The 144,179-nt window shown below is 38.7% G+C and overlaps 2 protein-coding genes across 2 annotated transcripts; both read left to right on the top strand.

Annotated features, from left to right (window-relative positions):
- The first annotated feature begins 3,463 nt into the window (after positions 1–3,463).
- On the top strand, positions 3,464–29,028 carry LOC121328145 (ubiquitin carboxyl-terminal hydrolase isozyme L3-like). Its single transcript, XM_041272660.1, has 9 exons — positions 3,464–3,617; positions 3,735–3,746; positions 4,594–4,722; positions 7,115–7,271; positions 8,077–8,162; positions 16,477–16,524; positions 26,264–26,339; positions 27,763–27,821; positions 28,393–29,028. Exons 1-9 carry the CDS (start codon positions 3,576–3,578, stop codon positions 28,474–28,476), a joined length of 693 nt encoding a protein of 230 aa, XP_041128594.1. The 5' UTR covers positions 3,464–3,575; the 3' UTR covers positions 28,477–29,028.
- A 7,496-nt stretch (positions 29,029–36,524) lies between these two features.
- LOC121327941 (LIM domain only protein 7-like) lies at positions 36,525–114,094 on the top strand. The gene is made up of 23 exons (XM_041272305.1): positions 36,525–36,593; positions 50,043–50,113; positions 59,609–59,678; positions 81,110–81,216; positions 92,778–92,805; positions 93,403–93,516; positions 93,882–94,077; positions 95,286–95,538; positions 101,202–101,316; positions 102,388–102,518; positions 104,006–104,507; positions 105,301–105,618; positions 106,131–106,245; positions 107,585–107,743; positions 108,699–108,796; positions 109,101–109,164; positions 109,583–109,639; positions 111,102–111,127; positions 111,446–111,553; positions 111,948–112,040; positions 112,774–113,231; positions 113,621–113,686; positions 113,885–114,094. Exons 1-23 carry the CDS (start codon positions 36,525–36,527, stop codon positions 113,985–113,987), a joined length of 3,321 nt encoding a protein of 1,106 aa, XP_041128239.1. The 3' UTR covers positions 113,988–114,094.
- Positions 114,095–144,179: the final 30,085 nt, after the last annotated feature.

The following is a 144,179-nucleotide window of genomic DNA, read 5'->3' as shown; positions in this document are numbered from 1 at the left end:
TCTAAAATAAATGCCTCGAATTGATTTATTTAAAAAAAAAAAAAAAAAAAAAAAATCAAGTTGCTGTAATCTGGAAGGCAACCTCTGCAGCAAATCAGGTACTTTTCTTTCATGTCAATAACCTCAGAGATGGTAGCTGGGACAGCTTCTTGTTGCTGGCTGAGATGAATTTGAGGTTGTGTGACACTTGGAGACTGCAAGTGGTCTTCATTGTCAGTAGCTACATCAAGCTGTGCAAGAGCAATGCCATAGTGTGCAAGCAAAGTTTCTAAATTTGCATCCCTGTACAGATCTTCTCCAAATACATTATTAATAGCAGTGGTGTCTATCTCAATTTTGCTGATCATCCCTTCCGTCCAGATCTGTTGAGGTGTTCTGTTCTGACTTTATGGTTGTTCCACCCGTGTCAGAAGAGTTCTAGTCTTTTCCCAATTTCTGGCAAAAAAAACATGTGCAAAGAAAACAAGTGAACGTCTTCTGCTGCATCGAGAATTTAAATTAAAATTTAATTAAACCCCAAAGTGTTCTCTTATCGTACCAATAAGTTTTTTTTTTTTTTTGGTAGTGAATACAAGATCACTGAAAATATATAAAACTATCATCTGCATTGAAATGAAAAAGTACATTACCTAATAAGACGCATGTGACCATCAATGTGCCACAAACTAATTGGAAATGAAACATGGTAAGTTCATCTTGAGATGGTATTACTCCATCTTAGGGCTGCACCTGCTGGGTCATTCCTGGTCAGAAAGTCACGTACTCTAGATCTTGGAATATGAATATGTTCAGCAAGTAAAAAAGACCTGATCTGCAAAAAACAAAAATACAGGTAAAAAGAAAATAGTGAGTATTGAAATTCATACTTTTCTACTATGGTGCATGGACAGTACATGAATGTCCATAAATCACATGTGAGAATCATGATTAACCTAAGAAATGTTACAGTAAAGACATACATACATGCACACATGTGTAGTCACAGACTTAAGTACTGGCACAAAACATTTGAAACAATGTTATTTAAGGATTAAATTAGTTTAGTGCATATTGTTTATTACACTATACATATTTAGCAATGTCTTTCTTGAACACTGATTCCACCTAAAGTGAATTGGTAAAGACTACAGTTAACTGAACGAAGACGGTGGGTACCAATACATAGGTCTGCCACTCCATAGGCATCTATAACATTGCAGACAGAAGTATTTGCACCCCCTGGCTGAACTCAAATCATTTACCTACAATTGTTACTCGCAAGGATGAATAAATTGCAAAAACATAGAATTGCTAAGTAAGTGTAGTTTAATAACATTTTAACATTATTTCAGATAAAGGGTAGCAATTACCGTAGCATTACGGGATACATAATGTAGAAAGCAATTTTTCAAACAAAACTTTGTATCATACAGACATGATTATAACACAGATCAAATACATAAGAAATGTAAAGGGTAACACAGTATTTTTGTGTGTGTTACATGTTCCCATATGTTGCTACAAATGTTTAAGTCAGGCATGTGTATTGTGTTTACTATTTTATTTATTTTACATCTTGACAACTTTTTTTCACTTTTAAATGGCATTGTTTCCAAGATGGCTTTGCATGGGATTGAATGTACCTGCGCAAACTGATGGGAAATGTTTGCCTGAGAAATATATGAAAATACATCTTTGAGCTAGCATGGAAACAGACAGAGAATAGTGCAATCTAAAAATGAAAAAAAAAGTGGTTAATATGTAAAAGAAAAACCACACACACCTTACAGTTGTAGCAACTCATGGGAACATGCAACACACAAAATACCTTTTGTTCTTTAATTACCTCACTACCAGCTCTTGGGTATAAAACATTAAGTCGTCTTATGTGACCATAAAGGTCTTCATCTATGATGGAAGTAAACCTTTTCGTAGAGATGCCATAAGCTTTTAATTTTTTATACAGGAATGACGCTGAACATTCAAGCATATTTGCCATCTTTTTGGCGGTATACCCCTCACTCAACAGTAGTTGCACCTGCTCTCTTGAAATCTGTATTTCAGGCCTTCCCCGAGTCCCTAAAAACAAAATCAATCATTATTCAGAATCATATTAACGGTGTGCATACCTCTTCTTTATTTAAAATAATAGTTTTTAATAGTTTTACAGTTACAGTTTTACTGTTAAGTAATGCTCGGGCACATTAGAATTAGTACAACGAAAACAAAGTAGGCTACCATAATGAAAGCAAGCATGGTTTAAGCTAAGTACGGTACTTACAAAAACAAAACAAACAAACAGCAACAACAAAAAAAACAGTTAATTGTAATGTTTTATAAGTTTCCGTATATACGTTTAGGGAACTATCTTTCCATGAGACGTTAAACCAAGGTCCAGTGGTCATTAAGATCCCATGCATGGCACATTTAGAAATGAGTCGGAGTGCCAACCCTGGTGTCCTGGCTAAATTTTAATTCACCAATGCTTCTCCACATTCTTCCACTCCTCTTCGAATTATACCACTTCCCTAATTATTGTGAAGCGCGTTCGAAATAATTATAATTTAAATAATATAGAAAAAGATGCATCCCTGATTGAACATTGGGGCTTGGAAAGAAGCCGACGTAGTTACGGTTGATGCTGCCTGTTGTAGATTTGTATTAATTAAAACTCGAATATCACGGAGGCTCTCTTGTAGATCGTCATTTAAATCACTGCCGAGAAAGCCTTCAATTCTTGTTAAATTTAAAATAGCTGAATCAACTTGCTGCAGATCCCGTTGCCATGCACATTGAATGTATAATAACGTTCGATAGAACTACATTTTCTGTAGATTACTCGCAAAACATCGTAAACCTCACTTGAATTTTCAGACATTTTCCGCTTAAACCTGAAGCAGTACATTCAGACTGGATGTTCATTAGTATACATTTTTGATATCAAGAATTCAAACCGGATGCTGGATTGTTGATATCAAGAATTTAATTGTTGATATCAGCAATTAAAGAATAAATGTAAAACGGTTTGCATGAATTGTTGACATCAAGAATTGAATTGCTGATATTAGCAATTGAGGATTAAAACGACTTGCCATAGTCTTGCTCAAAAAATGTAACATTACATATGTGTAAACCACTAAAATCCTGATTTATGTAAACAGATTAAGTCAGAAACGACTTGGTCACTTTTGTACAACTACGCCCCCCTGGTGGCAACGTGATCAATTCGCTGATTCACTCTCTTCAGAGTACCCTCACCCTTACCCTCTGACATCATGGGGCCTTCCACTTTCTTTAGGGGGTGGAATATTTCTATTCCCAAACAAACTTCAGTTAGATATATAGAAAACTGTAGCACATGATTGATTCCTTATTCTGATAAACGTTTGAACACAAACACACCTGGTTGTTTAGAAATTCATGTTTTAAAATGTTCCAATAATTATTGCAATGGTATATTACCCACCCCGCAGTATCAAATTCAAGTTCAATATAACAGAGCGGAAGCGTGGTTCCACTGTCATACGAAGCTGCCGAAGAGGCTGGAAGTTTACATATATTTAAAATAAAACAAGTCCAACTGAGCAATTTCAGGAATGGAAAGTCAACGCTGGTTGCCTCTGGAAGCAAACCCCGATGTATGTATTTGTTTTTGTATATAAAGCATTCCATTCATTTTGAATTGATGCCGCAGTTTCATTTGCTCTTTTTGAACAATGACCACATCGATGCTTTCTTTCTGTTCTGTTTTGCAGGTTATGAATCAAGTGAGTGTCTAACTTGGAAATACAAATGCAGACAGTAGGGGCATGCGTTTCATTATCAATGTAACGGCAATATGTGAAGGCTTTTGTTTATTTAAAAATACTACAATTTAAATGCACTCTTTGGACTGCGCAGTTTTTCAGTGTCGTCAACTTTTTTGGTGACTGCTTAGGGTTGTGATTTTTAAGGGTGTGATATAGTAACTAACCTTCTTTTGCTGTATTGATATCCTCTCTGTTTAGTACACTGTACTAAAATACATCATAAAAAGAAAGAATCATTTTCGTAGAGTAAATGTTTTGTTAATGTATCGTGCTTCTAGTTCATGTCAAACAGGTTTTTATTATTATTATCAATAATAATAATAATAACAATAATAATAACAATGATACCACCAAAGGCTGGTGATTGTGTCTGTCCACAAATTATTCATTTGTTTAAAATATTAAATTACACATTAAATCAGCTTTATGACTGTTTTGTGTAACTCAAATGATATTATTATAGTAATTGAGTAAGGTAACTAAATGTTATGTATTTAATATGTTTAACCTCAGAAAAACCCACTGGAATTGCAAATCTCATTTTAAAATGTGATCTTACCCAGAGACCTCCCTTCTTTTGAATAAAACAAAAAACTAATTCCAGAAGCCCTTTGGAAAAATAATATTTTTTTATAATAATGTTGTTAATCATTAATAATAGTACAAAGTTAATAAAAGAGCCAAACAACTAGCATAGTGTTTCAATGGCAATTCATTGTTTGAAAGACGGGTAATTGGTAGGAGAAGTAACTTTGCAATGATCATTGTTTTTTCCACAACATCATGTTCTGATTTTCTCTTTCAGTTTCTCAAACAGTTAGGCTTGCTTCCCACTTGGCAGTTTGGTGATGTATATGGATTGGATCCTGATCTTCTTAGTATGGTCCCAAGACCTGTCTGTTCAGTGCTTCTCCTCTTCCCAGTAACAGAAAAGGTAAAGACAGGAACAAGAACAATCCTCTTATAACAAATCGCATTGGTATTAGAAGCAGAAACAGAGGAGCGTGTGGTTTGATTTAGAGGAGGCCTATATACACTACAGTACACTTTGTAGTCATGACATTCGGAAATGCAAACCGATTGAAAGCAAAAGCTGGATTAGTAGCTATCCAAGTATTGCAAAAATCATTTTCCAATGTTTATTTACTGGTCACAGTATATATAATTCTACCATACTAGTTCTAAGTTGCTGTTTATTCAATGTGATTGTCTGTTTTTTAAATGACCTATTCGTTCACATTGTAAAAATGTATAATTTGGTCATTGGCTATTACTAGAAAGGTTGCTCATATGCAAACAAGCAGTTACTTTTTCTGCCTGCCTGGTATTGTGTTGCACTTTTCTTGGTGCAGTTTGAGTCGGACATAATAAAAAAGCTGCAGAAAATCCAGAATACTGTATTCTGACTTGCAAACTAAACCTAGAACAAGTGGTCTTTCAATGAATACATAAAAACAATACTTCCATTGGCAGTGAACAGTACATCTCTCTGTGCAATGTGATAACAGGAAAACAAGAAAAAATCACTCTGACTCCGATGGACAAATAGTCACTGAATTGTAGACACATCCATTAGTCATATCCAGAAATGAGTCCAAAATATAATAACAATAATCATAATAATACAATGTTTTGCCAGATTTGGTTACTAACAGAAGTTTACTAAGGCAAGTAATACATAGCTGTTTGCAGTGATCATGCAGAGTAAAGTACAATTGACACTCCTAGACATCCAAATTTTGCCTATCTTGTGAAGTACAAATGAATAAAATAAGTCTGTGTCACACGATAGCTGAAACAACGGTTCATAAAATACTAAGTGTATAGACAGGGGAAACACATTCTGGGTTATTGCAGTGTTTCACTTGTCGTGAAAAGCGCTACGCTCATGGGCGGATCCAAATGGGGGTTCAGGGAGTCCACCCCCCCACCCCCCCTTCGTTAAAAATTTGGAAATATTGTTTACTTTAACGGTATGTTTCTTATCAGGTATCCCCCCTTCATAAATCAATCAATCAATCTTTATTTTATATAGCGCCTTTCATAGTGGACCACCATGACAAAGTGCTTTGCAAGATGCAGTAACAACAAGAAAATCCATAAAACTTTAAATACAAAGAAATGCATAATACAAGATGTACAGTTTTAAAAAAAAAAAAAGCATAATACATTAAATACAGAGGAAAGTACGTAATACATGATAGTAGCATAATACATTAAATAGTACATTTAACACAGTGGAACGTGCATAATGCATGATAGTAACATAATCTGTGAAATAGCAGCAACACAGCAGCCAATAGCAGATAACAGGCTTAAAGAGCATGGAAAGCAAGAGAGAACAGGTGGGTCTTGAGTTGATTTAAAACGAGCGACGGTGGGAGCATCACGCACCAAAGCTGGGAGAGAGTTCTGCAGAGTCGGAGCCATGAAGCTAAACGAGCGTTCTCCAAGTGTGGTGCACTTTTGCTTGGGATAACAAGCAGGCCAGAGTCGGAGGACCTCCGCTTGCGGGCAGGGACATAGCGGGTCAGCAAGTTCAGGAGGTACTCGGGACCTGTGATAAAGGGCATTGTAGGTGAACAGGACAGCCTTGAACCCCCGTGAAATCTATTAAAATCTGGATCTGCCCCAGTAAGGTCCTAGATTACTGAAAATGCCAAATAAACTAACCATTCAAAGAAAGGGAAAGAAAATATTCTGACTGATTTAATTGTGAGGTTTAAACCTTCAATAAACTAGTTTGAGGAGTAAGAAATTACATACTGTGTGTCGTCAGTAATATACTTCCCATCTACATATTTAGTTCTCTTGCTGCCTCCAGCAGTCAAGAGTTTAGTAGTTTAATGAAAACACTAGACATTACAGGTTGAATAAACAGTTGTTCTGTAGAAACCAGTTCACACATTCCCATGGCACTTCCTACAGACTACCTACAGTAGTTCACAACTTTGTTAAATTTCTAAATTGAAAGTCTACCTTCTCAGGTTAAAAAAAACAAATCCATCCTTTATTTGAACCAGGTTTCTGTACCATTTAGTTTTTTGCCTACTCCCAATTGACAGTTTTCTCACCTGAAGTAACTGAGTGACAGTGTGCTGTACATTTTATATTTTAAAATTTTCTTTAAGGGTTAATACTTCAGCGTTGAGATTGAAAGCATTAAGAAAACAGTATTGCTTGATGTTTGACATTTATTTCCTTACCGCCTTCATACAAATCTTTCTTCCAGCTTTGGGTGGCACAGCGGTTTAAAAAATGCCATGCTGTAACACTCTTGATTAAAAAGCTGCCGTTGTTTTCTTTTTTTCTCTCTTTCTCCCTAGTATGAATCCTATAGACTAGAAGAGGAGGCGAAAATCAAATCACAGGGCCAAGAAGTCAGTTCAGAGGTTTATTTCATGAAACAAACAATAAGCAACGCGTGTGGAACAGTAGGTCTTATTCACGCTGTGGCAAACAACCAAGATAGACTGGAATTTGGTAAGCATTTATTTAAATGTCACTAAATATATCAGGGAGTGTTTCTGTAAGTGTCCAGTAGATGTCGCTTTTGTCATGTTTTCTCAATGAGAATGGCTGGAATATCTGATATCTGTTGTACAGTATTTAAAATGTCGGTTTTCAGTGCTCTGCACTTTTGGGCTGTGTTCCAAAAGGATTTTTAGCTGCACCCCAGGCACTGCTCTCAGAAGGTAACTGCGAAAAACACAAAAAGGTTTATTTTGTTTTTTTTAACATAAGAACACCACTGCTTGTCACATACAATAAGTAACAAGCAGACTATTTATTTATTTATTTATTTATTTATTTATTTACATGTGAAGCACAGAGTACAAGCACACTCTTTATCATAGTGCAGGAAATTCAATTCACATTCTTCTGGTAAGCAGGTTAAATCAGCTGGGTATTGTCTACTATTAGCCATCCTTTACATTACAATGGCTAGATCTTTGGATAAATATAGAGGACTTCAGAACAGCAATTAGCCCCCTTCCGTAACACCACATGGGGACACATGTTCATAAAATCTTTAAGTCCTGCTTAAAATTAAAGCCATTTTTTCTGACAAACTTTTTTTCTCTATGTTATAAATAGATGGAATTATGGTGAAGGAAATAACTTGCTGTTTAGGTTGACCATAATAGGGATCAGCTGAACCTGTGGTGTTTCTGTCATAAACAGCAGTGCCCTGTTATAGTTCTAGAAACCAACATTAGAAGTCTTGATGGGGTAAATGTTCTTTGTCATGCTTAAGGTTTCTGTACGCTCTCTATTCTCTTTCCAGGACCAGGTTCAGCACTGAAAAAGTTTCTGAGTGTGTCCAGTTCTTTGAGTCCTGAAGAAAAGGCCAAATTCCTGGAGGAAGATGAGGTTAGAGAAAAGGGTGCATATACATATAAATATTTAAATATAAATATATGTGAAATATTGTGTGCATCCACTGGACATTGATAAACAGTTTACATTTTCTTTTTGAATGCAGAATATTTAAGCTGCATGCTAGGGGAGGTTTACAGAATGACTTTGCAGTAAATGTTCTCTTTCTTCCATAGCACTAAATAGCCATGGTATTTGCATTTACCTTGCCTTTACACTGCTGTTTAAACACAGCCAGGAGTACATATAGTTCTATCCAAGGCATCTGCATAAAGAACAGGGTTAAGGATGAAAGTCTCATGGAGGTTAGTGTGTCTCATGGAGGCTCAGTGACCTCTGGTGGTGAGGTGTCTGTCCAGACAGAGACTTGCTAGGCTGTGCCGTGCCACCAGGGTTCTGTAGCTCGGTAACATTCATTGTTTAGATGGGTGAAAAGAGTTGACAGTCCCCAGGGAGTACGAACGTGCCAGTATGTTTTGCAAATTCTGATCTTTGAACTTGAACTTTGATCTTGAATAACTGAGTCTACAAAACTCCTGCAGTGATATTGTAACACTAGTAACACCTTATAGCAGTCTCTTGCGCCATCTGCCAGATATTTACGGAATTACATATAACAAAGTCACAAAACGCTAACAATGTCTGGAAAAAGGCAAAAAATGCTCTGTAGGAAAGAAGTACTAGAAATTATATTGAATTCCGATTGCGATTTAAATTCTTCTCATGAATCAGGCGTCGGTGAGTGTGTCAGTGAAGAATATTTATATTCAACATCAAGTTACAGGCGTCCAGCAAAAGACTTAGTTTTGTCGAATGTTAACCTATAGGTGGGGTTCAAGGGGCGGAGCTAGGCACCAACAACCTATCATCTCCTGTCATCAATAAAATCTACCTTATTTAAACATTAGTCACCTCTACCTAGCTGTCTTGTGTATTTTCGTTTGGCATAAACCTAAGCGATTTAAAGACCCATCAACTTTCGTATACCTCAATAATGGAATACTTACAGCAGTCGTCATCGGATTCAGAGGATTCCCAGGATTTTCTGTCATTACCAGATTATTTTCCTCCAGCTTCAATCCAGGGTCCATCCAGTCTCCGTTTTTTCTGCCCTTCTGTTATTTCAGTTACATCTGATCAGGCTCCCGATCAGGCTGTCGTCCAGGTTCCAGTTCAAATGTTGCCTACCGTTTCTGCCACTCAAACATCGAATCGGCGCCGATCCAAGCGACTTCGGCCTCAGGACGCCCCTCTGGATCGATTGTTTTGGAAGGACTGGCCCATGAATAAATTGATAAAAAAAACCCTCCTTAAAAAACGGTAATGCGATTCCAGCAGGGAGTGATAGAGAGTCTCTTTTTATTCTCTATTGCAATTAGGTCTCAGCAGAACCAGTCTTTCCTCCGAAAAAACATAATCATCCACACCCAGCCATTCAGCGTCCTAAAACAGACAGCAGGCAGTCTATTCCGGATCAAATCACCCCCACAACTAACACCACTAACCAGCAGCCAGCCATTGAAATCCAACATTCGCAAATATTTAACGAGATAAAATCATTTATGCAGCCTTTTGCCGATACTCTATCTTCGGTCAGTTCTGAACTGTTGGATCTAGATAAAAGGGTGTCTAATATGGAACAGGGAAAACAATCTACAGCGCTGTCATTAATTCCAGCATCAAATACTGCAGCGCCACCTACAGCTTCTTCCGGTCCAACCCTAATTTCAGCCAGCGAAGCAGATCCTCCAATCTACAACCTCGCTACTGCCTCTGCATATGGATCCTCCTCTCCAACTGCAGCTAGACGTCACACTATATCTCCACAAATCAGACGTAACATTCTCGAAGGTAAGGACATTAATCTTGTTTCACTGTTAATGACGACTTCGGAATTCTTGGACCATAGAGTAGTGGATTGCGGAGATTTGGTAGTAACTCTAAAATCCAGAGATCCCAGACTGCTTAAAAATCTTACATTAGGGGAATTTGTCCTTGCTTTCTCCATATTCAGAGATGTGTTATACTCGGTATATCCTAACCGCAGAGCTGAATTGGACTCATACGAATACTACATCGTGGAGCTGTCTGTCAGATACGGAGGGACTATGTTTTTTGAGTATCATAAAGCATTCTCTGCAAAAGCAGCAGCGATATTGGCAGCAGATAATCACATCATCAATTGGGCACAACTTGACCCAGATCTATTTAACAGAACTTTTGGTGGTCTAAGAGCTAACGCATGTGGGGTCTGCGCTTCAACAGTTCACTCAACATCCCTCTGCCCTAAAGCTGCAATTGCATCAACTTCTAAAGCACCCGGTTTCGCCGCTAATTCATACAGGTCTTCAGTACCTAATCCTATACATTCTTCAGCTCCCCTCGATCAGTCCACAAGGAAAGACAAATACGGGCGCAGTGTTAGATTTTCAGGAGGAAGACAAGTCTGCAACAATTTCAATACTGGCTTCTGTTCGAATAGGCAATGCAATCTTATCCACATGTGCAGCCATTGCGGAGACGCTCACGCTGATGCAATCTGCCCTTTAAAACGCAAGTGACTTTCCCCGATGCTCACATTCTTTACTCCTATAAACATCCGGCATTATCAAGTAAATTACAGAATCATCCCAACAGTAGTTCGACTGATTTAAAAAAAAAAAAAAAGTTTTTTCAACCGGTCTGACTCAAATTCCTTCTTCCTCGTTCAAAAGCAAAAATCTTTATTCAGCGACTCAAGAATCACAATTAGTGCAATCTCTCATCGAAAAGGAAATTATAAAAGGATTTATAGTCGGTCCATTTTATCCTCCTTTTCCAGTATATAGAATTAATCCTATCGGCATTGCCACAAGGAAAATGTCAGGGAAAAAAAAAAGCGTCTCATTATTGATTTATCAGCACCACGGCGGTCAAGCACATGCAGCATTAACTCATTAATTCCCCAAGATCAATTTTCCCTGCATTACATCAGTGTTGCAGACGCAATACATTCAATTAAATCAGCAGGTCATGGTTCCTGGTTAGCAAAAGCAGATATCAGACGCATTTAAAGTAATGCCAATCTATCCATCTCTCCGTCACCTGTTTGGTATATGCTGGGAAGGGAAGTTTTATTTTGCCACCCAATTGACTTTCGGTTGCTGCAGCAGCCCGAAGATATTTGATACCCTGTCAGAAGCATTATGGTGGATTCTTCTTAATGTCTATCATGTCCCATTCTTGCTCCACTTGCTGGACGATTTTTAGTAATTTCTCTTCCTTCAGATGCACCAGCAGAAGTGATTTCCAATCTTAAAAGCTTATTTTCTGAAGTTGGCGTTCTGCTTTCAGAAGAGAAATCAATCGGTCCCCTTCATTCTTTGGAATTCCTTGGAATCATTCTAGATACAGAAAAGTTTGCAGCCAGCCTGCCTGAGTCTAAACTTAACCATATTGGTTTGCTCATTGAGGATTTTCAGATCAGTAAAACAATTAGAAAACGGGCACTGCTTTCATTGCTGGGTACTTTAACTTTGCAATACGTATCATTCCACAGGGGAGGCCGTTTATAGTTCGACTGCTAGTGCTGGCATCAACAGCAAAAAAAAAACAAACACCTGGACTCTTATATAAATATCTCCTCAGAAGCTGGGAAAGACATTAAAATGTGGTCTGTGCTTATTCAGCACTGGAACGGTCTCTCTATGTTTTATGATGATTTCATTTCAGCTCCACACGATATGGCTTTATTTACTGATGCCTAATCTCTGGGATTCGGAGGTCTATTTAACAATCAATGGTTTTGCAGTACATGGCCTGAGGAAATCGAAAACATATCTCCTCATCTAAAATCCACAGCTCTGCTAGAGATATACCCAATAGTAGCAGCTACCCAGCTATGGGGTCATCTCTGGTCTAAGAAATCAATAATATTTTACTGTGATAATTCAACTACAGTGCATATTATAAATAAAGGATGTTCCTCTTCCCCTCTTATCGTGCAATTGCTGCGGCGGCTAATTTCCAAATTCCACAGTTTGCTGCCCACAGCTCTGCAATATCTAGCTCTGCAATACTAAATCCAACTATTAATAAACTTCTTAATTCAGCTCAAGATTACATGGCATCAGCACTTGCCCCATCTACCAGATCCTCATACTCTACAGGTTGGGCATGTTATGTAACTTTTTGTTTACAAAGCAGGATTAATCCTACTCCATTCAACCAGGACTGGATCATGGCGTTCATAGTGCATGCAAAGGGCTCTCTACATCTGGCACCAGCTACAATCAGACTATATTTGTCAGGAATTCAGCATCAATTTCGTTTGATGTCCATCAGTTCCCCAACTCTATTATCAATTCCAGCGGTTCGTCTCCTTTTACGAGGAATTTCTAAATGCTGTCCGGCTCCTTCTGCTCGCCTGCCTTGATTTCAATTCTGCGCCATGGCTGTTTTTCTCCATTTGATGATTTAACTATGGAAGTCATATGTCTGTCTGCATTTTTGGGGTTTTTGAGATGTTCTGAATATACAGTACCTTCTATTGCCAGCTTTCCTACCCTCGGTATCCGCTGCAGTGACCTCAAGCTCATCCCAGATTCTCATTTCATCTTATTTCTTCACATTTCAAAAACAGATCAAATGCGGCAAGGACAATGTATTCAGCTTTCTAAGATCAACTCTCCTCTGTGTCCCTTCACTTCCATGTTGAAGTACATTGCAGAACGTAAGGCCATTTCATCCTCCGACCCTTTGTTTATCAATTCAAGCTGGTCCATTGTATCAAGGAATTGGTTTTCAACACACCTTTCCACCGTGTTGTCCAGAGCAGGTCTTCCTTCGCAATTCTACACTCCTCATTAATTTAGAATAGGGGCAGCTACTTCAGCTGGAAAAGCCAACATTAGTAGTAACCAGCATTTAATTAAAAATATGAAACTTATTGAAACTTATATTCATTCTTCATCATCTGAAATATCCTCTGCACATCAGTCCATTGCTAGTATGTCCAGAGTGGGGACGACCTTTCTGCCTGAGCCACCAAAGATTTCCCCCTAAGAAATAAAATTAAAAGAAAGGGTTTTTTTTCTTTCCACTGTGCAGAGTGGTCTTCACATAGTCATTAGGGTACAGTATACTAACCCCTTTGTCACGTTAAGTGTTTGTTTTCTTTCGTCTAAATGTTTTCTCTTTTCTTCTTATGCATTGGCGGTTCTCTCTTTTTTCTTCTTCACGTTGCGTCAGCGGGGAGCCGGGGGTCCATCTTTTGGGGGGTTAGTGATTCCACTTTCTCTAACCCTTTGTTAAGCTCCGCTTCATTTATCTCATAGAAGAGGGTTCTCCATGAGTCAGAGGGGACCCCCGGCCAAACCCTTCCATCTGCATGTATGTTTCTTTTGGGATTCTTCTTTCAGGTCTGATGCCTCTATGTGAGGGTCCCCAAGCGGTGGCATCCCTCGTGTTTGTCGGATCTCCTCAAAGGCGGTGGCCCCTCTCCTGTTTGTCGGGTCTCCTCAGCGACGGAACCCCCCTTCTATTATGTTGGGCTTTGAAGAGGCGGAACACCACGCATTATATGTTTTAACAAATACTAACTTTGTTTTCTTTCCGGTTCGCGAGCCTCTTCGTATGTCGGGTAACCTCAGAGATGGTACCCCTCTTGGTGTGTCGGGTCACCTCAAAGACGGTGGGCCCCCCTCCTGTTTGTTGGGTCTCCTCAGCAACGGAACCCCCCTACTGTATATGTTGGGTCAGGAAGAGCCGGAACCTCTTTTGTGTTAACAACACCAATTCATGTTTTTCTTTCTGGTTCGCGAGCCTCTTTGTATGTTGGGTAACCTCAGAGACGGTGCCCCTCTCGTATGACGGTTCACCTCAAAGACGGTGGCCCCCCTCCTGTTTATCGTGTCTATCGATCAAGTAAATGTTGGGCCTTGAAGAGGCGGAACCCCTCTCTCCATGTGTATATGTTTACTAACTCTGTCAATAAACACTATCAGGGGCCATAGCTCCGCCCCGTGAATTGTACAACAAAGTCTCTCAAGTGGTACGAAGAGTTATTGCTCCACTTGCTTGACATGGCCATGTTGATCGCCTTCTACTTCTACATTAAACTACATCTAAAAAAACGATCCCTTTCAGAAAGATCATTCACTGCTTCGTCTCGCAGCTTCTAGAAAATATCACACAAGGCAGAAGTCATCCAGTCGAGGAGATGCCCAAGCTAAGGCTACGTGACAAGGATCACTGATTTACATTTTCTTCACTGCCTTTACCCTCACCACGTGTTTACCCGGATATGATGTATACTGCAGAGTATTCGATTTTACAGAGAAGTATGTTGTATATATACTCATTAATTTGGCATCAAACCTAACTTGGTTAGGGGGCTCGCTGCCTGGCCGACTGGACGAGGCAGAAACCCCCATTGACAAAACCTAGAAACTGTTTTTAACAAAGGTGGAGATGGGGAGGTGGTGGGTTACAATGAAATCGAAACGCAACTGAGAGGTAAGTGAAGAAGGTATTTATAGTGCTAACAATCTTAATTAGTTAACATGTAAATTGAATAATTCAGTTTGGTGACGCAAAGATTGGCGTCTGACCCTCCTCCTGAACTTTAGTTACAGTGCAGAGAAAAAGTTTGTGAACCCCTTAGGATTTTCACATATTTCAAACTTAAAATGTTATTAGATCTTAATCCTAATAATAGACAACGTTAACCTGATTAAACAAATGACACAAAAACATGATACTTTTTCAGCATTTATTTATCCACAAATGATTCGGCATTCAGTATCCATGTGTAAAAAAGTATGTGAACCTTAAGATTCAGTAACTGGTGGCACCCCCTTGAGCAGCAATGACTTCAACTAAGCTTTTCCTGTAACTGTTGGTCAGTCTCTCACATCGGTTTTGGGGAATTTTGGCCCATTCCTCCTGCTTCAACCTGGTGACATTTGAGGACTTCCTTGCATGGACAGCTCGCTTCAAGTCCTGCCACAATATTTGGATTGGGGTTTAGGTCCGGACTTTGACTAGGCCATTCTAAAACGTGGAATTTCTTCTTTTGCAGCCATTCTTTTGTAGATCTGTTTGTATGTTTAGGATCATTGTCTTGCTGCATGACCCACTTTCAGTTCAGCTTCAGCTCACGGACGGATGGCCTGACATTCTCCTCTAGAATCTTCTGATACAATGCAGAATTCATGGTTGTGTCAATGATGGCAAGCCGTCCAGGTCCTGAGGCAGCAAGCAGCCCCAAACCATCACACTCCCACCACCATGCTTGATGGTTGGGATGAGGTTCTCCTGTTCGAATGCAGCGTTTGGTTTTCGCCAAACATAATGTTTCTCATTGAGGCCAGAAAGTTCTACCTTTGACTAGTCCGTCCAGAGAACATTGTTCCAGAAATCTTCTGGATCATCTATGTGCTCTTTGGCGAACTACAGACTGGCAGCAATGTTGTTTTTAGAGAGCAGTGGTTTCCTCCTGGCTATCCTTCCATGAACACCATTCTTGTTCAGTCTTTTTCTGATAGTGGAGTCATGAATGCTCACATTAGCCAAGGCGAGAGTGGCCTGCAGATCTTTGGATGTTACTCTGGGGTTCTTTGTGACTTCCTTGATGGTTTTCCAGTTTGTTCTTGGAGAGATTTTGGTAGGACGACCGCTCTTGGGTACAGTGACTGTGGTCTTGAACTTTTTCCATTTGTAGACTATCTGTCTGGCAGTGGATTGGTGGAGCTCCAAATTCTTAGCATAGTTTTGTAACCCTTTCTAGACTGATGAGCATCAATAACTGTTTTTCTGAGGTCCTCAGATTTCTTTTGATCGTAGCATGATGTGTTTCCGCACACCTCTATGGTGAAGACCAAACTCACAAAGATTCTGGCCTTTGTATAGGGTGGGGTCTCCCAAACTCACCCCTGAAGATCTACCTAATTATCTAAACACCTGATTCTAATTATCCCCTTAATTGAGCTGATAAAACCAGGGGTTCACTTACTTTTTCACATACCCTGAATCTTGATTACTCATTGTTTGTCTAATTCATACATCATTTTGTTTCAAAAGACATGAAATTGGTTAATATAAACCCTATTGGATATTTAAGAAAAGACTGATTTTGATTCAAGGCTATCGTGGTAAAACTATGGAGTGTCCATCATTATCATTGGGGTTCACAAACTTTTTCTCGGCACTGTATGAACTTCATTAATCAAAGTAATAACACCAACCACTATGCACTTTTAAGTGTACTGTGCACATCATGCATGTTTTTATATAGATATGTATATATTTGTACTTTTTTCATTTGCAGAGCATTCGTGTTACTCATGAGTCCAGTGCACAGGAAGGACAGACTGAGGTGAGTTCCTGGTAAATGATTTGCTTCTGTAGTCGGATAGTTCCACACTGTGGGCGTTTAAGAAAGATAATTTTAGTAAAGCTGAGAAGACCGTAATCACAGTGAGGGAAAGATAACTCCCTCAACAGGACAAACTGGTAAACCTGCCTGGTGTGGCCATTGAGCACTTTTATGATGTTCTGATGTTCTCAGTTTAAGACAGTATAACGATTGAATTAGTTACTGCATGATTTGTGTTCTGTTCATTACTGTGATACTTTGTTGAAATCTTTGGCTCGATATTTATCTATGATTAGGCTATTGTAAGTGTATACTTATTTATTGACAAGTCTTACGGGGAGTGAACTCATAAACACCTTTAAAATTTAATTCCATTTCATGTTATGATGTAATCCTAAAGGTAATAAAACACAATCACTAGCATATCAGGTTGTCTTCAGCTTAGGGGTTAATTGAACAACATATCCCTACTATGATTTTATTTGAGCATTTTACAGCACTGGGGAATCGCCCCTGAAAAATAGGTTGATGAAATGCAGGGAAAATCTCCAGTCCTATTGTTTGTTTCTTCAAACTTTACCTTACTATAATCGCTCAGGGTGACCAGTGGAAGTGCACACTACAGATATTCTACTTGTCATATACAGTACCAATAGAAAGTCTCCACCCCCTTGAACTTTTTTCACATTTTGTTGTGTCAGTGCCTCAGAGTTTCATGCATTTAAGTGAGGATTTTTTTCCACGTATCTACACACCATACTCCACACTGTTAAGGGGAAAAAAAGTTTTTTATTAAAAAGACAAAACTGAAAGATCATAACTGGATAAGTCTCTACCTCCCTGAGTTAATACATGCTGCTGCCACCACTATGCTTCACAGTAGGGATGGTGTTCTTTGGGTGATGCGCTTTGTTGGGTTTGCGCCAAACATAACGCTTTGCATTTAGGCCAAAAAGTTCCATTTTAGTTTTGTCTGACCACAAAACTTTTTGCCACATGGCTATAGAATCTCCCGAGTGTTTTTTTGGATCCTTCAAATGGGATTCAAGGTGGGCTTTCTTGAGTAATGGCTTCCTTTTTGCCACTCTACCATACAGGCCAGATTTGTGGAGTGCTTGGGATACTGTTGTGACATGCACTGTTTGGCCAGTCTTGGCCGTAAAAGCCTGTAGCTCTTGCAAAGTTGCCATTGGCCTCTTGGTAGCGCCTCTGATCAGTCTCCTCCTTGCTCGGTCATCCAGTTTGGAGGGACGGTCTGATCTAGGCAGGGTCTTGGTGGTGCCATACACCTTCCGCTTCTTAATAATCATTTTGACCGTGCTCCAAGGGATATTCAAGGTCTTTGATATTTTTTTATACCATCACCAGATCTGTGCCTTCCAAAACTTTGTCCCGGTCCCCAGTTCTTTTGAAAGCGCCTTGGTGCTCATGGTTGAGTCTTTGCTTTGAAATGCACTACAGAGCACAGGGAACCTACAGGAACTGCTGAATTTATCCTGAAATCATTTGAATCACTACAATTTAACACCGGTGGAGGCCACTTAACTTGGTGTGTGATTTTGAAGGCGATTGGTTACATCTGAGCTAATTTAGGATTGCTATTACAAGGGAGGTAGACACTTATCTAACCAAGCTATTTCAGTTTTTATTTTTAATTAATCTTCTATACATTTCTAGAATGGTTTTTTTTCACTTGGAAATTGTGGGGTAGCATGTATAGACAAATTAAAAAAATAAATAAATACATTTATTGCATTATAATTCCAGGCTATAAGGCAACAAAAGGTGAACATTTTGAAAGGGGGTGTAGACTTTCTATAGGCACTATACACATTTATGTGTGCATTTGTTTCTATTTGCAGGTTTTTCGTGTCTGTTGATCGTATTTTATTTTTCAATTATTCTGCACCAAATGCAGTGTTTCCTTGTGTTTTCACGATTTGATATTAGAATGTGTTTAATTCATGCTTGGGCAGTATTGACAGTAAATTGTGCTACGCCACTGCCTTCACGTACTCAGTGTTTTCAGTATTTCGCATTTAGTTTTTGACTTGTAAGTCAGATAGCAGAGTATTGACAGGATACTGTACAGTAAATCCTGAATCAAGCAATCGCCAAAGGGACTGAGCATGTTTTACCGTGGGAATGAAGACAGTGAAGCAGGAGCAATGAATTGAGAAAGACTAAAACAACTGTTAGTAAGTTCCTGTAAACATTTTAAGATGACCTTTCAGGCTTTGCTTTTTGGAACAAAATGGAAGTTGTTAGTGTAATTTATATTTAATAGTAAATTTGGTGTTTTGAAAAAAAAAAAAAAAAAAAAAAAAAACCTCATTTAAAAGGTACCCTCTCTGTCTATTGACTTCATTACAAAAAGTGAATGTTTGTCAGTGGGCTCCAAAACAATAATTTCGAAGCAATTTTTAAGGATCCAAAAGAACCTTAATGCAAACTCAGCTGATGAGGGCTAAAGAATAAAGGTGTTTGATACCTTTTATATTAATGCCTGTCTTCTATTTGTATCTGCTTTGTATCAGAGCTTTAGCAAGCATGCTATTTTGAAATGTGACTCTATACAGGATCTTGTTGCCACTTATTTTAGAAATCATTTTATTGTTTTTAATAGTATTTTACTGTTTCTATATTATGATGTTTCATATGAGGTACACAGAAAATGAATTGCAAAGAATGGACAAAGTTTTAAACCTAGCCCTTGTACAGTTTGTTTGTATTCCTTTTCAAGCACTCTAGTTCTCCCTCTGCTAACCCCTGTTACATTGTCACGCAATGAACCCAGTCACTAACAGTCAGTATCTGTTTGGCCATTACCAAAGAAAGAGCTTTTTTCAGCTAAATACATCAACTATAACAAGCAAAAGTGCAAAATGCAAAAAGGCATTTGTCTGTGATGCAAAGCATAATTATATGGTATATGACCTAATCATATGAGCACCTGTATGAAGGAAATCTACTTTTACAGATTAAATCTTATTTCAAGGTAGAGTGACAGAAATGCAGGTACAGATCTTCATCATATTTTTTGCATATGTGTTCGGCACACTGGCATACTACTTTCATTTAAATAAAATGTAATGTATTGAATATACTGTATCAAATGTCCATTGTTAAAAACAGTTATATACCAGCAAGTGACCACTGGGAAGAATCTGTGTTTAGTGCTTTTTAGTTTCAGTACAATGAGCACATTTATGAAGGCACTTCCTTTTGAAGCAGCCAGTAGTCTGGTATGGTGTATGATATGGAAGTAATCTCATAAAAGCCTATTATTAGCTTTACTGCACCCTGTCATTGGATAATTACCATCAAAGCCCAATCAGTATTGATTTTATATTTAGAAATGTGCATTTAAAAAAAACAAAAAACCTCCAGGATACACTTTCAGTTTATGCTAATGATAGGAAGACTTAGTGGGCTATCATTTTGTTTGTCAGTAAAGTTAAAGCAATGCATTACAGTTGACATGGAAAATGAATGTATAAGCTGTCTGTATCTAAAAATGATTTGTGTCATACATTTTTTGCTTGACTGTTGGTTTCAGTGCATGTATGATTGAACAAGGATGTGAGTTTAGGATTTTTCTTTACGTCAACCCAAAACAGCACGGCAGGTGTGTAGCGCTCAGTCTTTTGGTGCGGTCCCTTTAAGAAGGGCGGGCGGCGTGTGTGTGTGTGTAGGTCAGCTATCTTAGCAGTGACCTGGCTATATTCCAGGTTTTTTTGTTTAAAAAGTAGAAATGGCGGCAGTGAAGCAAGGGCAGACTTACTGGCTATATATGTGTAAGGTTTTTTTTAAAAGCGCACGTTGTCAAAGTATGACAGCATGTTGTTGCTTTTAGCTATAATTTAATTTAACTAAGCAGACTCCTTAAAGTGACGACTACTGGCTTTTTAATAGTTAAAGCAAAATGTACACATATAGAACTGTTTATACCTGGCTGTTTGTTGAAACAGTAGAACCGGAGCTTCAGACTTGACTCATTGATTACCATATTCCTACTTATTATCATACCTAGGATTGAATGTCATGCTATGAAGTTGCAGTAAGCCCTTGTGTATTGTAATGGGTAACTATGAAAACTTTTGGTAATATTAATTTACCTGGCGTCCAAATATAATTTAGCATACTGTAAAGGTTGACCCAAATCATTACAGGTGTGTTCCAGCACTTATGTTGCATTTTTTTTTTTTTTCTCAGAGAGAATGTATTTGATAAGCTTCCAGATTTTAGTTTTAATTGAAAACCACATTGTTTTCTGTCTGTTGGATGTAATCTGGTAAAATGACTGTGCATACAGTTTACTATGAAACATAATACAAAGAAAACAAATTAGTTGTATGGGCGGCGCGTATAGAGGCTTGGAGAGGCTAAGCCTCCCTAAAATAAATTGCCCAAATCCTCACAAGAAATTGTGCTGACGAACACAAATATTTGTGAGAGAAGATCTTTTTTTTTCCCGCAAGCGCGCAAAGCAGTTCTAACAAACACTTTTCTCGTTTTTCTACTGCGCAACCGCCAGACCGCTAGGGCAGCTGGGATATCAAAATCAACAGTAGTCAGATACAGGATTTAGGTGCGTTTCAGTGTCACTGGAGGAGACAATGCTTGGCTGGTTTAATGTTGGTAACAGAGTGAGAAAAAAAAAAAAAACACATCTTATATATAATGTGAGTATTGTGCAAAAGTTTTAGGCAGGTGTGAAAGAATGCTTTCAAAAATAGACATGTTAATAGTTTATATTTATCAATTAACAAATGCAAAGTGAGTGAACAGAAGAAAAATCTAAATCAAATCCATATTTGGTGTGCCCACCCTTTGCCTTCAAAACAGCATCAATTCTTCTAGATACACTTGCACAAAGTCAGGGATTTTGTAGGCATATAGTCAGGTGTATGATTAAACAATTATACCAAACAGGTGCTAGTGATCATCAATTCAATATGTGAAACAGAAACAGCTGTGTAGGAGGAATAAAACTGGGTGAGGAACAGCCAAACTCAGCTGACAAGGTGAGGTTGCTGAAGACAGTTTACTGTCAAAAGTCATACACCATGGCAAGACTGAGCACAGCAACAAGACACAAGGTAGTTATACTGCATCAGCAAGGTCTCTCCCAGGCAGAAATTTCAAGGCAGACAGGGGTTTCCAGATGTGCTGTCCAAGCTCTTTTGAAGAAGCACAAAGAAACGGGCAACGTTGAGGACAGTAGACGCAGTGGTCGGCCAAGGAAACTTACTGCAGCAGATGAAAGACACATCATGCTTACTTCCCTTTGAAATCGGAAGATGTCCAGCAATGCCATCAGCTCAGAATTGGCAGAAAACAGTGGGACCCTGGTACACCCATCTACTGTCCGGAGAAGTCTGGTAAGAAGTGGCCTTCATGGAAGACTTGCGGCCAAAAAGCCATACTTCCGATGTGGAAACAAGACCAAGCGACTCAACTATGCACGAAAACACAGGAACTGGGATGCAGAAAAATGGCAGCAGGTGCTCTGGACTGATGAGTCAAAATTTGAAATATTTGGCTGTAGCAGAAGGCAGTTTGTTCGCCGAAGGGCTGGAGAGCGGTACACGAATGAGTGGCTGCAGGCAACAGTGAAGCATGGTGGAATTTCCTTGCAAGTTTGGGGCTGCATTTCTGCAAATGGAGTTGGGGATTTGGTCAGAATTAATGGTCTCCTCAATGCTGAGAATTACAGGCAGATACTTATCCATCATGCAATACCATCAGGAAGACATCTGATTGGCCCCAAACTTGTTCTGCAGCATGACAACGACCCCAAACATACAGCAAAAGTCATTAAGAACTATCTTCAGCGTAAAGAAGAACAAGGAGTCTCTGGAAGTGATGATATGGCCCCCACAGAGCCCTGATCTCAACATCATCAAGTCTCTCTGGGATTACATGGAGAGAGAAGCAACTGAGGCTGCCTAAATCCACAGAAGAACTGTGGTTAGTTCTCCATATATTTGGGCCAACCTGCCTGCTGAGTTCCTTCAAAAACTGTGTGCAAGTGTACCTAGAAGAATTGATGCTGTTTTGAAGGCAAAGGGTGGTCACACCAAATATTGATTTGATGTTCATTTTTCTTCTGTTCACTTACTTTGCATTTAAGAACATAAGAAAGCTTACAAACGAGAGGAGGCCATTCGGCCCATCTTGCTCGTTTTGGTTTATTAGTAGCTTATTAATCCCAGAATCTCATCAAGCAGCTTCTTGAAGGATGCCAGGCTGTCGGCTTCAACAGCATTACTGGGGAGTTGATTCCAGACCCTCACGATTCTCTGTGTAAAAAAGTGCCTCCTATTTTCTGTTCTGAATGCCCCTTTTTCTAAACTCCATTTGTGACCCCTGGTCCTTGTTTCTTTTTTCAGGTTGAAAAAGTCCCTTGGGTCGACATTGTCAATACCTTTTAGAATTTTGAATGCTTGAGTTAGGTTGCTGCGTAGTCTTCTTTGTTCAAGACTGAATAGATCCAATTCTTTTAGCCTGTCTGCATATGACATGCCTTTTACCCGGAATAATTCTGGTCACTCTTCTTTGCACTCTTTTTAGAGCAGCAATATCTTTTTTTATAGCGAGGTGACCAGAACTGAACACAATATTCAAGATGAGGTCTTACTAGTGCATTGTACAGTTTTAACATTACTTCCCTTGATTTAAATTCAACACTTTTCACAATGTATCAGAGCATCTTGTTAGCCTTTTTTATAGCTTCCCCACATTGTCTAGATGAAGACATTTCTGAGTCAACAAAAACTCCTAGGTCTTTTTCATAGATTCCTTCTCCAATTTCAGTATCTCCCATATGATATTTATAATGCACATTTTTATTTCCTGCGTGCAGTACCTTACACTTTTCTCTGTTAAATGTCATTTGCCATGTAGTTAATTGATAAATATAAACTATTAGCATGTCTATTTTTGAAAGCATTCTTACTTTACAACATTTTTTCACACCTGCCTAAAACTTTTGCACAGTACTATATATATATATATATATATATATATATATATATATATATATACACACACACACACTACCGGTCAGAAGTTTTAGAACACCTTAATTTTTCCAGTTTTTATTGAAATTTACTGGTTTAATGTCTCAGTGTACTCAAATTAAAACATAGAACAAGTAAACAATTGGAGGGAATCGTTTTGTTTAACAAAATTTAATCTAAATTTTTGACTCAAAGTAGCCACCTTTTGCAGATATAACAGCCAAACACACTCTTGGTATTCTTTCTACAATGGAAATCAAATATTGTTCAGAAAGTTCTTCCCAACACTGTTGCAGAAGTTCCCACAAATGTGTTGCACTTGTAGGTTGCTTTGCTTTCACCCTTCTGTCCAGTTCATCCCAAACCAGCTCGATGGGGTTTAAGTCTGGAGACTGTGCAGGCCATTCCATGATTTGAAGCCTACCGTCTTGTTCTTTTCTTCTAAGGTATTTCTGTCATAGCCTGGAGGTATGTTTTGGGTCATTATCTTGCTGTAGGATGCACCCCTGACCAACTAGGTGTATACCACAGGGTATTGCTTGGCGCTGCAAAATGCTGTGGTAGCCGTTTTGGTTCAGGTAGCCGACTCTGGATCCAGCAAAAGAGCCCCAGACCATCACGCTTCCTCCTCCATGTTTGACAGTTGGTGTCACGCACCGAGGAACCATCCTTTTGCCTACTCGACGGCGTACAAAAACCCTGCGTGATGAACCGAAGATTTCAAATATTGATTCAATGCTCCATAGGACCTTCTTCCAGTCTTCAGTAGTCCACTGGCGGTGCTTCATGGCCCAGGCAAGCCTCTTTTTCTTATTTTGCCATCTTAGCAATGGCTTTCTTACTGCCACCTGACCTGTCAAACCTGCAGCTCGAAGTCTTCTCTTCACAGTTGAAACCGAGACTTACTTACTTACTTCAACCAGTGTTAAACCTGTGATCCGCCTATAACGCAAGCTGTTGACTCTCAGAAACTTGTCTTCTGATTCTGTTGTGACTTTGGGTCTGCCAGTTTCCTCCAGTTTCCAAGTGCCTTTTGATGGTGTAGGAAACTGTACTCACTGATACCTTGGCTTTCTTTGCAATTTCTCTAAAGAACGTTTAAGGGTTATAATGGTCTGTCTGTCACCATTGTGATAGCAATATACTACTTCCTGCAGTACAATACTGTCCAAATAATGCTTAAGAGGGTGTAGTAACACAGTCTGTTCCAACACTGTTTTTATACAGACAGAGGGTTTGTAAGTAATCAGCAAAAGTTGGGACAGCTGTAGGAATTGTTAGCTTCAACTTTTAAGGCTTCATTTACTTCCATTGCTGCAGAACAGCTGTAAATTGTTAACCCATTACTTGTTCCCTGAAAAAGGCCTTTTTGTATAACTCTGAAATGCACATTTATTTTTCAGTTTTTGGTAACCTAAACTTTTTTTTTTTTTAACCTGTGGCAGTTTACCGCTTACCTTTGTACCATTTCAGGTTATTCACTGGACTTGAACTGCTTAAATTTCAATAAAAACTGGAAAAATGGGGGTGTTCTAAAACTTTTGACCGGTAGTGTGTGTGTGTGAGATATATATTATATACACACACATATATATATTTGTAGATATATTATATACACACACACATATGTATATGTGTGTGTGTGTGTATATATATATATGTGTGTGTGTGTATATATATATATATATATATATATATATATATATATATATATATATATATATATATATATATATATATGTGTGTGTGTATGTATATCTTACTGTACATCGTCAGGTTCAATAAATGCAGGGGGAAAAGTATGGAATACTAGCCTCCTCAAATGAAAGACTCACGCATCGCCTATGATTAGTTGCTTTTAATAATATTTAGTCATGTAATTGTAATTACATAGCTTTACACCAGACAAGTCAATCAATTGAAACCTGTAGGTTTCTGATGTATTTAAATACAGTATGTGTAGGGCCTTAGTTAGATTCAGAGCTCTGTAACATGCAGAACATTTCAAATGAGAACATTTGCAAACCAAGCAGTTTTATTATTTTGAATTTTGTAATTCAGGTGGTGTGAAAGATTAAGAGTCCCAGGCGTTAATTTAACAATAAGTTTGCAAAATAGTCATTTCTAACTTGGTAACCTAAGTGTAATATAAATATACCACAGGTGAAGAAGGACTGTCTGCCTGTCACTGTTTGGAAACTAGTTAAAGCTCAAGACAAACTGGCTTCACACTTGATGTACAGACCTGCATAAAGTAAGGGTGGATATGCCTAATTTTTGTGCAACATGTATCCCTAAGCTGTGGGAGAGAGGTGTTACAGAGAGTAAAATAGGGGAGAAGCTCTTAACCACTCAACGGGAAACTGTTGTGGGGAGATTAAGGTCGTAATATAACTGAAAGCAAAACATAAAGCTAAGGAGCCATGTCAAAATCAGAATAGCTTTTTGGAGTATGTGTACAGGCTTGGCTTGGTAGTTGTATTTTCATAACAACTTGTGGGAAAAGCTCTTGGCACAGGGTTAGTGTTAAGTTAAGTACCACTCTTTTCCATCAGTACGCAGGTATGGCTTGTGATGGATTCTCTGCTGGAATTTAAAATACAAGCTTGTTACAGCATTATTTTTTTTACAAGGATGGCAGTTTAGGTTTTATTTATGCATCTATTAATTTATGTATGTATTTATGTGTTTTTGTATGTTGTCTTTTATTGTAGGCACCAAGTATAGATGAAAAAGTAGACCTGCATTTTATTGCATTCGTCAATGTGGGTGGACAATTGTATGAATTAGGTGAGTTCCCTCTACTATATATATATATATTTGTATGTTCCTTTGTGTTGTTATGCTTCTTGCTGTGAAGCTTTTTCAATCTTTTACCTGTGTCTGTACCCCGATCAGGTGTCTGTGTTTGAATACCTGACATTCTGTCTAGCTAGTAAAACAGTCTCTTTATAAAAGGCTATATTTACATTTAATTGTATTAAAGCAAATGGTGCCTATTGAAGATTTTAAAAAATCCACTGCACTGTAGAAGCAGACTGGGGTGCTCAAGAACTGTGGCTTGACACCTATAACCGCCATGTGGGTCACTTTGACCCATACATTTTTAAACTGCTTTGTTATGAAAATGAAAGACATACTATGGGATCCAAATGAAAAGTTTTATTCATGAACATCATACACCATAGAAACACCGTATTTAAATGGAATATTAAACATAAAAGGCTTTATTTTTAAAATCAGCGCATATACAGCATGACTACAAACAGTGGAAAAATATAATAAAATACACATTTCAAAAGAAACGGGTATGTGCATATACCCATGTACAGGGGTAAAAGGGTATATGTACACACAAAACTATAAAACCAAAATCATTATTTCTAATACTACATAAAAAGAAAATATAACACTACTTCCAGTATGATGGCTGCATTGTACTCCTATGGAGGAGTGCACAAGTCTGCCAGCTGACTGTCCCTGCATCCAGGAGCTGTGTTGTAAACACAGACGCAGTTCCATGGAACACTATTGTGTAAACACATGTAAACTTGTACGTACAAACCTGTAAAACCGATTTTTTTTTTCTAAAAGTAATATTAAAATATATATATATTACGTTTCATATTACGCACATGAGTAGTTATTCTACTTGTCATTTCAGTTTGCTGTATGTATCTGAGTGCAGTGTGCCGTATTCCAGTCAAAATGACTACTTTCAAGATTAAATATTTCCTTCTGATATATTCCCAGTTGCAGTTGCGGTACAAAATGAAGAATTGTTGTCTCCCAGGTACATTAAAAAAATAAGCAACTAGGCTTTCACTGACTTTATCATTTAACTTTATCATTTTTGCAGTTCTGGCTATTAGACTCCATCAGGATATTTAAAAAATGGACATACACATACACATTTACAATGGAAGAGTAATTTAACATTTTAAATGTAAAATGGGTCAAACTTACACGCTTGGTGGTTCTAGTGTTATAGGAACTGTAGGACATGCATTAAAGACATTTTCAAAACTAAATGGCTTCCTGAAAGAACCTTATTTGCTCGAACATTCTATAAAATAAACAAATTGCTGGTACTTCTTTCTACATTAAATCTTTCAGCATACCGTAATTGTTGCTAAATATACTTTTTTATATACAGTATTGTGTAATTTGTATTTTTTATGGTTTATAAGTGGTTTTGTTTATGTATCAACAGATGGACGCAAACCTTTTCCAATAGTTCATGGAACCACGACAGAAGACATGTTTCTAGAGGTAAAGATAGACTGTATGACAATACTAAAAAAAATTAAAAAATAAGCATTTTTATATATTCTCAATATGGCTCATTTTTAACTTGAAATTATGTTACAAAATAACATATGGCACCTTTTTGATTTATCTTTTAAAAAAAAAAAAAAAAAAAAATGCGATACCCCTTGAAATTAGTAGCTAATTGCTTGGGTTCCTTAAGAACAACCGAGCTGGTGAAACCTGAAGAATTTGAACTTCCTGCTATTATTGTGTGTGTGTGTGTGTGTTGGGAGGGGCGGCGGCGGGGTTGACCTTTCCTGACCTACTCTAAAAACATAGCTTTGAAGTGGAAACTGTATATGATAGCCCATCAAGAGGTGTCATTAACTATTAAAATGTGCTGTAAATGGATCTAATGTCTTCCCTTGCATTCCCATTAAGCGTCCCAGATAATCTTTAGACGAGTTGTTTTTGTCTTTTCAATCCTTAAATCTCTCTGCGTTTTGCTTTGTAAAAGAAGAGAACTTCATACTAAATATTCTCATTGACTTGTAAATCTGATCTGAGATCTCTGCCTTTGCCTTTCTTCCAGAATGCTGCTGATGTTTGCAAGAAGTTTATGGCACGTGACCCAGATGAGTTGAGGTTCACTGTGGTGGCTCTTTCCAAGGTATAATATGCTGTTGCTGAGGCTTTTCATTAAACTTCCAAAGGTTTCTGTCACCCATTCATAAGTGCTGCAAGTTTGAAGATCTTCATGTGTTTAGAAACAACAAGATAACTTCAGTTCAATAAAAATTGTAACACACAAAACATATAATAAAGTTACAATGCTAAAACTCAATCTGCACAAAAATGTGCATTAAAAAATAGTCATCCTAATGGACTCCTGGAATTAATTAATTTTGTTTTACTGAATAAAAAGAGCCTTGCTAGAACTATACATGTAATGTAGAGCATGGTAACTAACATATCTGTAATTGTTTTATTTGGCTGATTGTTCCTAAGAGTATTAATAAATGTAAACCATAATTAAGCTGTGCTAGGCTGATCTTTACACCTGTATAAGTAATTCATGTGCTAAAGAGTTGCAGCACAAAATTCCTACATATAAAAGTTTGATGTTTTGAAAATAAAGAGGTGTTTCCATTCTCTTTGTTCTGTTGTGATTTAAATTGTATCATTCATTATGCCTGCCAATTTACCACAATAAAATCCCTTTGTTACACTCTTTCGTCTTCGAGATTGCTGTAACCACTGGTATGTTCGTGGACGGCCATCAGCAAGAACTTGAAGTTGGAGCGCCGTGGTGAGGATTTATACGTTGTGAAAATGACTTTGCTTAATTCTGTATTGTGATGAGGAGGTACAGGGACAGAGAATAGTCTGAATCCAACTGCCTTTTTCATTGACCTTAAATCTGAGTGGCTGTAGGTCCACTTGTAAAACCACCATCAAAACATGCAAATAGTCGCAGAAATAATAAAATACAGATATCTAATTGCTGCTACACTTTTACAAGAGTCGCCTTATTTTGCCCTTGGTCTGTATAATTGTCAAAGTTAACAACTTCAGTGGGTAATTATTGTTCATTAAACCTGACTTCTCCTTAAGTGCAAATCTATTAAATACTAAGTATATTTATGATAACCCACTTTCAACACTGATGGGTAGGTTTCATGATACAATCACATAATAGTTTGAACCTGCTTTGTAAAACAGAAGACTATGGATCCGATCTTCAATCTTTGCGCAATCCCCTTGCTAAATTTGTGCCTTGCAAAAAAATTGTGCTTTGGCAGTTTTTTGAGCAATTCACAAATCTGTTTGTGCCTTGCAAAACCATCTGCGCATTCACTACCAATATAACAACTGCACACAACAGCCAGGCGAGAATGCAGAATGATGGACAGTCACCATTAGTAATGGCATTACCCCGACAAGCTGCTGTCATTGGTGTTGCCACAGTATGTACTGATATGACAGCAGACGAGACCACACAATATATCGTGCACACATGCATATGGACCATTCAAATACACAATTGGCTCCATAGCTAGGCGCGGGGTTTTCAAATTAACGAACTGAGAACGCCACTGTTTTATTGAATGCGGACAGTATTGTATCAAGAGGAAATACTACATAGGTTTCTTTAAAGGCCAGCTGATCCGACATAGCTGTATGTTTTTGAAGTAAATAAAAAAAAGGGGCTTTGGATACTGTGTTTTTTTTTTCTAAATTATTATTTTTTTTAATATAAGTCGTGCCGTGACAAAGTCTACTGTGGTAGCGCACTCTGATTTGTAAATGTAACAAGTGCATTAACCTGCAAAGTAAACATCAATTAAGCATTTTTATATACACAATACATAGAAATGTGTTGTGTTATTTTGTAAGGTTTTGAGTGTCGCCGGAATGTTTTTTTTTCGTTCTGACACTTTTTTTTTTTTTTTTTTTTTTTTGTAAGAATAATATTTAATTCTAAATACACCCCTAAAATGTTAATTGTTGCCTACTGTGATTTCTCAATAAATGAACAGTCTCTGTACAATTAGCAACATCTACATTCAGCAGACTGGACAGCTCCATAAACGGCCAGAAATTACAGTTAACAGAACTGTTTTTCCTGCCTCAGCTAACTTACGAATGGACTGCTATAAACGTCACTATAATATGAACATGCTATATATGTTATAAAAACAAAAAAAAGACTAATTGACTATGGTGAGGCAGTATATAGGTTTGCATTACCATCAACTTTAGTAAACTGGACTCGCTATATCATGCAGCATTGAGGTACAATACAAATACAAGATTTAATACTCATCATTGTATATTATACGATTTGGTAGGGTGGACTTCTTTGGCTTTATGCAGGTTGAAGCACTGGTATATTCTGGTATATACAATGTAAATTATATGAATATACTTATTTAAATGAATACCTTATAGCTTCCAATAATATCCATAACCTCAGATCTAATTCTTTTTTGCATTTTAAAATCCCAAATGTGCGTAATGAGGCTGGTAAAGGATCCTTTGCTTATTATGCCCCATGGTCCTGGAATGAGTTCCAGTCCAAACTAAAGCTGCAGACCCAGATATCTTTATTGCAATGTAAGAGTAAACTGCATGATTTAGTGACTGAGAGTTGTAATTGTTTTAAATAGTTGACTACTTTTGTGTATTGATTATTGTTTTAAATGTGATTTGCCTGTGTCTTATTTGTGTTTTATTGTGTACTTGTTCTTGTTGTCCGATTGACTTACCGCTACCTGCTTGGCTAGGTCACACTCGTAAAAGAGGTTTTAATCTCAATGTGACTACAAGGATAATAAATAATTTTATATATATATATATATATATATATATATATATATATATATATATATATATATATATATATATATCCTGGTATTGACTGTTGATCTACTAAAAAAACTTTAAAAAAATAGGAAGATATTGCATAGTCGGCAACCAGTTTGGGGTCATACAGTTACTATTATATTTGTGCACAGTTTTTGCAAAGGCTTTGTTGGGCACACAAGCCATCATCTTATATATTATAGATTATAAAACGATGACTCGTGTCTAGAAAAAAAACTGGTTTTCTGAATAAGGTGTCTAGAAGGGCTAGTATTCCGATAGTATCCTAATACTAAGTAGGTATTCGGTATCGCGTTTTCGGAATACTGGTATCCAGAATACGGACGGATTCAATCGGAATACCCTGTTTACATGACATGAAATAGCTATTCAAATATTCCACTATTTCAAATACAACTGGAATCCTGATAGAACAGGACAACTAGAATAGGTACCCAGATAGCAATATGGGTGCATTCAATTGCACCCACCAAGCGCGGCAAGTGCATGACCTCATAAAAACCCTGCATTATCTCCTCACTGTTTGCTCTGGTCCTGGGGAATTTAATACGTTCCTCAGCACGTTGCACCAACACGGTTATGAACCGGTCAAAGTGGCGGACACTGCTGACTGGGTGATCCCCACTATATCACCTGCTACCTTCTGGAAGGTCCCGGTAGCCAGGATACACATACAGACAGACACTACCAATTGCTCAGACAAGGCATGACTGCGCAGGTTTGTTCTGGCCAGGTCATCATGCAGCATGTGGCATAGATGAGTCGAGACGATACCTGTACACGATTTGCTCATTGCTGAGCTCCTCATATGTGTGCTGTGGCCGGTGCACCCTTTCAGCATATCTTCGCCTATGTCAGGGTTGCTGTTGCTGGGTGTGCCTTGCATCATTCACATCCAAATGTCAACGGACACGCTGCATGCTAGCCATGTTTCCCATTGTTGCCTGTTTGTACTCAGTGCTGGAATGGTAGTGTGCGCGGAGATAACGCAGTCGTTTTACAATCCTTATTCTGCACGTCACAAACCTGGTTTTGTGCTTGGCGCATACCTTCAAATATATCAGGAACATGCATATTGTCGGCCACTCCCCCCAGTATTGCACGAAGCATACATTTTATTTCAGCACAGCGCAGAATGGATTGTGACGCACAAAGGGACGTTTCGAATATGGCAACTTGGCACAATTTCAGCACAACGGCCATTTGCGACGGGCATACCCCTCTGCGCGGTGCGCAAACCTTTCCAATATCGGGCCCTATGAGCCTGATTTACTAAACTTATGTTCAAATGTCTCTATGTTAAATCCAGCTTGCCAGTGCAAGAGGAGAGAGCTGTAGATAAGCATACAATGATTTTCACAGCATAGTTTTACAAATAATGTATACTTCAAGCCAGTTGTGGGTAAATAAAAAAGCCCAATGACTTCAGTGATTGCACTGGAGCAAAGATTTTATAAATGTATCCTCTATACCATGTTTTTTTTTTTTTTTTGTCATAAATTTGCTTTATTCCCTTTTAAAGTATCATGGGCTACTGGACCTCTCAAAATTGTCTTTCTAAAATCCTACTACATATACAGCTCTTAAGTTGATTAGTCTGTGGTCCATGATTTAAGGTAATTTGTGAAATGTTTTTCTTCCATTGATATAAATTACATAAAATCACTGAAGAGGAAATTTGTCCAAAAAGATTAAAAGGACCACAGCAAAAAAAATTATTTTTTATCCATTCTGAAGTACCACAAGATACTGCAATACACCAGGCTACCATAAATTTCAGATGGCTTAATTTGTACAAAACCAATGTATTCCACTCGATCACATTGTATTTATTCTAACCAAAAGTAAAGATGCTATAAATGAGAATTCAGTAGATGTGTTTCATAAATAATATCTATTTCACTTATCATTTATCTTAAGTTTTGTGTTGCAAACGGAATGGAAACACACGTGGGTTTAACAGTTAGCGTATCATTTTAACATCCAATAGGGATAGGAAAGAATTGGTGTCCCTTATAAAAATGCAATTAAAAGGCGAAAACCAGGCCTTGGGCATGGGAATAATACAGTCATCCAGTTACCAGGCCTTGGGCATTGGAATGATACAGTCATCCAGTTACCAGGCCTTGGGCATGGCAGTGATACAGTCATCCAGCTACCAGGCCTTGGGCATGGGAATGATACAGTCATCCAGTTACCAGGCCTTGGGCATGGGAGTGATGCAGTCATCCAGCTACCAGGCCTTGGGCATGGCAGTGATACAGTCATCCAGTTACCAGGCCTTGGGCATGGGAGTGATACAGTCATCCAGTTACCAGGCCTTGGGCATGGCAGTGATACAGTCATCCAGTTACCAGGCCTTGGGCATGGGAGTGATACAGTCATCCAGTTACCAGACCTTCAGGACCATGTTGGGACATACTAATTATACTGTAGTATAATTGCATCATCTTGTACTTGCACGGGACTACGCCATACTTTACTACTGCTCTTAATTATAACTATTTTCTGTGTCTTGTACTTGATTTTACTCTTAAAAGGTATCCATATTCACGTTTTTTGTAATTGCTCATATTTGAAATCGTTCTTATCCATTTATTGCACTTACTATGTGCTTTTAATGGAATTTACTCTTATATTATTTACTGAATTCTTTATTTTGCTCTTATTTGAATATGATCTTATTTTCTACTGATTTATACTTTATAACTGCTCTTACCTGTAATGTGATACATTGTACTGTGTCTCCCCTGACTAAGTGCGTCTGCCAGGAAATTAATAATAATAATAATAATAATAATAATAATAATAATAATAATAGAATAACTGGAGAGAGTAAACAATGTAGTGATGTTTGTTTCTTTCCTGCATTGAATAGCACAATATGTACAGTAGTTGCTTAAACAAGCAGTTGAGAAAACTGAAAAATCTGATCTTGAGCTACACAAAAGAAGAGGGAGGCCAGCCTCCAGAAGTGAGGTAAAAATCAGGTCTAGAAATTACTACTCCTGGCAATTATAGATGTATCCACTGTTCTTAAAGATGTAAACTACTGGCAAATGAATAAGCTGCATGCATGTAGCAGTGTTATTAAAACTACTCCATGCTTTCCCCAGGTGTCAGTTCAACTTCACCAAACTCCCATCCACAATGTAATATTTACCAAGTTACTATGCACATTTATGTTTTTTGTACACTGTATTTACCAATAAGAACTGATTAACATAGTTTGTAATCAGTATAAAGATCTACGGTATAAATCAGTCTCTAATTAATTTGACCCATGTTAACACTGATTGAGGAGATTTGACTGTTGGGGACAAGATTGCTTTCGTGTGTGTTCTAATCACGGAAAAAAAAGGTTTCGACGTTGTTCACTTCTTTATTTTGTTTCCGACGACGAAGACTTTTTCTTACTTTCTATAAAAACAATGTTTCAAAATTAAAACCTCCCAAACAAATAAGTCTACATAATGATACGTACAAAACTGAACAGAACCACAAGGTTCATACCAGTTAAGTCCGTTTATGGCAGACCGATTGATTTGTGAACCCTGTTAAGGTGAAGTGATTGCACAAATGCATTAAAACAGTAGTTAATAGGACATGTTTTTTTCAGATGGCTTTTAATTGAAAAATAAAACAACCAGGATATTCCCTTCATACTAAAGTTCAGTTTTCATGATGCCCTTGGGAACACAAGTAATAATTACTTACAAAGGATTACCTTATACAGCTTTTATAAAAGGTTATCCAAGCTCTGCCCATGTGTATAGTACACAGTATAACATGCTTCAATAAGGAAAAATTATGCAAAAAGGTGTAACATAGAAAAAAGCACAAGACCAAATTCAGCAAATCTATTCATAAACTTGAACCTAAAGAAATAAAAAAGAACAAGATAAAATTCAACAAACCCATTCATAAACTTGAACATAAAGAAATAAAAAAGAACAAGGCAAAATTCAGCAAACCCATTCATAAACTTGAACCTGAAGAAGTGTAAGTGTGCAAGTTGTAAATTCTAAGGAAAACTGAATTAAAACAATAATAATAAAAAAAAGCTTCTACAATGGCTAAACACTACATAAATAGTGCATTATGTAATTTAGTCTAACCTGTATGAATGTAACATCTAACACAACTTTTAATGTATATAGCCAGGTATTTCTTCACAATTATTATTATTATTATTATTATTATTATTATAATTACTATTATTATTATTATTGTTTACTCTGAAAAGAAAATCAAACAAAGAACTGTAATGGATAATAGAGCCAAGATTTCCCTTAACGTTTGTTCTTTAAATAACGACACAGTGTGATTTCTTTGCTGTTCACTTCTGTAACTACACATTTTACCTGATTCCCCATAAAGTTTGGTTCTTTAATTAGAACCAATATACCGTAAATTCGGTTTGCAGCAGTGAAATTCAAGCTCTGCAGACTCAACAGCAGTGGGTGGGAGTTATACACGGCCTTTTCAGATTAGTTTTGCTGTAGTTTCTGGTTTACTGGCATTTCATTCACACCAATTCCCCCGAGGTATCACGTTGTCACCGCTGGTCGTGGGGAAATTGATGAGAAACTCAGAGAAAAGGTAAAAACAACGAATAGCCTCTGGGTAGTGTTTTTGAATGACGGTGGAGGAGGGTAGGGCGTTTACTCACCTGCGTGCACAGACACAGGTGGCAGAGAACAAGAAAGATGCAGTCAGAAAAAAAGTTAAAAGTAATTAGAAATAACAGATATCAGCTGCATTAACGGAGCTTAAAAAGGTACAATAAAACAGTCTTTAGACAGTTTGTAAGCAGACATAAAAAGCACACTGAGGTCAAGTGAATGAGACTGAATAGTAGACTTTTAATATGACCTGTACAAACCAGAGTGCTGAATATTGTTTTTTGGTATATCATTTAAGTAGCGGAAGTTGCAGAAATGTTTAAACATTGTTTTCTCTGAGAACCACAGACGCTCCAGAGTACTTTCTTTCTTTCATTCTTTCTTTATTTATCGAGTTTTAAATAGCATGCATTGCAATCATCGGCATTTTATTTTCTTTTTATTCAGCGCCGGGAAGTAAGTAGTTTGAATTGTAAATGTTTATAAAAAGTAAGTTAGGACGCCATAAAGTTTTCCTAGTTTGTTTTGAAACGTCTTGTAGGTTTACAGCGGTCGGGTTATGAGATTAGGGCTACAGAACGTCTCTCTTTACATGGAATCGACTGAATGCAGATGTTGTGTTTGCAGTCTCCATAGTGTCTAATCTGTTTTGGTGTCAATTTCTTTTGGATTTTCAGGTAGAGAGAACGGAGAGCCACCGGATTACTACGCGATGGAGTGGAGAGAGAATTCTGATATCAACTGTGATTTGGCTTTCGCTGAAGCTCAGCGATGGGTGGAGGTAAGTTTGTTTGCGTTCACGATACACATTGGTCGCCATCCTGCGAGTGTAGGAATAGCGGTAGATGTAATGAGGAATACGCTGTGCAAAGTGGATACATAAACAAAAGAAAAGTTGTAGTTGTAACCAATACTGCAGAAACAGTCAGGTGCCTGTGATTGCTACAATGCCCTTAACTTTTTGAGACTTTCCCGAAATTAGCGTTCTCTCACCAAGACCGTCTTCTAATGCACTTTACAGTTTCATTTTACTCTTGGAAAAGTTTATGCATTTTCCTCATTTGTTGTTGTTTCAAAGGCTTACGTTGGCAACTTGTATTGCTGCACATTTTAACATTAAATTATGTTTTGTTTTAAACCTCACGATGAAGGAAGACAAATATATTATTTGTAATTAAAAGTAATCAAAATTAATTTGGTGAATCTTTTGTCGTCCCACAGAATTGCACAAGGTTTGTGTCAAGTGCATTCTTTGCTAATGTATGTTCCTAGACTTGAGTTCACTAAACAAAGTATCTCACATTGTCTGACTCCTTGATGAGCTTTTCCAAACAAGAAAACCGGTGACGATGCAACAATTTAGGCACGAAGTTGTATTAATAACAGTATTGGAGACTAGCAGTTTGTATTCCAATTGCAATTATGTTGCAGTACAAACGAGTGATAGAAAAAGCTAGACTACTCAAAACCAGAAGCAAGGCACATTCAATAGAAATGTAGCTTTGTGCACATTGATTAGAAGTTTGCCACTCTTCAAATACAATGGGTTGTGTTGTAAATTTACTTGTCCAGTGTAGTAGTTAGAAGTTGTCTTCAATGCGTTTTGGCTCTTTGACATAGAAATCATGCAGGTTTAGTTGTGGCTTGAAATAAAAGGCGATGTGGGCTACCAACTTTAGGACGTCAATTTCTGGGATAAATAGTTAAAAAACCTGGTTTATTATGTTTCTTGTGAAGGGTAACTTTGTTGTGGTAGTGGAGGAACCATTCAGATGTCATTATATCAGCTTTCATTATTAAAGTAAAATAGTATTTCTCCTTTGTAAACGATAGCAATACTGGGTTGGGCTCAGACAAGTCTTGCTGTAAATATATTCAGGATTATCTTCAGGGCATGATTAACATATTTCTAAATATGTATGAATTAAAATGCACATTTTACAGAAGTTGATCTCACTGGGTTAAAATCAGGCAACAATAGTCATAATTATTGGACTGCTTTGAAATAATAATAGTAATAATAATAATAATAATAAAGTACCTGTGGAATGTTTCTAACTGGAACTTCTTTGCAATGATGCCTGAACTGGCCCTCTGCTTAAGATGCCAGCTTGTTGAAAAGTACATGGCTGCTAATCCTACATTTGCATAGGTGTGGTGTTTGTCTGTTCAGCTTTGGGATGCTGTAGTACAGTTTTGTCGAGTGGAAAATTCTGCAAAGTTCCCTAACCAAGATCATGCAACAGTCTCTTGTCACAGGGGTTGTACCGACAGACTTGAAAATTGCAAATGTAATACTGATCCACAAAAAGGGAAACAAAACTGAACCAGGTAACTACAGACCAATAAGCCTGACTTCTATTATATGCAATGGAATGGAAACTTATGGAAACTAAAATAAGATCCAAAATGGAAAATTACCTATATGGTAACAGTATCCTGGGAGACAGTCAGCATGGTTTTAGGAAAAGGAGAACGTGTCTAACTAACCTAAATTTTTTTGAGGATGCAACATTGATAATGGGTAATTGCAAAGCATATAACATGGTTTATTTAGATTTCCAGAAAGCTTTTGACAAAATCCCACATAAAAGATTAATTTTCAAACTGAACGCAGTAGGGACTCAAGGAAACACATGTACATGGATTAAGGAGTGGTTAACATGTAGAAAACAGAAAGTACTGATTAGAGGAGAAACCTCAGAATGGAGCGAGGTAACCAGTGTAGTACCATGTGGATCAGTATTAAGTCCTCTGCTATTCCTAATCTACATTAATGATTTAGATTCTGGTATAGTAAGCAAACTTGTTAAATTTGCAGACGACACAAAAATAGGAGGAGTGGTAAACACTGTTGCAGCAGCAAAGGTCATTCAAAATGATCTAGACAAGATTCAGAACTGGGCAGACACATAGCAAATGACATTTAATACAGAAAAGTGTAAGATACTGCACGCAGGAAATAAAAATGTACATTATAAGTATCATATGGGCGATAATGAAATTGGAGGACTCTATGAAAAAGACCTAGGAGTTATTGTTGACTCAGAAATGTCTTCATCTAGACAATAGAGAAACTATAAAAAAAGGCTAACAAGATGCTTGGATATATTGTGAAAAATGTTGAATTTAAATCAAGGGAAGTAATGTTAAAACTGTACAATGCATTAGCAAGACCTCATCTTGAATATTGTGTTCAGTTCTGGTCACCTCGCTATAAAAAAAGATATTGCTGCTCTAGAAAGAGTGCAAAGAAGAGCAACCAGAATTATTCCGGGTAAAAGGCATGTCATATGCAGACAGGCTAAAAGAATTGAATCTATTCAGACTTGAACAAAGAAGACTACGTGGCGACCTAATTCAAGCATTCAAAATTCTAAAAGGTATTGACAATGTCGACGCAAGGGACTTTCTCGACCTGAAAAAAGAAACAAGGACCAGGGGTCACAAATGGAGATTAGACAAAGAGGCATTCAGAACAGAAAAGAGGAGGCACTTTTTTACACAGAGAATTGTGAGGGTCTGGAATCAACTCCCCAGTAATGTTGTTGAAGCTGACACCCTGGGATCCTTCAAGAAGCTGCTTAATGAGATTCTGGGATCAATAAGTCTCTAACAACCAAATGAGCAAAATAGGCCAAATGGCCTCCTCTCGTTTGTAAACGTTATGTTCTTATGACCTTAAATTAGGATGTCAAATGTGGTGCTGCACTTGTAAATAACTTGCTATCATGATGATAAATAAAAATGTTTGATTTAAGATTTCAAATAGAATAACACAAAATAAAAACAATGAAAATGTTAGAGCTTGGAAGTTTAAATTAATGTATTGTTTCTTTTCTTTTAGAAAGCACTGTACTGAAGCAAAAGCTAGTATATTGGGTCTGTAGTATTTGGATAATTGTAGGATAATTGTAAGGAAACAGTTATCCTAGAAGTAATACTGTATCTGACCTACATATAGATGGAACTTTAGTGGGAAATATCAGTTCAAGCTTATGTATTTGTACCCATTCCCAGACACCTGCTGTCTGGCATGTTGAACAGTAAAGCCAGGAAGAGAAAGGCATGCTGGAGATGCAGTGGCCACCTACACTCCTATGTACATCCACCTCCACTCCATCCGCACCCACCTCCACCCCAGTGTGCATCCGCACCCACCTCCACCCCCGTGTGCATCCAAACCCATATCTGCACCCACCTCCACCCCCCGTGTGCATCCGCACCCACCTCCACCCCCCGTGTGCATCCGCACCCACCTCCACCCCCCGTGTGCATCCGCACCCACCTCCACCCCCCGTGTGCATCCGCACCCACCTCCACCCCCGTGTGCATCCGCACCCACCTCCACCCCCGTGTGCATCCAAACCCACATCAGCACCCACCTCCACCCCCGTGTGCATCCGCACCCACCTCCACCCCCGTGTGCATCCAAACCCACATCAGCACCCACCTCCACCCCCGTGTGCATCCAAACCCACATCAGCACCCACCTCCACCCCCGTGTGCATCCAAACCCACATCAGCACCCACCTCCACCCCCGTGTGCATCCGCACCCACCTCCACCCCCGTGTGCATCCAAACCCACATCAGCACCCACCTCCACCCCCGTGTGCATCCAAACCCACATCAGCACCCACCTCCACCCCCGTGTGCATCCGCACCCACCTCCACCCCCGTGTGCATCCAAACCCATATCCGCACCCACCTCCACTCCGTGTACAAAAGTAACCTAATTAGGCCTAATTAGATATTAAGTAACCTGAAGGTGTTTCTTTAAGGAGGTTGTCATGTTGCCTTTCCTGCTAAAAAGCATTCTCTTTTTATAACTGAAGAGCTTGAAGATGCCATTCAAAGCTATAGTATGCTGGTGTATGGATAAATGTACTTAAAATCCAAACAAAACCCAGTGTTGTTGGTTGTTTAGTAGAATATAGTAAACCTTCCTTATGAAACACTATTCTTTATTTGTTGAGTTCAATTATATCTTAACTCCCCAGTCACCTGATAGTCTGTGTACGCACCACCAAGTTCAGTTTCTGATTGTATATTTTTTAATTTTCCACTTAAAAAAAAATGACTTAAACCGTTTAAGAAAATGATAGCAGTATCTACTTCAAAATGAAAACAAAATACATGCTTATTCCTAATTTTATATTGGTCTGGTTCTGAACATAACCCTGTACTTCCTACAGTAGAAGCCTTAATCCTAGAGTTCAAGATTGATTTATTAATTTGTTCCAAGGTAAGGTAGTGCTTTTTAACTTCTGCTTGTATTTTTACCACCAGACATCAAGGTTTTACCCTATTTTAATATTTTAGTGGAAAACTAACATTTTGGATTTCCTTCATATAAACTGCAGGATTTATTGGATTAAACTTGTTTTTTTTATATATTGCTGAGGTGCATCTCTGTTATTCATATCCCATAACACATGTTGTGAATTGCTTGGATAAGACACAATGGTTTGCATATAAATTGATAGATCCTGTGATATGAGATGCACACTGCATATTTTCAATGTCACTGACACTGTTTAGGCAAAATGTACCAGTGCCATTTACTTTGACAGTGACCTAATATGTATTGTGGCTTACAGGTTATCGAAGGCTTTGAGATATTGACTTTTCATTCAGCGCAAAACTATTTTATTTTCATGTAGGTCAAAACCTCTATATGGCTGCCATGTTGAAGTCATGTTTTTTTTTTTTTTTTTTTTCTTTTTGTATAGAGCCAGCACACGTTGTTATGTATTATTCTCACATTTGGTGCACTGCTGTATTCTCACAATAGTCTTGGTTCAGTAAAAATGAAATGTTTGTCAGGTATACCATTACCCTTATGCTGTACCCCTGGGAAACTTTGTTTTTGTTCACTCTTCCAGTTTTGATTTTACCTAGATGTGTACTGCCTAGATTTCTGCAAGACATTTGTTGTAGTGCTAAAAAACCAAGACCAAAGTATCTCTGTCAAACACAAACTTCTGTCTGTGTTTATTTGCAATCTTGATAAAATGACTGGAACTGGGGTCCATTTTCACTAACAACCCTGAACTCTAAATCATTGACAAAGCTTGTAAACATTGTCGACCTTAAAATAACAAAATAAACTAAAGTACTAGGGTATGCCACATCTGTAAATGAAAAGCGCATGCAAGTACTTTTAGAGCTAGTGGGCCATGAGAAATCGTGCCTCCCCCCCCCCCACCCCAACCGTGGAGACAGTGAGAATATTTGAACATGTTTCTGCTAAAACACCATGATGTTCCAGTAGCTTTTCTGGAAATACACCAGTTAGAAAGCATTTCACAATTAGTTGTCAATTATGCTGAATTTTAAACCTGCATCTAAATGTTTTTTTGTTTTTTTTTTCATTAGAGTAAAAGCCTGAGGAACCAGGGCCTAGACATGTATGGTATGCATTCTAAATATTTCACCTTCATCTGCCAACATTACATTGCAGGAAGCCACTGTTTGTGTGGTCGTTAGTGTGGCTTGTTTTTGCGAGCAATGCAATTTGTGCTGACCTCATACTGCATGAAGACCAATAGTCATGTTTTTAATCTGCAGGCAATAGGCTTAACAAGCTTAAATTTACTAGAAAGTATTTGCTGATTGTTTACATTATTGTGGTACTGGTCTTCCATAGTTATATAAAAGACGATAATTATGTGTTGGCAATATCTGTTTGCTTCTCTACGTCAAGCAAAGTGAAATCTGCCAGGAAACACTGATTTAATGGAGGCGTCTGGACTAAATCCAATGGCCATGTGATTTTGGTTCAAGATTGAAAGATTAATGCTTCAACTTACTGGTTTCATGCTGGGTACACAACTGTATCCTGTGATTCTCTTGGTCAGGTTTGGTGGGTATGGAACAGGGAAAAACAACCCCTTTTGTGTTGGTAATTTTACTAAGCTGCCCCCACCACAGTATCAAAGCCTCATGTCTCAGAATCCATTTGAGGTAGTGACTTGTATTTTAAAGGGTTAAATAAGCACATGCTAAATGTAATGGTAACAATAACTTCTGATCTAATATGGCTGCCATATTGAGTTCATATGACGTAAGTTAGACACTTATCAATGGTACAGACCACACACTTTGACATAGTGTCATACTGTTACAGATGGTGCAACGATTTTTTTGAAATTTGTCAATGAATTGTGTCCTTAATTAAATTTTTGCCTTTTACGTTTCAATGTGCAACATTGTTATATTGGAGATTTTGAAAATGTTAATTTTAACTTTGAGCGACTGTAGAACAATAGACACGTGACTTGATACAAGAAAAGGAATATTAGGAATTCATAACTCCCAATGTTTTACAGCTGCAAAGTTGTACACTTTCTGTGTAATGCATTCTGCTGTTCTGTACTTGTCGCCATTTCTCTTGCAGGGACACACTAACTGGTTCTTGTATTTGATTTGCTGCATTATGTTCTTCCTGGTTTCTGACTCAATAGGCAAACGGCCAACCAGAGAGTTTATGTATCTAACCGTGTGATGCAACTTTTCAACTAGCTTCATTTAGTTTGCCTGTGGTAGTAATGTTGTGCTATGGTAGCATTAGGTCCATACAAAATCTGAATAGGGTTTGTGTTCAAAATAATTAACAAGGCTGAATTTTTAAAAGTAAATCTGTTTTTATCCACTATAGCTGGCTTGGCTGAAAGGAGGTATATCAAAATATAATACAGTAATACCGGCATATGTAGTGAATGAATAACCTGTTTTCAAATACACCATAATGACTAATGGAGCATTTTAGTACTGGCCTGTTTTCTCAAACGACACTTTTCTGGAGCAAGCAAAACTCCAAGGCCAGTCAATCAATGCCAAACGAATGTGTTCGTGTGTACTTGGAGGGGCACAACATAAGCACTTTCTTTACCCCCTACCTACTTATGTCCTTTTTAAATAGTGGCAATAACTGAGCAAATATTGTTCTTGCTCCATGAGTAGTAAATGTAAATGCTTTCCCTGTGACATCAGCCCTCTTGCATGTGCACACTGGCATGTATGCATGCATGTGTTTCTGTGCTTGCTGTCATGGCCCTGTTCTGAGATGTTAATGGTTTCTCATGACCTATGGTTCAGTTTTTTAAAGGTTGGGAATTGCCCTGTTCTTGCTGCACACTACATTGCAAATCACCCTGGGAATGCAGATTCTACCAACTGTAAAGAAATCTGCAATCACTCAGGAGGAACATTTATTAGTTTTTCCTGCTGTTGGTTCTAATGACCTAGTATTATGAAACCATGCATTTCGGGAAATGTTTTATAATTTAAACAAATATGAGTTAAACTAAAGAAAATGTAGTTCTGACACTTGAAACTCTAACTATATGGTGATGCCTTGCAGTCCTTTGGTTCCCTGTGGACCGTAGACATAGCGCTTCTTGTCTGACAGCCTTTTCTGTTTTTCCAGTATAAACTGTATTTAAGTGTGTTTCATTCTTTATTATTTTTGCAGTTTTAGTAATCCTATTTGCTAAGCTTTGAATCATTATTTGCAAGATTAGCAAAGAATGTATTGCTGTTAATGCACCACACAGGTACACCCTTTCATATAAATATAGTGCCGGAGTGTTTATTTCTAAAGTCTGCTTTAGGGTCACATGGTTAAAGGAATGCAAACCAGTCCAGGTTTTAGGTTTAAAAAAGTGAATCCATTAATGTTTGTATTCAAAAGACACATACTGTACCTGTACCCTACTGCAGTGTGTGAATGTCCTTAAACTGGTTTTATTGGGTTAGAAATTAAATCCTTTTAGTTGACAATACTGCTCAGTAATTTAATTCAGGTGTCTCAACTGTAAGCACACTAAAACACCAGCAGGGGTCAGGCTTTCCTATTTGACCACACAAGAATAAAATATCACATTTTCTTCAAGGTGTCTGAGATTTGACAGCTGTTTGGTGGGACTTTAGAAGTAACCTTGTCTTTTGTTCCCTTGTCATTTTTCAAGTTGCCAATTATAAGCAGCACATTTTGACAACCTATGAAGCAACCTTTTACTGTAAATTTGTTTTCCAGTTTATTAATTTAAACAAAAGCTTACATTTTGTAAACTCCTATTTCATGTTTGTGTGAAAGTCAAGTACAGACCTAAAAAGAACAGCTGTTGCAGACTTTTTTATTCTAGAGATTTCAATGATCACATTTATTGTACATAAAGTACAAGTAACCACACAAGCCAGTGGAGTGGTCAACTTGAAGTGTAAACGAACATGCAGGGATTTATTGCAACATGTTCTGCAGTAGAAAATGACATTTCTGCGGAATCTTAAGGCAAACCCATTGTTTTGGAAACCTGCACAACTTTAGTATGCACTGAAATATTGTCATTGTTTTATATATTTTCACTTTCTTCTGCAAATGTGCATGGGGTAGATTAAACTTCATTCTTTCTTTTGAATAATGAGATTTACCCTGCACTTGGTTGACTTGCTCAAAGCATATAACTCATTCTGGTAAATCTTTTGCCCCCACACTGAGAGGCAATGCAGATTTTAGCAGTGTTGTTGTGTTTTTTTTTTTTTTTTTTTTTTTTTTTTAAATATAACTAGTTGTAGATAAAATTAACACTAGTGCATGACCTTTTTGAGAGACTGTACTTACTTTTGTGATACTATTCGTGGTTTGTACCATGACTGCACTTTCAAAATACAGGATCTTTATCTTATTAATATTAAACTAAAACGGGCAGTGTGATACCCTATTCAGAAACGAAGACCATTTAAAAAAAAGTAAGGCCAGAAATGTATCCCTAAATAAACAATACAATTGTATTTTTTTTTTTTTTTTGGGGGGGGGGGGGGGGTTTAACCTGTTCTTAATTATATATGTAACTTTTTACTAAAGTACATCATCATAAATTAATGTAATCTTTTTGAAAGTACAGAATAATATGATGAAGGATTTTAGCATTATGGAAACTTGTTAATTTAAGAAGAGTTGTGAGAATTTGGAATGGTTCATTAACTGAAATGTACTTCAGATGAATACTATTTCAGGGGAGAAAAGAAAAACAAAAGAAAAAAATACTTACCCCCCCCCCTTTTTTTTTTTTTTTTTTTAGGTTATTGGAAAAGTAAATGTGCTCAACATTTGTGGGACAACCTGTATGTTGTGTGTCTACTGATGTAACAGAGGTCTTATCGGTTTAAAAAATGTGTACCGTTCTCCCAAATCTTTATGGCTACTTATTATCATATTCTCAAATGATTGGTTACCCATGAACCAAGACAGGCCTGGCAATTCAGTTGTACTTTAGGCACGCCCAGCCCCTCAGGTAAAATGTACCTTTAAAATTAACTTTCAAAGGAATGTACCTCTCACCAAATATTTAATTATTTTTTGAGAATGTTAGTGAACACATTTCCTATATTTAAATACTACATGTATGACAGTGTGGTTCTAATCTTGAAGTTTAAACAAGTGTCTTAAGACATACTAGTTTGATTGAATGTGAATTAGTTTAGTTGTTGGTGAATATAATAGTAAACTTCTCCTATTCCAAGCTTAAAATGTTTTCAAATTTAGGAATTCACTAGAATATTGTTGATTTTAAGGCATTTTAAATATCTGCATTGCCAGCTCAATACAGTCGGCGCCGCTTTATCAGGGTGCCTCGGGAGAAGTAAAAATATCCTAAAATAAGGAGCTGTTACAATTAAATGAGAGGGAATTGAGACAACATTCGCCACACTTTTTTGTTTCTAAATGAAAAGAAAAACAATCAAATCGCATTGCATTATAATTTAAATGTTAAATACATAATTATAAATACGAGTCAATTGTTTTTTTTTTGTTTTTTTTTCATTCCTAAACAAAATTAATCGCTTTTTTATTTCTACATGAAATGAAAAAGAATAGCATCTCATCTTATCACAAGGCGAGAGGCACCTGCGATGTTGACAGGCTAACTTTCTTTGCAACAGCAGCCTGAGAAACCACAGGAGACTCCAGCTCCTTCAAGAGTTCAACGTGGTTTAAGCATTTTACGCAGGGTAAAATCACAGGATAATCACATACTCACTGCACTGTGCTATGCGAAACTGTCTTTCTTTGAAAAGTGATCTCTGTTCACCATTTGAAAATACTGTATCCCAATTAAACTAAGTGGTGTCCCAATTAAACAACATAAGTAGCATTGGGAAGAACTGTCTCCCAGGGTTAGTGCCTATAGAAAGTCTAAAACTTTTTTTCACATTTTGTTGTGCCATCAGAATTTCATGCATTTAAATGAGGATTTTCCCACTTATCTACACACTATACTCTACACTGTTAAGGGGGAAAACAGTTTTTATTAAGAAAACAATTGTATATTAAAAATACAAAACTGAAAGATCCTAATTGGATAAGTCTCCACCCCCCTGAGTTAATACTTGGTTGAAGCACCTTTGGCAGCAATTACAACTGTGAGTCTGTGGGGATAAGTCTCTACCAACTTTGCACACCTAGATTTGGCAATGTTTGACCATTCTTTACAAAACTGTTCAAGCTCTGTCAAGTTCCTTGGGGAGCACTGATGGACAGCAATCAAGTCACAAATTTTCAATTGGATTTAGGTTGGGGCTCTGACTGGGCCACCCAAGGACATTTGCCTTTTTGTTTCTTAGCCACTCCAGTGTAGCTTTGGCTGTGTGCTTTGGGTCGTTGTCATGCTGAAAGGTAAACTTCCATCCCAGTTTCAGCATCCTTGCAGAGGGCAGCAGGTTTTCCTCAAGGACTTCTCTGTACTTTGCTCCATTAATTTTCCCTTCTATCCTGACAAGTGCCCCAGTCCCTGACGATGAGAAACATCCCCATAACATGATGCTACCAACATGCTTCACAATAGGGATGGTGTTCATTGCGTGATGCACTGTGTTGGGTTTGCACCAAACATAACTCTTTGCATTTAGGCCAAAAAGTTCCATTTTAATTTCATCAGGCCACAAAACTTTTTGCCACATGGCTACAGTGTTTTTTTGCATACTTCAAATGGGATTCAAGGTGGGCTTTCTTGAGTAATGGCTTCCTTCTTGCCACCCTACCATACAGGCCAGATTTGTGAAGTGCTTGGGATATCGTTGTCACATGCACACTTTGACCAGTCTTGGCCATAAAAGCTTGTAGCTCTTGCAAAATTGCTGTTGGCCTCTTGGTAGCTTCTCTGATCAGTCTCCTACTTGCTCGGTCATCCAGTTTGGAGGGACGGCCTGATCTAGGGTCTTGGTGGGGTCTTGACCATGCTCCAAGGGATATTCGAGGCCTTTGATATTTTTTTATACCCATCACCAGATCTGTGCCTTTCAACAACTTTGTCCCGGAGTTCTTTTGAAAGTGCCTTGTTGCTGAGGTTGTCTTTGCTTTGAAAGGCACTACCCAGCAGAGGAAACTTACAGGAACTGCTGAATTTATCCTGAAATCATGTGAATCACTACAATTTAACACAGGTGGAGGCCGCTTAACTTGGTGTATGATTTTGAAGGCGGTTGGTTACACCTGAGCTAATTTAGGATAGCTATTTCAAGGGGGTGGACACTTATCCAACCAAGCTATTTCAGTTTTTATTTTTAATTAGTTTTCTACACATTTCTAGAATATTTTTTTCACTTGGAAGTTGTGGGGTAGGATGTGTAGTGTATGTGTAAGTGGAAAAAAAAAAAACTATTTTAATGCATTTTAATTCCAGGCTATAAGGCAACAAAAACAAAAGGCGATCATTTTGAAAGGGGGTGTAGAGGCACTGTGTATCCCATTTAAACAGACTTCCCGATTTATCAGTATCCCGATTAGGAGCCACTGACTAGCACGTTCCTTTGCAGTAGTAGTTCAACACAACTTCCATCTTTCACCAGATGGCTCTGGTACTTTATATCTGAAGTCTTTCTAATATTCTGTGTATTCCGTTGAAGTCACTTCTCTAATGTCTGGACAAATGAGAAGTTTAACTGTCACTATTTGAATATTGATGACCCGTTTAATTATTCTTAACCTCAGACTTATTATATTTAAACATGTTATATGTTTTTTTTTCCTTACTCGGTAAGTCCATCAAATTACTACTATTTTCCATTTAATTATGTTGCTTCTATTGTGGGAGAAATCAATTTATTTAACTGTGCCGTGTTTTGAGTAGACATGTTATGCTGCACTATAGGCCTAGTAGTATTTAAAAATAGGCCTAAATATGTAGTAGATGAAAACATGTTTCCAATTTTTGTTTTGTTTTTTAAATGGTTTTAGGTAGTGTTAACAAGTGTTAGAATTATAAATAACACCTATTCAAAACTTTAAGGTAAACATTACCATATAAACTGAATCTGAAACCACATTCCTGATACAATCAATGCATTATCTTTGATGTTCATGGACTGACAGAAACAGTATATAATAAAACAATAATAGTTTAAAAATTAAGCAGCGGGTGTATATTGCCGATAACATTATTTTCTTTATATTGTCATCTCAAAACATGTTAGATTAAAAAAAAAAAAAAAACAAAAAAAAAACATCAGCGATTTAGTATTACCATTAAAACATAATACACATAATCAGAATGATAAAACAAATAATCTATGAGTATTTTATTTTTTAGTGATGCTAACACAACCTAATAAATGAATGTGCCATTAACTTGGTCAGCACACTGGTGAAGTTTTGTGTCAAAAAAAAGATACAATCGCAAAACAGGGATAATTTAATAATTGTACTATTTTCGACCAGGATAAAAATGCAGTCTGTTTTTGCTCTGCTTGTTTCCTCCAAATATGAACTAAACTAAGTGTAAAATGTTTACTCCTGAGCGGTCTGGACTTGTATAGTTAGTTTCCTATGTCCAGCAGTTGTTCGCATTGAGGTTTAGCAAGCAAACCAGACGGTGCGTTTGCCAAACGCACAGTGTGAACACAGACCCAATGTGAACACAGCCTTAGAGGATTGCTACGTATTCTACAGCCCTCTATCTGTAGCTTTAGATCACTAGGCAGGAATCTGAAGATGGTAATTCACAATGTTGTGACAGTCCTGTAGCAGTCTTGTTAGATGGGGTTTTTGAGCAGCCTCAGTCCAGCAGTGTTTGCTAAAGAACTGAGAACAGACTGAGTCAAAGTAAAGATCCACAGGGGGGTGTGTTAGACGACTTCTGTTTTTGAGAATTGATCTTCCCAAATTACAGTTTTCTAATCCAACAAGGTTCTAATTTTAAACCTGAACGTTTTCTCTCATTTTCACAGGAGATCACAAGAAAACAGTTTGGAAGTAATGATTTTCGACCTGCGCTGGATAATGGAGTCTTGCTGTGCGAGTAAGTAACGTTTTTCAGTGAAATCTGACATTCTACCATGAAATCTAATTTTAGAAAAGCACGAAAAGGAAAATGCATTAAAAAATAAATAAATAAAAATCTCCTTCCTTTAAGACCACAAAAAATAAGTGACTATTGAATGAATGTTAACCATTGTTATTATAGCCCAACTGTGTTTGATAAAGCAGTATTGTAGGAGTTGCCAAGTTGGTTAAGTCAGGTAAAACATATTAGGTCTTTCCTGAATAACATTCTTGCATTGTTTAGTTAAAAAAAAAATAATAATAAAAAAAAAAATAAAGTGTTTAGCCTGGCGTTAGCAGTCTATACAACAGCATGACTTTTAATGCTTGGAGAATATTCAGTTTTTTGTTTGTAAAATTGGAGTAAAGTGAGGTGAGGCTTTAAAGTTGAAGGTAAATCCCAACCTGGTTATTGTAAGGCTATTGTCAACAAGGCTTCGTGTTTAAAGTATGTACCCACTTGAGTCTCACAATGCAGTGACTTACTGTGTCAATACCACACAAACATGCTGTGATAAGTGGTAACAGTGAGATGGGAGGAGTCCCTGCTTGCCCCAGTGAATTTTACATCCTCCTGTGAAGGCTGAACTCTTATGTAATCTACATGTATGATGTAGGTGGTAGACATTACTACTGAAATCTATAGCATTATGACCACCTACCGGCACCTCCTCAAGACAACTCTTCAGACAATACCTGTAAAACTCAACTCTTCCCTTTCGGTCTACATAGCGCTCTGCCTTTAAAACACTAACTTGCACTTATCTGCTCCCTATTTTACTGTATTTAATCCTGCACTTAAACCAATCTGTAGTATTTTGTATTACACTTGCACTTGTATCTAACCCTGATGTAACTATCAACACTGTTATCTGCTCTTGAACTGCCCCGATATCAAATCATACTGTGTTTTGTATTTGCTGTTATTAGGACAGAAGTCATTGTATTTTGTATCTTGCTCTTAACTGTACTGTTATTCTTTATGTATATTTGTATACAACTGTAAGTATGTTTTGCATGCAACAGTCCAAAGCTTTTCAGAACATTTATGCAAGACTTAAAGTAGTCACTTGTATTAATATCTATGACAAACTGAAGCTAGGAAATGTAATCCCAAAGCACCTTTTCTAAGAAACCAGACTAACACTATTGGGGAATTTATAGTAATTGTGTTAGTTACCAACTGCCCTTTGCATTGGTTACAGTAGTACATCGGGTCCACATTTAGGTGCTGTATCTGTGACTCTGTTGTAGAATTAATCTGTTCAAATGTTGTATCTGAGTGTTTTCCACTTTCGAAAATTTAGCCACTCATTCTCTCATGCTCATGTACCGACATTTAAACCTCCAGCCATATCGGTGATGAACAAACCATTTTTCACTGAGATGTATTTGTTTTGAAAACATTTCAGATGGCATTCCTCTTAAGTAATGCCCCAGGGGATATTTAACACAAACCAGTACCATGCGTGCATTACCAGGAATACAAGAATACATTCGTGTGTGTGTGTGTGTGTGTGTGTGTGTGTATATATATATATATATAGTATATATGTATATATGTGTGTGTAATATATATATATATATATATATATATATATATATATATATATATATATATATATATATATATATATATATATATATATATATATATAAAATAAAAAAAAAATACGCACACATGAGATGGTGCACTTCTGGGGATACAGGCATCCTCACTAGGTAGCCAATGGGTAATAGTTGATCTCTGAGAAGGGTCTTCACAATACCCATTCCCTTCTCTGGCTTGACCCTGTACACTGGCAGGTTAGGCAATTTCTCTGCTACTACATGTGGTAGTACATTCCATCACTCCTCCAATTAGTGCTTTCCTGGAATCCCCAGGTTGCATAGGAGTACACGATCACCTACTTCTAAGGTCTGGTTACACACAAGTGATTTTGTCATGCAGCCTTAGTGGTTAACTGATATGCTTCTTTCAACTCAGATTTCAGCTTGGACACATACTGGTGGTGGGTTTCTTCTGATCCACCGTCAGATAGCACACAAAAACAGAGGTCCACTGGAAGATGAGCCTCTCTTTCAAACATTTAGTATGGGGAGTACCCCGTAGTATCATTCTTGGTGGAGTTATAGGTGTGAGCCAACTGACTGACATGTTGACTCCATCTCTGCTTCTTGGATGGTTCAAGGGTTCCTAACATGATTAGCAGAGTTCAATTAAATCTCTCAGGCTGCGGGTCCGCTTGAGGGTGGTAAGGACTAGTTCTGGACCTCCGTATTTCCAGCATACTTAAGAGTTCCTTTATTAGCCAGCTCTCGAAATTACGACCCTGGTCTTGTAGGCAATCCATAATGGACAAAATATTTCTCCCACAGTACTTTAGCATCTGTGGTGTCCTTTTGATCAGCCTGTGCGTACCGGGTAAAGTGATCAATGATGACCACCCTTAGTCAGGTTCTAAGGACAAAAAGTCAATGCACACCAGGTCTAAAGGTCCTTCACTACTGATCTGGTTCAGGGGAGCTGCTTTGTGGGGGAATTTCTTGCGTCTGATACATTCCACAGTTCTCTATGTATTGGTCCACTTCTGATGCCATCTTCGGCCAGTAGAACCGATCTTTAAGGAGCTGAGTGGTTCTATCCACTCCCATGTGACCCAACTCATCGTGCATGGCTTTTAAAACCATCATCCGGTATCTGCTGGGCAGTACACGCTGATGGACTTCATTCCCATGAGTTCTCTTAATCACTCAGTACAACAGGCCCTCCTGCATCACAAGTTTCTCCAACTCGCGCATTAACAGGGTGATGTCGGGACATTTTTTCTTCACTGACTCTGGCCCTCGACCACTTTTAACAGCACGTATTATCTCATTAATCACTGGGTCCCACTTCTGCAAATCTTTCTTGCTTAGTTGTTCTAGTGAGCTCAGTTGCAGCTGGGCTGGAAATGCATAGCAGTCGGGTGCTGCCGTCGTGTGATGCTCCCAATTGATCCACCACACGTGTGTTAACTTCAGGAAACGCAATTACTTCCACCTGTTGGCATACTGCTTTTATACCTGAAGTTGGGATTTCTTTCCACTCACTTGGCAGGTTACTGGAATGCAATCTTTGGGACAGTAAGTCAGCATCAATGTTGTTTCGCCCAGGTGTGTACAAGATATTAAAATCATAAGTGGCAAGAGCTGCAAGCCGTCTATGAACTGTAGAATTCAGCTTTGCAGTCATGAGAAGGTTGTTATCAGTTCTCACTGTGAACTTGGCTCCATAAATATAACCGTGAAATGTATCCACGACAGCCCATTAATTGTCAAGAACTCCAGTTGGTGTACTGGGTATCGCTGTTCTGACACGGACAACTTCTGGCTAGCAAATGCTACTGGTCGCAGTCCTTCAGGGTATTCCTGATTTATTACAGCACCTAATCCATTCATGCTGGCGTCTACATGCAAGATGTAGGGCTTAGTACTGTCGGCAAAAGCCAATACTGATAAGGCAGTGAATGATTTTCTGAAAGGCTTTGGTGCACTGATCATTCAATGTGTTTGAGTGCTGCTCTGTTTTTACACTGGGCGGGTGGATAGCCTTTGGTAAGTTCTATCAATGGTCTAACAATGGAGTAGTTTGCTACGAATCTACGGTAATAGCCACAGAATCCCAGAATGGATCTTAATGACTTCAGGTCGGTAGGTTACTCCCAATTGGCCACTGCTTCTACCTTTGCAGGGTCAGTTGCTACACCATGTTCAGAAATGACGTGGCCAACATATTTGACCTGAGGCTGACAAAATTGACACTTGTCAATGGACACTTTTAAACCGCACTCTTCCAGCCGATCTAGAACTTTCAAAAGTTGCTTTTCATGTTCTTCCAGCGTCTTGCCAAATACGGTTATGTCATCAAGGTAGACGAGTACTTGGAGAAGGTTCATATCTGTCATGGCTTTCTCCATTAACCGCTGAAAAGTGGCTGGAGCACCTATGTTCAAATTGGTAGAAACCAAGAGAACAAATGAATACTGTCTTCTCCTGGGCTTCCTCTGACATAGGTGACGTGTGTGTCCCCAAAATGCTTCCAGGTAGTCAGTCAGGCTTGAATCAGGATTGGCAGCCCTGTAGGAATGCTCCCTGCTCCCAGTTTGTAACCGCCGATGCACATTATTCTCATTTGTGTGGTTTCACCGTTTTCTGTAAAACGCCTCCAACTGCACGAATTACACTATGTAACACAATTTTTGTTCCTGGGTAGTAAGTGTTATTTCCTAATTGCTTATGCCTCAAAAGTATAGAAAATGGCTATTATTCCTCACAAACTTTGCTTTTGTGACCAGGGCAGTGATATTTTGAAATTTACCTATTTCCAGTGAGAAAACGGGCGAATTTGTGTCTTTTCGTTCACATAGTCAGAAAAAAACAACATATGAATCCTAATTAACATGTATTTATACTAAAGTAATACACAAATGACTACAAAAGATTTAGAAGTGAGTAGTTTTTTGGGATTTACGATTATACTGTAAATCACTTTCACGAATCAGCCCCCAAATGTAGTCTCCCATCATGTTCTCGTTATACTGTTCTTGGTAGCGGCGTTCAAAGTCCAGTATATCCTGGTGGAAGCGCTCGCCTTGCTCCTCCGAGTATGCTCCCATGTTCTCCTTGAATTTATTTTGAAGCCCCGAACCACTGCGACAAAGCTGTTCCAAGCCGCTTTCTCCTTACTAGTGAGCTTCTTGGGGAATTCATTGAACTCCAGGATCTTCTTTATCTGTGGTCCGACGAAGACACCGGCTTTGACCTTTTTCTCAGACAGCTTAGGGAAGAAGTCTTGAAGGTACTTGAAGGCTGCCGACTCCTTATCTAGAGCTCTGACAAATTGTTTCATAAGGTCCAATTTGATGTGCAGTGGTGGCATCAGCACCTTCCGGGGGTCCACCAGTGGCTCCCAATTGACGTTGTTCCTCCCCACAGAGAACGCGGTCCGCTGTGGCCAGTCCTGCCTGTGGTAGTGCGCCTTGGTGTCCCTGCTGTCCCAAAGGCAAAGATAGCAGGGAAACTTGGTAAAACTGCCTTGGAGACCCATCAGGAATGCCACCATTTTGAAGTCTCCTATGACCTCCCGCCGTACTCATCATACTTCAAGGCGTCCAGCAAGGTCTTGATGCTGTTGTAATCCTCTTGAGGTGCACCGAGTGAGCCACGGGAAGAGACGGGTACTTGTTACCATTATGGAGCAGCACGGCTTTGAGGCTCCTGGATGAGCTGTCAATGAAGAGGCGCCACTCATTCTGGTTACAGGCGATTCCGATTGCCTCGAACAGACTGGTCACATTGTGGCAGAAGCAGAGCCCATTTTAACGGGTGAAGAAGCTGGAAAAAGGTTGATGACGCTTCCTGTTATCTCCGACTTGCACACTTTCATCCAACAAGTTCCACTGCTTGAGCCTAGACGTCAAAAGCTCGGCATTGGACTTGGTGAGACCAAGATCTCTAATCAAGTCGTTGCGGTCTTTTTGGTTGGGGTAGTATGGGTTTCTCTCCTCAGCTCCACCTCTGAAATTGTCATCTGGATCTTCAACGTCTTCCTCGCTCTCTGACTTGCTGTTCTCTTCTAAAGACAGCTGCTCTCTCTCCGGAGGAGTGGGTATGGGGAGCTCGTGGCAGTGTGGCACCGGGGCGATGGATGAAGGAAGGTCCGGATACGTGATGGCAGGTGCATTCTTGCCAGTCAGAGGTTTGGAAGGGTCCACCATGCAGAAGTAGCAGTTGCTTGAGTGGTCAGTGGGTTCCCGCCAAATTCTTGGGATATCGACCTTCATGGCTCTCGTTTCCCCTCTGTACCATCCTACATACATTTATTTCACCCATGACTAATGTGTACGAGATTCTCGCAACATTTTTCATATATATTTTTTCAATAACGGTGAGAATTGTAAAACATCTTAATTAAAACTTTTACAATTTTAAAAATTAACCAATTTTATAACATTTCCGAGCAACAATTGTCCATCTTGCCTTCCAGAGTTTTTTTGCAGTGCTCGCAGGTGAAATGAGGTGCACAGAGTTTGTCTTGATCCCCGACAGGCATGCCGAAATATGACTTGTAGGCCTCACACATCTTAGCGGATGCTTCCACAGAGTACTTTTTCGCTCTTGTCTTGATAAATTGGCCGCAGACATAGCAAAATGCGTCTGCCGGATGCTTGCAACCTCTTGATGCCATCTCAGAAAAATGCAGATATGTATCCACTTAGGCAGCTGGAACTAAACTGAACTGGTGGGCTTAAGGCCCCTGTATTTATACCACGATTTATATTACTGGAAAGTTCTAGAAGTTACTCCAAGTTTACTCAGCACTGAATCTATCTGGAATGTTCTGGAAAATAGGTAGATTTCAAAATATCACTGTCCTGGTCACAAAAGCAAAGTCTGTGGGGAATAATAGCCATTTTCTATACTTTTGAGGCATAAGCAATTAGGAAATAACACTTACTACCCAGGAACCAAAATAAATTTGTTACACGGTGTTATGTCTTCTGTGGATGTGGTTTGCACTCCTTCAGCTGTGTATAAAGCCTGAACTTCATGCATCGTCTTCCTTTCTTCCTGCAGTAGCTGTCTAAGCTTCTCATGAAAGCTTGAGGATTCAATATGTTTACCATAATCAATGTTTGTTCCATCAGCCACCACCAGCTTCCAGGCTGCAAGATCACCAGGTGGCAGTACTTCATTGGGGACCTGGGCTAGGTTCACTAACTGACGGCACTCGCACAATAACACTAAACTATTCATAATGGCATTAAATGTTTTGCGTCTTACTTTCATGCATCCCAGCACCTTAATAGTGTGCATGGTTTCTTCAGTGAAGTCTATATCAGTGCCTTCCGGTACATCAGTCACTAATACTGCATGTGCTGTGTCCAATCCTTCACCTCTGCTCCAATTAAGCAGTTGTGCTCGCTCTGCGGTACCTTCTGAGTGAGTCTTCAATAACGGGCCTCAGTTGTGAATACTGATGCTCTATTTCTAACAAAATGACAAGTATAATATCCCAGAGATGCTTCCAAGTGATGTATAGCTAGTGATGTATTGAATACAGAAACACTAGACTCAATGTAAGTGGAAGGGCCCAGGGTTCCCAGTTGTTTACTTAGTTATACCTGTCTGTCAAAATATGTTTGAAGTGTTGAAGTATAAGTGTTTACCGGTTCTAAGGGAAATTTAAAATAAAGTAAACCTCCTAATAGTAAATAGTATTTAATTCTAACATTCACACAAATAGCATTAACTAAAGTTACTGTACTCAACTAAAATGTGAGGTTCCTGTATTTTTTTCAGACACTAAAGTAAACAAAATGCCCATGTGCTATATCTATTAACTATATAGCAAAGTACAGTGGCTCTCAAAAGTATTCACCCCCCCCTTAGACTTTACCACATTTGTGTTACAACATGGAATCAAAATGGATTTAATTAGGAGTTTTTGCCACTGATCAACACAAAAAAAATTCCATAATGTCAAAGTGAAAAATAAAATCTACAAATTGTTCTAAATTACAAATACAAAACAGAAAATAATTGATTGCATAAGTATTCACCCCCTTGAGTCAATATTTGGTAGAGTCACCTTTTGGCAGCAATTACAGCCATGAGTCTATTCAAATAAGTCTCTACCATCTTTGCACATCTGGACACTGCAATTTTTGCCCATTCTTCTTTGCAAAATTGATCAAGCTTCGTCAAGTTGGATGGGGACCTTTTTGGTGAACAGCAATTTTCAACTGTTTCCACATATTCTCAATTGGATTGAGGTCCCGGCTTTGACTGGGCCACTCCAGGACATTGACCTTTTCATTTTTAAGTCACTCCAGTGTGGCTTTGGCTGTATGTTTGGGGTCATTTTCCTGCTGGAACATGAATCTTTTCCCAAGTCCCAAGTCTCTTGCCCTTCCTCTCTTAATCCTCCAGGATTTCTTTGTACTTTGCTGCATCCATTTTGCCCTCTATCTTCACAAGCTTTCCAGTCCCTGACGCAGAGAGGCATCCCCATAGCATGATTCTGCCACCACCATGCTTCACGGTAGGGATGGTGTTTTCAGGTTGATGTGAGGTGTTAGGTTTGCGCCAAACATAGCGCTTAGTTTTGAGTCCAAAAAGCTCTAATTTTGTCTCATCAGATCATAGAATCTTCTTCCACTTGGTCTCGGAGTCTCCCACATGCCTTCTGGCAAACTCTAGCCGAGGTCTGATGTGAGATTGTTTTCAACAGTGGCTTTCTTTTTTGCCACTCTCCCATAAAGTCCAGTTTTGTGAAGCACCCAGGCTATTGTTGCCATATGCACTGTCTCCCAGCTCAGCTGTGGAAGACTAACTCCTTTAGAGTTGCCATAGGCCTCTTGGTGGCCTCCCTGGCTAGTGCCCTTCTTGCCCGGATACTCAGTTTTTGAGGATGGCCTGTTGTAGACAGATTAACAGTTGTGCCATATTATCTCCATTTCTTAATAACGGACTTTACTGTGCTCCGGGGGATATTCAATGCCTTGGAAATGTTCTTATGTCCTACTCCTGATTGGTGCTTTTGAAGACCCTTATTCCGGATTTGTTTTGAATGTTCCTTCGTCTTCATGATATAGTTCTTGTTAGGAAATGTACTAACCAACTGTGGAACCTCCCAGAGACAGGTGTATTTAACCTGAAATCATGTAAAACACCTTAATTGCACACAGGTGGACTCCATTCAACTAATTGTGTTATTTCTAAAGCCAACTGGTTGCACCAGAGCTAATTTAGGTGTGTCATAGCAAAGGGGCTGAATACTTATGTAATCAATTATTTTCTGTTTTGTATTTGTAATTAATTTAGAACAATTTGTAGATTTTATTTTTCACTTTGACATTATGTAATTGTGTTGATCATTGGCAAAAACTTCTAATTAAATCCATTTTGATTCCATGTTGTAACACAATAAAATGTGGAAAGGTCCAAGGGGGTGAATACTTTTGAAAGACACTAATATTTAATCAACATGCTTTACAAATTATATACCTCTTAAATAAATAAGCAATTGCTATACACACTCATGATGCCAAAAAGTTCTCTTCGCAAGTTCCTAAAACATTTACATTTTAAACTGTGAATGTTGTCCTTTTTGCTAATGACAGGATACAGACATTAATAATAAAATGTCAGATGACGGCTGTTGCATGTTTTACAGATGTCCCTGTCAGGTTAATTGTGGTTTCCTGTAAATCATGACCACACCTTACTGTACAGTTCCTGAGTTCATTGCACTGCTTGGTTCTCCAAATGAGGAGCATTCATAATTGTGCAGTGCACGTTGGGAAATAAAGTAAACTAAAGCCAGGTGAATTAACAAAGCCGTAAAAGATAATGCTGTGCTGATTCCATATACTGCTACTTTGAAACCGCCTGTAACACTGTAAACCGCTTTCTCCTTTGTTTCTAGTTTGATCAACAAGATTAAACCTGGCATTGTAAAGAAGGTCAATAGATTGTCTACACCAATCGCTGGCTTGGTAAGTGTTCATGTATGTTGTTCACTTTTGTAAAGCTCACACATGCTTTTTCTTAAAGCATTTACTCTGGTATTCATAGGCTCCTATTTGTATTTATTGATGAATTATTTTGGAAGGTGACAAGCACCTGCTAATTTGACAAAACTAGAGCAAAACAACAAAGGCATACAAACCAAGGAGTGTATAATTTATAACAAAAACATTGTCAATGTAAAAAAAGAAGTTAGAAAAACGTAACAGCCGTTTCAAAGGGGTGATATCAAACACAGAAGTCCAAGTTAGGAGAAGCAATTAGGCCAATCTTGTCAAGCATCAAGCAAATAGGTACAATTGGAAAGGTGCTGGAGCCCAAGATTCACACAATTCTTGCATCTAACTTGGCGCCTATTTTTGATCGATTCGCACCACTTTATCGCTCCACTTGAAGTGACTGAGACACACACACTGAGATACAGAGGCAGACACACACTACAACACGTAGTCTCAATGTGTGTCTCAGTCACTTCAAGTCATACAAAGAGCATTTCAAGTGGAGCCTATTTGCCTGATGCTTGACAAGATTGGCCTAATTGCTTCTCCTAACTTGGACTTCTGTGTTTGATATCACCCCTTTAAAATGGCTGTTTCATTTTTCTAACTTCTTTTTTTACATTGACAATGTTTTTGTTGGATATAAAACGAGGGAAAGCTATTCGAGAATGTGTACGGTAAATAGACAGACAAGACAGTAATAAGAGTAATAAGTGAAAAGAGAAAAGATTATAAAGTAAAATAATGGTAGAAGGGACTTTTGGACAATATTGAAAGTTAAACCTTGCATTGTTTTAGTTGCAAATGTACATCCATGAGTGGTGAAAACAGTGCCTGATTCTTTTCTGATAGGTATTGATATTTACTTAGGTACAAAACTAGTGTTATGAATGATTAAAAAGGTACAGATGCATGTCAGTGCTAAAGGGTAGTATGCCAACACATTTTAATGCTGAAAAAAAAAAACATTATTCTCCTTGTATAGAGGTGTTATGAAGTTAGGCCATTGTAAGGCATTTGTAAAGCATTAGATCTCTTGATAAAAGATCATTTCCGTGTCCTTTACATTTCTTGGCCATGGTTTGACTTCAATGAGTGCATCATTTGCTTGCCCCCATTTTCCAGTAGCACCCACAGCAAGAAGAGACACCTAGTGTCCTGAAGTAACACCCTGCCCTTGGTGTATGATAATGGAAGATAACTGGTCATTCCTGTTGTCCACAGTGATTTTGCTCTTCTGCACAGCAGTAAACTTGGCATTGTGTCGCTTTGTAACAGTCCTGTCTGGTTTGCACTGCAATCATTCTTCCTGTTGACTGAATAAGTTCACTTATTGTGACTGAAACCATGCAAGATATTTCAGGAGAAATTTCAGACAATTTGGTGAGAAACTGCAACATCTTGCTGCTCACCTCTATTGAAGGGTTCTCCTAAGAAGTGACAAATATCCACAATAGATAAAGATGTAGTGGATGGCCAGTGATCATAGTTGTGAACAAAGCTCCCGATCTTGTTGACTGTGTTTTAATAAGTCCTTCAGAGGCTGCAAGTGAAGAAGGAACTGCAATGTTGCATTTGCATAGCATGAGGTGACATTCAGGTTGCTGAAGCCTCTGAACGAATGTGTAACTGCAAGTGTTCTCCTTAGTAGATTTGAGGCTTTTGCTGTTCCTGAACATTTGTGATGGCTTGGTGAATGAAATGCACTCTATCCTTTACCCCTTATGCATGTCCCTTGTGCATGTTGGTCTCCTTCAAGCTTATCAACTTGGGGCAGCAAATCCCTCTGAACCTATTGTACTCTGCAACTGCAGTTTGAGGTGCCTAAATGCAGATGGGGTCAAAAAGTTAAGGCAGACACCGCATAAGGATGTAACTCTGGAAAGTGCAATGAAACTTTGTTTATAGGAAGAAATGGAGTTACCAAGATCCATCCTAACTGTTTTTAAGTCTTACCCTTGCATTTGTAAATGGTGATTGAATGATTTCAAACTTTCTGCATAAACGTTCAAAGTTATGAGTGACTCCATTGTTACATGAGGTGGTTATGATTTTGACCATACTTGTGTTTTCCAGATAGTAGGAAACAGCTTGAAGCTTCTCTATTGCCCCATTGATGGGACCAGTGGCAAATTCAGTGTTCTTGCGAAGCACCAGCTTGCAGCCTATATTGACTGGTGTGGTAGTTCCCAGTCCAGCTGTACGACTGCAGTCAGCCTTGTAGGCGTTCATTTTTGTCAGAACATTTCTCTGGAAGTTAAAAGGGCAGGCCACAGTCCATAAGATGAGTGTCCACTCCAGGCATATGATCAAGCACGGCAGTCTGCATCTGGTTACAGGCATCTACAGTAGGCATGACACAGGTTGAGCCCTCGGGATGAAATAGCTAGGCGGCTATTTTTTTAATTAGCAGTGGGAGAAAACCACTTCACAGAAAAAACTTTACAGCAAAACTGAACTTTTAATAATACTAAAATTAAAACCAAACAAAAGGACACTACTTATTGGAATCAGTCTATGTAACTTATACTTTACATAACAACACAAAACTTTTGCAAATAATCATATAACTTTTAAATAAAATCAGGTCAGTCTCTGTAATTTCATTAAGTCCAGATTTAGGCTTCTTTCAGTATAGAACGCAGTAATTCACAGTCACAGCAGTCCACAAGTTCATTGAACGTTTTAGTTTAAGGCCTTTTTAAATATTGCAGACTGTCTTTCTCTTGTTCATTTAGTTACACAACTCCTTAAGCTGTGGCTCCTGGACTTCCCTGCCGGCTAACACTGTCTCTGGAACCTTCCTAGCTTCCCTTTGGGGTGCTTGATAAACTTAAGCTGAGTTTGTTTGGTTTCACTTGTCTCTGACTGGCTCTCCTACACTGCTGCTTGTCTGCTGAATCAAGAAGAGAGAGAGTGCACTTACACAGGCAGTCCTTTTGTGCTGGTAATCTGACCTCTGCCTTCTAGGGGGTGGAGCCGGGAGGATCATTAAAGGCGCAGTCCCTTTCATTTTAAACATAGTAATGCAGCTAATCTTTTAGCCACCCCTACAACTCTGAGCACTTTGTCAGCTTTTTTGCATAATTGCTTTTTTTATTTATTTTTTATTTATTTATTTTTAACTTGGGTCAAGGTATGTGATTTATAAGGACAATTAAATCGTATTCCTTTCTGAATGTACAATCTTTTCATCTACAGTGGGGGGGGGGAAAAACTACTAGTTTTTATATATATATATATACACACACACACACATACAGCTCTGGAAAAAATTAAGAGACCACTGCAAAATTATCAGTTTCACTGGTTTTACTATTTATAGGTATGTGTTTGGGTAAAATTTAATATTTTTGTTTTATTCTATAAACTACTGACAACATTTCTCCCAAATTCCATATAAAAATACTAGTGTTTTAACTTAGGATGAGTTCAGAAATCAATATGTGGTGGAATAACCCTGATTTTCAAGCACAGCTTTCATGCGTCTTGGCATGCTCTCCACCAGTCTTTCACATTGATGCTGGGTGACTTTATGCCACTCCTGACGCAATAATTCAAGCAGCTCGGCTTTGTTTGATAGCTTGTGACCATCCGTCTTCCTCTTGATCACATTCCAGAGGTTTTCAATGGGGTTCAGGTCTGGAGATTGGGCTGGCCATGACAGGGTCTTGATCTGGTGGTCCTCCATCCACACCTTGATTGACCTGGCTGTGTGGCATAGAGCATTGTCTTGCAGGAAAACCAATCCTCAAAGTTAGGGAACATTGTCAGAGCAGAAGGAAGCAAGTTTTCTTCCAGGACAACCTTGGCTTGATTCATGCGTCCTTCACTAAGACAAATCTGCCCGATTCCAGCCTTGCTGAAGCACCCCCAGATCATCACCGATCCTCCACCACATTTCACAGTGGGTGCGAGACATTGTGGCTTGTAGGCCTCTCCAGGTCTCCGTCTAACCATTAGATGACCAGGTGTTGGGCAAAGCTGAAAATTGCACTCATCAGAGAAGATGACTCTACGGTCCAATCCTTATGGTCTTTTGCAAACCTCAGCCTGGCTCTTCTTTGCTTCTCATTGATGAAGGGCTTTTTTCTAGCTTTGCACAACTTCAGCCATGCCCCTAGGAGCCTGTTTCGAACCGTCCTCGCAGTGCACTTCACCCCAGCTGCCGTTTGCCATTCTTTTTGTAGGTCACTTGATGTCATCCTACGGTTGCTGAGTGACATTCGAATGAGTTGGCGGTCATCCCGGTCAGTGGAGAGTCGTTTTCGCCCTCTGCCGGTCTGTAGCTTTGTTGTCCCCAATGTGTGCTGTTTGACCTTGTTCTTATGAACCGCCGTCTTTGAAATTTTAAGGATGGAAGCAACCCGACACTCACTGTATCCCTCTGCCAGTAAAGCCAGAATTGAACCCTTCTTTTCCTCACTCAAAACTTTCCTTTTCAACTCTTTGGGCATGGTCAATAGTTATTTTTTTTATTCCAATTACTTTTGAGGTACTACTAGCACTGTTTTGCCATCCAGCTGGTCCTATTGCAAGAGGATAGTGATGACCACAGGAGTGGTTTTTATACTTTTCCTCATTAAATAAGATTTGGTTCAGGTGATCCCCTAATCAGTACCTCATTCAGTAGAATGAGGTGTGCCTGTGTTGGAATTCAACAGACACAGGAATGGAATGGCTGCCATACATGTAGAGATGCTGATTTAAGAAAAATTTGCAGTGGTCTCAATTTTTTCCAGAGCTCTATATATATATATATATATATATATATATATATATATATGTATGTTATATATATATATATATATATATATATATATATATATATATATATATATATGTATATGTATATATATATATATGTGTATGTGTGTATATATATATATATATGTGTGTGTGTGTGTGTGTGTTATTATAATATATATATATATATATATATATATATATATATATATATATATATATATATATATATATATATATATATATATCTATATATATATACACATACACATATAGTGTATACACCTGTACATTAAAGTGGCATTGTAGACCTGGACAATCTACCCCCAATAATATACTTAAATGTTACAGAATTGTGGATGTTGGTTGTTTACTCCTATGGTAAAATTAATGTCCATTGAAATACATTAGGCGATCAATACTAACCCCGGCCAATAGGTGGTGTCGAGTATGCAAGCAGCAGAGTAATAGAAGGTGACGCTGTATTGCACACGCGCTGCCTCATTGTTTATGCTGTAAACAAAGCCAATGGTTCATGTATTTTCGGCCAGTGTAAAAATAAGATATTTTTTGCTTTTTCAATGTGCTTGGAAATAAAGACCATTAACCTGAGAAGACAGTTTTCATCCAGTGTTATTTCAAAGTTGCAATATATATATATATATATATATATATATATATATATATATATATATATATATATATATATATATATATATATATACATACACAGTACTGTGCAAAATGTTCTGTGCATCAAATCTTCTAGGTACACTTGCACAAAGTCAGGGATTTTGTAGGCTTAGTCAGGTGTATGATTAAACAATTATACCAAACAGGTGCTAATGATCATCAATTCAAAATGTGAAACAGAAACAGCTGTATAGGAGGAATAAAACTGGGTGAGGAACAGCTAAACTCAGCTAACAAGGTGAGGTTGCTGAAGTTTACTGTCAAAAGCCATACACCATGGCAAGACTGAGCACAGCAACAAGACACAAGGCAGTTATACTGCATCAGCAAGGTCTCTCCAAGGCAGAAATTTCAAGGCAGACAGGGGTTTCCAGATGTGCTGCCCAAGCTCTTTTGAAGAAGCACAAAGAAACGGGTAACAATGAGGACCGTAGACACAGTGGTCGGCCAAGGAAACTTACTGCAGCAGATGAAAGACACATCACACTTACTTCCCTTCACAATCTGAAGATGTCCAGCAATGCATAATGCAGTCCAGAAAGAAAACAGTGGGACCCTGGTACACCCATCTACTACCCAGAGAAGTCTGGTCAGAAGTGGCCTTCATGGAAGACTTGCGGCCAAAAAGCCATACCTCTGACATTATGTTCACTCACTTTGCATTTAGTTAATTGATAAATATAAACTATTAACATGTCTATTTTTGAAAGCATTCTTACTTTACAGCATTTTTTCACACCTGCCTAAAACATTTGCACAGTACTGTGTATATATAGTACCTGTTATTGCAAGGCAGTCTCCCATCCAAATACTAACCATGCACATGTATTATTATTATTTTTTTAGCAGACATACTAATCCAGGCCAACTTAGTTATGATGTACAATTACCCATTTATACAGTCAGCTTTTTAACTGGACCTGTATCAATGTGTCCCACACCTGTGCTTGAATTCACAACCCTCCAGTCAGGAGCACAGTACTCTAACCGCTACTCCACAGATGCTGCAAGCGAAGGATCACTAGTGTCTCTTTGTATAACTAAATCTCGTTAGTTTCCGGCAAGTTTTTCTAACATATGAGGAACTACCATTCCTCATATATATATATATATATATATATATATATATATATATATATATATATATATATATATATACTACTGTGTGTGTTAAAGATCAGCGGTTGTCTGTTCTTGGCTTTTCCTAAATATATATATATTAAATATCCTGACGGCATTTGAAAGTCAATCGCAAAAAAAAAAGTTAAGCACTTCTACCTAGAACTGCCAAAAGTATTCATTTTGATGGCGTGTTAAAATACACGCTTTTGTCAATATAACCTACAATACGCTATGTTGTATATGTATACAAGTCTGTTTGTTATCTCTATCTCTGCTGAGTTTACAGCAGTATGTATTTGAATAAAATATTGCTCTTGAAATCTAGATATGCGTTATCCAAATCTCTATTGTAATCTCTCAATTCCTTGGCGAACTGCCGCCTTGCTGTCTACATGAGCATATAGCCTGCTGTCTTGTAATATTACTATTACAAGAATATTTCGAGAAATCTTGATATTTTTGCATTTTGATTTGAGAGCAACTACAGATATATTTGCATTGGCAGCAGGAATTTGTAACGAATTCATTGAAAACAGCATTAACAGTTTTCAGTTGAAGAAACAGCTGAAGAAAAAAAAACAGACTGTTTGGAACAGTAAACAAAACGAGAAGAGAGTTTCCCCCATCTGCGCAAAACTTAGTTCTCCATGAAAGCAATCACCGGTGTCCAATTGCTGTATCTTACAATGTACTGGACATGGCAGCCGTCAGTTTCTTCATTTTGTATAATATATGCACAGGGGAATATATCATCTTATGATGCTAGCCACGAAGCTTTGGCAGAAACATTTCAATCAGAAAGCTGCAAAGTGGCAGAGAAACGCAGCTCAACCTAGATACAGTGCGCATAAAGTGACACACGCAACAAAAAACAATGACAGGTAACTAAATGCATTACAAATAAAACATCCATCTCTGCCCATTGTGAAAGAGCAGTATGTGGTAAATTCACACAACAAGTTGATAAGCGTTACCTCTGTGGATTGTGCTAATATGGGTGCTACTTTGAAGCATGTTTCCTTGAATGCGCATTCCCGTTACACAATGTGAACAGAGTTATTTTCTTTTTTATAAGTAATGATTTCGATTTTCAGAATGTAATAGTACAAGGTTATGGCTAAGGTTAGGGTACGGTTAGGTACAGTTTAGTTTCCCGCTATCAGGACTTAATGACAAAGTATTTTTCGTTTTTTGTTTCTCTCACTGATCCTGCAGTACTTGGGGGAACAATCTGTCAGGAGCACTACATTTGACCAAACAGGAAACCAGAAATTGTCAAACAGTAAATAGAGCATTTCTAGAATCGAGCAGAAACCAGTTTTCTGCAAAAGCTGATCAGCTGGCTAAGGCCGTGTGCTCTTCAAGCACGTCATGTTGCAAGTTCAAACCAGGGTAATTATTTTATTTATTTATTTATTCATTCATTCTGCGATATGTGCCGTTTTTAAATATAAATACATTGTTTAATAAAATTGGTGTGGATATCAAACTGCTTGCATTCCCTGGTTTATTTTGACGTTGACCAACATGTGTAATCACGTGATTGGTAGCTGTCCAGTTATTTAGCTTTTCTGTTTGAATAGTCGTTACACACTCTTAAAATAAAAATAAAAAGGAAACAAAGGAGGAGGAGGAGGAGAATAACAATTTTGAACTAGAACTGCCAGGCAGTTTTACGGCTCCCAAGCCCCAGTATCAGTCAGTACCCGTCTACGCGGGTTTAGTTCTCAATGTGCCAAGTTTAAAAAATCGACAACTTCAACAGTTCCACAGAAGATTTTGAAAGTTTTTTTTTAAAAATGCGTCGGGCAGCCATCTTGTTTAACATGAGTTTCCTAAGTCAGTTGTATTGCTACAGTGTCAAGGGTGATGCTTGTGAAGTTTCTAGTTTATCAAGTAAACCGTTTGTCAACTGTGGCAGTTTTAAATTTCAGACGTAACCATACACCTAGCGGCCAACTTTTTTTATAAAACATAACCATTTTGACATTTTTTTTTATTCCATTGTTTCTGGGACAATAACTACCCTGTTTGGAGTTTGTTGGTCAAACGGTGTTCAAATAGCAGCAGTTTGCTGTTAAGGGTGCATTTCAATAAGATTTGTGGCAGCCATTTTGACGTTAAAATTTATCGCAGAAACTTCTGCTTCGCAAACTTGATGTGGGTTTGGATGCTGATGATATTTGCCAAGTGTCAGACCAATCGCTTCACTGGTTCCCAAGAAGATGATTTCGAAAGGTTTCTAAAAAAAAATGCGTCAAACGGCCATTTTCGTTTCCGGTCAACACAATTTTTTTTAAAAGTCAGTTGTATTGATACAGTAGCAAGGAAGATGCTTATGAAGTTTGGAGTTAGTCAAGCAAATTGTTTGTCAACCGACACAGGTTTAAATTTCAAATCTAAACATAAGTGGTGGCCATTTTATTTTATAAAACATCACTATTTTCACATATTTGTATTCCATTGTTACTGGGACGATAACTACCAAGTTTGGAGTTTGTCGGACAAACAGTTTTCTAACAGCAGCAGTTTTAGGGGCGAGTTTCGATAAGATTTGTGGCAGCCATTTTGACATTAAAATTTATCACAGCAACTCCTGCTAAGCAAACTTGATGTGGGCTTGGATGCTGATGATATATGCCAAGTTTCAGATCAATTGCTTCACTGGTTCACAAGAAGATTTCGAAAGGTTTTATCGAAAAATGCATCATGGCGCCAATTGCAAGGACGCAGCAGCAACATTTTTTCAGTATCAGACAGCCAAGGTATCCAGCTTGTTAGCTGCCAAGTCAGACCCTGATCAGTCACACAGCTTCGAAGCAGCAGCAGTTTAAAGTTTTGGAAAGAAAAGTAATAATAAAAATAAAAAAAAATTAAAAAATTCTTAACAATAACAATAGGCTTCCCAGCCTTTGGCTTGGAAGCCTAATTAGTTTGACGACTTATCTCATTCTGTAAAACAGGTATCTGCATTTTTTTTTCACTTTGATGTAAGAAAGTTTCAGACTTTTGGTACAGATAGTAATTCTAAGTTTTGCCGCTGCAACATGGTGAAAACAGCTAAACTCTTGGAGCTGTATAGAGACTCGTGGTAGTTTCAAACAAGTTTTTCTAACTTGTACGAGGAACTACCGTTCCTCTCAGTTGATCTGAGTAGTAGTAGTAGTGATGGATCTGAATTCATTCAGAATGAGAGCTAACAACTCCAGCAGTATGGCAGCAGTATTAAAGTCTGCTACCAGATCAATGGAATGACCCCCCACTAAGTTTGTTGAACACTCTTAGGTTGCTGTTTGCCCTCAGTTTTTAAATAGTGTATTAAAGAATAAACCCTTTTAAAACGCCTGCGGTGTATTCATTTGTGTAGGGAACTTATGTTTACGATAAATTACTGTATTTATACAACGAAAACCTCTTGGGGTCTGTAGTATGGTAGATATGTTTTGAGAAATTTGATGTAGAATGGAAAGCACTAGATTTTAACTAAACGTGACATGACTAAATGTTTCGGACTTCTGTGCATGTAAATTAAGTTTGCTTAATTTGACATTGCTATCCAATTGTATTTGTATTGATGACAAATCAATGTGTTCCTTGGACACATTTACTATAAATTAATCAAAAGTAGAGGACCTTAAGGGTTTAAGAGCTCCGTCTTGTACAGCTGGACCAGTGTTTGTGTTTAAGTTTGTAAAATAATCCCAAGTTACTTGCAAATTAACTGCTGTGGTTTCTTATAATATTTGCTTGTATTGAACCTGATCTGGAAATGGAGCCAGGAGTCCAACTGTTTATTGGTTTACAACATTAGACACTTTGATTTTAGTGGATGTAGACTTAGGAAGCAATTTTATAGATGACTTCATGCCGATTGAACTACAGTGCTGAACCCTCAACAGCTAGGTCAAGGAAGCATAACAGTATTTTAAAGCCAAAGAAAATCCGGTCTTTTCAGCATTTGAGGTTTGTGGGTTTGCTGGTAAGATTGAAAAAAAAAAAAAAAAAAAAAAAGTTTATGTGCACGATACCATTATCAACATCACATTCGATACCATAACTTTTAAAATGACCCTCTAAACCATGAAAACTACCATAATTGAAGAATATCCACCACAAGGACTACATGTTGTTCATTTTGACCTCATTTTATTAATGCTCTACAATGGGCATGCAATGCTAAAAAGTAATTATGTAATGATTTTTTGTTTAGGGTGTGGTGTTTTGTTGAGTGTGTTATTTATTTATTTATTTATTTATTTATTTATTTAATAGAACATTTCCGGTTAGGGCCGAGTAACTGTCATTTAGTGTGTCATTAACTGCAATATTTACTTCCCAGCAAAATTATTTGAAATTCTACTGTTTAATAACCTGCTGATAAGTTTAATAAGCTGATGTAAAATAATACCAAGTCTGTACATGTTCACTTGTAATTCACTAGTATTATACTCTGTGCTATAGGGTAGTGTGAAGAAGAACCAAGACACGCATAGTGAACAAATCGCTCCATTTTATTCATGAATAAGTATAATTACATTTTTGACATGCTGTAAGACCATATCCATCAAATGCCGCTTGAACACCATTCCTGATGGTGTTGTGAAGATAATCCCTGCACTTGGAAAATGAGGCTACCAGTAAGGAACTGCGATTCAGTAACTGCTACAAAATCGTTCATTCTATATCGGTAGTAAAATCCACTGATCATTTGCTTTTACATATATTTCTGTGATGTCCATTTTGGAGAAGTACTATCCCAGATATTCAAGTTCCATGACGCAATTGTTTTGACAGATTTTATAGTCTTGGAACTTGCACAATGAATCACATGAAGATACTTTATGCTTGCCACGTCTTGGCTAAATGTGATTACAGCAGATTAAGAGCACTGGGCTGGAAAGAACATTTGCCTCTGAGGCCTCTATGTTTAAATGTAAATGGAGTATGACTCTAAAGCCTCACTTCAGTCCTGCATTTTATCAAGGCTTGTGGCAGGTGTCAGAGTCCTTTTTACAGAGCATACTCGTGGTCAGCACTTCATCTGAATTATTGTGTTCTACTCATATCATCAAACTGCTACCATGTATCAATGTCTTAATCCTGTATATTTAATACGTGCTAAATAAGATGCCAGCTGTCTCGTACAGATAAATATCTGCAATTCGTTTCTATCGAATGGTTTGTAAGAATGTGATTGACATTGTCATGTTAAGAGGATCTACTGTACAGTATACTGTTTAATTGTTCCAGTTTATTTACAGCAGATGGGATGGATATCGGATTGTAGTACTTGAGGCAACCTACAGTATGATTTAACCAGGTGTCCTAATGATTTACATTTGAATTGAGTTGAATCTCTGACCTTAGTAGTGAAGTACACCAATTGTGATTGTTTGAAAGGTTTATGTTCACTTCCATGTCAGATGTCAAGTGATGGGAAGTTGCCACTGACACTACCGTTTAGAAAAGTGTGACTGAACAATATATGTTGCATCAAGGGAGAGATAAGGAAACACTGCCAGGGATCAAACCAATCAAATCCCAGTCCCTAAAACACATTAAATCACCAACCGAGCTCCAGGAGTAGCTTTGGTAATTTGAGTGAGAAGAGGTTCTGATAACTCTCCAGACTCTTTCACAGTAATCACTGACTGTCTTTAACCTCTTCTGTATTAGATGATGCATTGCTACAGGTTATTAGCTTCTGCCTTAAGTGTGTGGAACAGAGAACAGTGCTGATCGAGTTTCTATCCCGATAGCCGCCTTGTTCTGCTGATGCAGTGACAAAGTGTGTGTGTGTGTGTGCGCGCCTGTGTTTCTCAAATGCAATGAGCGTGTTGGTATATTGGGGAGTTTTTCGAGAGCAAAACAATAGATGGGTATACAAGTACATTTGCATAATAAGTTTTTTTTTATTTGCTAACCTTTCTATTGATGCTGTTGTCAATGATTAGGCTTATGGAATGTAGTAATGTCTTAGTTTCACTTCTGAAATGTCCACATCCTGCTTTATTATGGCCTACTCAAATAGTTAGCAAAGTATGTACTGTATCTTGCAACACATGCAAACATTACTGATTCAGAACAATAGTACTACAAAATGAAAGCTGTAGTGCTTTTAGCGTATTAGAAATACAAACAAAAATAGTGCATTTCTTAAATTAAGAACAAAATCTGTTGCCTTTTAAACCATTTAACAATATAACTTAAATAGTTGTAAGAATATAAGGTATACTTGAGACCTGTTTTCCTGTCGCTGTTTTAGAGTAATTATCTTCCTGCTTTCTCTACTCTAGCTCTGCAGTTAAACTTGCTGAAACATGGACCTATTTTCACCTTTTGTTTTTGAGAAAGAACAATATGTGAGGTAAACAGTGGGTGTACTGTTTACTGTTAACTGTGTGGTTTAACAGTTTGGTTAAAAAAAAAAAAAAAAAAAAAAAAAAGGAACAAAAATGTCCAAGTATAATTTGTGAGGAGTGCTATAAGGTGGTGATTCTCAATCCTGGTCCTGGGGGAACACTGCCTTGCTGGTTTTTGTTCCAACCAAGCTCTCAATTATTTAATTGAACACTTAATTGGACTGGTAATTAGCTTAATTTGACTCTTTAAATAGTGTAGCTTATAAAAATTTGGATAATTTAAACTCCTTATACAATTGTATACCTAAATTGAAATCTCCATTTGTTTTAAAATGATTAAATAGCTCAGATTAGGCAAATTATTAGTTCACTTAAGGGTTCAATTATGTAACTGAGTGCTTGGTTGGAACAAAAACCACCAGGGCAGTGTTCCTCCAGGACCAGGGTTGAGAACCACTGCTATAAGGTGGTCCCTCCTTGCCGTGAGATCCTGTTGGATGCCTACCTGGTTTTAGAAAAAGATTTGGTATAGATACAAAAAAGTTAATCGCACTAATCCCTTGTCAAGAAGTATGCTTTGATTCCATTCTGCCAGCCTAACCAACATAAAGCGTGGGTGGAGAAAAGAAATAAACAAAAATGTGCCATACTGTACTGAATTTAGATTTGCCCAATTGTAACCCTCCTTGCCTAGGATCTCAATTACCCTGGTCAAATTAGGCATGTAAACCTTTTTTTTACCAATCAAACCATTCAAAAGTCGTATTTGTTCTAAATTTTTTACATCTATTCAGATCTGCTACCCAATACTTGTTTTCACTGCAAGTGTTATCCATAGCCTTTCTCATTATATTTTCATTTATGAAATGTCTTGAAATTTGCTATTTAGTACGTCAGTCAGAGCATCCTGTAATTGTGCTACCACATGTTGTCCATACAACCTACAGGCTGCTTTCACATACATCTTTGTCAATAGGCCGTCCATTACCTCTGCTAATGTGTGTATGTTCTCTAGGGTGATTAGTTGTTCATCTGTAGCCGCTGTGTCCAAATTGATAGTTTCTCCTAACCTCTTACCTATCTCGTGTTTTACCCAACCGATATAGTCTTTACTTTGTTCAATGTGATATGAATTATACAGAGAGTTTCCTGATCCAAAGGTCCTAGATGTGTCTCCTAAAATCTTTTTATTCCTTCTTTCCATTTTATGTGAATCCACAAATGGATCCTTAGCTCAGAGGTGGTACTTCACAAATTCTTTGTCAATCGGGACTTGGTACACCTCTCTCAGTGACATCTTTGCATACAACATTATGCACCAAAGTCCATGCTGTAAGGTTGAGAGTTACTGATATATATGTGGATTGTGTATTTTGAATTGAGGTTCTGGGGTCTGGTTTTTATCACTAGTCTATTATTGGGTTCCATTTGGATACTGTTGCATCGTGTTGGGGCCAGAGTTGTGGTTGCTGTGCAAGTCTGATCTGTTGAGTTGATTGCATAGGTGAAGTGGGGGCTGCAGTGGTGCTGTTTGGAAGGTTTTATGCAGTCTTTTTTGCAGTGGTAGCAGCAGCGGTCATTAGGAACGATAGTGTTTTGGAAAAGAAAAAAAAAAGCAGTATTTATTTTTTAACATCTGTTACGTTTTCATCTGATATTGAGCCAGTGGCAGCTTGGTCTGAGTGGAACCATTTAATTTGAGGGTCTCTCTTACCTTTTTGCTGGGGGGAAAAAAAAAATCTTGTGTTTTGCTGGTCCAGAGGTGCATCTCCCTTCCTCTCATGACCTCATGAGGCGATAAGCCAGTACTCCTGTTGGGCAGACCGCCATTAGGATTCCTGGCAAGTGTTTGACTCGGTTTTTCCCCTCATGTAGTGCTGCCTTTTTGAAGGCTGCCAACTCCTTATCTAGAGCTCTGACAAATTGTTTCATAAGGCCCAATTTGATGTGCAGTGGTGGCATCAGCACCTTCCGGGGGTCCACCAGTGGCTCCCACTTGACGTTGTTCCTCCCCACAGAGAACTCGGTCCGCTGTGGCCAGTCCCGCCTGTGGTAGTGCGCCTTGGTGTCCCTGCTGTCCCAAAGGCAAAGATAGCAGGGAAACTTGGTAAAACTGCCTTGGAGACCCATCAGGAATGCCACCATTTTGAAGTCTCCTATGACCTCCCAGCCGTACTCATCATACTTCAAGGCGTCCAGCAAGGTCTTGATGCTGTTGTAATCCTCTTTGAGGTGCACCGAGTGAGCCAGGGGAAGAGACGGGTACTTGTTACCATTATGGAGCAGCACGGCTTTGAGGCTCCTGGATGAGCTGTCAATGAAGAGGCGCCACTCATTCTGGTTACAGGCGATTCCGATTGCCTCGAACAGACTGGTCACATTGTGGCAGAAGCAGAGCCCATCTTGACGGGTGAAGAAGCTGGAAAAAGGTTGGTGACGCTTCCTGTTATCTCCGACTTGCACACTTTCATCCAACAAGTTCCACTGCTTGAGCCTAGACGTCAAAAGCTCGGCAAGTCGTTGAGGTCTTTTTGGTTGGGGTAGTAAGGGTTGTGGCACCGGGGCGATGGAAGAAGGAAGGTCCGGATACGTGATGGCAGGTGCATTCTTGCCAGTCCGACGTTTGGAAGGGTCCACCATGCAGAAGTAGCAGTTGCTTGAGTGGTCAGTGGGTTCCCGCCAAATTCTTGGGATATCAAACTACATGGCTCTCTTTTCCCCTCTGTACCATCCTACAAATACATTTATTTCACCCATGACTAATATGTAAGAGATTCTCGCAACATTTTTCATATATGATATATTTTTTCAATAACATTGAGAATTGTAAAACATTTTAAAACTTTTACAATTTTAAAAATTAACAAATTTTATAACATAAAATTCCGAGCAACAATTGTCCATCTTGCCTTCCAGAGTTTTTTTGCAGTGCTCGCAGGTGAAATGAGGTGCCCAGGGTTTGTCTTGATCCCCGACAGGCATGCCGAAATATGCCTTGTAGGCCTCACACATCTTAGCAGATGCTTCCACAGAGTATTTTTTCGCTCTTGTCTTGATAAATTGGCCGCAGACATAGCAAAATGCGTCTGCCGGATGCTTGCAACCTCTTGATGCCATCTCAGAAAAATGCAGATATGTATCCACTTAGGCAGCTGGAACTAAACTGAACTGGTGGGCTTAAGGCCCCTGTATTTATACTACTATTTATATTACTGGAAAGTTCTAGAAGTTACTCCAAGTTTACTCAGCACTGAATCTATCTGGAATGTTCTGGAAAATAGGTAAATTTCAAAATATCACTGTCCTGGTCACAAAAGCAAAGTCTGTGGGGAATAATAGCCATTTTCTATACTTTTGAGGCATAAGCAATTAGGAAATAACACTTACTACCCAGGAACCAAAAAAAAAAAAAAAAAAAATTGTTACACTGTTATCGAAATACAAATTTTGAAACGGGTGTGTGTTTTTTATACATGTGTGTATAATAAATGCAGACTCCAATTCTTATAGCATTAGTATTTTGTTGAAAATACAGAACTGTTTCTTGCTGCAAATGAAGAAAGGCAGGATGGATTCTACTGACCTATTTAAGGTCATGGCAAACAGCCATTCATAAGCTTTTTTTTAAGTGTCAGAAGACATTAGCTGTGCATAATTTGTATTGTTTTTATAAAATATATAACACTTGCTTTTGAAAATGAAGGCTTTGTCTTGTTAGACATGCTTTTGACCCAAGAGAAAATGTGAAAGTATCTGAAGGCATTAGTAGTATGTTAGGTCTGCAACTGAAAGGCTTGGTTGTGTGATGTGTCTTTCAGCTGCTCTGTATTAGAGCGTGTAATCTTTTCAAGCCATTCTCAAATAAATTGTAATATCACACTTGAAGGAGAAGACTGGCAAAAGCAAGCATGTTTGGTTGGGCTGCATTTGCAGAACAATGTTGTCCAAGTCATTTTTCTTCATTCTGTAGCTTTCTTTTGAAGTTCTGAATGCTGGGGGTTCGGAAACCCTCCTCCTGAATAAGATTTGTTGAATCCTTTTCCATAACAACTTAAAATTGAAAATGTTTCTCACAAACAAAGGGAGGCAGTATTATTGTACATGAATGCGGTGGTGGAGGGAGGGGGGGATTTGTAGTTTAGCCAGGTACAGAGCAGGATTCAATTTTGAACAACTTTGCTTTTATACATGTCCCTATACTGTAAAATGAATTAACCATTTGTTGGCTTTTTTTTTAACGTTGTGTTTGATAGGGATAATGAAATGTGGTATGATTTATTATATTTCTTGCAAAGCACCTTGCACAGTTTCCCCTATTCATTGCATTCGAGTTAATATTACCTGACTCCACCTATGTTATGGTTGGCATATCTTGTGCAAATTGTCTGTTTTGACATTTGCTGGTGTGACAGGGAGTGAATGATGACGTCAGGCAAGAAGCAGAAACTGAAAGAAATAGGTAGAAAGTCAGGTGCAAAGCACAGTTTGGCACTATGTTTATTTAAACAAAAATAAATAAAATATTTAAACAAAAACACTGCTCACAGTGCAAAATAAAAGGTTGAAACGAAACTAAATCTCGAACACCAAATCCAAATAAATACCGTGGTGGTGCTTCCAGCATGTGTATTTACTGTTTACTTTTACTTTTTGTTTTTCTTTTAATGCTCTGCTCTTGCACACACGTTCCTCCTCTTTGAACACCCACCTACTCTCCACCCTGAGCAGGGAAAACTGCAGGGTTTTTATATGGGTAACCATCTCCCGACGTAGCAACAAATGGCCACCTTCTACATGGGGTTTTTGTGTTCATGCTGCCAAACACATATATTACACGGCTTTCGCTGTTTTTTATATATGCACACACACACAAAATACACATACAACAAAATAATAAACAACACAGGGGCGGAGGGGTACCCAGTTCTAAAATAAAAAAACAATACTTTTATCAGCAGGGCTTTGCCCTGCCCCCTTTCATGTGCAGGGCTCCTAGCCCTGTCACAGCTGGATATAGGGATTTAAGATGATTTACTCAAACACGAGTCGACCGATCTACAACAGAACCAATCTAACAGTACAGTACAAGTGAAATTTGTGTGTCCATAAGTCCTAAAAAAAATGTTATACTTCGTCCAACATCATTGTGAGCAAAAATCAGTTGGATTAATCCTTTTTGGGGGTATTAGAAATTGCCAGGTGTGATGCTAATGAGGATAAGTACTTGGATTTGCAGATGGTGACGCTCCAGTGAACATCAGATTAACATTGTGTAAGCTACTTTGAACTAAATAATATAGCTATACTAATGCAACTTATTTTTGGAAACTCTTCCAATGATCAAGTGTTATAGTACTGTAGGCAAATATTTTAGCTTTCTAAAGACACCATTATACAAGTTTCTACTGAGAGTTGAATCTAATTAATGGTGCATCTCCCTCAATACCAGCTGCTACAGACATTACACCTAGTTATGTTATTACTCAAACATAAAGACTTTGGAATGAGTGAGAGGTGTAGCCAATGATAATTATGGAAACCAGTCTTTTCTTAAATATCCAGTAGGGTTTATATTAGCCAATTCCATGTCTTTTGAAACAAAATGATGTATGAATTAGACAAATAATGAGTAATTAAGATTCAGGGTATGGGAAAAAATAAGTGAACCCATGGTTGCATCAGCTCAATTAAGGAGATAATTAGAATCAGGCGTTTAAATAATTAGGTAGATCTTCAGGGGTGAGTTTGGGAGACCCCACCCTCTATAAAGATCAGAAACTGAGTTTGATCTTCACCATAGAGATGTGTGGAAACATGTCATCCCACGATCAAAAGAAATCTCTGAGGACCTCAGAAAAACAGTTATTGATGCTCATCAGTCTAGAAAGGGTTATAAAACCATTTCTAAGGATTTGGGGCTCCACCAATCCACTGTCAGACAGAAAGTTCAAGACCACAGTCACTCTACACAGGAGCAGTCGTCCTACCAAAATCTCTCCAAGAACAAACCGGAAAATCATCAAAGTAGTCACAAAGAACCCCAGAGTAACATCCATGGATCTGCAGGCCACGCTCGCCTTGGCTAATGTGAGTGTTCATGACTCCACTATCAGAAAAAGACTGAACAAGAATGGGGTTCATGGAAGGATAGCCAGGAGGAAACCACTGCTCTCTAAAAAGAACATTGCTGCCCGTTTGAAGTTCGCCAAAGAGCACATGAATGATCCACAAGACTTCTGGAACAATGCTCTGTGGACAGACGAGTCAAAGGTAGAACTTTTTGGCTTCAATGAGAAACATTATGTTTGGTGAAAACTAAACACTGCATTCGAACAGAAGAACCTCATCCCAACCGTCAAGCATGGTGGTGGGAGTGTGATGGTTTGGGGCTGCTTTGCTGCCTCAGGACCTGGATGGCTTACCATCGTTGACGCAACCATGAATTCTGCATTTTATCAGAAGATTCTAGAGGAGAATGTCAGGCCATCCATCTGAGCTGAAGCTGAACCTAATGTCGGTCATGCAGCATGACAATGAACCTAAACATACAAGCAGATCTACAAAAGAATGGCTGCAGAAGAAGTAATTCTGCATTTTAGAATGGCCTAGTCATAGTCTGGATCTAAACCCCATCGAAATGTTGTGGCAGGACCTGAAGCGAGCTGTCCGTGCAAGGAAGCCCTCAAATGTCACTGAGTTGAAGTAGTTCTGTATGGGCCAAAATTCCTCAAAACCAATGTGAGAAACTGACCAACAGTAACAGGAAATGCATAGTTGAGGTCATTGCTGCTCAAGGGGCTGCCACCAGTTACTGAATCTAAAGGTTCACATAATGAAATGCACAATAGTAATTTTGTGCTGGTATCTACTCGACCTACATTATATTCAGTAAGCAGTGTGAGTCAGCAGTCCTGGGAGATCAGAAAGATCTTCTCAAGGGACATGGTAGTGGGTACCCAATAATCATCAGTGGCTGCATTGACTATAAAGACAATCTTCCAGGTGTCCTGGATTGACAACATTTGCAGAAAACCACAATGCACCAGATTGCTCGAACCTGCATATGTGTGCAACATATTGTGATAAACAAGAAGCATGCTACAGTGACCCAAATCTCTGAAAACTTCACAATGGACCAGATGTATACTGTCTCCACTCAAACAGTGCACCAAGAACTACACGTTGTGGGCTATTCTCAAATTTATATTGTTTTGCTTTTATATGGCAAATCACTTACATTTGAAATTCAGTACTGTATAGGCTACGTTTAAAACCTAAGCCTGTCAGAGAGAAAAACATAAATTCTAGTGAGGATGAAATGAAAAATGACATGAATGTATTGGAACACAGGGTGGCATCACTTTAATTCAGTCTTAGTTTCCTGTATGCTAAAAATTTTTTTTTTTAAATTTAATAACATAATTGATGAATATCTTTACGCTCTTTGTTTCCATGCTGCACTTATAGTTGAAGGAACATTATTTCTGGGTTTTTCAGTTCTTGTAGAAAAGCATTTCAGCATGTTAAACAATGTTCTAGACAGTTTGAATTTCAATCACTGCTTTTCCTGTGACGCATATGTTTTCATTTTCAACTTAGTTCCTTCATGCCACCACTCGGTTTCAAACAAATTACCATTAAAAAAAAGAGATGGACCTTGCCCATAATACATGTGCGTGTTTTCATATAATAAAATTGAGATAAAAAAAGTGTTGGCAATTTTATGTGATCTGGTATTCCTGTGGAATAGATCATGAAATCTGGTCGGTGTGCTTCTAACACCTGTTATGAATGAGATATTGAAAGTCAGTTGTGGGTGTGGGGAAGGGCTAAATAAAATAATAGAACCATTATCTAATGTATCTGCACATTTTAAGCACAACAAATATTAATTTTTAAATAGACCTGTTAAGCATATTTAATAAAAAAAATACTGTGATAAAAATGTAATTTCAGCTTTTACATTTAAGAATAATTGGTGGAAATATCCTGTGATACCACACCTTAAAAAAAAAAAAATAAAAAAAATAAAAAAAAATAAAAATAAAAAGAAAGAAACGTGCCTATATCTATTTAAAAAAAGGTGTGCATGGCAACCACCAGCCACAATACAGTCTTTGAGTCTTCCTCCAGTGTGGGTAACATGTTGGAATGGAATGTTCCTGCCCTCACCCTCCTGGTAGCTGACAGTTTCTGGGTGGGTCAGAGTATCAAGTGGAGGGGATTCGCAGTGTGGCTATCGAGGGGTGGGGTCTTGCTCTGACGATAAGGTGGTAGTTACCTCTCACTGGCTCTGTAGTCACGCTATAACAGGTAATCTTTAAAAGAGGCAATTATTGAGATTCAACAGACTTCCTGCATGAAATATTGTCACTGTTTATTCACCTGGCTTCTTGAAGAACTGGACTTTGGATCAAAGAACTCTGAAACATGTTTGACTGAATGACTAAGCAGACGATATCCCTTTTCATTTTTTAGGACAACATTAATCTGTTCTTGAAGGCTTGTGGGAGGCTAGGCTTGAAAGAAGCTCAATTGTTTCATCCCGGAGATCTACAGGATTTATCGAGCCGTGTTACTGTAAAGTAAGTGATTCCTTGTACTGTACATGATTGAAAATACTTGTGCTTGATGGTGTGTGAAGTCTTAAACACTCTATTAAGGTGTTAGTATTTGGTGCAACTGGGATTATGTGGAATAGTATTAGTCTGAGGAGGTGCCTTATAGTATTTAAATGCTGTTTGTAAAATGTTTTGCATACTGTAGTTACTGTCTTGTTTCCTTTGTCCACATAGTACACAAAGTTCATACTTGTGAAGTGTGTTACTCAGTTTATGTGAAAGATGTATTAGAGTTGAATTTAAGATTGAATTTAAAGTGAAATTTATGCTGTAAAACTGAACTTCACCCCCCGATGTACTGTAAAATACCTTATTAGTTTTTTGTGGTCAAGTATGAATTAGTTACACATTGATGAAACTGAAGTTACAAGAAAGCATTGATTTATTGCAAGACCGGCAGCTAGGTGATATGTAAATTGACTTATTGTTAACCTTTGCTGGCCACTTAACAGACCATTTACAAATATTTATAGATGGTTGGCTTTTTAAAATCATGCTTTTTACATTTTTAAATTTTTTTAATTTTAGTAATCTCCAATTATTATCTTCCAATTTGGCCTATCCAATTATTTTTATCGGGTCAGCTCACCGCTACCACCCCCGCACTAACTCTGAGCTGTGAAGACGAGCACACACCATCCTCCGAAGCTTTTGCCGTCACACTGCAGACCCGCCATGCAGCCACCTCAGAGCTACAGGGTCGGAGGACAACGCAGCTCTGGGCAGCTTACAGGCAAGCCCGCAGGCGCCGGGCCCCTTGGGAGCTCCCATCAACCGTCGGCAATAGAATAGCCTGGACTCAAAACAGCGACCTCCTGGCTATAGGGCACATCATTCACCAGGTGCGCCACTCAGAGGCCACTTCATCAGGCGATTTTAACATCAGGAGAGGTGTTAACTAGGATTAATCTTAGTGGCCACCATGGTCTGTACAGCAATGAAAAATAAATGAAAAAGGAAATCTTAACAAACATCAAATTGCTATTTTTTTTTTTTTTTATATGAAATGATTTTAATTGGGGCTGCTTGAAGAGCTTGTTTTTTGGATAGCTTAAAAAGCAGATGTGTGTAATTCTGGGCTTTTGAAATGAAAGTGTTATAAACTGAAGATAAAGTATGTTGAACAACCTGTTCAGCATCAACAACCACAGGTGAAAGTGGCAAGGCAGGAATGCCACAGACACAAACACAGAAGCTAAGGAAACTAGAATCAACTTGACAATGAGTGTTACCTGTCTGTGTTCTGTTTTTTGCAAGTAATTGCAAAACAATTACAGCAAAAAGAAAAAAAAGTGGCATTAAGCAGGGCGTTGCTTGTAATTTATAGTATGTTGGGTTAAAAGAGGGTCATTTCTATATTTATAAAAAAGTTTGATGTGCACTAAATGACTAGAAACGACTAGTATGTTTATATGACTTAGTCAGCACCTTCTACAAAATGGTCTTAGAGGAGAAAGTACATCCCTTACTTATAAACAGGTGTTGCTGTAATTGTGGCACTAAGTCTTCTCAGTGAATTCAGAGAGTAAAATAAATATTTTAAAACAATGATCTCCTTTTTTCAGGACTCTGGAAACTGACTATCTTTCAAAGCATTGATAATAACTTAGTGATGCATTTGCCCTTGCTGGTTTTAATCAATATGAACCCTTTATTTGTCCAAACACCCTGTCACTGTCTATCACTATTAGAGGCTTAAGTTTAGAAAAAAAGTTGCATGCTATTTGTATTTCTTACTTCCTTTTTAAATTTCCCTGACATTTAAGTGTTGTAAGTACTGGTACTGCAAGCCAAAACAAACAGGACTGCTTCACTATGTAAGGGTTACCATGACCCGCCCAGTTGTTCCTAGCAACCAACAACCCGTTCTGATAAAATAAAGTGACTGATGCTAGTATATTACACATCAAACACTGCCTTGCCAACATCAGTATGCTCAAATCAACAGCAGCTCTGACTTAACTATCTGGAAGATAATATAATAATACTGAATGTGCTGATCTCCTCTTTCTGGTCACTTTTTGAAACTTGATGCCACCATTCCAAAGAGCTGCTTTATTTAGGATATGTCTCTGCTAAATGTAGGTCTGCATTGAAAGTAATTATAGGCAGTGTGAAAGTGTCACCTCTGACACCTTGTTTGCCCCTGACACATTCAAGACCAGAATGGGTATGTGCAGTATGAGCAGTATTGTTATTATGGACAAGAGTGTATGCAGATCTGTATTCTTGTATATTGCTGTTCATGGCCATGTAATATACAGCATCAAAGTTTTGTGTAACATTTTATTGTGTTTTGATTGATCACTATTTTGGATGCACTTATGTTGTGTAAAACAAGGATGTGTGCTGTGGACTTCTGTACAGTATTGAGAGAGAAAAAAAAAAAAAAAAAAAAACTAAACCTACTGTAAGTTTGCATATTGAGATACAGAACAAGCAGAATCATATGATCCTCAAAACACTGATTTTTAAAATTCTATACTTTCTGGGGAAGGAGTTCCACTCCCTGGCACTTTTAAATTTATCCTTGATAAGCAAAATTAACCTGCTTTTCCCCTAACATTTATTAATTGGCTTAAAAAAAAAAAAGTTGCGTTGTAGGGGCAAAGATAGTGCTTGATTTGCAATACAGTTAACTTGTGTACCATAAGAAATAACAACAACGTACCCAAGAGATGGCTTTAAGCTTCACAGAATCCACCCAGCTTTGCTATTGTGTGCATACACCTGTGCTAATAGTTACATTTTATAATTGAACTTAAAACCAGGGATGGTGCAAATTTGCAAATGCAAAACATGAACTGAACTTTGAAGAACTCTGTTTGACACCTGTTGTGTTTTGCAGAAATATGCCAGTGTTACACAACAGGACCTCAAAACAAAATATTTACAAACCATTTTCCTATGGGATAGGAAGACAGAAGAAGAAGAATACCAATATATATTTTTGTCATCATACTTTCTGCCACAGTTGGGTAATAAAACACCTTTTTGTTTGTAGTGTAGTTGTGGAGTTTCCTTGAAGTACTCTGGTACATACTGTAGTAACTGCTTGTAGAGCCAAGCTAGGGGTACAGATTGATCTTCCAGTTAAATTTTACATTATTACTAGAACTGAACCACCACCATTTTTATATTCCTGAAAGCTTGAGTGGCTGAATCTTATGTAATGGGAATCTTAAATTATGTCCTGTCGGCATTTTGGAAAAAATCAAAGCATAAATTAAATATTTATTGTCAGTTACAGATTTTTTATAAAGAATGTGGTATTATACCAATCATTCATTTTTTGAGTATATGAAACCATAATGATTGACTCATTTAATTTTAGTAAGCATGATTCAACTGGATGCATGGTTACAATAATAACCATTAGGTGACAGCTGAAAATGAACAGGTTAATACTCATGAGCAATGTTCTTGAAAGAGAGAGAAAGACTAACCAAACATTGCTGTTTATTCCTAATGGCCATAACCAGTATTTTAAGGTAATTGTGGGTTTTGGTTTCCAGTATAGCTTTATACTGTATGCCCGTACTTCCCTTCATGACAAAGTCCTGTTATAAAGTCATGATCTGAAATCTGGGAGTGTCCATTTGTGTCCAGGGATTGCATCAATTTTGAAGTAAGTTGCGTGTTGCATAGAGATTGTGAAATAAATCAACAGTGCTGCACATGCTGTAGCCAATCAAGCCGCATTCTTACCGTAAATGGTAAAGCCAGCATTGTTATACTGTGCTCCTTCCCTGATCCTGTGTGTCTGAGATTGTTATTGAAAGCCAGGCTCCACCCTGCTGTATGACTTTAATGACCAATTCCTATTTGATTACAGGGATATGATTAGCCTCTGTAAACCATATTATCAGCTTTGATCAGAACTTTGAATTACAACTCATTCCATGTTATACCCTCTTCACATTTTGCATTTGAAAATGCCCTTGGCTTATGTTTTTTTTACTTTATTTGCAATACTATACTAAAAATGTAATGTAATATATTTGAACTGGTATGATCTCAGAAACCAGATCGGATACTAACTTTTTTTGTTTTGTTCTGTTTTGTTATGGAAACTCCTCAGGCAAAATCTAACATTGCCCTTCGCTTTGAGCAGTAACCTGGGACCTGACTCTTTTTAGCTTTCAAGATGATACAGTTTGTGCTTCATATTCTGTACTCATTCTCCTGGTTCTGTAAACTTTTTTTAACTCCTGCTGTGTGGGCTTTTTTACATTGCGTTTTAAGGTGCTTTTTATATTTACAAATACTTTTATTTTTGCATGTTAAGAGAGAAAAAAAATATAACAGCAATGGTAGATACTGGACACAGTAATATTTCAGCTGTCATGACATTCTCTGTTTCATCAGGGGTGGGTTCCTCCAGTTCAGGTCTTTGTTCCAACCATGTGTTACATTGTGTAGTTAAAACAAAATAAACAGCTCTCCAGGTCCTGCAATACTATAATGCAGTTTATAACCTAACTATTGAAACTGGAATGCCACTGTTCTATACGGTTCAGTCTGTTCTTTTCTATTGCCAGGTATTGGACTATCATATTGTACCTGTGGATCCTTTCACAGCGTTACTGTGATAAACATGAAGACAATTGGTTTACTTAGTGGGTTGATACAAGCAGAACATACATTGAAGTTGGGCTATGTGCAGATACTATATAAAAATCTATGACTGTGATGAAATTCAAATATTTACCAGTTGAAAGAGGGCATGTTCAGTAGTGGATAGTGGACTGTTCAAAGGAAATATTGTTCTACACGCTGCTGTAGTTTAATTTTCAATGCAGAAGAGTGTTCTGAAGACAGATTCACGAACGGTCGCACAATACTGTGAAAACTGATTTCATATTGTATTGGCCACTTCGTCACCTTTGTATTGAAGCATAGCTCTTAGCAATGGGTTGAAGTGGGCAGGGGGACATTAAAAATGATTAAGACTGGAGAAATGTGATTTTTAAAGTCTTAAAAACCTGCGTGCCTCTAATTGACATTACTGATTCATGAGTACAATACATGTTGTTTTTAAATATATGGCGTAGAATTACTTCATGTTCCTGAGAGTCAATGTCAAGCAACATACTGCAGATGAGTGAATACTTCTTAAATTTGTATCTAAACCTAAGAGTATAATGTTTTGCAATGAAGACCATATAGCGTTAAGCTGACAAAGTACTAATACTACTGTATCACAGTATTTGAATATGAAATTGACAGAATTCCACATGAACACAACCTTTCACTTTGGGTTGGAATTGTTTTTGACAGCATAATGTATGTTCATATCTTCCAGTACACAGCACATCCAGTTTTGTGAATTGGAGGTTAATCAGTGTAAGGTACTGTATGGCACAGCAATGTTATGCAATCCTGGCAAGTTGTGTTTTTTTTTTTTTTTTTTTTTTTTATACAGTAGATGCATTTGTGTTTAATGACTTTATTGCACTGAGGTGGAACACACACAGGAATGTAGTCTGGTGTTTTTTTTCTTTCTTTTTTTTCTTTAAATATACAAACCGTTTTGTGTTTTTTTTTTTTATACTTATATACTTTATACTTTTGGTTCATCTGCAAAAGGTGGATTGCTGCTTGTTAGAAATATAATACACCCTTTGTATCATTTGTATAATTACCGAAATAGATTTGCCTCACAGAATATGCTTGTAGATTATTTTTAAACAAACCCAGGTTTCAATGCCTCCTCCTGCATGTACTGTACCTGAGCATATTGATGAGCATATTCTTTTGGTTTTTTTTGTGTATTTAGACATGGTTTTTACATTTTGCCACAATTTGCAATTCTGTTTCGAATTTCTACTACCGTGTAAATACTCCCTATCGAACTGTAATATAGCTTTAAGTCATGTGAGGAAGAACAATCCTTTGTTTCTAATTGTAATCTCGTTGTAAATCTTGCAAGTGTGTACAATCCTCCAATAGAAATGTAGGAATTTGCTGCTGCACAGTAGTTGTGGGTTTAAAGAATTCAGAAAGGACTGATGTGAGATACAAGTCAGGAAGGAGGGAACATTGCCCAACTGCACTGGGAGACTTTTATTTTTATTTTTTTTTTGTGGGTTATTTTATGTATTTATTTCACTCAAGTCAATGTGAATTGAGTAATCATTTCCAGTGTTTTTTCAGTGTTTATTGGCTGTACACCGATTTTATTATTATTTATATTTTTTTGTAAACAGGGTGGGGATGTAAACCAAAAATCAGAAACCCTAATTATGACCCATTTTAATGACTTTCTAAAAAAAATGCAATTTCTATAAAAATTCTAATGCAAATATTAGTATTTTTTTTTATTGTCTCCTAGAATATGAAACCATCCTCATCATTTCTATACTGCCCCTCATTTGTACACCATAAAGAAGCTTTCGAAAGAAAAAAAAGATTTTCTCATTGCCTTAACCATTTCATGTATAAAATATTGAAAGTTGCTGTTGGTTTTGGATCCTACTACTTTTTTCCATTGCTTTATAAGGGGGGGTGGGGGGGGGGGAGAGATGTCATCCTCATATGAGCTCATCATGCATTTGCTTCTTCCGTGGGACCCCATATATATTTCTGTTCCCATATGAAGCTGCCATGCATGAAAGCATTTAATTCATCATCTTTCTCTGCAGTAAAAAATAAATACAAGTTACAATAAAGAAGTTAGTTGAGATCAGTTTTGTTGATCTGGTTGGCTCCATGTTGCTGTGGGGATGTTTTGCACATTTGTTTAGATGCCATTTAAAACTAGCGACCTAATTGTCAGCAGCGGGCTGATCCCCAGAGTGGCAGATATATTAAAATGGTGTGCTGCTTATGTGATGGGATTACATAACAGCTGTAAGACATGCTTGTCATCCCACGCTAACCTACCTGGCTCAGTTAAGGGATGACGGGTAATGCAGTAACTTTTACTTTGTAAATAATCTTTTTAATAACCAAAAACATATAATCATGTGTTCCAGATTGTGTACAGTATAATGAGGTATTAGTAACACATTTTTTTTCACATCTGTAGCATACATTAAAATATTAAGTACAGTACATGTAAAATAGTTTCCTACCACTCTACTACGAAGTAGTCATTTTGTCCCAAAAGTTTCCAATCTGAACAGGGTTCCACAGAGTTTACAGTACTAGTGTTATATAAGCTTACAGTTATTGTGTCACACAGCTTTTAACCAGCATAGTGTGCTTGGAAGTTATTTGGAGTTATCAAAAAATAAATAAGTACTGGTATGCATGGTATTGTAGTACTCCTGACCTGTGACAAAGTCATTAACTTCTAGAAGCTCACTGATTAAACAAGCACACCCATGAGATCACTTGTAAGTAAAACATCACAATTGTCATATCTTTATTGGCAATTCACTTTCACTCTCATTTTAAAAAGTTACTCTACTCTTCTGTTGTCCACAAAAAAAATGATTTCCATTACATGAGTAGATGAGTAAACTTCATGCTGATTTGAACTCGGCTCTCGCCAAATAAGCACCAACTAAGACATAACTTTACAGTAAACTAATGTGATCCATGTGCATCTCCATCCATTTGCGTTGTTTTCCATCTGATGATGTAGATATCCTTCTGTCTGGTGTTGATTGCTGAAGTGTAATGCGGGCTCCAGTGATCAGTTTATTTGGTCTCCCCAGCGCATCAGCACAAACAATGGCTGTGATGCTGGTTCTGGGGATCAACCCAGTGCAGTCTCCCCAGCACATCAGCAGACAACCGTCTGGATTGAGCTAAGTAGGGTACATCTCTGGGGTCTTCAAGTGGGCACCTTCCTTATTCTGTGTTTCGTGGACTAGCCCACGACACCTCAAGAGGGCTCAACAGTGATTCTGGCATCCCAGCGTCACCCCCCTCCATCCCCCACTCTGCTCAGCCCAGCCCAGCATACTTACCCTTACATCAGCATTGCTTTCTTTCTATTGTGCTTGAGATCCCCATCTAGAATCTTTCTGTCTCAACCGCAGCAAGTTGCTGCTCCTTTCTGCTGCTTCAGATAAGTTCTTCACTGTGCGACGCAACTCTTGGCCACTGAACCCGACATCTCTGAGAAACTGGGTTGTAGAGTGTGCCACAAATCATCGACAACCCACCTTCACTGGGTAAACTCGGACTCTCTCCTCGCTGTTCCGCTTCAGCAGCTAGTTGAGCATTCCGAAGTTTCTTCCTCTCATATGCCTCATCCACAGCATCCTCCCATGGCACTGTTAACTCTACCAGATCAACAAGGCGTGCTGATCCAGACCACAAAACAATGTCTGGTCGAAGGTTAGTGATGGCAATCTCGGGTGGAAAAATAAGCCATTGACCAACATCTGCCAGCATCTTCCAGTCTCTAGCAGCTTCCAGTTGTCCTGGGCGAGGGTTGGTTTTAACACCTTTTCTTGGTGGTTGCTCTCCTGGATGGAGGAATATTGTCTTTTGTGTGTAATGCTTTGATGGAACTGGTGGCAACTTAATGGTCAGGTTACACCTGTCTTCCAATGCTAAGGCAAACATTGCAGCACCTGGTCATGGTGCCAAGTAAACCATCCTTGGCTAAGACCCGCCTTGCATCCTGTCAAAATGTGCCTTAATGTTGCAGGTAATGAACTCAAAGGACATGAGGGATCCTCACCCACCCAGAGGTTTAGGTTCTGTGGTGATGGGAGAATATCATATGCTGATCTGATGAGGAAACTGATCCTGCTGTGTTCCATTTTTGTCCATAGGTCTTGCCAGCCGATCTTGCGTTGTTCCACACTCTCCCATTTCATCCATTCTCCCTGCTTGGCCTGGGAAACTGCTGTTACACACCTGATCCTCTCCTCCTGCTTTTGCACCTCATTGACTGCCAGCTTCCTCCCTAGAGCTGGCGTTGCCTTGTGCCATGTAGGAGGATCTGAACTGAGACCAAGACCTCCTTTTCCATGCTGAACTTGCCCCATAATATCTCTGATTCGAAGGGCATCCTTAGCATTTTCCACAGCTTTCTTTGCATCCATTTTCTTCCAATTTCCAACACAGATGCTGCATCCCTTACGCATTTGTTGTGTGAATCTACTGTCATTTCCAACCATTTTTTTGCGCACTTAAATTCCTCGGTTAGAGCAGAGATTGGTAGCTGCAGTATTCCTTTACCATAAAGTCCCACTCTGCTGAGGCAGTGTGGAGCTTCCAACCATTTCCTGAAATATGAATTAATTAAAGCTTTCAGCTTCTCAACAGTTGTCAAGGAAATCTCTGACACAGTCAGTGGCCACAGCAGTCTTAGCAGTAGACTAAACTGAGTAAAAAGAGTTTGTTTGCCCGGTAAAGCGCTGCTGTCTGTGCTCTTCAACCCTTCCACTGCTTGCTGTCTAACTTCTCCCACACGAACTGTATCCTTTAGATCCCCGTCGTACCATCTCCCTAGAATTTTCACTGGCTTCAGACACTGTTGGTATTGCCTCACTGTTAATGTAGAACCTTTTATCTACTATTTTACCTTTTTAATTATAGAGGTGCTCCTTGATTTAGTGGGCTTGAACTGCATTTGTGCCCATTCAGTGTTATTGGTTAATTTGCCCAATAACCCATTAGTGCAGGCTACTGTTGTTATCATGTCATCCATTTATGCTCGAGTTGGTGGTAGTTGCATTCCAGAAGCCAAGCGCTCTCCTCCTACTATCCATTTTGATACCCTGATATTTACTTCCATTGCCATGGTAAAAGCCAGTGGAGAAATGGTACATCCCGCCATTATTCCAACTTCTAGGCATTGCCATGTAGTGCTGAATTCTGAAGTTGAAAAACTAAATTGCAAATCTTCAAAGTAGGCTTTCATTTTGGATTTCATTTGACTGACTTGACAGTACTGATCAATGCCAGGCCCTTGCCCCTTCTCCCTCAAGCATTTCATTCTCCCTTGATGAATCTTCAAACCCCTGACCGTTGTCACCTTGCTCCAGCCGCAGACACAAACCTGGAGTTCTATGTCTTTGCTAACTGCAGAGCAAGATAAATTGGAACCCTTTTCATGTGTAAATATGTCTTGAAAGCCAAAAGTAATTTTATAATATACAGCAAGGGTTTCCCAGAGACACAATCATTAAGGAGGAAACATACCTGACCGTGTCGCAAGGCTGACTAGCAGCATTTTATTGTATTGCTCTACAGCAGAGGAATGTTGCACAGTGACCTGTGTAGTATCTTGCACCTTGTTACAATCTTCTTTGCATCTGCTCTTATCCAGCGTGGGTAATTGTTATGGCTTGAGGCTATGTACAGCATAAATAGTGCTTTAGTAATCCAGATTATGACAGTTTGTGCGTGTGTGTGTTTGGAGCAGGTGGAATAGCACCCTGGTTACCAGTTCGACAGCAGTGGAATTTGTTTGTTGATTAGGATAGCGGTCTCTTGTGTTTGGCTTGGAAAATTACTGACCTCCAGCATTCCTGGGGTTCTGTGTGGAGAGTGATTGCATAGCACTGGGCATTCCTGATGCTTCTGTCAAATATAGGGAGGGGTGGTGTTTTATTTATTTATTTATTATCTTGTTTTGAAGGTTGTACCATGTTGCACATTTTATGTACTACCAAAGTAGATATTTAACACTTATAATTATAAATTAACTAACACACAGTTCAGTACAGATGCAGGACATATACATATTCTATAATGCGTGGCATGTAGCGTTGTTTGAGGTTAACAATTAAATATTGTGTTCTTACAAAAACCTTAGTCATCTCAAAATTGTGTCTACACTCTTCATTTGTTTGGCTGAGTTGCTAATAACAATGATAACAATACAAAACAATACATTCCCATATTGCAGCCTGAAAGGTCAACTATTTTTGAAATGCTGACAATTTATATATAGTTATTTTTAAATGAACCCCTGGTAGAAGGCTACTTGTACTGTAGCTTGTTGCCAAAGTCAAAACAAGCACTTGTTGTGTTCAGTTCAGTGAAAACTGCACTGGCAACATTCTGGACAGAGCCATTAATCGTGCCTTATGGTAAATGGGATGGGCTGCAGACATATCGCTAGATAAACAATCTATGAAACGTGAGTAGTCTAGTTCGGGCTCCCAAAGCCGTGAGTAACAACATTTTTATATATAAAGAAAAATTAAGATTCAAATGAAAAAAAGAACAATTTAGTATTGTTTTTAATTTGTCATTTTTCTTAAGTATTAATAGTGGGCCACAGTGCCTAATGCAGCTGGACAGGTGGGCCTCAGGTAAACAAGTTTGGGAGCCCCTGGTCTTGCTGAACTGGTTTCCTGGTATTATATTCCTGCAGTTCATGTAAATGATTGCAGTAGTGCAGCAGAGGCCGAAGGGTCTCATAACTACAGACAGAGTGACCTTTTGTAAATTAGGGTGGAGCGCTTGGCTTGGTTGTGAGGTGTTTAGTTTTCTAGCTCTTTCAGTGGGCGATGGCACCAGCAGAGAGTTGAACATGCTGGTAGTTCTTTTATGCACAAGCTTTACCTGCTAGGGATTCTGACTGATGGACTATTTTTATCCTGTTTTAGGCATGAAGAGACAAACAGGCTAAAAAATGTAAGTACTGTAGCAGATCTGTCTGTGACTGTTTACAGTAGTTTTGCTGTACCGGCTCCTTAATTGAAGTACTGTGCATTTAGATCTGTGTGTAATAAATTGTTTTTAGTTCTCCTATAAAGGTTTTGTGACTCCACTCGTGAGTGATGGCTCATTACCAGGTCCATCTCACAAGTGTGTGTCAGAATGGCACTTATGAGTGCTTGCATATCAGTGAGATAAATTTAAAGCCTGGCAGCAGGATTAGAAACACAACAACATCAACAAAAAACAAAAAAAAAAACTACTAAAGATTGCGCTGAACTCCTGTGCTCTCCTCAGAGTGGATATGCACATGACTTTGAAGTAAATAAAACCTTTTTCTTTTTGTGATGGATTTGCTTGGATTGCTGCTGCCTTTTTATGTTCAAAAAAGTTTAAAGCACAAAATTAAGTCACTGGCCAGTCACTGGCTTAAGCATATAAAACCTTATTATACCATTAACATGCTTGAAGATACTGTAAATAAATTCTAGCTTCCGTGTAGGTTGTGTTTGTGGTCCTGGTAATTGTTTTGATTATCTGAGTGACACAGTATATTTTTCATTTTTGTTCTAGGTTTTGATCACAATATATTGGCTAGGTCGAAAAGCACAGACTGATACTGTTTATAATGGACCTTACCTAAATTTAAAAGCCTTTGAGGGATTATTGGGAACAGTTTTATCAAAGGCAAGGTTCTGGGTAAAATACTACAGTTATAAATTAACATTTTATTTTACTCTGCTTTCACTTTTTTTTAATACATTTACAACTTCAGCATCCTTGAAGGAATCTGAAACAAGTTTTAAGTTGGCTGTATAATGTAGGATCAGTAATAGACAAATATTAATGCTAAAGATAAGTGATTATTCAAATGTGTCACCTGCTAGCATTTTAATCATGTGTTGAGCTACACAGTAATATACGTGGCTTAATTGTAGTTAAAGGTTTTAACAGAGTGGGTGGTTTTTAGCTCAAGTAATCACTTAACATAGTGTTTAACTTGGAAGTAACTTACTGTTGTGATGCAGTTGTAATTGATTTCCTTTTCTTAGGCGCTTGAAGATTGTGGCAGTTTGAAACGCAGTGGCAGAGACAGTGGGTACGCTGATAGCTGGTACACAGACAGAGGGGAGCTGCTACCCCTTCCAGCCAGTCACAGAAGAGACAATTCTTTAGATAGCTTGGACTCGGTGGGATCAAGGTCAGCATGTATTGCTTCAGGTGCAACTTTGAAAGGCAGCAGTGAGGGTAATAGATGTTTTGTTAATAAAATGTCTCAAGAAAGGAAATGGGCTGAATCAGAATACAGGATGTTTCTGAATTACCATTTAAATGTTTTGACTAACATCATTACAGTTTTGAAAATACCAAGCGTTGCATGAAAAGAAAAGATGTATCTGGTCCTAGCTGATGCCCGTTTGATGTAATGCTCAACTATGAGTAGCATCTTGTTTTGCATTTGACAGGTAGAGAGTTGGCCCAGAAATTCCAGATGGCTCTACACTATTGCATGCAAAGGCTGATTTGAAATAGATTCTAGAAAGCCCTCTGGTGGCAATAATTGTTACTGTTGCCATGAAACAAGCACAACAAATGCCCTCTAAGAACAGACACGGGTACAAAGTGTGTATGACGCAGCTCAGGAATGTGTATGACAAAACCTACACACACGTCAGTGTTTGCACATTCCACAGAAATCATTTGCCCATGGTGAAGTTCACAAAGTGAATTTAAACTAGAGAGGTTTTTTTTTTTTTTTGTTTGTTTTTTGTTGTTTATGTTCTCTTTCTAGTATATCTAAAAGAAGTAAAATTTTGCATAGCATCTGATCTGTGTTTAGTGTTATGAGTTAAGTAAATGGCATGCCTGCTATTGTTTCATCTTGGGGATTTGTTAGCATACAAATAGCCTGTGGTACCACAAGCTGCCAGACCAGTTTTTGCAAATATGCATCTTAAACTGCGATAGCAACTGAATACATTGACAAAGCTTCAGTATGGACTTGTGTTCACTTTCACTTCTGTATCTACCTCACCATTCCTAATACTCGTGTGTGTTTGTAGTTTTAAAATGGGTTTAGTTCATTTAGGTTAAATCAGTTGATTTTCACTTGATCTTTCCTTGTTAGCTTATTTTTTGTAATCACATATATTTGTTACCCCAATGATATATTCCAGTGCATTCAACATGACAACACAAAGTGAATTCTTTGAGTCTTATTGCTGTTTATTAGCAAATGTCTGAAAAGTATTTCAGTCATTGCCAGCATTAGCTTGTGAAATTTCGTATGGAACTTTCTTAAACTGGAAGCTCCACTCAGTGTAGCTGCACCGCTCTTGTAACTTCCAGTCTGTCCACCTCATCTTCTTTTTTTTTTTTTTTATCTTTTTCTTTTTTTTTTATAGTGTTTGTTTTAAAAGAAAATCCTTAACAAAGACTTGTCTCTTTCTTTACAGGTTGTGGGAGTGACCTGTCTGAGTCAGACTCACCATTCAGCATGACAGAAAACAAGGACAGCATGTCATATCGCCGGATTGCTGTGGTAGAACCAAAAAGCTCCACGCAGTTTAACCAGTTTCTACCCAGTAAAAGCAGCCAGTCAGGATATGTACCGGCCCCACTGAGGAAAAAACGGGTTGATAGAAATGAAGACAATAGGCGGAGCTGGGCGAATCCCACGTTCACAGAATCTGACGGGTCCTTCTCAAGGTATTAAGAGCTCTTTTGATATGCTTTTTGTTGTTAACAAAGCATTTGCTTTGTTCTGTCGCCCTTGTATTAGATGCTTTTTTAAACTGTACGCAAAGCCAAACTTTGTTTCTTCCTTTCACAAAACCCAGCTTGAAATGTGTGAAAATTGCAGTCAATGCTTTTTGTATATTTATTTTCTATTTTATGTAATAAGCAAATGACTGGCTTTTGCTGTGGCTGTTACACTGGATCTTGCCACCAAATTATTTGATTTGGGAAATTAATTTATGCCCCAATTCCTCTAGTTTTCATTGCTGCAAATCTTTTCTTTCTTTCTTTCTTTCTTTCTTTCTTAATTATTGCCAGCAAACAATATTTTGTCTTGTAAAGTGAAATTGAATTGTTCCCAATGTTTTCTGTGGTAAAACGTGTTGTTCTGGGTGGCCTCAATGGAGAGGAGTTGGGCCCTGGGCACATCTCTCAGAACGGGCAAACTTTCCGTGACTACCCTCCCCCAGAAAACAGACAGGCAGCGTACCAGTATGAAAGCGGGAGTGACTCTGAGGCTGATGTCAGGCAGCCAGATGTAGTAGTGGATGATTTGGCGAGCCGCAGGTTCCAAATGAACAGATCTGTCAGCCCTGTAAGCTATGCAAAGCCTGTGCACATCAGACGCTGGCTGTCCAAAGCCCAACCCACAATGGTTGGGCTTTTCTTCTATGACACTTGACCAAGAAGTGGGGTCTACAAAGTTAGAAATGGCAAAGAATCATCAATTGATTTGCAGTGCTGCATTAGACAAAACTACAAGTACAAAAATGCATAACTACTGCCTTAACACTGCCAGCTTTGTTTATAATGTCCGTAGTGTTCATCATTAACTAAAGGATGAGGGCTGCTCCAACTCTTTGCCTGTCAATAATAAAGGGTGGTGCAGATTTTTGTCTGCCACTCGTGTTTTCTGCAGTAAATGGCTCTGCTGTTTTACCCTGTCTAAGCACTTTCCTGTTTAACCTCCACTAACCTGTTTTGTGAACTGACATGGAATTTGAAGTTACTCTGAGTGGAAAGCATGATAAGTTATCAATTCTGTATCATAGCAAATAAACCTTATTACTCGGTTGGATGTTTTTGAGCAGTAGCCTTCAGCTGTGTGGTGGCTCCAAGGTGGAAAGTGGCACATCAGCCACAGACCATTTCCCCTTGAATGACACCTGCAATTACTCGGAGGAGGAAGATGACAACAGTAGTCCCGATGCCTGCAAGGATGACTTGTATGCACGCAAAGTGGGCATGGTACTGCTGCCGACAGCATATGTGCCTTATGATAAGTATCTTCCTAAGTATTGGACACCCGAGGAAGACCAGCACATAGAGAAGATCAAACTGGGGTCTCAGCGTAGACCATGGTACAGGAAATTCCAAGGTTTCAGGTTTGTGTGGGTTTCACAGCATTACAGATACAGAACCATCATACACTCTCCAAAGTAAAATATACTGTATTGATAGCTAACTTAAATTTTCTGCATGTTCTGCAAGAAGTGCATACACTTTATAAACGTTGTCCCATATAGTAAATATCCAGGTTATTTGTCAGTGTGTCTGTCAATGGCCTTTGTTTCTAGATGGGAGGGGGCTCTCTTTGCTGCTGCTTGTCTTTTTAAATATCTTCTTCCATAAGCAGTTGTTATTATTTCTATGTATATATCTATTTCCCCCCGCTAATGTCTGTCCTTTCTTTTTCTGCATCTTTTTCTGTCCTGGGTGTAGAAGGCAGCAATCTGATTCAGAGGAAGAGGATTCTGATTGCAAAGGCAATCCTTTCAGTGCTTCCTCTCCAGTTAGCGAGCAGGGGAAGCTAGAGACTGCCATGCATCTTGGTAACCTGTAGAGATCTGAGGCTGCAGGGCCCCTACCCTGTGAAAGCGCGTCTGATGTCAGTCGTACAAGAGCTCAGCAACGGTTGATTGACAATTTAAAGACAGTAATGTTGTCTTAAATTCTTCATAATGATAACTTTAACAGAAAAGATCTACCATATTTTGTATTTTTTGCCGATTTAGTTTACAATTCTGTGTAAGAATATTTCTCTAGAGAACTATTACTAGCCAAAGCTTAATATGACTTAAATTATGCTTAAGATAGTTTAATGATTAAAAAAACAGAACTAATTTGTTTGCTGTAAAATAACAAATGCAGCACTGTTCTGTTTAGCTTGTTAGAATGTTTTGTACAGCTGATTTACCTTTTTTGTTGTTTTCAATAAAAATGTTAATGCATTTTGATATTAGTTGTACTGCTTTCTACTCTCTTAGTCACTTATCCATTCCCAGTAATCTGATGGCATTTTCTTTTGCCTTCCTCAAATGATTTAAGATAGATATTAGGTCTATTTTAATGATCTAAACAGTGGTAGAGCTCAGTACCTCTTTAATACATTCTGTATTATTCCAGATAGTGTTTTCTCCCAGGGTTAACCACTTAATATTGCTACATTCAATTAAATAAGGTTTGAAAATTAAAATTCGGGTTTATACAGTTTGTGGTGGCAATGTTAAGATTTGCCGTTGTTGATATAATTTTCAGTAGATCCCATTGAGTAATATAGGTGTTCTGATATACCTAGTGTTGAAGAAGAAGAAAAACTCCTACATGCTTTCAGCTGTCCTTTCTAGTCTGTTCTAGTTGTCTGCCACTAAATTACCTATTTCTCTTGTTGCTCACTTTCAGTCCATGCACTATAGATCATGACTTGAGTGATTTAGAATTAGTGGAGCCCTTGACAGCATGCCCAGACCTGACCCACAGGGCAGGCTCCTTCCACAGCAATGTGGACCTGACGCGTTACGAAACCCCAGACAGGGGGAGCCTGTGGTCCATTCCCCGTTGGGGGCACCTGACGTAACAACCTGCCAGCATTCTAGAACCTTGGACCCTGCCTGCCAACCTCCAGTCAAAACTGCTTTACCAACCAAATTGACCCATGCCTGAAGAGTTAGAGGAGGAGGGCAGGCAATATTCAGTACATCCTAAAACAAATGACATGTCTGCTCGAAAGCTGGGAAAAGTACACCCTCCACAGGCTGTGCTGCCAAGTCCTTTTGTTCCCACTTCTTGTAGCGAACAGGACCTGACGAAATGGGAAGCAAACCGGGAAGGAGAAGTAGACTGAAATACAAGAAAAGGAAGATGGTTGAGAGGTTAGGGCTTTCAAGTAGTGTATTTTGTGTAAAAAGGCTCAAACTTTTTCCTGTAAATTGAGGTCTAACCAAGCATGCTAATTCTGGACTCTAGTATTCGCTGTTGGATATTCTTTTTTTTTTTGTGGGGTGGGTATGTGTTTTTTTTCTTTTATTTTTATCGCAAGCTGCAAGTTCAGAAAGTTATACTGCAAAGAAAGCCAAGTTAGCCAATAAATGACAGCGATATTGCACCACGATGCTTGTCACTATTTATTTATATCAAATAAACAAACATGATTTCAAACTTCATCATTATTTGACCTCATTACTGAAGAATCTGCTTCAAAATGAAGGCACGTAGAAGTAAGCCACCACAAATGATGTGATGTGATTTAGTGATTAATGAATGCACAGCTGCTACTACTGCTACATGATAAACAAGTTGTTTCTTTTTTTTTTTTTTTTTTTTTTTTTTCTTTAAGTAACACAGTATTATACAACAAAATTGCATGACTTGAGCACTGGGAAAGACATCATCAGCGTGCTGGCTGGTAAAATTGCAGTTGTATTCCAGATGCCTGTCATCCTCCAATGTGTTTGTTTGATTAACCCTAAATACCCTAGTGTGTGTGTGTATACATACATTAATACATACACACACATATACGTACATACACACATTCATTCACTGACATGGTATTTTGCCAATCAGGGTTCTGAGGTAATCCTTGAGTTTAGGTTTCAAGAGTACCCGCATTATTAGGTTTTACAAACGTGCAAAAACAGATTCAGGTACAGGCACTACAATTTGAAATAAAAAATGCTATTAACATAAAGCCATGTTGACAATCATAAAAATGTGTGTGTGTACATTGGTAACAAATGACCTAAATTTGAAGTCACTAATAGTCAATTAAATTGGCTTCAAATGAAAGCAGCTGAACAATCACAACACAGTTTAGTGTTTGATACATAGGCTATTGTAATAGGCATGCATCTTTTTGCAGTGTTATGCTCATTTGATTTGATAACTTGTCTCCTGTTATCTGATGCAAGCTCAGACATGGTGCAATACAAATACTGACCAGCATTCAAGACATGCAAATCACGGTACTCCAACTGAAATTAAATATTTAACAATACTGTAGGTGTAAATGAAAGAAGCAGGGCTGGGAAACTGGTTTCTAATGAGAACTGGTGAGTTCCAAAAATCAACAGGTTTCACAGACCATTACTAGCACTTAGTCTGCCTAATGGGATCGGCGAGCCCGTCCTGAGTTCTGTGATATTCATGGTCTGTTAAATTGGAAGATTATTTGCTGTAACATGAAAAATAAACAATGGAAGAAATACATTTAAAATGTATACATGGCTCATTTTCGGTTGTTTTTGATTTCTTAGACCGCTGCAAAGGTGTTCTAGTTCTGATGGATAAGTTTGTCCGCAAAGGAGTGCAGCATGATTGCATCTGTGCAGTTTTGTGCCCTTTATGGCTCCCTAATGTCGGATGGTCCTGCAGGGCTGCCAATTGCTTTGTGTGAAGCTATCTAGCTACTAAATGCTGACATGTAAATTGTAATGAATTCTATGGCCTTTGTTCTCAGACTAAGTTGTTTTCAGTTCTAACAATAGGAAAACCAACCTGAATAAGCAGTTAGTCCAAGCGAAGCATTTAATCCGTCTAACTGTTAATGGCATTGAAGCCACAAAACTTTGTTTTAGACAAACATACATTTTTATTATTGGTAATTGTTGGTGGTAGTGTTAAAGTGCAGTGATAACATTTAATACGTTTAGAAAAGTTAATGCCATTTGCTATTGCTTAACAAGTCTGTGTTCAATGTGTATGTTTTTGAAGCTGGTTATTGCTTAAGTTTGCCTGCCAGCAATAATCTGCTTTTATTTTTTTTTTTATTTTTTTTTACTACCTCACTGTTCTGCCTGGCTGGTGAGCTGCTAGACGTTGGCCGCCCTAACTAATGCAATACGTTGCTGTTTTCTAACAAAGCTGCACTAGTTAATCTAAATGTTTTACAAATGCTGTGAATGTATTGCTGTGAACAAAGTGCTTGGTTTGAATTGAAGTAATTCTTAGTATTACAGGTATATATTTTTTCTTTTAAATTCAGCTGTTTTTTTTTCCCCACTGTTATACTTGTTGACTTTACTATACCAGAATACTTTTTTTTCCCCTACTTTCACAGGATGGCCATCCATCAAGATGCTTGTAATAATTACTTTAACAATCCCTATGACTAACACATGCCTTTCTTTTTATTAATTGTATTAATTTGACTTATTATACTTAACACCCTTTTAAGTAGATACATTATACTATAAAAGAGAAATGGGAAGATTATTTACCTTTGATATTTTAGTAAGTGAAATATTGCAGAACACAATGTTTTAGTTCTAAAGGCTGTACTAATTGAACCGTTATATTTCTATTAAGTATGCTTGTGTCTCAAACCAAGTTTTTTTTTTTTTTTTTTTTTCTAGGAGTAAATCTATGAGTGATGTAAGCGAAGAAGCAGTTGCAAACCGCCAGATTCGATTTGAAGAATTACAAAAAATCAAATCTCAGTTACAAGAGCAGGACCAGCAGTGGCAGAATGTGAGTAAACCTGCTTTTCTACAGTATGTGTTGAGATGCGGAGCTCTGTTGCTGCTCTGCTGCAGAATGCAATGTTATTGTAGGTAATCTGACAGTGTTTGTAATTTTTTTGGAAAGGTGTGGATTCCATTTTTGTGCTGCACGCTGATGCATGTTAAACCATGTCAACCCCATTTAACGTTAACGTGTCTAATCTGAACTGCGCTAATCTGAATTTACTGTGCTGTCATAATGAAATACATTCTGATGGCAGCAGTGGAAACCCAACTTTTAATTTCTATCTCATACTTTTTGTAAAGATTCACAATGGCCTCCTGCTTTATTCAAATGGCCGTTACTATTTCTTAATTATATTGTGAGAAACATAAAACAACTAGGTGTGTCATTTTTTAGTATAATACAAATTATGTTCTGTATCCGAACAGATCTCTTTTCTGACATATTAGGATTATCGCAAGTCTACTTTAGTTGAAGGTAGAACAGCTTTGGGACAACTTTTACATGTAAATACTGTTATATAGTTGAAAGGAGGTTGTGCAGAGCTGTGTCTAGAACCTGTGTGTGCACTGTGATGTTATATTAAGTCTCCCTTGGGTTGAGGGCGAGGCCTAAATCATGATCTACCTGTTAAGGAAGCGCTACAAATGTCAGCATTAAAATGTATTGAATTGTAGTATTTTAACAGGAAAATCCGTTGACCATGCAAAATAATAGAAAGATAATGGTTTTCAATTGAAAATGAAACCTTATCAGTTCTGTAGGCTTATATAATTTTATTTATTTGATTTTTTGAAATCATATGTTGTGTGGCCAATTCTGAACCATGGAATCCATCTTAATGAAACATTTAGGTCAGGCACAACAACAGATTACACATGGGACACAATCTTGGTGGAATATCGTGTTATATTAGGCAGAAATGGGACACCAGCAAATCTAGTCCTTTCTTTCTGCAGCAGTGTTTGGGCATACATTGGTCTCCTGGTTTTTCCTCATGTTCAATTATACTGACTAGTCTATAGTACAGTATGGATGTTGTATTTCTCATTTACACAATGCATTTCCCTTTAGGATCTGACAAAATGGAAAAATCGTCGTAAAAGCTTCACTTCTGACCTTTTAAAGAAGAAAGAAGAGAGAGAGCAGATAGACCAGACAGTCGGGAGAAGAGTAAAGACCTTTAAAGAAATGCAGGAGGAAAGGTAAAATATATAGGTTTATAAACCACAGGTTTTGGTTCAAATACGGTCAAATACCTTTGCCATGCAGTATTCATGAAAATTTTTCCTGATTTGTTGACTTGGCACTGAATATATTAATGTCTCTGCAGAGTTAATAAATACTTAACAGCAGAGACTTACAAACCATGTAGACCCTGCTCGATGACACTCGTACAGACGAGGTTGGTCGCACACTCAATCTTTCAGACTTGACCGCTAATAATTACATACATATTCCTTTTCTATTTTGTTTTAAAAACCTTTTATTTATTACAATAAAGCATGAAACAAACACAGTGCGTTTGGACACACAGTGTGTCTTCTTCAGGTGTTGCCAACTTTATTAAGTAATGTCTTTATTTTAGTTGTATTGCTAGCTTATTTTAAATTGTATCAGGAAGCTAAAAAATTAAAGATTTGCCTTGTTGGGGAATTTGCATAATGTCCCTTAAATTTGTTCTGCTGTTCTAACCTGCTGAAGAGGTTAGAGGTTCAGCTATTTTAGAGTGTTCTCGACCAAATATTCATCAAATATGAACCTGTGTTTTTTTTGTGTTGTGTTTTTTTAAATTTTTTTTATCAAGTGTAAATTGATATTTGATTCTAAATAAGTAGCATTCTTTGAGAGCAATTTACTTCAACACAACTGATAAAGGCAACAGCTTATTATATTTTCCCAACTATGCTTAAATGTGCCAATACAGTACTTGAATGAATGTATATTTCTATTTAAATGAATACATGATCAAACAGAAGTCCTTTAATGTATAATTAATGTACTATTTCTAGTTGCTGACTGCAGACCAACACATTTCTCTCTAATTATCAGTAGGTCCAACATCCTTGGAATGTAAACACACACAGGCTTGCATGCTTTTATTTATATGAAAACAGCATGACAGTTAACTTGGTTGGACTTTCCCACATGTAGTCTAGTATAGAGCAGACCTTCAGCGGTCAAAGTCAAATGTTTAAATTTTTTTTAGGCACAATAAATATTACAAATGTTATATTCAGTAATATTTTCATGTTAGTCATACACAGCCTAGTCTATCATTCAAAACATGTGCTCAAAAGGAATGAAATAAAAATATTAAAATTAAACCATGGAATACATTTACCAGTGGCAATGTGCTGATTTTATTACGTACACAACCTTTTCAATACAGCAGGTCTAGTTAAGAATGCATTCTTTGTGTGTCTACAGTACCACCTAATCATTAACTTTACGAGCCCATATACTGCACTGCATGTGGATACACTTCAGCAAGTCATTCGGTAGTGAAAGCTGTGTGCTGTATTTAATTTGAACTTGAGACACAGTCATTTTTAGGTGATTGGTCTAAATGTTTTGTTTCCCTCCTTAGTCTGTGTAAAAGTGTAACCCAATAACTGAGTACCTACTGAGAACAATCCTACCTGCCCCTCTCTATTTCATCTTCATTCTAAATGTGTTGCTCTTTCCCAAGACAGGACAGAGAGCAGGGGATTCAGAGCACCGAGCCGCGTGCAACAATCAGCAGGAGCTTGTATGCCTCCAATGAAGACGTGTTTACTGATGAAAAGCCCATGTCGAAAACCCTGCATGAAAGAAGTTACACGGTCGAAGTGGATACTCCGTACAGTTCCCAGAACAGTGAGGTGACTCGTTCTACCCCTGCTTATCATCCACAACAGGACAACGCTACCAACACAGCCACCACCTGCACAAGCAAGGCAGCCCAGTCCAACAGCAGTGTCAGTAAAGCTGCTGGATCCCAGCACACATCTCAAAGCCCGTCAGAAGAACAAAGCTCTGTTTCTTTGTATACACACAATTCAATGGATACCAAACCGGGGGTAGCTCGGGTTTCGGCTTCTCTCCCCAGAAGCTACCACAGACCCGATAGCACTCTACTGACCTCCATTATTGCACCGAGACCGTTCGGGACACAGTCGAACAGCGTTTCTTCTCTTCCCAGAGTTGTTGCTGTAAGTAACTTGTTTTTTTAGGACATTTTAATGAAATATGTTTTTGTTTTTTTCAATTGCTTCGCCACATTAAAAGAGAAAACAGGATTGTTTCCACAGTTGCATGCACAAGTCTTATGTTACATGCTGTTCTGTGATCCATTTACAGTGCATCTAAATAATAGAACAAACTGTTATGCTATGCCACTTTAAAGGACATTTGATGACATTAAAGTCCATATTATTTCATAATTAGATTTTTTATTATGAGATGTTTTGTAAATTTTAAAACTGCTGAGTATATTATACTGCTGGCATGAAAACCTAGACATCATTTCCCTGAATTACATTGTTTGTCTGACCTGAAGTTATATATATATACTGTATATAAAAAGAGAGCTTGAACTTTTTGGTTTTTATTTTCCAAATCTCTACCTCCCTTTTTAAATGTTAATTGGTAGTTTTAAGCTCCTAATGAAGAGTGAACTACACATTTAAAGACTGGGTTTAACATTATTGTTTTCTTTGCTACAAATCAAGGAGATTTTAAAATGCTGAACTTTCTATCAGTATGCACCCCATACTGGGTATTTTTATGCTGAAAACAAAATCTGTCAGGACAACTGACAAGCAACAGAATCGGGTTCGGTCAAGGTATGAAGGTAAAAACAAGTGACTTTGTTTTGTAATTAACCTCTTAATTAGTTATTTTAATTAGGAAACACAATTGACTCAAAAATTTGTTTAAATGTGATGAAATATAAAACCTGCAAAATTCAAGCCATAAATATAGTATTGTTTTTATCCATTGCAGATGGAAAGTGCACATAGCCAGTACAATGGGGACCTGGACAGCGCTTCCCAGAAGCCTTGCAGCACCAGCAGGTGCAGCCAGGTCATGAAGATGGAAGATGATGGCTGCTCCCAGTCAAGCTCTGTGCTGAGCAGCACTGAGGAGGAGAGGACTCCATCTCTAAAACAAGTACCTTCTGCACAGCCTCGAGGCGAGCTGACAAGCAGCCATGGCATTGAATCAAATCCTGGTCGTCCCACCAGCTCTGCAAAAACCCAGTATGTCACAAGCACCAGCACAAGCACAACAAAGTTGCCAGAAGCCAAGGTCACCACACAGGTCAGTTCAGAAAAGTAGGTTATTGCAGACATTTCCGCTTCACTGTCTGCAGGGGCTGTGTTCTTAATAATACTTCACTGCAAGAGGAAATGTAAAAAAAGGTGCTCCTAGAAATGCCTGCTTGTGTTTTATTTGTGGTTGCAAGTATTGTATCTTTAGAAACTGATTTTACTACATACTAAGTTTACCTCCACTATGAAACTACACCTTGCTGTTTCTGTTGATATAAACCCTAGATGGGACATGAAATCAGAGCCTTGTCTTTCTCTATTTTTTATTTTTATTTTATTGGACTTTGACAATTACACAGGAAACCTGTAACAGACAATATAAATAATGTTTTGAATTTCTAAGTGAACACAGTATGCGAGGAGCAATTATAGTGTACAAAATGCCTTGCCCAGTGAGTTTATTTGACATGAGGGGAACAGTTTTCCTCCAGGATGTATGTGTGTGTGTGTGTGTGTGTGTGTGTGATACCAGATCCTCAGGTGTCCTGCTCTGTGTTTCAGGAACAGTACAGCAACATGAGAATCAGTCTGAACCAGAAATCAAACAGCGGTCAGGACTTTGGCTTCACTCCCACCTGGGGCAGCGCTGGTGTCTTTGTGAAGTCCATTGAGTCAGGTAAACCTTCTCTGTTTTGTTAAATATCTCTTCCTGGATAACAGTATGTTTTTGCAACATCAGTCTTGAATCCAATTTTGTTTGTTAGTCTTCATGAAACATATTTATATAATGCTCTCTAATTTAGTTAAAAAGCCATAGCTTTGACACAGGACTTTTCAAGATTAACATAACATTGGGAACTTTTGTATTTTTTTTTTTTAACAAGTCTTACAAGAATTACAAATTGGAGGCTGACCTGAATGACTATCCTAGGGAGTTATTTGGGTGAATCAACCCATACTCTCTCATGTCAGATGGGAGTGTTAAATCATATTGATGGATGATATTTGCACTTCATCCCTGTGTGGAGAGGCAAGCCTTTCCTAATTGGTATAATTATTGAGTGTTAGGAATGAACTACCAGATGGCTGTGTGCTTTTGTTTGACTTTCTTTCAGTCTTGTATTCATACATTTTAATGTTATACTGACTTTATTAGACTTTATAAAAATGCCATGTGATGTGTACGTGGCATCCCAAATTACTTTTTAAGGAAACATTTTTACCCTTAAAGGTAGCAAAGCATTGATAAAACTGACCTTTTCAGGTGTACACTTTATGGCTACTGGTACTTGTTTATGGATTTGTTTGTGCAGCATGTGAGATTGAGAAAGTTGCAAATAAAATGCTTGCTTTTGTAAGTGTTTAAGTATGGAAATACATTCTTAGCTAAATGTTCCCTAAATGAGTAAACTATTCCTGCGTATGTTTATACTGTATATTCTACTTTAATTAGGCAGACACAGATATTTTAAACAATACATTGTTATTGCGTTATCTATCACCAACTGGATTTTAATGATATGTTTTATTTTTTATTTTTAAATTGACAAATACTGTAGTTGCACCACAAGCATGCAGTGTCATTTTCTAAACCCATATATAAGCAGTTAAAATATTTCTGAATGCTTCTAATTTACTGGAAGGATGCTGGGAGCTTGAGGGACAGGATTATGTATCATACTCTGGGATCATGGCTGGATCAGTGCTAGTTGCAAGAGATGACCATGAATGATTGATAATGCAGCGGGCCAGAGGTTCATCTTGCACAGTGTGAGGCAACGTAAACCAGGTTTACAGAAGAATGTGCCTGAAAGCCAGATGCTTGATTTGCTTAGAGTGTAGGCTATTTTATAGCTCAAGCAGCTTGACATTTATGACCTAGCAGCAAGCAATTGTGTTGATCTTAAAGGAGTTAACTAGTGAGGGGGAGCTACCCGTTTACTGAATTAAGAATGGATACTTTTGAGTTGTTAACTATAGATAGTGAAGTAAGAGCTGCTATTGTATCCTTTTAGGCAGCCCATCTGAACTCTGCCAGATGCAGGTAGCTGATGACATCCTCACAGTCAATGGCTTAAAAGTGTCTGACATGGACAGTCAGTGGAAAGAAAGTATGGACACATCTGTGAAACATGGAACCGTTGTGATGGACATCGGTAGATATGGCAAGAATAGTAAGTGACCATCCCATTAATGTTTGAGACACTGTCAGTGTCTAAATGAACATCAACAATAGCTGCTGCTGTTATCAGTTATAACTTTCTCGGTTTTGCGTGTTTTTTTTTTTTTTATTATTTTATTTTTTTAACATATTTGTTAACATTAGCCTAACTTTGTGGAGATGCAGTTTAAATATGGGATAATGCGTTTCAGTGGTTTCAGGATTGTGTTGTGTTTAAGATGTTAACATTTTACCAGCAAGCTTACAGGTACGTAGAGCTACGATGAAAGTAGCCCTTCTATTTTTTGTGCACCCAATTATAAGTGGCATTCAAATACTGGTTTGCAAAATTCTTGCGGAAAAATCTTCATTCAGTTTCATCAGACACCCTTGGCTTGCTCTCCACTACCCAGCGGCCTATAATGTTGTGTTGTGTATAAGGTTGTGGCTATGCAAAACACAGAGAACTTTGAAGTTAATCTCTGCAACCATGCTGGTATTTGTTTAGTTGCAGAACACGTATTCCTTTACAAAAAATAATTGTTATCCCCCAGGATTGTGAATCATATCTGAGAACAGCCTGTCGGATCAAGTCTTCATATGAGATTAAAATCTTTGTCAAGCCCCCTTCCAGAAAATAGAAACTCGATACTACTTCACAATAATGACAATATATCCTGTCCTTAAACTTGTTAGTAAAAATGTTTTGTTAGGCTTTTGACTTAAGTTAAACTTGATGATTGGGGAAGGCGGTCTGTTTGCAAAAGCCCAAACTCACTTTTTTTCTACCTTTTTGTATCTTTCGCTTGCCTCATTTTAATGTTTTGTTGTTTTGAACACTTAATATTAATGAAACTCATGACTTTATGCCATCATACATCATTCAGACTGGGTCAGAGACCTACCTTCCCTACCATATAATAGCCATAAAACCATCAATATAACCAGTATGGATACAACACTTGTAGGTTCAGCTGAAAAAGTAATCCACGCCAACTCCAGAGATTGTACTGCTGAATCTTCAGAGAAGACCACAAAAGCTGATGTCAACAGACAGCCTGTAAATGTAAGTTTAAATACTGTGTGTGTGTGTGTGTGTGTGTGTGTGTGTATCCATGTATGTGCTAAGTAGGAGGCTTGTATATCTGAGGTCCTATAGTAAGTGACTCTGCAGCAGTAGTTGTGATGCATAGTTCACACTATAGTCTCTATAATTCACTTTGGATAAAAGCACCCGATAAATATCACATTAATAATTCATTAATTAATAAATGCTTATACAAAATATTAACTCTTCAAAGGATACACACTTTCATGTATTAATATCAAAATGCCCATCCAAATCAACCCCTCCCTCACACTGTTTGCAGGATGTTGGATCTAAAGGAATGAATGGAGGATTCCGTGAAGAATCGGTGACAGTGAGACATAAAGGTAACTCAGCATTAAAGTCCAAAAAGCAAAAATCCAATGTTCGCTTCCATTATGAGTGACTGTATGAAGTAATATGAATGCAGAATAAAATATCTTATCACAGTTACACAATAAGACAGTGTTTTGCATTGGTCTGCATTGCTAACTTGTATGTCTGCGTGAAAGCTGGTATGAGTGGTCCCTGGAGAAATGTTATAAATTGAAATGAAAAATCCATCTAATGCTGCTTTTTTTCCTTCCAATAATGAATATTCATTCTGATTTTGCTTTTTAGCAGTTTAAACATCCCATTTTGCTGAATTCATGACATTTAAACCTTTCAGCTTATAATATAACTTTATTTCTGCAAACACTTCTTAGATATATTCATAATGTGGATTTATTCCTTTTGTATTAATTTTTTTTATTTCTTATGTAGAGTCCGAGCCAATTTCTTTGAAAAACTTACAAAGACGATCACAGTTTTTTGAACAAGGTAAAAATCTAAGTGTCCTCTGGTGGCGGCAGCAAATGTTCACTTCATCTTGGCAGCGGAATTGTGACTGGATACTAGGCCTCTTCATCCCTGTATTCATTTCATGTAACAAAACAATACAATGCATCTGTTCTTTCTTCAGGCTCATCAGGGTTTGCATTCAGTTCATTGGTCTACCTTTGTGGTAATAGGCCTTTGTGTGTCGTGTTAACCTTTGCAGCCTGCTGCGATGATATGCTGTTTTTAAGCAGATTAAAAAAGGGCAACACATTTTGTCAAACATTTTGTTTTTTGATTACATTTTTAAATATGTATTTGTGTTTTGGGCTTTTATGACACAAATTATTTATTTGTTGGTCTAGAGGGGGTGGGAGCATAAAATATAAATAGCAAACTGTGGCTTTGCAGTACTCTATTTAACAGCATGTCCTCAACCATACCACCATATACACAGAGTAACAGTTACCTTTTTTTTTATTCCTATGTGAACTGGTTTGTTTGAAATACTTTACTTTGTCTTAATTTATTTTACGCTTCACAGAAAGACACTTAAATCTTTAAGTGTACCTGTTGTTGGCATTCATTTACTTACATAATTCAATTTATATAGTTTTTGATATAAATCTACTAGGTTCTGTTAAGTAAGCTGCTACCGCACTTTTATTTAGAGTGATTTTGTATATGGATCTGCCAACAAAATAGATGAATATGGTAACTTCCCTATCATTTTATCAGATAATACAGCATCAGTGGTTAAAGTGACCATTTAACTGTGAAGAAAACAGTTGACTATCAGGAACTTCCTCAGGATTTTACGGAATACAGTTACTTTAATGGGAATCAATTTGTAGGTACTATATGCATGTACAAATAAAGCAATAGCAATATTTATAGCCATAGGTCACAGTACTACATTTGAGTAAATATTTGCCAATACCAGTGTTGATATCAATTTGGTATAATTTTGTTTCAAAACTAGGTTGATATGCTGGTATGGTTTACAGGTTGTCTGTGCATGTTGTGACAAGCATCCTCTTTTTTGCTTAATAATATCTAGTGCCTGGGCATGTGTTTGGTGAACTAAAACATTTTTTTTCTGTTTAGATTGTGATCATTACTAATGATGATGTTGACCTAAAGAACTAATATACGTAATGAACCAGTGTGTTATTGTATGTGTTATTGGAACCAATAGTACAAGTCTAGGAATAATAATAATAATAATAATAATAATAATAATAATAATAATAATAATAATACAATTGTTAGAAGAAGCAAAACCATCTAACATGTGGAACATGTAGAGTATCATGAAGTCCAGTGAATTGTGTAGCCTGCACGTCACTGCTCTGAACAGATGTAAGCACACTTACAGGCTAAACACCCTTTCTGCTTTGACTTGAGTGTTACGAGCAAACCGACCATCAAGACACTGACACTGTTTCTGTTTACTTTTATGTAGGAGGAGCTGAGTCTGCCATATCTGATGTAAGTCATGTTCTGCTAGGGTTTTTTTTTTTTTTTTTTTAAATAACAATAAGAAAACAAATTTCTTAAAGCTTGCATATAATTCCCAAAATTATAATTAATATTATGTTGCTTGCATTTAGATATTTTGAATAGTCCTCCAGAAAATATTTGGTCTTGGAAACCATACATTTATTTTGGAAATGTACCTAGCATTTTGTGAATAAGAAACGATTCTTGTGTTTTTCTTTTTTCCTCAATGCGGAGGGTTTTATCAGGTTCTCTTGAGTTCTATGAGTAATACACACTAATCCATCCCTTTCTGCTCAAACCCAATAGTTGCAGGTCCCTTCCATCAGCACATCCTCTAGCCGCTGGGCCTGGGACCCAGAGGAAGAGAGAAAACGACAGGAGAAATGGCAGAAGGAACAGGACCGTTTGCTGCAGGTAAAAGACAAACTTGACTGTGACCACATGTCACAAACTCTCTGTTTCTATAATTTATTGTTCTAAACCAGATTGAATGAATGATCTCAATGGTTTAATCTGAGCCAATGAACCTTCCCCCCCTACCCCAACTCAACAGAATTGTCACCTTTTATTAAAAATGTTATAGCAAAGATTTAAAGATGTACAACAGTTTATATCAATAAAATACCCTCAATGTGCCTGGTTCTGGCATCCTTGTTATCCAACAGACATGGACATTTGACATGTTATCTGACTGATTTATTTATTTTTTCCCCCACTTGAAACCCTGATCTGGAGTTATACATTCAGTTAGGATTGCATTATCGATGTGCTGCTTACCCGACTCCCTTCATGTAACTTCTCCACTCAGGAGAAGTACAAACAAGAGCAAGAGAAACTAAATGAAGAGTGGCTGCGGGCACAGCAAGAAGCTGAAAAAGAAAGCTCCAAGTACTATGAAGAGGTATGGTTATACTTACAGATGCACTGATCTTGGTTTGGATAGGAGCCTGCAGTGTGCTGTCGTCTCTATTCTCAACTTTCCAGTTTACCTATGTTATATTAATGGTAAAATTTCACACTGAAAAGTAAAGTACTATACATTTTATTTATAGTGGATAAACAGAATTACTTTTATGTACTTAGTAGGTAGTTGAATGAATGAATGAGTGATAGATATGTCTGTCTATGGATGGATGTATGGATGGATGGAATGATAAATCTCTAGAAAAGGAACAAAAAAATAAAATGTATGTTGTTGTTGATTTATCACTCATGTCATGGCCGAACGCAAATGGTTTTGTTGAAGTGTTAAAATTGCCCATTTTGTGAGCCAATCCTCATATGCCATTTAGTGTCTAGATGAGATAATAAGAAAAATTGGGTTGACCAGAATACCACTAAATATTTGTTAGCAAAAACCATACCCCAAACAAAGCCATTTTGAAGCAAAAAAGGAATGAAAGGGTGCGTGGTATAAAACAAATTTCATTGATTTAACTCATTATTCCTGTAAGTGGTTTTTTTTGTTTGTTTTTTACTTTATTTTTTCTTGCTAGTTTTATAGTTGTATTTGTCATGTTAGCACAAAATAGTGTTTTCAGTGTTCAGCCCTTCAGGCTTGCATCTCTTTACAGCTTCATATGTCTCAAATACTATTGTAAGTTTATTTTATTTGTTTTTGTTTCCCTGCATAGGAATACAAGATATTGAAAGTGAATACCCCCATCTCTTCTTCCAGACAGGGGAGCACCTCTCGGGATGACCAAAGTGTAGAGGAGGCCTTGAGACAGGAGGAAGAAGAGGAGCAGCACCTCCAGCAGCAAGAGAGGGCAAGGCGACAGCATGAGGAAGAGGAGCAAGAGAGGAGGCGATGCCAAGAAGAGCAGCACCAGCAGCGTTTGGAGGAGGAGGAGGAGAGGAGATGTGAGGAAGCAGAGGCGCACCGGCAGCAAGCAGAACTACGGAGACAGAGGGATGAAGAACAGAGGCGCCAGGAGTGGGAGAGGAGGCAAAAAGAGGAGGAGCAGACACGCAGGGAGGAGCTCAGGCGAAAGCAAGAAGAGGAGGAGGAAGAGAGGAAGCGGCAAACGGCAGCAGCAGCTGAGAAACATCGTCGAGAGATGGAGAGAGCCAGGCAGGAACAGCAGCACTGGTAAGATGACTTGATTCATTTATACTTGCCAAGATCTGTCTAGACATCTTTGTATAGTATGATGATATTGAACTTCTTGGTTTTAATTCTTTCTCTTTTTATAAATTGCTACAGAAAGAACATTTGGGGGAAAAAGGGGTTTTCTGTAGTGCTGAGGGAAGGCTCTTGAGAAAGTTTGAAATTGAAGACGGTAATGCTATGAAGTGGAATTGAAGATCAGTACTATATATTGTAGTCACAGACTGGTTTATATACTAATATTCTTCAGTAAATGTTTATGAAATTTAACTATTTTCAGCTTTTTCTGCATTTCACTAATAACATTTGCCTGCTGTGTTCTGTGTTGCTGTAAAACCTGCTTTTGCCCTTTTTCTGCTGCTCTAATACAGGCCTGGTGAATCCTATGAATTTTCTAAAATCCTTCCCGATACATCAGAGTTTGCTGTTTCAAAGAGGTTAGTATCGCTGTAGATTGTCAGAACACTTTGTTGACCCTACCTGCACTAACACATTGAATTATTTAAGCTTCTTTTTCTTATGGTGGCTGATGTGCTGAACTGTTCTGGTTTGTAAAAAACATTATTTAAAAATGTTATATACCTGGTAATAGAGTGATATGATTTTTGGTGTTTTTTTTTTTTTTTTTTTTTAAGGGCCAAATCAAAATCCACTTCAGAGCTTGATGTACATACTGATACCCAGGGTAAGTCTGCTTTGGAAGACGTGTACAAATCAAGAGAACCCTGTATTTCATGATTTGGTTTTATGCAATTTCTGTTCATCTTTAGAGGTTCTGTTCATGGTTTCACACCAAGTAATTTCTACCAACCATATACCATGATGTGTTACTGTTGATGTCCTTGGATTAGAAGCTTATGAGAGCAAACCTAGGTCAGGAATGACACTCTGCATTAATTTAACACAAAAAATAAGCACTGCAGAGCATGTTATCACATTTTGAAATAGAGAATGTTACTCATTTGTGTGTGTGTGTGTGTGTGTGTGTGTGTGTGTGTGTATATATATATATATATATATATATATATATATATATATATATATATATATATATATATATATATATATATATATATATTATATAGTACCAGTCAAAAGATTGAGTACACCTGCTTGAAACCAGGTTGTTCATGATTAACTGTGCTTTTAACTGTATAAACTTGTCTATAAACACTTAATATTTCATTATATGATCCGTGTACTTATATAAGCTGATAATCATAAGTGAATTGCATTAAAAAAATTAATTTTTAAATGAAAATGTAAATCTTGTCAATTTCAATGAAATGGTCACCCAAAGCAAGGGGATTTCAGTCTGAAGCTTAACTCAGTTAAAAGTCTGAAATGTGTATAACACGGTGTTATAACACTGGCCTAAGTATAAAGGTGTCTTTTATTAGATGTTCTCTGAGTTAACTAGCATGTTACCTAATTAATCTTTTGCACCAATTATTGTTAACAGGTGAGGGTCCATGATTACTATAAATATAGGTAGTGTAGGCACAAGTTTGTCATTCCTGAATGAAAGGGAGCAGAAAATGACAAAATACTCTGTTAAGCAAAGAAAAAAGACAGTGTGTAATTACTTTAAGAAAAGAAGGTCAATCTTTAAAACAAATTGCAAGAACTTTGCAAGTGTCTGTAATTGCTGTGGCCAAGACCATCAAACGATTTGAGAAAACTGGCACTCATGAAGACCGAACAAGGTCAGGCAGGCCAAGAGTGACCTCAGAATCAGAGAACAAGTTCATTCGAGTCACAAGTCTGCAAAACCAGTGATTAACTGGGAAGACGTGTCGGGTGATTTCCTGCTGAAACTTGTTAAATGCCTCGTGTTTGTAAGGCTGTTATTAAGGCGAAGGGTGGCTATTTTGAGGAATTGAAGAGTTAGAGACAATTTTCAATTTTCTTGAACATTGCTTTGGTACTCCTTATGTTTTCTTTTGTATATTGTAACATGTGTTTTCATTTTCAATTATTTACAGAAATGTATACAACGTAAAACATTGTCAATTATGAAAAAAACCTAGTTTCCAGCAGGTGTACTCAAACTTTTGACTGGTACTGTGTGTGTGTGTGTGTGTGTGTGTGTGTGTGTGTGTCTCTATATATATATATATATATATATATATATATATATATATATATATATATTATGTGTGTGTGTGTATATCAGTAGGTCTACCTTAGAGCAATTGACATTTTGCTCTTGAAAAAATAAGAACATTGTACAATTCAATTTGAACATATGAAATTTGAACATATCACATATTTTCCATATTTCATACATAAAATGTTATTAGATCTTAATCTAAGTCCTAATAACAGATAAAGATAACCTGATTAAACAAATGACACAAAAACATGATACTACTTCAACATTTATTTATCCACAAATGATTCAACATTCAATATCCATGTGTGTAAAAGTATGTGAACCTTTAGAATCAGTATTTGGTGGCACCACCTTGAGCAGCAATGACTTCACTAAGCATTTCCTGTAACTGTTGGTCAGTCTCTCACATCGGTTTTGAGGAATTTTGACCCATTCCTCCTTACAGAACTACTTCAACTCGATGACATTTGAGGGCTTTCTTGCATGGACAGCTTGCTTCAGGTCCTGCCACAACATTTTGATGGGGTTTAGGTCTGGACTTTGACTAGGCCATTCTAAAATGCAGAACTACTTCTTCTGTAGCCATTCTTTTGTAGATCTGCTTGTATGTTTAGGATCATTGTCATGCTGTATGACCCACTTCCAGTTCAGCTTCAGCTCACGGATGGCCTTCTCATTTTCCTCAGAATCTTCTGATACAATGCAGAATTCATGGTTGTGTCAACGATAGTAAGCCATCCAGGTCCTGAGGCAGCAAAGCAGCCCCAAAGCATCACACTCCCACCACCATGCTTGACAGTTGGGATGACGTTCTTCTGTTCGAACGCAGCGTTTGGTTTTCGCCAAACATAATGTTTGTCATGGAGGCCAAAAAGTTCTACCTTTGACTCATCTGTCCAGAGAACATTGTTCCAGAAGTCTTCTGGATCATCTATGTGCTCTTTGGCGAACTTCAGACGGGCAGCAATGTTGTTTTTAGAGAGCAGTGGTTTCCTCCTGGCTATCCTTCCATGAACACCATTCTTGTTCAGTCTTTTTCTGATAGTGGAGTCGTGAACACTCACATTAGCAAAGGCGAGAGTGGCCTGCAGATCCTTGGATGTTACTCTAGGGTTCTTTGTGACTTGATTGATGATTTTTCCGGTTTGTTCTTGGAGAGACTTTGGTAGGACGACCTCTCCTGTGTAGAGTGACTGTGGTCTTTCTTCAATGTCTGACAGTGGATTGGTGGAGCCCCAAATCCTTAGAATTAATTTTATAACCCTTTCTAGACTGATGAGCATTAATAACTGTATTCTGAGGTCCTCCGAGATTTCTTTTAATTGTGGCATGACATGTTTCCACACACCTGTATGGTGGAGACCAACTCACAAAGTTTCTGATGTTTATATAGGGTGGGGCCTCCCAAACTCACCCCTGAAGATCTACCTAATTATTTAAACGCCTGATTCTAATTATCCCCTTAAAGGCATGGAATTGGTTAATATAAACCCTATTGGATATTATTAAGTTTCAATTCAAGAAAGCTATCTTGGTAAAACTATGGAATTTCCATAATTATCATGGGGTTTCACAAACTTTCTCGACACTGTATAGTGTAGTTATAGTGAACCTATTGTCTTGGCCTCCTTAGTGATGGATACAATGTTATTTGAATTTATTTTTCACTCTTTTTTTTTTTGTTTTCAAGAGGTGGGAAAACACAATTTGTGTTAGTGTGGAAGTGTCCATTTGAAACCCATAATTACTATGGTCTTTCTAATCCTAGCCAACCAATTTTGTGGTATCCTTTGAATAAAATTCGTGATCATTTACTTTTAAGTGCTCCTTGTGATCTCAATTTACACTAAACAGAGAACCTGCCAGTATGGCTGGAACAATGAGGAGGTACCGCCCTCTATGAATGCATGATGTTTAATTGTAGGTGGAAATGTTATTGCTACGGTGTGTCCCAGAGGTTTTGTGATCTTCACCGTGCAACAACCAGTGCACGTTTTTATTCTAACCAAGAACTATCCTCTATTTCAGTGGTACTCAACTCTGGCCCTCGAGATCTTATCCAGTCCAGGTTTTTACTCCAAACATGTTCTAATGTAGTTAATTGAAGCTGCCAAGAGGCAATTAACTTATTTAGGACCTGGTTGGAGTAAAGACCAGGACTAGAGTAAATCTTGAGGGCCAGAGTTGAGTACCACTGCTTGACTAAGTTTTTTGCAGTATTCTTTTTTTAAATGATGTGTTGCAATACCAGTGCATTTTAAACTATTTTAAACCAGTGACCCCTGAGGAAAATGCTAGACCATTAGCTCATGATGCATTTAAAATATATTGTTTATTTGTTTTAGAGGCAAGTCTCTCGACAACCTTGATTCTCCTCGATCAAACTCCTTGAAGCAGCCTCCGTGGGTAACTAATTATACTGCCTCCTCCACCTCCTCGGTGCCAGACTCCAGGCTATATCCTCCTATGGTGCCCCCCTCCAACCGGTCCTTCATACACACGCCTTCCACCACCTTACCTGCCTTCTTATCCACTGGCTCAATAAAGACTGGGTCCTGGGGGCAGACCTCGTCCATGTCTCCAACTTCTCCACCTCCATCTGAGTCCATCTCAAACACTCCACGCACCCCTTCACAATGCAGCAGGTAAAACATCATTCTTAGTAAGGGCCATATAATATTCAGTTTTAATATTTTGAGCTGTCTTAAATGCAAATGTTGCATAAATTTTGTTCCACAAAAATAGGTTTGAATGAGGCTTTATGCATGTTTACAAAAATTACATGTGTGTGTGTATATATATATATATATATATATATATATATATATATATATATATATATATATATATATATATATATATATATATATATATATGATGAAGATCACACACACACCGCCACACACTGCTGTGAATAATGTAGCTAGGGCAATTACTTATTTTTTGCAAAACCCTGCGTGTCATTTTAGAAGTTTTATCAATTAAAATGAAATATACTGTTCCCCAGACTTTTTGCTCTTTGGGGTGATTTGTTGAGTGTCATGAGTGGGTTAAGTGTTCCTTTGGCATGCTTTTGCCTCTGATGAAGATCCGTGCCTTAATCTTTTACATTTTGTTTTCAGCCACCACGGAATTTTTCATCTTGCTTGTTTTATTTCAGCACAATCATAATCCCATGAGCATCCTAACACTGCTGGCTTTTGCTAAACCCTTGTGTAATTCACATTCCTAATCACTTCACATTCCTAACCACATTACCTCACTGGCTGGTGCTTTGGCTCAGGGTTTAGGCTCCTCTTTCACAAGCAGCTTGTTTTATTGCTGTGAATCTGTGGCTACTTTTTTTTTTTTTTTTTTTGTATAATACAGATGTAAAAAGATGTTCTCTTCTAAATTGTCCTCTCCAGTGTATTGCCTGTCACTCCGAACTCGGGGGCTCAGAATATGGAACTGAAGTCAGAATTCGAAACCATCAACTCCACTGCAACAGCTGCTATGTCAAGTTTAAAAGTAATTATGTAATCTACAAATGTAATTAACTGTATTAATACTCCAATTCATATGTTTAGATCTCCTTTTTGCATGAGTAAACTTTTATTTTATTTTTTTCCCCCCTCCTATCACTATCAGCTGGACAGCCCACTAACATGTGACACAAGTTTGAAGACAAGTGATTCACTGGGTCAGATTGAGGAAGAAATCTCCTATAACACAGATCTATGAAAAAAGATTTCTAAAAATAGATCATAATGGTTTCCAGAAAATATCTTTTTTTTTTCTTTAGCAAATGAATGTATAATTCTGTATTGTAACAAGATTTATTGCAAGAAGGTGAGCTTAATTGGGTGATATGTTTATACCAGAATAGCTTTCACTGCATTAGGCTTGCACAGAGCATAAGGGGCATGCATATATATATATATGATCTATAAGAAAGGAATTTATCAAGATGTTGAATCATTCTGCCTAGTTACAGGTAGTTTACAAGAATTCAGAGCAGTGTTCTTTAATAGTTGTAGAAATAGATTTGCAACTTGCTATCTTATTGCTTAAGTTTTCAGTGAGATCACCTTGCATTGATACCACATTTGTTTGCTATCTGAAATATTTCCTATGATGTATCAAAAATGTGCCTTTTGAATTGATTTCTTGTTTTTCAGTAAAGCTGAAGAAAGTTTAGAATATGCAATGACATACATTAAGGGTTTAAAGTATTGGTTGAATGGGTAGAAAGTAAATGTGAGAATTGTTCTGTCTTTTCATTGATGTATTTTGCAAAAATAGAGATTTTGCCAGTTAAAAAAACAAAAAACTTGTTCTCAACATAATTGGATTCTAAGCACATTGTTCTATCTTCAGTGGTGTTTGCAATTAATTAAATGACCAAATCTACAAATATATCCTGTCTCAATTTGATATGTTTTTATTATTATTATTATTATGTGAGAGACAAGTAGCAAGAGAATGAAACTTGTTGGGCGCTTCGCTGCTTTTATTTCCATGGTTGCCAGCCTGTTCAGCTATTTAAGAAATGTAGATAGGGACTTCCATTGCAGATAAGACACCACTGAATATTAATCTGACATTTGTGACTTCAATTCATAAAATATGATTGTGAAACCATCAACATAGTATTGATCTATGTAACAATAATTTAAAAACACAATATTTCCACTATGAACTGGTGTGAGACAGGACCACTGGAACGCATTTGACGTACACCTCTGCCCTTGACTGGATGTGAACCTTGGACTTCATATCCCTGTGTCAATCCATTGAGCCACTCTGCTCCTCCCAAAGTGCCAGCAGTATTTAAATAAAATATACACATTTTATTCATGCCTGAATTAATTTATTATAATTATGCACTCAACCCAAGATTTTACCAGAACCATTTTGAATGTTACAGATGAATACATGATAATTATGTACAATGGTAATGATGGTTACAATTTAAAATTGAAGTGTAATCATAAACTGCTGTATTTCAATTGGTTCTAGAATTTTTTATGTTCTATACATTTATCAGTTTGCACTACTGTAATATTGGTTGATTGGTAATAATAATGGTACAAATGTAACTGTCAAGTTGCTGGAATTTGAATGTTTACAGATGAGCAGGTAAAATATTAATTTCATTTTTTTTTCACCATTAAATGTACATGTGATTTTAAGTCATACTTTTATATATGACTTAAAATATAAATGTCATGTTGAGTAACTTTGAAAATGTATGATACCTTCTTGCACAAGGTGGCAGTGTTTGTGTGCTGACCAGTATTGTGTTCAGGAAAAACATGTTCATTCTTGTGAACTTTTTTCAAGAGACAGTATGTATAGAATTATATTTTTTTATAGCTTTTTTTTCAAACAGATATATTCCTATGTTTGTATATTATCTATCTATCCTTGAGTATTTTAACAAAAAAAAGTGTTAATGTTTAAGAAAAAGGCACAAAGGAAGTGCTTGATTCGATTTGCTGTGTGATCTTGGACACAGATCGAATCTCCCAGCTGTAAAGAAGCGAGACCCCGCTGCATCTCTGTTGATGAAGAATCATTTCAAATGGTCAAAACACCAGCCTCTCATGCCTTTCATCACAAAACCACAATCGTCTCACACCAGAATAAAACCAGCAGTTTTCATGGTAGGTTTGTATACGGTAGGACAAACCATATTTCCTGGATTAAAATTGCTAGTTTTATTTTCAAACTGGTAAAGAGGAATTTGAAACACTTGGCCAAATTAGATATTCAAGGAATGCTTCTAACATAAGAAGCACTAATACAGCCATTCAATTAGAATTCATAAAGATTGCCCATATAAAGTGTTACCAACAGTTAGGGTGTCATCTTTCATAATTAATTTCCCTACAGTTTCTAAAAGGCAGCATTCACTGAAGACAAATATCTACCCATGTATGTGCTTGAACTGTCCTAACTGGAATACTATGTGTTAGGGCAGCTCAGTAATGGTAGTTTTTTTTTTCTTTCATATCTAGCTTTATTCATCATTCGTCTAATTACGAAGTCTCATGGTAAGTCATGTTGGTGTATTAAAAAAATAATAATAATTTCTACTAGTACTAGAAAGACTTTAGAACATTGATCAGTTTGAATACAAAGATAGACTGATTTTATTATATACAAACCCTTTGCTGTAGCAAACCTAGTGCTTTGCAAAAGTATTCAAACCAGGTTCCTTGGTCAGGTAGTGAATTTCAAGCAAAGACTCAACCATGAAGACCAAGGAGCTTTCAAAGCAAGTCAGGGATAAAGTCATTGAAAAGCACAGATCAGGAGAAGGGTACAAAAAAATATCAAAGTCTCTGAATATCCCTATGGAGCACAGTCTACTCAATCATCAAGAAATGGAAGGTGCATTATACCACCCAGACACTGCCTAGATCGGGCCATCTCTTCAAACTGAGCAGCCGGGCAAGGAGGAAACTGGTGAGGGATGCCACTGTGAGGCCAACAACAACTTTGAAAGAGCTACAGAGTTCAATGGCTGAGATGGGAGAAAATGTGCATCAGTCAACAATATCCAGAACACTTCACAAAAGTAGCCTGTATGGCAGGGTGGCAAGAAGGAAGCCATTACTAAAAATAAGCCATCTCAAATTGCATGGAGTTTGCAACAAAGCACCTGAGTGATCCTGCAAAAATGTGGCAACAGGTGTTGTGGTCAGACGAGACCAAATTGAAAATTTTTGGTCTAAATGCCAAGCGTTACATTTGGCGCAGACCCAACACAGCACATCTCACAGTCAACACCATCCCTACAGTCAAGCATTGTGGTGGCAGCAACATACTACTGGGATACTTCTCCTCAGCAGGGACTGGAAAGCTTGTTAGGATTGAAGGAAAAATGGATGGAGCAAAGTACAGGCAAATACTGCAAGAGAACCTGTTTCAGTCTGCTAAAGACTTAAAACTGGGAGAAAATTCACCTTTCAGCAGGACAATGATCCAAAGCACAAGGCCAAAGCTACACTGGAGTGGCTTAAGAATAAGAAAATTAATGCCTGGAATGTGTCCCCAGGCAACTGGCAAATCTGCCAAGAAGAATGGGCAAGAAAGTTGGTAGAGTAGGAAAATGGTCCCCATGGTAGCACGATTAAAACCAGTGTTAAACTGGTAGCAGCACACTCGTTTGTGATTCTTGCTTTGGACATAACAGACCCGTATTTGCGAAAGGGAGTTTGACCAACGCACAAGTAAGTGACACGGAGTCGCTTACGTTAACAGTGTTGTATGTCCGGTTTCGTGTGACAAGATGCTTTCTACTGATACTCACACTATGAAACACCCGTTGAACTTGAAACTGCAAGTTTAATGAATTTACCAGGTATGTTGGGTACCTTGAAAAGTCGTTTAACGAACTTGCGGCTGTAATTGCTGCCAAAGATGCTTCCACCAAATATTGAGTTGATAAGTCTAAATACTTATGCAATCAACATATTTCAGTTTTTTCTCTTTAGTTTTTGCTGACATTAAAAGAATTGAAATATACAGAGGGGGGGATTTTAAGCCATTCTCTGTGTCTACTTGGTTTCTGCTCACAAACTCCACTACTGACAAAGAATGCTTTTAAAATGAGTCATAAACTAAATATTGGACAAATAGTTTATCTTCACGATCACTGAATGACTCCTTTGGCGACGCAAGCCAGACAGTTCTGGGGGCTTTGACACCTTTGACAGAAAACGTTCCATCACATAAATCCACCCGACGGGGTGGAATAGTGGACCAATCGAGAACAATGGTCAGCATCGGAACAAGAGCAACCAATGGGAAACTCCCCACATCTCAGGCATCGCCCAAAATAACCAAACTATCCAATCACAGGGGTAAAGAGAAGATTACTAAAGCATAAGCACAACACTCAAATGGCTCTCGACATGAAATCCAAGGTTATTGATACGCAAACAAGTCTATGAACTGTGACCAACTGGAGCAGAGATACCGTTTTCGGACACTCTAATATGAGATAACTATTCTACTGTTGCCTTGGTGTGTAAATCCGCTGTGTATGACGTATAAAATCCTAAATGCATTTGCAATCAAATCTCTAACTTAGCCCTGATTGATCACTGGAGAAAGAGTTGGATAATGCTTGATGTCAACATAAATTGAAATATATTCAATTTATTGAGCTAGCAGTGGCAGATTTTTGTGGTGAAATATCCCAGACATAACCGGACGAAGAGTGCACATACTGGTGGAGGAATTGATGTTTCGGTGGAATACCTAAGTAGCTGATGACTCTTGTTCTTTGCAAAGACATTTCTTTTGTATCCTAAATGGAGAAAAAATGCGAGGAAGGCAGAGCCTGGAACCTGGACCTGTTCTTGCCAGCAGGAAGCCTATATTGTTGAATACACAGATCAGCTGGAGTAGGCAGCAAACTTCCAAGTCGTGTTTTAATCCTCTTATGAACTCAAGAATAAGCAGACCTTTAAGTAAAATTAACGTTTTGTTTTAGGTAGAATGTAAGAAAAGTTCACCCCCTTGAACTTTTTTCACATTTTGTTGTGTCAGTGCCTCAAGAATTTCATGCATTTAAATGTGGATTTTTTTCTACTTATCTACACACCATACTCCACACTGTTAATGGAAAAAAGTTATATATTAAAAATTCAGAGCTGAAAGATCATAATTGGAAAAGTCTTCACCCCCCGGAGTTAGTACTTGGTGAAAGCACCTTTGGCAGCAATTACAGCTGTGAGTCTGTTGGCATAGGTCTCTACCACTTTACAAAACTGTTCAAGCTCCTTGGGGAGCGTTGATGGACAGCAGTCTTCAAGTCATGCCACAAATTTTCAATTGGATTTAGGTCGGGGCACTGACTGGGCCTCTCAAGGACATTTACCTTTTTGTTCCTTAGCTTTGGCTGTGTGCTTTGGGTCGTTATCAAGTTGAGGTGAACTTCCGTCCCAGCTTCAGCTTTCTTGCAGAGGGTAGCAGGCTTTCCTCAAGGACTTCTTTGTACTTTGCTCCATTCATTTTCCCTTCTATCCTGACAAGTGCCCATAACATCATGATGTTCGGTTTGCGCCAAACATAACGCTTTGCATTTAGGCCAAAAAGTTCCATTCCATATATATATATGAGTAAGTTAACAGAAAAATGCGTGACACAGTGTTAATGTTTAAATATAAATTTGTTGTGTGGCCTTGGGCAAGTCAAATGACCACCTCGTGTTTCTCTGCTGCCAGTGATAAAGAAGCAAGACTCCACTGTGAACTTGGGAGTATTTCTCTGGTGATGAAGCTAGTATTAAATTAATAAATGTTCTATTGATTCATTCAAAAAAAATATATGAATATATGAATATACAGAAAACTATCTCTCAAGACTACCGAGTTACCTTGGATGCTTGTGTATTAATGCTGTCAGTCTCAAATAAACTCATTTGAAATATTCTATTAAAAGGTAGATGAGAAAGCTTGAATCCCTCACCCTGACGTCAACGAATATTAATGTGCATTTGATGGCCAATTTGTCCCAATGTTCTTTTTTCTGATAAGAACACTTTCCAAATACTACTGTGTAAGTATTGTTTTTTCAGAAAGAAAAAACACAAACTTTTGTCATGTACAAATATTTGAAATGTCTTAAGATCTTTTTATTTTACAAAGATTGTTTGTTAAACCACTAGAAATTGTGTATTTTGGTCTGTGTCATATTTATTAATGACATGTTCTCCAAATGCTTTTATTTAATGTGTGTTTCTTGAATTATCTTACATTAAGTAAAGGGTGTCAATACTTTTGTCTGTGACTGTATATTGTATCAACACAGTTTTATGATAACAATAACGAAATTGACGCATCTCAGTATTACTTTAATAATAAACTGGCAGTTAAAATTGCAGCCATGGAAATTCACTAACCGAAATGAGGAAATGCAAGATAAATTTATTTGGAACAGGTGGATTTTATCAACACTTGAGCAGTATTTTAAACATGCTCCAACTGTAAAAACGTATCATCTCTTAAATAAGGGGGGGGGGGGGGGGGGGGGGAGTGTTCTGGTGCTGTAAAATGCTCTAAAGAAAACCAGCTGTGGCTTTTCTTGGTGGGGTATCCTGTAAGGTACCCCTAACCACTCCAGAGATTTTAGCTTTACTGCAGATGGACCTCTGTAAAATTTGCAATGTAGAAGTGTATTTCCTTTAAAAATAAATAAACAAACAAACAAATAAATAATGTTTTAGCCCTCTGAATTTTATTTATTTTTTCCAAATAGGACCTGATGTGTCAATACATATATTATAAGAAAGGCATTGAAGAGCTTATTTAATTTTATCCATGAAAACTTTAAAAAAGTTTTAAAATTAGGTACTATATATATATATTTATATATTCTATTATATATATATATATCATATAATATATATATATATATATATATATAATAAATATGCAAGAGTAAATAGTAATGCAATATAGAAAGGTGAGGTTCTATAGTTGCATTACTACAGGGCAATTTATCACAAAGATTTTTTTTTTTACGTCTTTAAATTACCCCCAAAATAGCGAGGTACGGGGTCAAAACAGCAACGGGGCAGTCGGTGCAGGAGAGAGCGTTAATCTTTGTGTGTAGAAACAAGTGTTTAAAAGAAAGTAAAAAATGCGACCAGGAGTGTGGGTTTCGTTTACAATAAAGCATCAGACCAGGAATAAACGGAATGTGGTGGAGGATACCAGCGAAATGAATTATGGACATGGGAAGACAACTACGGTGCAGCAAGGTAGTTGAAATAAACTTTTAATATCCAAAACGGGAGTGTGGTTGGGATTTTAGAAGGAGATCTGTGTCTTATATTTTCACGCTGGGGGCTGTGAGTGAAGACAGCAGCCAATGACTGTTTTATTCCTGCGGTAACACAAGTGTGGAATGTGTTGACATTGTTTAAAAAAAGAGTGTTCGTTGAACTTGGAGTGCATGGTTCAGGAGATAACCTGCTTGTAAAATAACACTGGCACCGGAGACTGTACCCTTTTATAACAAGTATCGCTTTGTGAAAATCGTGTGGTTTTAAGGACTGTATACTATCCAAAAGGATCACCAGGACACGCGGTGATGAGAAATCCCTGCACTATATAACAGTGTGTTGAAACCACAAGTAATGGACTGTTTGATAAAGAGTCAACACAGTTAATTCAAGACTTTTATTGTTAGTTGTTGGCTGGAACAAATACATGGTATTTTGAGTTGGCTCTGTTGGGGAAAACAAGCCTTGTTCTTTTTTTTACTTTATAAACGCTGGGATTACTTCATCCTCCTTGCCGGGGACTTACCTGCTGTGGCACCCTTGTTTGTCGGTGAAACCTGGAAGTAGAAAGAAAGTCTGTACAGCCCTGAGCATGGATTATACAATTGCAAAGAGCAGAAAGGAAAACTTACCTGGAAGTCCTCCTGGTGGCGAGTGTTGGAATTGCAGGCCAGGAGACACACCCCAGGGTGTGTGAGGCGGTGTTTTGTGTTTGGGTTGGGTGGGGGCTAGCCTTGCCCAATGATCGAGACTAGGGACCAGAAGCAATTAAGACTAGGGCCCGGTGAGTGGCCTAGGTTTTATATTCTGACCACCCATTTGAAGTGTGTTTTGTTCTTCACTGTAAATAAACCCTCACTTAGACTTCAATTCCTGCCTCTTGTCTGGTCTTTCATCAGGTTACCACCCCAAAACAGAGCTCCAAGCTCACTATATATATATATATATATATATATATATATATATATATATATATATATATATATATATATATATATATTTTTTTTTTTTTTTTTTTAAAACTGTTTATAGTTTTCATGGATAAAATTAAACAAGCTCTTAAATACCTTTCTTATAATCCTCCCGATGTTCCAGTCAAAGTAACCTTTTGCTAAGCTCTCCCATGCCCGAAATGCCACTTTTTCCCTGCAGAGCGACAGCAGTTGTTATGCCATGTAATTAATATCTTTAGTAATTATTTAACATGTTGTGGCAGGCAAACGACTGCAGGTAGGCTCATCACAGCGGCCCAGCTCACACAGAGCATGCACACAGTCTGGTTGCTTTACAGAGCCAATTAGTCTGTAAGTCAGCAGGTCTAGAAACATATGGGATCCCACATGGAGGTAGATGTTGTGTTTAGACCACCGTAGTTAAGTTACAGTGGCAACAAGGCTACAGGAACATATGCAACATAAATACCTCATTTATATTTTGTTTGGAACTCCCAAAATTGGCAGCACAATACTAAAATAATCACAATCTGTTAGACACTTTATACACTACACTACAGTCTGGATCTAAGTATAGTTGCTTATAAGTAGTGTAAAATAGTGTATATTGATTGTACTAATACTAAAAAGTATATTTAATATCTGTATAACTGCCTGAATAAACAATGTTTGGTCATGTACAGTTCCCTTGTCTTAGCTCACTTATTTCTGGACCCAAAATACATAACAAATTGATGACGAGGATGGGCTGTTGCTAAAAAGGAGTCCGCACAGTTAAAAATAAGAAAAGATCAAAAGGATGGCTGTTATTGGAAGGCAGTTTTTCTAATGGTGGTGGGCCGAAAGACACATGGCGTGCTCACTGACCTTGTTTCCAGACAAACCTAGTGAAGAGGGGTTGGATGCACTAAAGACTGTGCTGAAGGGGTTTTATATGCCATATATGCCGAGCGATACCGTTTTCATACACGGAACCAATTGGAAGGAGAAAGTGTACCTGAGTTTCTGGTGCAGTTAAAGAAACTATCGTTCAATTGCCGTTTTTGGACATTCCTTGAGTAAGCTTTATACCAGCTGGTATGTGGACTCTGAAGTGCCGAACTAAGAGACAGGTTGCTGAATGCTGCTTCTACGAAGGGCCTAATGCTGGCTGCTGCTACAGAGATGGCCCTGGTGTACAAAAGCACGAAGAAAAGTGCAAAGCAGTTTTCTCAAAGGCCAACTGTGTCTACAAACGCTATCAAGGGAAATAAGCACCGATGGTGAAGAGGAGCCCTTGTTCTCGCAGTCGACATCGAGACAAGATGAATGAGCTTCATCTGAGAGAAAACAAACTTGAGAAAGATATACCGGTATAAATGCTAACAGATATGCAGGGGGGTGGGGGGTTATTATACTAATGAGCATTTGAAATCTCATTAATATGCTATTTGAAGTCACAGTTTTTACCAGCCTAACATTTCCAATCTATTACATAATGAAATAACAGGTAATGTGCAGGAAGACAGTTGTCCGCTTCTATCTGTGATTAATTCAACTTTCCAATTCAAGTTTTCAATTGGGACTGAGTAGGTGTAACATTTGTCACAGGCCAAAATTCAGCCCCTTGGTCAGATTTGTCAGTATAAAAAAAAATAATGATGGATTGGGGGGAGGTCTCCAAATTTCTAGCTGAATTTTGAATGGGTTTTTTCAGCAGTGAAGGTGGTGTGTTAGTGTCTGTGTAAGTGGTGAATAAAAGGTTCCAGTGAGTCTTGGTGTTGGTAGGGATTCATAATTCCTTGTAATTCCTTGCAATTGCTGTCTCAGTGTAGACTCTTGGAATCACATCTATTATTTTAGAGATTGAGTCAAATGGCTGTATACAATTTTTAACAAGATTGGCAGAGTAGAATTCCCAAACAGGAAGTTAGAACTAGACTAGAACAACTCTCTGGCATTACAAACTGTAGGAAAACTGCTGACAGGAACCTGCTGTGTGACTGTCTGCCAATCTAAACTCTCACATGGCATGGTCAAGGATGTGGGAGAGGCTGGCCAGGAACACCATGGAGACAGGCAAGTGGAAAAAGTAGTAAGGGAACATCATACCAACCGACTCAACAACAAATACATCATAAATTTAGGGAGCCGCCAGTCAATCAATCCATCAGTACATAAGAAATGCTGAGATTTACTGTGCGGACAAATGTTACAGTATATAAATGTTATATCTTCAGGCTTACATGGATTAAACTTTACATGGCGTTGAAGACTACAAATCTCCAGAATATAAACAGTAAGAAATGTTGTTTTTTATCCAGCCTCATTTTGTCAATACAATTATTTATTTAATTTTTGTAGGCCATTACAGAACAGCAAAGACACCATTAAAAATTTTAAAACTTTGCAGACTTTATTTTCAAGAACATTATGAAACGTCCCATTTTTAATAGGTCAATGCATAGCATGAACTGGCTAAACGATATGCATCAGTCACCTCATTATTCCCACCTAATGTCCGAAGGAAAAAAAAAAGCAGATGCAATTAAAAGTCCAAATACATATTTTCAGTAATCTAATTCATCTTTTTAGCTCCATCTTAATGGAACACATAGATGTTTTTGATGTTTTAAAAGACATTATCAAAGCTAAATGTAATTACATGCTTCTGTATGTTCTTTAAATGCCCAGTTATAATAAGATACACAGTGTGCTACTAGCAATAACCTCGTTTTCACAATATTGGTAACAGACTCCAGGATGTTGGCCAATTTGGAGTGTTGTTTTCTAGAATATACTCAAACAAAAGTGCTGTGTTTTTGAACAAGCTGGTGCACGAAAGACCTGTCTCTTTATACAACTGCATTTACGGAAGCTGCGTCTTTGAAAACAAAAATGTAAATTGCAACCCAGAACCTCTAATGCATTTTTTATAAACCACCAGGAACAACTTACTGTTTTTCCTTTCAACTCGCTCTGCATGATTTTTTTAAAAGTGAAATATTGGCCTTTATTTGACGCAATTTATTGTTTCCTCGTGCTGTGACCAGTTTTTTTTTTTCATACTGGTAAATGCATTCTCTTTTGAAACCAAATGACTATAACCAGTGGCGCTGGAAAAATATTTATAGTGGGGGTGCTGAAAGCCATTGAACAAAAGCCATGCATTCGGTTTCTATTCTGTTAAAAATGTTAAGAAAACCAGCTAGCAACAACATCTGTTTATCTATTTGTAAAAAAAAAAAAATGCTTTAACCAGTTTTTGCTACAATGTTTACAACAACACGCTTACCATAAAACTCTTAGAGCAAACAAAACGAAAAGTAGCATATACTGCTATAAATCACTTATTGTAACTACTGTAATTTAGAACATTTTCCTTGTGAAAACAGGTTGAACATTTTAGTTATAGGAGTCACTGTAGACAAGGACAGTCAGAAGCTCCGAAGGTTAACTTGCAATGCTGATTACTTTTTTTTCATGAGGAAATTGACACCACCACTTTCACACTGGTGTTCCTACCCAGGTCCCTGCCACCCTGGTCACAATCCTGTGTACTGTGAAACCATGTACCTGGCCACCAAATTGCCTGCAGCGAAAGTGTGGTGGGGGAAGGTGGTCTCCTGACCTCTCCCCCCTTCATAGCTGGCAGCTCCCCCTTGTTGGTCTCCGGCCACAGTATTTACTGCGGAGGCAAAACGGAGCCGGCAGCAGCAGCGGGCCCTCGGGAGGTGTCCACAGCAGAAACAGCGGACCCTCGGGAGGCGACGATAGCAGCGGACACTCAGGAGGCGATGGCAGCAGCAACGGACCCTCGGGAGGCGAACTCAGCAGGGGAGCCCCTAGCCATAGAGGCGGCAGCAGAGCTCCACCCTTCCCTCGTACCCTGTAACTGGTAGGTCCCCAGGCGATGTGGAGCAGCAGGCAACCCTAGGCGATGTGGAGCAGCAGGTAACCCCAGGCAATGCGGAGCAGCAGGCAACCCCAGGCGATGCGAAGCGGGCATCCTTGGGCGGAGCGAGGCTAGCATCCTTGGGTGGTAGCGATGGAACCAGCAGGTATTCACCCTCTGCTGGTGGAGGTGGGAACAGCAAGCTGTCCTCCCATGGCAGTGGAAATGGAACCAGCAGGAATTCACCCTCTGCTGTTGGTGGTGGGAACGGCATGTAGTCCTCTCACAGTGGTGGAGGTGGAACCAGGAGGCATTCTCCCTCTTCTGGTGGAGATAGGAACAGCAGGCACTTTTCCTCTGCTGTTCTCATCGTGGGCTGTGGACCTGGGGGCTTCCCTTTCGTGGGCTGCGGACACTTAGCGTCCTCCCTCTTGGGCTGTGGACGTTCGTGCTCCTGCCCCTCAGGCCGTGGAGGCAAAACCAGCAGCCATTCGCCCTCTGCTGGTGGAGACGGTAGTGATGACTCCTCTCCCTCTGATGCTGGAGACGGCAGCAATGGCTCCTCTCTCTCTTGCACTGGAGATAGCGGGGCTTCTCTTTCTTGCACTGGATATGGCAGTGATGGCTCCTCTCCTTCTGCAAACTGGTACGTCTCCTTCTCCTCCTCTTCCTGGAGAATGGGGCAGTTGACCACGATGTGGCCCCACTCCCCGCAGGCAGTGCACCAGTTCATGACCCCAAGAGCACTGAGGTAAACTTCTCAGCTGCCCTTCAGTCGTCCCTCTTCCTCCTTCCCGTAGAAAGGGCACCAACTCGATGCTTCGACCAGGTGAAAGTAACCATCCCATCAACCACTCTTGGGCTTCCCTTTCTTGGGCTGTGGATGCTTGGCCTCTTCCCTCTTGGGCTGTGGACACATTGGGCTTCTTTGCCGCCTTCTTGGCACCGCCACTCCTTCCCTTCTTCAGGACTGGAAGTTCCACTTCCTGCCATTGAGGGTGTTGGTCAGGTGATTTGTGCCAGACTTTGCTGATGGCAAAGCACCATTCCTCCCCTTTGAGGCAGGTGAGGCAGGTTTCCTGATTCACCTTCAGCGATGGTACAGCCTTCAGGTGGATCCACTCCTCCGCAGTCTCTTCCTCACCTCGATCGAAGACCTGCAAAAAGAGGGGGTCTTCATATGGGCACATGTCACGTCACACGGCGTGGCATCATGTAGCCCCTCCTTCCTTTAACTCCCTCTGATGAGCATGCCACCTCTCCATGTACTCCTCCACTTTATCCATTTCTTTCATTCTTTTTTCAAACCAAAAAAAAATTCCTTCTGTTGCGAAAAAAATAAATTCACCCGCCGTATTTCTGGTCTGACATTTTGAGGCGCTGTCATCCCGTTTCTGACACCATATGTGAACAGGATGGCTTTGCAGGGGTGACATCAGACCAGAAACACACTCCACAACAAGGATCGGAGGGTGAAAACTGAGCCGTGGTGCTCAGTATATTTATTAATACTTAAACAAAACATTTGAACAAACAAAAGACACAAAACAAAAGGCACTTTGGCCAAACAAATAAACAAATAATAAACAGCAACAAAACAAATATTTTGCTGGTGTATAAACTGGCAGGCTAGCAATTCTTATATTCCTTTAACTACCTCTTTCACAGACTTATATCTCTCCACTGACACTCTCCCTAATGAGCCTGGAGTGCGTCTTTTTACAGTCTGTGGCTTAATTACCTAATTTGATATAAGAATTACCATAAGGCTCCAGTCACATTTCCACGAGGGTACTAGGGAGGGAGTTTTAATCCGATTCACACCGACTACACTATATAAAGACTCAAACAGTAAATAAGATGGACAGTGCTCGACCGCCTGCACATAAACAGAATATAATAACAATAACAACGAAGCGAAGCGAGACAGGCATCCTTGGGTGAAGCGAGGCAGGCATAATTGGGCGAAGCGAGACAGGCATCCTTGGGCGAAGCGAGGCAGGGAGTCAGATCAAGCTGGGGTGCAGGAGTTGGCCCTCTTCTCGGCCACTGCGGCTGGGCGGTTCTTCCCCGTCCAGATGCTGGCTTCCCACCGCCAGCATCTAGTCCTGGTCCTTCTGGTGATGGGAGAGGCAGCTCCTGCTCCTCTCCCCCTGATGGTGTTGGAGGCAGAGGAAGCTCCAGCTCCTCTCCTCGTGATGGTGGGGGAAGTGATACCAGCAGGCATTCACCCTCTGCTGGTGGGGGAAGTGATACCAGCAGGCATTCACCCTCTGCTGGTGGACAGGGACCCAGCAGGCATTCACCCTCTGCTGGTGGAGGAGGCAGAGGCAGCTCCTGCTGCTCTGCTCCTGCCGATGGAGGTGGCGGAGGCAGAGGCAGCTCCTGCTGCTCTGCGCCTGCCGGTGGAGGTGGAGGAGGCAGAGGCAGCTCCTGCTGCTCTGCGCCTGCCGGTGGAGGTGGCGGAGGCAGAGGCAGCTCCTGCTGCTCTGTGCCTGCCGGTGGAGGTGGAGGAGGCAGAGGCAGCTCCTGCTGCTCTGTGCCTGCCGGTGGAGGTGGCGGAGGCAGAGGCAGCTCCTGCTGCTCTGCGCCTGCCGGTGGAGGTGGTGGAGGCAGAGGCAGCTCCTGCTGCTCTGCTCCTGCCCATGGAGGTGGGAGCGGCGTGTAGTCTCCTGGTGGTGGAGGTGGGAGCGGCATGTAGTCTCCCCTTGTTACAGGGGACTGGTGCGGCTCTCCCTCACTTGCAGGAGACTGGTGCGGCTCTGGAGACAGCGGTGGGACCTCTGCCTTCCTCTTCTGCGGCAGTTCCTCCTCTCCCTCTTGGTAGGGGCAGCGGAAGGGACAGTTGGCAAAGAGATGGTCCTGGTTGCAGAGGAGGCACCCCGGCAAGGACTGGTTACATCGTCGGGGATGTCTGGCCCTTAGGCGGCACTCCTCCTCCCTGTCCCTCACCTCTTTATCCTCTTTCCTGCTTCTCCCCATTTCTTTCTTTTTTTTTTTTTGTAATCCAAAGACGCCCCCTTTTTTTTTTTTTTTTTTTTTTTTTTTTTCTTTTCCACACAAAAAACCTCTCCTGGTCTGACGCTGGGAGGCGCTGTTAAATCCCACGCAGGACACCACGTGTCACAAAGACGGCCAAGTAGGCAGCGTCAGAACCAGGAAGGAATGAAATATACAAAGACGATGATGTGAAATGAAATGATGAAGACGCCTGTTGGCGCCGGTTTATTACAAAATAAAAGGTTTAAACAAACACGAAAACACAGGACACGGCACTCTACGCCAAAATAAATAGACAAACAAAAACAGACTAAACTTAACAAAACGGTGCACGGACAGACACACTGACAAACACGGTGAGTTTTAAATAAACAAGTATCGTGCTGGTCCCACCAGCACGCAATAGCAATTGATATATTTAAGTTACTCCTTCTCTCGCTCCCGTTCTCCACTCCCGAACACCCAACAACCAGTATGTGACAACGTGCATCTATATATACTGTTGTGCTGGGATTCAATTGCCAATTAATTATTCACTTGAATCCCAGCATGTGAATTAAAAAGTGCAATTCCCCGTGCTCACATATTACTACATTTTACTTGCACGTGAAGTGCTGTGCAATCCTCGTGCCTAAATACACATATACATTTTTAAACACTTGTGTTACACAGACCTGTTTATATCCCGTGTACCAATGTCTATACACCAACATTTAAACACACTACACGCAACACATAACAGATAATATACACAGGGGCGGGCACTTTGTCACACTCCCCTACTAACTCACCCTCCTTCTCCTTTTCTCTCCTCTCAGACTTTATCCTCTCCTCCCTCCTCCAGGGCCACAAACCTGTCCTAATTCTCCTTGATCTCTCAAGATCCCTTGACACTGTCTATCACTCTCTCGCAGACCTGGGAATCCCCGACACTGCTCTGGCCCGGTCCTCCTCCTACCTTTCCGTTTGCACCTATCGGGTAACCTGGTGCGGCTCAACTTCCACACTTTACCCTTGGGTCTTCTCTCTACACCCGTTCCCTGGACCCCTCATCGCATCCTATGGTTTCTCATACCATTTCTATGCTGCTGATGCTCAAATCTTCCTCTCCTTCCCCCCGTCTGTCTGCTATCTCGTCCTGGATGCACTCGCATCACCTGAAACTCAACCTCTCCAAATCTGACCTCCTTTTCTTCCCCTCCTCATCTTCCCCCTCATCTCTCTATCTTGATTCCATGCTCTGTCCCTCCTCCTCAGTCAAGAACCTTGGAGTAACGCTAGACACCTGCCTCTCCTACTCCCAACACATCTCCACTCTAGCACCTAGAGAAACCTGTCGATTCTTCCTGAGCAACATACAAAGAATCTGACCCTTCCTCACCAACTACTCCATGCAACTCCTCGTCCAGGCCCTGGTACTCTCCCCCCTAGACTATTGCAACTCTCTCATGACCGGCCTCCCTTCGTCCACCACCAGTCCGCTCCATCTCTTCCAGAACTCTGCTGCTTGTCTGGTGATCACCGCTCGCATCCAGTTCAAGACTCTTGTACTCGCCTTCCGATGCCTTGACCAGACTGCTCCCAGCTACCTCCAGACCCTCATCTCTACCTACACACCCACACACACAACCTCTCTGCTCCACCTGTAGTAGAAGACTGGCTGTACCTCCTTGTAGAAGGGCGGTAGGAAAGCCCTGCTGTTTATTCGTATTGTTTGTTTATTTGTAGTCTCCCCCTCCCCCCCTGTGTTGTTATTTTGTATTTGTTTATTGTTTTATATTTGTGTTTATAGATGACGGCGAACCGCCGTGTGTTTTGGTTGTTTATTATTTTGTATGACAGCGTAGCTGTGCTTTAGTTTTGTTATTGTTTTGCAGTGTGGATGGGAAGCCCCATCCACATTATGAAACTCGTGCAGAAGGTGGCCATCTCTCAAATTAGTTAAGTGACTAATTTGTTGCTAATCGGGAGATGGTCACCTGTATAAATACCTGCAGCTCTCTGCACTCGGGGTGGGTGTTCAGAGGAGGAACTAAATTTAAAAGAATAAAAGGATCCGTGAAGGCTACTGCCCAGCCGGACCTTAATTTATTATTTGTGTTCGAGATTTATTTTGTTTAATTGTTTTATTTCTGCTCTGCGAGCAAGTGTTTATTTTTGTTTAAATATTTTACTTATTTTTTTGTTTGCTTTAAATAAACGGCGCACACGCCACTGCACTGTACCTTTTGTTTTTGTTGTTTCTCCTTCTGGTCTGGGTCACCGCAACACCATTTCCTGCCACACTCCTCCATGTTCCCCTGCCTCCAGAGCCCACTCCTTCTCCACCCTTGCCCCACCCTTGCTTTCTACAGATGTCAGGACTGCCCAGTCCATGAACACCTTCTGGCACCTCCTCAAGACACACATCTTCAGACAACACCTGTAAAAATCAACTCTTCTCTTCTGGACTGTAGGAACAATTCAATATTTCATAATTTAATATCTGGATTGATCAGTTCTCTTACTAACAATATTTAAATTGACGTGTTCTAAAGATCGAGGATTTACTATGAACACACATTCATGCGCAGACACAAGGAATGGTTAATCAATAGTAGTATTTTATTAAGTACATAACTAATAAACAGAAAAAAGAAGTCTGAGCACAAAACACAATTAAAAAAACCTCTAACTGCACTCATGCTTGTCTAGCAGGCAATTGAAATATGACACCGCCTGTCTCCTAACACCTCAGCAGCAAGCAAGCAGGCTGTGACGTAGCTAGTCACACGCTCACGCACGCACGCACACACGCGCACACACACACACACACACACACACACACACACATCCAATGCACAGAGTACATCTTAAGAATATTAAGCTGATTAATAGTATATAGATTAAGTATATGGCAAGTTTACTTTTAAAGAAGTTCTTCATACAACAATATGAGGTAGATTACTTGTAGTTACTTCATCAAGTTTCACTAAATGTTATTTCACATGCAACAGTTTAATTCTATGTGAATGTGTTACAATGAATTAATTTATTTCCATGAAAGGAAAATGCAACTGGAATTACACTCAACGGATCCTTGAAGCTTAGACTTTTGGTCCTCTGGTTTGGAAACTCAATCTGTTGAAGTGTCCAGTACAAAACTCTCCTCTCTGCAACAAAGTCTTCAATCTCACATTGGATTACTCAGCAACAAAGCTTTCAATTCTTGATAAAATCAACAAACAGCTGCAACAAAGTCTTCAGACCTCAGTATAGGATCCCCAACCCGCCCGTCCGCTCTGTCCTCTTCGTTGAATCTTTGAGCTACGCAGGTAGCAGGGCACAATTTCTTTTGGATACTGTGGTTTTATGTGTACAGCAGACCCAGACTGGTTTGTCTGCTAACAGTCTCTGTAAGTTTTATGGCAGTGTTCTTGCCGGGCCTCAGTCTCATTGCTTGTGGTTGTTGACTTGTGTGCAGCTTGCTTCCTCGTCCTGGGGCCGTTTCAGATCCCATCCTAATTCTGTTTTTAGTCAGAGTCCTGGAGTTGCAGCTTTGCTTCGCAGAGTGACGTTCTATGTGGAGTGTAAAATGTTCAATTCCGCTTTGATTTTTATAGTCTTTTTCACTCTGCTGATTGGCAGCTTTCATGAGGTCATTTGTGCATTTTGCCTCTTTAAACTCCAAGTCCTTTGATGTTTTAATGTTCTTTTCCACTGGGACATCGCCAGTTTATGTCAATTATTTTCTGTTTTATATTTGTAATTAATTTAGAACAATTTGTAGATTTTATTTTTCACTTTGACATTATGGATTTGTTTGTGTTGATCAGTGGCAAAAACTCCTAATTAAATCCATTCTGATTCCATGTTGTAACACAATAAAATGTGGAAAAGTCTAAGGGGGGGGGGGGGGGGGGGGGGGGGTGAATACTTTTGAGAGCCACTGTAGCACTCTGCCTTCAATACTGTATTTAATCCTGCATTTAACACAATCTGTAGTATCTTGTATTTCACTTGCACTCGTATTGCCCCGATATCAAATCGTACTCTGTTTTGTATTTGTTCTTATTAGGACTGAAGTCATTGTATTTTGTAGCTTGCTCTTAATTGTACTGTAATTCTTGATATGTATTTTTTGTATACAACTGTAAGTCATCCTGGGTAAGGGTGTCTGCCAAGAAATTATTAATAATAATAATAATAATCATCATCATCATCATCATCATCATCATCATCATCATCATCATCATCATTGCAGTAATCAGGGATGTGCCATTGCTCCAGTGCTGAATTATTATATTTTTTCTGTAAATCTTCTCTTAACTGGCTTGGAGCTTGTGCTGGGCTCCAGATCCTAAGTACCTGCACTGAACATCCTTCCTCATTCCATCCAATGCAGATGACAATATGATTGTTAATCTCTGCCAATCCTGTATATACATATGGAGAGTAGGTGGGGCTTGCAGTGTTGAAAAGTCATATTGTCAAGTGACTTGAACAGAATTAGGAAGGCTGTTTACTTCAAGTATTTAGCATTCTCTAAGCAAGTGTAGATACCCATTAATTTATTACATAGCAACAAAAGAAATCCACTAAAATAAATCCTTATCTATACAGTTATACTGTTAGACATACATACATCCCCTGTTATTTTACAGCCCCAGATGTAACCTGCATCACAGTTGAATTAGACTCAAAGTATGTGACTTGGCTCTGTTCAAACACAGCACATTAATAAAATATACCTGATGCTTGTGTATTGCACTGGAACAGCCCTCATGGAGTCACAACATCTGTCCTTTCTAAAACCACACAGATAGAAGAAGAGCACACTTTAATATCCAAAGCACTGCATAAAATCAAGCCGTGTCAGTTTATAACCTTGGGAATAATTATTCTGGCCAGTGCAAACACTTGCTTTCATCTTACATAAATATTTCCTTGGTAACCAGGCAATGCTACTGGATTATTCCTTATTTTTACTTTTAAATATTCTACAGTATATAGCAAGAGGTTAAGACATGCTATTATTTAATTGTATATACAGTATTTCAGACTAACATGTATGTGTACTAGTATATTGCAATTTTTTTTCAATTTGTTCTGTGTTAAAATCAATGTGTTTATTCTATCCAGTCTACAGTGTGTGTGTATCAGTATATACAGTCTCATTGCAGGGCCTCGTTTTCTTTATTCCTTGTTTGTCTGTACTAGTGCAGGATAGAAGGATAAAAAATACACACTCGGAAAACCAGACACTAAAAATAGAAACTCATTTGCCTTCAGTAACTGTTTGCATATGTGGCTTTAAATCTAGTTTATTTGCATACAAATGTTATTTAGGCATGAGAAACATCAAAGCAACATTATTTAGTCACAAATCATTTTCCGCCAACAGCTGGAAGCTGACTACACACATGAAACCTATTTGATCACTCTGCAAAGGAATTTATACTCACAGACCTTATTTGCTGTCTATTTTAAAACAAAATGGTGCCACATTAATAATGTCACATGCTTTAATGCACCAAGCTAGAAGAGAGCTGATCAGGTGACAATAAACCAAACTCAATCTGTTGTGTAAGCCAACACCAGATGTTCCAGCAGGGCCCGCTTGAGTTCATCAAACGTACTTTGGCAGATAGGTGTCCATTCCACCAGGGTCATCTTTCACGGAATCTGCTGTCCCTACCAATACTCTGTGCAGTAACATCGCAATCCGGGCAAATGAGGGGATGAATCGCAGATAATATCCCAGGAACCCTAAAAAGGAATGGACCTGGTGGATGGTAGTGGGAGGGGGCCAATCCCACACTGCCGCTAACTTCTCCGGGTCCAGGGCACTCCACCCACACTCACTATGTGGCCCAAGTACTTCACTTCCTTCTGTAGGAGTTGACACTTAGTTGGCTGGAACTTCAAGCCATAGCTCCACAGACACTCAAATACTTGCTCCAGAAGTTCCAGATGGGTGTCGAAGTCTGGGGGAGTAAACAGTTACATCATCATCAAGAGGAACTTGTTTACTTGGCTTCCTAGACAATGCTGCATGAGCCTATGGAAGGTGGCTGGGGCATTACACAACCCAATTGGCATCCACCCAAACTAATAAAGGCTCAAGAGAGTGGTGAAGGCTGTCTTTTTTACAATCTCTGGGGTCTACTTCAACCCGCCAGTACCCGTTGGCAAGATCCAGAGTGGAGTACCAGGCTGCTTGTTTAAGGCTCACAAGCGACTCTTTGATCCAGGGGAGGGCGTAAATGTCCTTGTGGGTGACAGAGTTAAGCCGTTGGTAGAACTACTGAAGCAGCCCACATGCTGGCACTTTCCCTCACTACCCCACCTTCCAACAGGCTCCGAAGTTCTTGATACAGAGTAGATAGAATCAGACGGAACCACTCACGACTAGGGGGGCCTCTCCAATGTAGTACCATGTTGGTTCTTCCAAAGTCATCGTTGTAACTGGTGAAGACCTTGGTCCAACGGTGCAACAGCTCTGATAACTTTCGTTCTTGATAATTATCCAGTCAGTTTCCAGATAAAGCCAGGCCAGTGTCCGGGGTAGGTTTTTAAAGGAGGCATTACTAAACAATGGCACCTGAGATCCAGTATCAAGCAAACATTGCAACTTCACTCCTTGAACTTCCACCTCCACCCACGGGCAGCCTCCAATCATAATGTCAGACGGGGGACTGACTCCACTCCTCCCTTCTCCCCCGGCCACTTGTCTCACAGTGACCAGGTCTAGTAGTTTAAAGAGGAGGGGGATGAATAGGGTCGTGAACATCTCCAGGCAATATGGCCGGCCTGACCACAAGCACCAACAGAAACGGGGTGGTTCCTTGGAAAGGTACGGGGGTGGAGCCGTTGTAACAGAGCCTGCACATCAGTGGCGATGGAGCAGGATAAACTGGTCAACTGGCCCTAGACTTCAGCCAGAACCTCGTCCCAGATCTCTGCCTTCCACGTCTTCCAGTCAGGAGGTCCTTGTGATGGGGGATAGGGATGGATCACTGCCTGGCTGATCACTTCCTTAAGAGATCCTTGACTTCTTTGATGAGCAGCCTGGCTTCTATACCAACCTTGTTGAACGTCTTGGCAGGGGTACTTTGCACATGCTGCTGGGGGATTTGACGAACTGTTCCAGGAAGGAGACTGGAGATCCACTGATCACAGAGGGTGGTACCCTGGAGGATGCGACTAGCGGGCCCCCTTCGCTGCAATCTGGAAAACAGTTCATGGGGACGAAATGAAAAAGCCCCCACTGCCTCCCCAGGCTCCCGACTACAGCTATAGAATCTTGCCCTTGTGCTAACAGAAGGCAGTCCCCATACAGACCCTCTAACACTGAAAAGATCTGACGGGTGGGGGGTCATATGTTCCCTTAACCCGAGGAACACAATTTCTCGTTTGGCTAGCCCCTCTAATGCCTGTAATATCGTGCAAGTCTGTTGTACTTCTGTAAGTGATTAAACCAGAGCGTGGCCTCAATTTACAATTTCCATGCCCCCCCACCCCCCGGTACCAACTCATTTCTGAGCCCCTAACAGAGTCCTCAACATAAGTGGAAAGGTTAAGGCTGCTACAGCCGGCTGAACTACTGTTGGCCAATCCATTCTTCACTACACTAGATGCTCGGATACATTGTGAAAAGTGTTGAATTTAAATCAAGGGAAGTAATGTTAAAACTGTACAATGCACTAGTAAGACCTCATCTTGAATATTGCGTTCAGTTCTGGTCACCTCGCTATAAAAAAAATATTGCTGCTCTAGAAAGAGTGCAAAGAAGAGCGACCAGAATTATTCCGGGCTTAAAAGGCATGTCATATGCAGACAGGCTAAAAGAATTGAATCTGTTCAGTCTTGAACAAAGAAGACTACGTGGCGACCTAATTCAAGCATTCAAAATTCTAAGGTATTGACAGTGTCGACCCAAGGGACTTTTTCAGCCTGAAAAAAGAAACAAGGACCAGGGGTCACAAATGGAGATTAGACAAAAGGGCATTCAGAACAGAAAATAGGAGGCACTTTTTTACACAGAGAATTGTGAGGGTCTGGAATCAACTCCCCAGTAATGTTGTTGAAGCTGACACCCTGGGATCCTTCAAGAAGCTGCTTGATGAGATTCTGGGATCAATAAGCTACTAACAACCAAACGAGCAAGATGGGCCGAATGGCCTCCTCTCGTTTGTAAACTTTCTTATGTTCTTATGTTCTTAAGTAATATAAAATAAAAACAAACACATAATCACAGCAAAATGATAACAAACTGTGCAAATCAATCAATCAATGAAAAGTGAAAAAGTGTAAACTTCCTCTCGTTTGTAAACTTTCTTATGTTCTTATGTACAGGGTCAATAATCCCTGAGGAGGTTGCTCGTCTGGTTGCCTAACAGCTAGTGGCCCAGAGACACCCATCGCAACTGAAATTGTGCGGTGAACACAAAATCCTGTCGACTTTCGCCAAAGACTGTCACATGCTTTAACGCACCAAACTGGTAGAGAGCTGACTATAAACCAAACAACACTATTAACTATGGGTACAAATGTTAACCCTCCCGTTTTCCACTCTCTCTCTACAGATTCTTTTGGGATTCTGTGACACCAACCCTGACTCCACAGATGAACCTCCAAGGACCACAACACAGGTAAGTAAGCTTTCATTTTTATTGCAATGTATGGCCACAATAATCTTTATCAAAATAACAATTTACACCATAAAATATAATCCCAACTAAAACTATAAATAAGACATCTATCTAAAATAGCAATTCTTACTAAAACAATTGGCTTAGGTTAACACTATTTAAAAACAAGTTCAATTGTGTAAATAGGCAGGGAGGGTCCTGCATAGGCCATAACACATAAAGATATAACCTGGTATTCCTTGTGGTCTCACTCCAGGCTGAAATGGCCTTGTCCTCTTTGCTATAAATTAGCCCTACACACACAGACCCCATCAAAACCCAGGGCCGGTTTCTCCACATCCCGAATGCTGACCCACTGGTTACTGTTCAACTGGGGGTCAGCCCAAAACCGCAGGCCCAGATATCTGCTATAATAAGGAAAAAGAACAAAACAAAGCCAACATCAGTGCAGTTCGGTTGCAACGTATTGAATCCCAATTTTGAGTTTCTAACAATACTCCAGCAGGCTGACTTATAAACAGACCTCCACCATAATTATGTACAATTGGTATAATGTTATTTAACACACTTCATAACTACATAGTAGTAAAGTCATGTGAACAGGCTGGCTGTAGAGTGGCGTCAGGCCAGAAAGAAACACAGATAGGCAGTACTGGCAGGTGAAAACTGAGACACTGCAGTGCTCAATATTATATTAACACAAGAAAATAAAAGGTTGAACAAAACAGAAAACGGCACTTGAGGCCAAAATAAATAGACAAACAAAACAGAACACTGAACACGTATCATGCGAGTCCTGCCCCACAAGTAGCATTTGTTGCTCTTCTATTTTCTCCTTCTTTCTTGTTCTCCACTCATGAACACACAACCCAGAGTGAGTAAAACGTGCGTCTATATATACACTGTTGTGCTGGGATTCAATTATTAATTAATTATTCACTTGAATCCCAGCACATGAAATAATTTGTGCAACCCCGTGCTCACATATTATTAAATATTTTAAATGCACATGAAGTGATACCCGTGCCTAAGTACTACAGATTTTAAATTACACATGCTACACAGACCCATTTGTATCCTGTGCATCAATACCTATACATCAACATTAACATACCACACGCATAACACACACATGAGCGGGGCACAATGCCACAAGTCAATAAATGTGTTGTACTATCTAATAAAATGGTTTCAAATCGCATACTGAACAAAATTATTCTAGCCCTATGTACTTATCTGCAAGCTAGACAGGGTTCACCACTCAAACAAAAGTACCACTACTGTTATATATTTTGGGTCCAGAAATAAGTGAGCCCAGACAAGGAGAACTGTACAAAATCAAACATAGTTTATTCATGCAGTTACACACAGAACACCCAGAATAGAACCCCAAGAACCCCCAAGAACCCCCCTTTTCTAGCCTCCTAACATGCGTCCCTGCGCGTGTTGGATGCACTCAGCAAACACGCCGCCTTACACTTGCTGATATATACTGTAACAACTTCTTACACGTGCTGATATACACTGTAACAACTTCTTACACGTGCTGATATACACTGTAACAACTTCTC

The sequence above is a fragment of the Polyodon spathula genome, chromosome 15 (assembly GCF_017654505.1).
Source record: "Polyodon spathula isolate WHYD16114869_AA chromosome 15, ASM1765450v1, whole genome shotgun sequence".
NCBI lineage: Eukaryota > Metazoa > Chordata > Actinopteri > Acipenseriformes > Polyodontidae > Polyodon > Polyodon spathula.
The sequence above is the reverse complement of the archived record's forward strand: the minus strand, read 5'-3'. Positions and strand labels throughout refer to the sequence as shown.

Bases quoted from the DNA above. Each gene is read 5' to 3' on its own strand.
- LOC121328145 (XM_041272660.1), top strand. From the start codon at position 3,576: ATGGAAAGTCAACGCTGGTTGCCTCTGGAAGCAAACCCCGAT. The intron at 4,723-7,114 runs GTAAAGACAGGA...CTTTCTCCCTAG, and splicing joins TCTTCCCAGTAACAGAAAAG to TATGAATCCTATAGACTAGA. The intron at 26,340-27,762 runs GTGAGTTCCCTC...ATGTATCAACAG, and splicing joins TGGACAATTGTATGAATTAG to ATGGACGCAAACCTTTTCCA.
- LOC121327941 (XM_041272305.1), top strand. From the start codon at position 36,525: ATGGAGTGGAGAGAGAATTCTGATATCAACTGTGATTTGGCTTTCGCT. The intron at 95,539-101,201 runs GTATTAAGAGCT...TTTTTTTTCTAG, and splicing joins TCTGACGGGTCCTTCTCAAG to GAGTAAATCTATGAGTGATG. The intron at 112,041-112,773 runs GTATGGTTATAC...TTCCCTGCATAG, and splicing joins GCTCCAAGTACTATGAAGAG to GAATACAAGATATTGAAAGT.